General features: G+C 44.7%; 1 protein-coding gene across 1 annotated transcript; it reads right to left on the reverse strand.

Moving 5' to 3' along the window:
- Positions 1–12,559: 12,559 nt before the first annotated feature.
- MRPS23 (mitochondrial ribosomal protein S23) lies at positions 12,560–95,454 on the reverse strand. Its single transcript, XM_078679739.1, has 5 exons — positions 95,298–95,454; positions 78,070–78,249; positions 55,526–55,603; positions 49,610–49,733; positions 12,560–13,393 (listed from the first exon to the last, which is right to left on the reverse strand). The coding sequence occupies exons 1-5, from the start codon at positions 95,339–95,341 to the stop codon at positions 13,250–13,252; spliced, it is 570 nt and encodes a 189-aa protein (XP_078535865.1). The 5' UTR covers positions 95,342–95,454; the 3' UTR covers positions 12,560–13,249.
- Between the last annotated feature and the right edge of the window lie 48,725 nt (positions 95,455–144,179).

Below are 144,179 nucleotides of genomic sequence, written 5' to 3' on the forward strand. Positions count from 1 at the left end.
GCACCAGTCTTGTATCGGCTGTCAACAATAAAATTACGTTGTGAAAAGGAAAAAAACCACAACTGCTTAACCCTAATTGTGTTCTGCACTTGAAGCTGGCACCTATTTTCAACCTCTAGACACAAAATACTCAAGTCTTCTCTTCGTTTACGTGACCAGTCAGATACAGTAGTCTCAGTGTCGCCTCGGCAACTCATGACACAGCAGAATTGAAACAGTCTAACTCCCCAACACTCCCTAGGAAACCCTTTTTTAATATCAGAAGCAAAACGCTGAAGATAGCTTCCCAAGTCCAAACCATCAAGTATAAGTATGTGTGAAGTGTGTCTGTATTTGTAAGAGCAAGCATCAATATATAGTCTATGAGTCTGGAAGTGGGTGGCCGGGGTTAAGGGTTCTGCTAGAGAGGCCGGCTGTACCTCGAGATGCCTGAATAGTCACACAGGTGCAGAGGGAGAGAGCTGGGACATCCTTGGAGATTTGAGGCACCATTTCCCTCCCTGAGACCGGCGTGGGATGGTGCCACATAGCCTAGTCTACGGCCTACCTAAGCCTGGGGAAGGTCTTCCTACCCTGCTCCCCGAGACCTCAACTCAACACCCATGTCTGGCCTTCAGACCTGCCTGATGATAGAGCTCGCTGCCGCTTGGGCTCCTCATGGTGAGGTCGAACTGACCTGTAAAAACCCCCTTCTCACAGCCAAGGCACCTCAGGACCCTGGGGTGCACCACACGGCAGAGACTTCCATCAGCCTCTTAAGCTAGTCTACCTGCCCTCCTTCGGCAGCAGCTCATGTTCTACGGGTCTCCGGTAGACTTTATATCCTGATTGACCAATCTACCCCTGTGGTGGTGCCAAACACCTCTCCTGCTTCAGCCTCCCTCTCTTCAGTGTTGAAAAGGGTACACATCTCGCTCCACTATGAATTCCCAGCACAACACAAAAAAGGACAACAAATTAAGGACCTGTTCTCCAAAAGTGGGGCGAAGAAGACAGACCTGCCCAGAGAAGCATCCCTCACTCTGGCCCAGACAATGGTGGGGGAGATCGACTGGAGATGACGCTCCAGTGATGAGACCATTTTTGGAACAACTATTTGGGATCCTCAAGGAGGATTTTGCAGCCCACAAACAAGACATAGCGTTAGAGGTGAAAGACCTCAGATGGGATATCAGTGACGTAGGCCAAAGAGTGGAGTCACTCGAACAAACTTATCATTCCAGTGAAGAAGTACTGGATGGGCACCGCTGAGAACTCCTTGACCTGAGGGCCAAAAATATGGAACTGCACTACCAACTGGAGGATCTCATCGCCACAATATCCAGATCAAAGGTGTTCCTCTGCAGGCGGTCTTTGGGACCTGGAGGACTTTGCTGTTCATCGCTTCTGTCATGTGGGCCCAGATCTTGCGGATCAAGACATCATCCTCGAACGCATCCACAGAGCAGACCGCCCTGCCCGTTCCCCAGACCAAGCACAAGACATCCTCACCTGTCTGCACAATTGCAGACGAAAGGAGATCATTCTTTCTGCGGTGTGTGACAAACCCACTGTTGACTTTAAAAGCCTTAAAGATAGGGCTGTATCAGGACCTTTCCCCTACGACACTGCAACGCCGATGAAACCTTCGACTCATAATCCACTTTATCCGCGAGAAGGGTGTCAGGTACAAATGGGGGCTCCCCTTTTGACTACAATTTGTATGGAACAATGAGACGCATAGTGTCCGAGCCATAGAGGAGGCATGTTTGTTGGTGGATATTCTGACGCTACCTGGGGATCCTCCAACCCAGCCATCTTCGCAGGGTCCGACTTTACCTTCCACAGGCTTGCACTGCTCTACACGTCCGAAGAACAAGCTTTGTAAGTCTTCTGAAAGAGAGTCGCTGGGAACGGGCCGCACTATTACGCCATTACAATGCCATGATAGTGTCACCAAAGCGGACAGTGATTACTGATGTACCAACAGACCTGTGGTTACTTCACTACTGTCTAGCTGCAACATCCGGCTCTTCACTGTTGGGATTCTGTAATTTCTCGGTTAATAATCTTGGGTCCCGGGACACAGTCCCTCCCACCATAGCGGATGCCTCTCGGCAGCCGAGCTTCCCCGTTACATCAGTATGGGGAGAGTTTAAACCAACAACATGGACCATCAATGTCTGATTACTTGTTTTCCCAGGCGGGGAACTGCTTTGTTAATATGTTCATTATTTCCTCCCTTACTTTTTCTTGTGACGACCCACGTATGCCCACTTACTTTGCAGACACCATGCCCTGGCAACTTCTATGGGGGCCTCAGGCTCACATCCAGGTTTATTTGGTACTTGCCAGAACCTATACACTAACATACCAATGCCTCAGCCTTAATGTTAGATGTCTCAACACCCCTGTAAAGCTCTCCTTTCCCTTATCAGCGATGCCAAATGCAACATTTGCTACATACAGGAAACACACCTGCATAAAGCAAACTGTAAGCGGCTACGATCCTGGTGGTGTGACCACCGATATTTCTCATCGGGGCCTGGGAAGAGGGCAGGGGTGGCAATACTTTTGGTGACACACTTCCCCCGGAGGGTGATACAAACACATACTGAAACTCCAGGCAGGCTCCTATCGCTACTTATTGATATGAAGGGACATAGGATTGCATTGGCCAACCTCTAAGGCTCTAATGACCACCAGGAGGCCTTCCTCAAGGAGGAGGTGGGTCGTATTCTCACCACCCCATACACAGATATTATTATAGGAGAGGACTTCAAGAAAGTTGTTGATTCACAATCACATAGGTCTACTCACAGACAAGGCCAGACTGGCACACCGTCCCCTGCTTATAGACACTGGCTAGCCGAAGCAGGGTTTACAGATATATGGCAGCAGACACATCTGACCGCTCAGGACTACACTTTCTTCTCTGTGGCACACCAAACGTACACCTGAATCAAGTTTTTTCTCACTTCACTGCATATTACCAGAGCCACATCTGCAGTAGATATTGGGGTAGCTGCCCTCTCGGACAATTCCCCCGTTACTCTATGATTCACACTGCTTAGCTCCACACCGTCTCCCCAGAGATTAAAGCCACCACCAACACCTTTCTAGCCACAAATCACATTCCAACTACACCTATCACGCTACTGTGGAATAAGCTGAAGGCCATAGTGCAGGGTTAGTTTATCGCTATAGCGGCACGCCTTAATAAAGATAGATTCAATAAGCGAGCACAGCTAGAGGCTATGATCAGAGGCATTGAAGCTACCCATAAGCGTACTGGTTCGTTGCCAGTCCACCGTCAACTTGCAGCCGCTCGCAAACAGTTAAAAGCCGTACACGTGAACAGGGCAGAATATGCCCGGTTATGTGTAAAGCAAAAATACTCTGCAGGAGGGAACAAGGCAGGTACCTTCTGGCTCACCTCCTCCGATCTCAAGCTGTACAACATAGGGTAGATAACTGGTGTGATAAAATGGTAAGAACACGAGGGCGCGACATTGCAGTCCCCATCAAGCTGCACAATCTCAAACGAGTCCAATTAATTAATTTCATAATAAACTCTTCAATTATTCTGCAATGTTATCCAATTTTATTCATCCTTTTAATCCCATGGGATTAAATTGAAGCACAAGTGGGCGCAGCGCGAAGCAAGCGAGCACGCCTTTACAGTTGAAACTGGAGAGTACATTAAACAAGAATAACAAGTGAAACTTGAATACAGAAGAAGGTGTGCATCTCACCACTATTCTTTTTGTAAGTGATAAAATGGTAACCTGAAACATCAGGAGTCGTCGATCACTCGTGAGTTTGAACTTATTTACACCAATCTATACTCCTCTGAGAATCTCGATTCCGAGAGCATTGAGGCATACATGGAGCCAATCTCCCTAACTTGCATACTCCAGACAGATGTCGCCAGCCTAGATGGGGGCAATGAAGTCCTTATGGCCATACAGAGCCTGCAGACTGGCAAATCCCCGGGACACAATGGGTACAGGGCAGATTTTTACAAAACATTTGGTACACTCTTAGCCCCATATTAGCAAGGCTATACAATGACTTTAGCACCACTGCTTCTCTGACGCCTACAATACCACTGGTCACGATTGCTCGTATTCACAAATCGGGGAAAGACCCTAAGTACTGCTCCTCATACAGCCCCATTTCATTATTAAATGTAGACGCAAAGATATTTATGGGTATTTTTGCTAGTAGGCTGGCTCCCTATATGCAAGGTCTAGTATATCCTGACCGGGTTTATATCCGAGAGGAGTTGTAGCGACAACACAAACGTCTGCCACCTACTCACAAAGTTCCCGAATACCAGCCCTTCCATTGATGCGAAGAAGGCATTTGACCGGGTCCATTGGCCATATCTCCATGCGGTGTTGACTAGGTTTGGTCTTAGTCTGTGGTTTTTACGGTGAATCCAGAGTGGCTATGCATCCCCTAAGGCAGTGTTAAGAGTTAGCAGGCTCCTATATCGGTCCTTCCCTATTGCTAAAGGCACTCGTCAAGTCTGCCCCCTGTCGCCTTTATGGTTTGCCTTATTTATGGAACTCTTTGCCCAGTGGATACAAAGTAATCCACAGGTTTCAGGCATTGCTATGGGGGCTAGGATACACAAAATCTCTACGCGGATGACGTTCTACTCATCTTATCACATCCTCATGCCGCTCTGACAACAGTGATGGGAGAATTAGCAACCTTAGGCAGAGCCTCTGGCTTTAAAATCAATATCCAAAATTCATCTATTATAAACCTCACCATTCCAGAGGCACCCAGAGCTCAGCTAGCGTATTGATTTCCGTTCACCTGGGCCACACAGTGGGATACCTGGGTCTACAGATACACTACACTCCGAACATAATTATGCAACACTCCTGATGACCACCCACTCAGACTTCTCCATATGGAAAGAATATGGGCTCTCATGGCTGGGCCGTTTGGCAGCAGCTAAGATGACGATCTTACAGAATGTTTCATGTGTCATGCAGACACTGCTGCTTCAACCTCCCCCACAGACACCAGATAAATTACAAGGTCTTATTTGGGAGTTCCTCTGGGACAGGAAGAAGGTAAGGATGGCAAAGACACAGGCGTATCAACCCAATCGGCGGGATGACTTGGGGACCCAATATAGTGTGCTATTACCAAGCAGCACAACTGAGTGGCCCAGCCTAGCACAAAAAGCACTGGTCCTTCATTGACCAAATAGTGGTGGGCATGCACATCTGGAAAGTTCACCGGCAGCAGTGGTATTTGTCTCACCAGTACTCAGTGCCACAAGGGACTGTCCACTCTCATCTCAACTTAGACACCAATAATGGAGAATTCGGATTTACCCTACATTACATGGTTCCCCATACACTGCATGGCAACAGGCCAACAGTAAAAGGATAGACGACCTATTTAACGCTGACAGCTTCATGGATTTTCCCCAACTCCAATCGGATTATGATCTCCCATCAGTGGCCCGCTGGCAGTACATAATTTTTCATCATTGGGTGTTCCGGCCTTCGGTCTGTCCCCACGCCAGTACACCAGTCATTTTGTTCAAGAAGTGGATCCTCACCTGCTCCTCTTATAAATGCCTGCTTTCTGACATATACACTGGTCATATCACACCCCGGACGTTACTTAAAACACATGCACAGCACAAATGGGAGGTGGAATGCGAATGCACTTTTACTGACAAAGAATGGTGTGACATCCTCCACCATGCCTCAGCACGCAGCACATCTAGTAAAGAAATGTTCCTCAAGATAGCACACAATCGGTACTACACCCCAGCTAGAACTGCACACTGGAAAGTAGGCATGGACAGTGCATGCTGGCGAAGATGCAGACAGATGGGTACTCTCATTCATATTGTCACTCTCCTAAAATACGTTCCTTTTGGCAGGAGGTACTGGATGCGGTGGACGGAATAGATGATACTGACATCTCTTAGTTTCTCAGCTACGTCCTGTTGGTACTCCTGAATTCCTGAATCCACTGACATACCCTCTGAAATCCACAAAGGGGCAGGCTATGAACCCTAGAAACGATCCCACCTCTCACGGATTAGCTCCACAAGCTATGGCAACTGCCGATATTGGAAAAGCTGACAGCAGTGGCGACACACAATACGATTGTTTGACAAGACATGGGGACCTTGCCTCAGACTAAATTCGAGAGAGGACATGCCCAACATACCTCTGAGTTCTTCGCCTGACCCATTCTGATCGTGGCAACACTTAGACTGGTGGAGGGCAGCTTTTCACAACCTGGCCCTGACCCCTCTCCCCCACACCTCTTTATCATATACTTGATGTCTCACTCATTCCTCTGGTCGTCACCATAAACATACCCCTTCAGCCTGTCCTCATACTCCAGTCCCTTTCTGTTCTTCCCTACTTTCCCTTCTCCTGTAAAAAATTGCTTAATGACACCCCACCTGCCAGGTAGGGTAGATAGTTCTATTTTATTGACTATACTACTAATAAAAGAGATATGAAACCTAAAGCAGGGTGTCTTCAACGCTCATAAATCAGAGAAGCTTTTCGACAAGCCCTATGATCCTGGGTACTTGGATGGAAAATGCCTGCTCGTTTTTTCATCTTACACATTTTATTCTGCAGTCTAAGGGTGGTCTGCCTTCGGGTGTTCAGAAATTCACAAGATGGATTTTGAGCATGCCCACAAGATAAAAGGGATACTGGTCTGATATCTTTGTAACTAGTGCAGCTGGATTTGCAGATTGTGCGTGTCTGCAATATACAACCTAAGGTGTTCCAGGATGGAGGTAATGTGCATCCACTGGAAATCAAACTAATGACTTTAAGATTACATAGACCTTTTAGTAGCAGATGTACTACCCTGCACCACTATCTTACCAGCTCACAGTTCTTTTTACAGTTGTTCATTTGGTAGACCGGATTGAACTGCTCCAACATAACGGCAACTCTGTACATGCAAGAAATAAACAAGGATTCCACAGATTTTCCTTTTTCAGCCTCACCTGCAACAGCGCCTGTGCTCTCGCTTTCGAGGGATACTGATTTCACAAGGTACTTGGTGCTCTCCCACTACTTACCATTCTTTAGCTTCATTCTCACTCTTATTTGCTGCCTCATAATGGGCCAACACATGCCGGCTTCACTTCCTGTTCTTCATGTGGAGCATGGACCAAGTATTGATTGCTTCATTTTGATGGTACAATTTTCTTTCTTCTTCATATTGTGTTGCTTCTTCCTTTCTATCTTCTTCCCAGTGTTGCTGCTTCCCTACCCCCCTCAGTACCCATCATCTGGATTGTTTCTTCCCCTCCTGACTGACAACTCACACTCCAGTTGTCTGTGCTGCTTCATCACTTTCCACCATCTACCCTCCTGTTGTCCGTGTTTCTTATTCCCACACCCTCCCATTGTCCATATGGCTTCTTCCCTTTAACCTCCATCCCCCATTGTCCTTATTGCCTCCTATTCTCCACCCTCCCCTTGTCCGTGTTGTCCTCCTCCCCATTCCCCATAACAATGAAATAGCGCTGGGACACACCCAGTGCTGGCTGCGTCAGTGTCCATTCCCTGATATCCTCCCTCTCACACCCACCCTAAGAAAAGAAAAAAAGTGCTAGGACGCGGCCAAACTTACAACCCTGCATACAACATGGCTAAAATAAACACTGATAAAGCAAATAGATCTCATATTGGTTACACCTATTGGTTTGCACATTATATCTTTACACTTTTGTGAAGTTCTTACAAAGAGACCAATTTTCAACAAGAAAGCCTTAGATTGGTCTAGATTAGTGCATGTAGAGTATCACATTTTGTATTACAAGTACTGTACTTATCCATTTCCATTTTTATTTTGCTGTTCAAGAACTAACAGGCAAGTGGATTTTTGCAGCTAGTCTAGATGCTTTCAAGTGTTCTTGTCTGGGACATGCGCACTAACTAAAGATATATAACATTACGATTTAGGATGACACAAAATCAAGGTTTGAAGTTTACAGACGAGGATGTTAACCAAATCCTCTCAGAACCACCGTTTTTATCTGACCCTAGTGTGGCCCAAACTATTGCACAAACCAATGACTGGGACACCCTTAATGAGCAGAGAAGAAACAAAATCAGAACAATTCTACATGGGGTGATAATGACAGATTACCTAGGAGCTAGTTCGGCCTCAGAGGTCTAATAGTGACAAATACACCCATAATCTTTCAGGATGATGCGTCCTTCAGGGGAGACTGGGCACATAGCCTGGCATTGCACTCGAGATTGGCTGATTCTAATCATAAAAATGCTAAACGCCTCTCGAAGGCCATGCTGATTGAAATCCTATTAACAGGAAGTCACCTGGAAGCAACTATTACCTCACACAAAAAGAAATTAGATTCGATCAATAAACAGATGACTGAGTATAAAGATTACCTCACACAGGCAAAGATCCAAAAGATCTAAAGGACCTCAGAAAATTCCCTTTTGTAAAGGCATACCACTTCTCAGCAACCAAATATAGCAGTATACAAAAACAAAGATACTCATCAGATAATTATACATCAGATGAGGGGATTTCAGACACAGGGATTTCTTCTAGCGGGGAGGAAAACAGGACAAAATCAAGAGGCAGGAATAGAGGTAGACCATGGCCACAGACAAGGCAGCAACTCAACTCTTTCCAGAATCAGATGGGAATGCCCCAACATTTCTATCAACATGCACATCCCCCACAATATTATGGATGGGGAAACTATTTCTGCCAAAGGCCACCAGCAAAATGTCCCCAAAAACAGCAATTTCCTTTTTTACGGAAGGGAGGAATGTGAAGAAGTGACAACCAGGTACACCGAGATGCACCAGAAGCATGTTGAAGGACATTTAACCAGGGACAAGCAGAGGCTCAATATCATAACTAACATCCTCAATTGTCCTGACAGACACACAATGTAAGGTTCTCAACAAAGAGTTAGGCTTTGTACCTATGGCTCACCTGGATATATTCCACCTACATTGCAAGTTGGCGGATTTTTCAGGAAACTGAAGTTAAGGGCATTTTTTTTATTTTTTTAAGCAGAACCTTTGGAAGACCGTACAAAGGGGTGACACAAGGTTGGAGCTGAAATCTACATTCTACCCCCACCCTCCGCAGACTCAATTCCCATTGAGGTTCTCACCTCTGAACAGGCAGTGTTCAATGACATTGAGCTATTTTATATAAGGAAAACAAAACAGTCTACCATAATATGACAAAAGCAGAGTCTTTGGCGCTGAAAGAGCCAAGAGAGGAAGACAGGATTATCATAAAACCAGCAGACAAAGGGGGATGTAGCGTCCTTCATCACATTGAGGCCTACACAACGGAGTGTCTCTGCCTTATAGGTAACAGAAATACCTACCAGATCCTCCACACAGATCCCACACAAGAACTCAAGATGGAGATCAAACGTCTGGTGGAGACAGCAGAAGAAAATGAATGGATCTCTAAAAAGAAAAAAGGCAGAATTCCTTGTGACTGCCACCCCCAAAACACCATATTTCTATACACTACCAAAAATTCACAAGAATAGGCTCCCCCCTCTTGGGAAGCCAAATAGTGTCGGGGATAGGTTTTGGAATAATTTTCACACTTCTGTGATTTCTATTTAAAACCGTTGGTACAGGGCACCACTACATACCTAAACGACACCAAAGATCTACTGCGCCTGTTACAAGATATGGAGTACGACCCAGAGACGAACCTACTTCTTAGCTTGGATTTGGAAAGCTTACATACAAGCCTCTCGCAAGAGGATACCCTTGATGGAGAGTGTATTCCCACTCTCCATCAAGGAGTGGGAATACACTATGCCCAAGCATTCCGGCATGTGCACAACTTGCACTCAAGAACTTTTTTCGAATTCAAAGGAACGCTAAACCTACAGACCTTCGGGACATCGATGGTTAGTACCTGTGCCTCTACTGTGGCAGAACTGTATGTGTTTGTTTTGAAAATAAAACCACATATTACAGAACAGCAACCCCTTCAGGAACAACATACTACCATGGGGACATTACATCGACTACAACTTGGTGGTCTGGAAAGGGGACAATACACCTCCATCTCCCCTTTCATGACCTGGATCAACAAACGTGATCCCAACTTGAAATTCACACATACGATGACTACAGAATCCCTCACTTTCCTGGGTGTGACTATTTACACAGACGGTAGTAAGCTGGGCACCAGAGCCTACCGACAAGAATACACTTCTGAAGTTTGACGGCTTCAACCCTTGGACAGTTAAGGAAAATCTCCTGTATGGCCAATTTCTGAGACTAAGCGGAATTGCTTGAAGAAATCGGACTTCAACACCCAGGCGAGGGCTCTGAAGGGAAAACTGAGACTGTGGCTATCCAAACAAAATTATAAGTATGACATACAAATGGGCAAGCAACCAAAATAGAGAGGCCCTGCTGGAAAACACAGTCTGCAATGACACATCCATCCCCTTTACATGTGTGACTACATATAACACCAACTCCATTGAAATGAACACAGTAGTCAACAAACATTGGCAGATCTTACATACAGGAAACCTTGATTTAGGAAAAACCCTTGTTTTCATTTTAAACGGCTAAGAGCCTAAAAGACAGCCTTGTATCAATCTGCCCACAGAAGAAGAACATGCAAACAAGGACAACAGTACTCAACAATTGGGGCCTACCGGAGGTAACCGGCTATTATGCTTGCAGTACCTGCAGATTATGTTACCTCACTAGCACCACCAAGTCTTTGAACTTAGAACCCGGAAAGACCTGGACACTGAGAAAATACACCAATTGCAATTCCATTAATGTGGCGAACCTAATAACCTACCCATGCAGCCATCGATATGTGGGGATGACAACCAGAGAGATAAAAACATGACAAGGTGCAAGCGAAACACCACAAGAATGACAACCATTTCTTAAGAAAGGGACTTACAACTAATGATATAAAGTGGGTGGTCATAGAACAGATTGAACAGCCCACCGGGAACACAGAAGGCCTGCTCTTCGAAAAAGAACAACAATGGATATTCCAGAAGGCAACCCATAAAACCAGGTTGAACGACAATATACCATGGTACATGGAACTACAGCAATGGTAGTAATCTGCCCCTTGATATCTGTGGATCAGGAATTGTTGACACGCTCAATAGTAACACTTCTTGAGGATCAACCACCCCTGTATATTGGGAGCTTCTACAATTTAATCTGTGAGTTATAGGGGTATGGTAACACGTTGACTGAGTATTGTTTCTCCTTAATGTTTTGAGAATAACCATGGGCCCCTTAACAACAATTGCCATATTCAATATCCAGGTCTGCATAAAGGGTATGTAGGGTCATTGCAGAAAGAACAGCACCTGGCAATTGTACTGCTGTGAAGTGGGATCACCCTAATGAGGGCTGATTTTAATATGCCACCTTCTCCTTTTTTTCTAGTACAGGGTGTGGACATTTATTTAACATATTGATTTTATTGGCAAACTGTTTGGGCTATCTTCCCTGTTTTAAGCACAACCGCCCTGGGACATGCCCATGTGGATCCTGTGCTTTCCAAGCCACTGGAGTCAAGCTAACCTGGCTGATGAGGAGTGATGCCCCGAAACCAGTCCCAAGATGCTTCTTTCGAATCCAGGGAGGACCTGGCCTGGCAGTTCCGGCTGGATTGTTCCCATGGGGAACAGAGTCAAGACTGATTTGCATATGGCTGGGTCTGAACTGGAATGGCAAGGGGAGCAAAAATAAAAAGAGGAATTTAGGCCCAGATCTCAGTACTAGGGTGATTGTTTGACATTGTGCAGCATTCTGTTCATCAATTGTTCTTTTTGCATTTGTTACCCCGCGTGGGACTGGTATGCCCAGACCTTGATCCCATGCTCTCCATGCCACTCGAGTCAAGCTTGCCAGGCTGATGAGGAGTGATATTTAGAAACCGGTCCCAGGATGCTTGTTTCCAGACCTGGGAGGGTCTGGCCTTGCAGTTCGGGATGGACTCTTCCCATAGGGAGCAGGGTTAAGACTGATTTTCATATGGATGGGTGTGAACTGAAATGGCCTGGGGAGCAAAAAAACAATGAACTTAGGCCCAGATCTCTGTACTGCTGTGAATGTTAGACACTGTGCACAATTCTATCAATTGTTCTTTTGCAATTTTTCACCCAAATGGGACGGGTATGCCCAGATTTGGGGCCCATGCTCCACATGCCGCTGGAGTAAAGTTATACTGGCTGATATGGGGTGATGCCCCAAAACCGGTCCCAGGATGCTTGTTTCCAGTCCAGGGAGGCCCTGGCCTGGCAGTTTGGGCTGGACTGTGGACCATGGGGAACAGAGTCAAGACTGATTTGCATATGACTGGGTCTGAACTGGAATGGCATGGGGAGCACATAAACGATGGATTTAGGCCCAGATCTCTGTACTGGGGTGAATGTTTGACATTGTGCAGCATTCTGTCGATCAATTGTTCTTTTTGCAATTGTCACCTAGAGTGACAAGTGCACTCATACAGTCAATCATACTGAATTTGGTTGCAAGTAAAATTATACTTCTACTTATCCATTTCCATTTTTATTGTATTGTTCAAGACCTAAGAAGCAAGTGGGTTTTGGCAACACTTGTCTAGATGCTTTCAACTCTTCTTGATTAGGTTTTCAAATATGATCACAAATTCCAGACCTTTTCAGCGATTAAGGATAACTGTTGATCTTGAAAATGTACTCTTGGACTACTCTTCCCTTTCAACCTCCTGGGGTGGTTTGTCCTACAGCTTCAAGAGAACGTGGAAGCTTGTAGTAGATATTTTCTATAGCAATTGTTTATGTTTGACAAACATCCTCTGGTGTTCTAAGAAGTCAAATGAACTTTATAGCCTAGCGTTCACTGTACATAAACCATTTAAGTTAATTCATGATTATGACAAAATCAGGCATTTAAGTGAATTCAGGATTATGACAAAATCAGGGCAATGTCAATCCTGCAGAACGAATACAAGGTCCCCAGTAAACCTGGAATTCCTATGCACTAAGGAGCATAAACAAAATTGTGATTGTTGGGCTGGACGTTGGTGGTTTACATCATTCAGGAAAGTAGAACAAACAGGCTATACCACCTCGTCTCTCAATGTACTTCATATGCTCAATGGAACAGCTTATACACATTTTGCCCTGAAAGAGTGGTGTTTGTAACAGTGCCTTATAATGAGAAAGTCTTTAAAACTACAGGCGTTCGAGAGGCTTCAGTCACTGGAGTGATGGGTCTTTCAAGCTGGCTTCTGTCGATGCAAGATGTCGCTGCTGCTCTTGGGACTCCTGGAAGATATCCTTAAGGTTAATTTTAAACACAGGATCACCATTTTCAGTTTCTGGAGACAGCTGCTGCCGTACCTAACAATGGGTTACAGAAAACAAGGAAAGTTTGTTTAAAGTTGATTGCAGGAGATTGTGCTGGGAAAAAAATCATTTGGTTCATGCAGGATTCGTTTTCGAAGTTCCCAGAGGTAGTCTAATGCAAAGTCAATGACATAAAATCCATCACAGCTGGTGATCTACATGATTTATTGATCTTTTTATTGATTTTGGATTCTTCTGCAAGTTCCACACACCCAAAGTATTACGGAGCTCCAAAGACAAGGCAGAAGACAAGCTGTCATCAGAAGTTGAAAGTAATGTAATGTTTTTCCTAACAACCAGATATGTATTGTACTTCTGAAACTTAGATGTCCCTTTATATTCCTCAAGCACCGAGGCATTCTAATCAAAACAAGTGTCCCTCTTTGGACACCTATATGATTGCCCAGATAAGTCACCAGGTAACACCAAGACTGGGTGGTAGGACAGCACCTTTACAGGGCTACTACAATTTTTGCAACTTGAATTGGGAATAACAGGATTCTGGGATTCAGCACCAAATCCTACATGATATTCCACATTTATGAATGACTTTTTCATCTGAAATTTCGCTTGCTTTGAGCAAGTACAATATCCAGGTAAAATGTATGAGTTGTGGTAGCCCCATGTATCTTGTAAAGCCAGTGCTTTTGGTAAATCTCACTGCATGCCTAATTAGGACCGTCAGCTCACCTGTAACAGGCCAACTAATGCAATTTCATGACTAAAAGCCATAAGAGCATGATACATTTAAGACTTCTCTACATCCTGATCCCAGCCCCAATGGCATGCTGTAACCAAATTAGCAATGACAGATGGAACACAACCACAGTGTGTTTAGACAATCAGTCTGGATGTCGCAGACATTTTGTCATTTGTGGCAGCAGCTTTGTTTCGTAGAAGAAAGTACAAAATAAAAAGTTGCTTATCCCTGGAAGCTATAGAGCCTTTTCACAAATTGTATTACAAAATGCTATTCACAAAGCGTGTACACCTTCACCTCTCCTATCAATTCTATGGGGAGATCTTCACACATGTAAGTTTACTGCCTAATAATAAAGGTGTCAGTGGCTGGGAAAAGGGGCATACATACTACTAAATTGGAAGGGCTTCAGCAAGAGCTTAGGGAGAGACATGCACACAGCCAACAAAGAGTAAGCTTATTGCTATTCAAATGTTACTACAGCCAAAAATGAATTCAAAACAGTAAGAAATTACTCCAGCTCAAAGCTTAAGTACGTTTAGCACAATAGATGGCCAAATTCAGGTACCCAGACTCTGGAGTCTACCTATGGTAAACTATAGGGGAAAAATATAAACGTTTATTTAACTAATAAACAGATAGAAAAAATATTTTATGTTAAATATCATTATTTTTCCCCTATAGTTTACCATAGGTAGACTCCAGAGTCTGGGTACCTGAATTTGGCCAATATCATTATTATACGTTACATTTTAATGTAAATTAATTTTGTATTTTATTTTAAATGTAGAGAACAAAACAAAAACATACTACAGCACGATAAACTTACTTTTGAATAAAATCTTTAATTGAATTGAATATATTGAAATAAACAAAAAATCTAGTTTTTAAATGAAAAAAAATTACCTTCACCTAAAGTAATAAAAAAATATATTCTTTCCTATGCATATGATGTATAAAAATATTTAAACATTATTTTGTTATATTTTAACGTAAACTAAGTTACATTGATTGATACATTCAAAAAAGGTTGCTGAAAGTTTTTAATGAAATAATAAAGATTTTATTTTTAGATGTTTTAAACAAATTATATTTATATATATTTGTAATCATTCAACAATATTTCTAATGGGGTTTTATTTTAAGTCCCTACCTCCAATATTTTCTATGGAAGGGTGATGCCGTACCGGTGGGTGAGCATGTGTGGTGCTGGACTTACTAGTACTAACTTACATTAACTTAAACCTATAAACCCGTTCCAGGGGGTGGAGATGTGCAAGTTTTCATTTTTGAGTAATGTAACAATTCAATTTTATGTATACCTCAAAGTAGTACAGTTACTCAAAAGTGAAAGAGTGAATTTACACTTATGACATACTCATAAGTGTAAGTTATCTTCGTGAATAGCCCTGTAAACGTTCCGATGGATACATAATATCTCCAAAGATTCCTCATCTTATGAATTCTTACTGCAGACTAGTCTGGAAAACATTTCCTCAGCAATGCCTCTCCAGTGCCACCCAGTGGTGCCATGAAGCTACAGTCAGACTCCAATTTCCCGTGTTCCAGTGAGGCATGCAGGGGACCAGAGGGGAGCAAAACAGTAACAAACATAACCCAACATCTTTGGATGGATCTTATTACTCACAGCACTAACTCCCAGGGAAGGAGTATAGGCAGCGAGAAATTGGTGAAAATGATAATGAATCCACCAGAAATAATATTACTAAAGGTAAGCAACTTTTCTTTGATGACTATATCTTCCTACATAGTGCTTATCCGAAGAAAGATGTCAAGCAATACCCCTGGAAGGTCGAACAGACTAGTGCTGGTCAACTTATCATGTAACACTGCATGAGCAAAGTACCCATCACTACATGCCTGAGAAATGTGAGGCAGTAGTGAATGGCAGACATATGTAAAAATTACAATGTAGCCATCCATCAGATGGCAATAATCAGGTTGCTGCTGTAGGGGGAAGTGGCTGAGTGAAGTGGACATAAATGCCCTTTAGATAGATTTTCTTGGCTGATCTAGATACATAGGATGACCAAGCACAAATGGTTTATTTGATCACCTCATTGCCATTCTTAATGTAGGTAAATCTCACAAAATGTAGATCATCTACTCTGGCCAAAGAGTGCAGATTATGTATTAAGACACACCACGTCTGGGGTCAAGTCTATGATGTTGCTCCTCTTTCTTGGATGGATGTGGGGGAGGGAAGAAAGATGGAATAGTAATAAACTGAGGTATGTAGAAGGCAGTAACAACCCTGAGTAAGAAGAAAGTGCAAAGAACCAACTTATCAGGACAGGGAACTGTGAAGGACGGATAAACTGATAGGGCTTGAAGTATTCTGACAATTTATTTTGAAGTAATTGCCCCTAACAGAACGGGTTTTGAGGTAGGAAGACTAACACTGTGCCTCAGCCTAAATGGTGATCAAACCCCACTAAGGAGCAATAAACAGAGGAAGGAAAAATTCAAAGCAAACCTTTCAGCAAGCATGCCAATAGTAAACAGGGATGGGTGATCAGGTAAACACACAAATGCAGTCAGAGCTGCTAGATAGTCCTCAAATGTCACTACTGTTAAACCCTGCTAACCAAGGAATAACACAAACCTCAAAAGGCCAGAAAGGTGAGACATATAGGTGTTAATGTCTTCAAACTCGTACCATTCTACAAATGTGGCCCAATGACCTGCTGGGAGCTGACTTTCTGCCTGCCATGATAATGTCTGCGACATGAGCGGCAAAAAAAAGGACTCTAACTGGCATGTTCAATCTCCATGTGTGTAGCTGCAATAACTGGGGTTTGGGTTGAGGACCTGACCATCCCGCTCAAAGAGCAGGTCTGCTCTGCACGGGAGAGGAAGGGGCGAGTGCTGAGTGGCTGACTTAAGGTGCATGGAGGCCCAAGAAGCACAAGCCGCAGCATTGTGTTCCGGTCTGAGACATGACATGCAGTCAGGAGGATCCAAAAGCAATACCTTCTTGAGGCACTGTTGAATGAGAGGACAGCACTCCATTTGATGCCTAATTAAATTCGTAATTGTCACGTCCAGTAGCAGAGTAGTGGTTGGGGCCACATGGTGGCATTGGTGATCCATTGCTGGGGAAAGTCTTTCAGACACTCTGATGTCTGGAGAGGTAATTCATACGATGCGGAATCTATAAGATATAGCCACCAGAAACGGGTCCCTCCAAATAGTGATGCAAAGAACAATAGGAGTTATATAGAGAGTATTGCTGAAGCGGAAAATTGTCGCTGGATAATTGCTGTAAATTGGCGGTTCATCTGCCTAGCCTATCTTGGGATTCCGGTGCCTCATTTAGTGGAGAGGAAACCAACAGATTTCAGACAGGCAGCTAGATCCACTACAGGGAATCTTTATCCAACAGCAGTAATAAACCCTTGATTTGGGGAATTGTTTTTGAAATGCAAAAAGAAATGATGACCGAACCTTATGTCATCTTCCACTACATCCACAGGCCCACTACAGGCAAAATAAATCCCTTTCAAGCTGTCCAGATCCCTAAATTCAGCAGGGGGCCTTGCACTGGGGAACCCCATGATTCATTCGGGATCACAGACAAGTTGGGTTCACCTTTAGAGTGGATGTCATTAAATCGAACTCAATATACTGTTAGAAAGTGAATAGTTTCACCCATTTATATCTTTCAGCAATATCTTTATCAGATGAATATGTTGTATAATTATTCAATGCACTATTTACTTTTGTCAAATGGATATGCCTTCATTAGAAAAGGCTTCAGATAAAAATCAACAAATGCTAAATGTGTGTCATGAGTAATAGGACAAATGCTAGACAAGTAATCAGAGTTGAGGTCATTCAAGTAATTTAAATTCATAATTTCCTACAGCGTGAACATATACACATAAGAACATTCCAGGACTGATGGGAAGAGAGTTCCAAATTCAATGTTTCACAGAGGTGACATGTTCCCCTTACCTTGTGTTTAGTCTGTTATAATGGGCATTTAATAAGTATTAGCGGCTACATCATAATACACATGCTCCTTTAAAAAATCCTAGAATGGGTCACGCTGGACTTGTGTCTCTGAATTAGGCCCAATGGTTTTTTTGGTAACCCATGTTAATATGGACTAGTCATGGTGGTTGGTATTACAGTTAGAATTCACTGGTTGGTGAAGCTGCCTAAATATACCTCTGGATGCACTACAGACTTGGAGGATAAAATTGAGGGGTCTAGGGCAACGGCAGCCATACATTTTGAACCTTTATCGTTTGGATTCTTGAGCAGTGAAGACTTGGTAATCCTGGAGATAAATTGGTGTAAAAGTTGTACAAAGCCAGTATGGTTTTGGATTGGTAGGGCTAGGATTGGAAAAAAGCATTATCATCATGAAAATCATTTGTATTTGCTAATCTGATGGAAGATAAAAAAGGGTTTGCTGATATTTTGAAGTTCATGAAGAACAGCAGCTGCATTCTTTATGGCTTTAAGTATTTTGTGATTATCAGGAGATATTTGGCGACTAAGTGCTTGAATTGGGGTTTAACTGGAGAGGAACCAGGTAAATAAATTCAGTCACTATGCAGACCAATACTTTTTCACGGGTGCTTATACATTAGTAATATTCAAAACTCCTTATGAGTGAATTTTTCTTGCCAAATAATGTTACAGTATAATTTTATTTGCATTTTAAACTAAATTATAAATTTTATCTAGAAATAAATAATAATGGGTAGGTAAATTGGTGAGTTTATGTAAGCCGCAGGAGTGTGGAATTCCCATCGCCTTACGTCCCGACCATATAGCTACCTCTAAGGACGTTTTCATGTTTATTTTTTCCACTGGACCAATAGGCCAATAGGCCAAACCCCTGCAGCACAAACATTTTAGCTCACAGTTTACAACACCACAGTATGGATCTGTGAAACAAGATTGTCAGCAATCAAGGCAAGACGAGTATCCATATGTACGAGTTGTTCCAACTTATATATATATATATATATATATATATATATATATATATATATATATATAATTTGCCAAAAGCCTTTAATATTCGGGTGAGCGCTCCAAGGAAATGAACTGAGCGAAGTCCAGCTTGCATTACTTACAGTGTGTCTTTGCAAAATATAACAATTTTGGGCTCCTTACAATGACCCGAGATTGCTCTCTGGTTATATGCAAATATACAGAAGCATGAAAGCAAGAAAGGTTGCACGACCTGAGGACTGGTGAGAATACGAGGGGCCACACATGCCGGGACTTTCACTAATGGACCACACTATGGTTATAAACATATTATGAGATTAATACATCAGGAGGAAAATTCGATGGATTGCATAAATGGAACTTGTATCAGGTTGTTGAAATAACTTCTTTTCTCATAACATAAACTTTTTCTGATCATCAATAAGAACATTAGACTGACGTGAATTTTGTGTCACAATATTACAACAAAGCCGTGAAGAAATCCAGAGTAGGATGAAACTCATTGGCGGTAAACAATCCTGTTATGTTTTAATGAATTTTGAAAAATAAAGACTGAAACAACCTACAATCAAGTCTTTGAAATTGCTTATCCTCAAGAAGCCATCAGTTGTTATATTGTGTTGCGCATTGAAATTTATGATATAAATAGATTGAAATATATATATGATATAAGTCCTGGTGCTGGGTCATCTTGTGTGTTTTAGTTATAAGTGGTCCTATTTTTTTTAATCACTAATTGGGGATGTTTAAGGGTCAAATCCCAGACGCCATGCACAGAGAATAGTGACAAACACATAGGCTGACTTTAGGAGTGGTAGAGAGTGCTGGTCCTGTATAGCTCTGACCCTTGTAGCAGTTTGTTTGTAAAGCAAGAAAGGTGATGGATTTCAAAATATAATGTCATACAAATACATGCAAAAGTTTGCAATTCCCATTTTTGCTTGAAAAAAATATACATATATTTTTAAATGAAGGAAACTCTGATGAGCGACTGCATATTCCCTTTCCCTGCGCTCTCTTTTTCCCCCCACAATGGAAAAAAGGTTCTCCTCCTTTTGTTAGTAGTAGATTTCCATGCTTTCCCAGTTTGAGAAATGATTGGAGGGCAATTGGTAAATCCTCCTATACATGTAAGCTGGGTGTGCATGAATTGACAGGGAATTCCAAACCTGGACCTCCCACATATGTCCAGCAGTTGTATGTCGGTTTGAGGAAAGGAGGCAAAATCAGAGCCTTGAATCAAAACCTGACATAACAGGTGACTGATCTAATCAGAGAACCTATTTTCAGAGGCTGATACCATGTGAATGGTGTATTATTATTATTATTATTAAAGGGGTTTGTAGAGCGCCTGGTGACGCCTCCCGGCGTGTCCCCGCGCTGTGGAGATCGAGTCAAGAGAAGAAAGGGAAAGGGGAACTAGAGGGCGAACAAATGTGTTTTCAGCAGTTTTCAGTGTAACAATCTAGAACTTCACTGCAGGGCACCAAAACGGGCAACATTAATTTTTACAGTTTAATTATATTTCTGAAGCATCCCATCTCTTGGACAAGTAGAAATTTTATAAAATTCTAAACTGAGAAGCAAGGTCTGAGAGACCTCTGTGACATGGACAGCAATTTCTTTTATTGCGTGTGGTTAATTACAGAAATAGAAAATCAGGGAGTTCTGCAGCTCTGATTGCCTGAGGATCCATTAGTTGTATGTCACAGTCGTGATTGACTTTCCCTCTGAGTGTTTATTATAAGGGTAAATCGGAAAAACCAGTTCAATATCTTATGTTTGTTTATGGTAAATGCCTTCCCCCTTTTGTGTGCCTTTTCATGTGTGTTTTTTCCCCCGAACACCTATTTGAAGGTCTGTTTTTGCCCTTTGTTTTCCTCCTTGACCCTATGTTTTCAGTCAACTTTAATCTGGTTGATCCCGATTGCATATCCTGTTGCCCTCAATTTTTACTACTTATTTCACCTCGTAATATTCCCTTCTTTCCCAAGTCTGACTTGCAGCCACCTCAGTAATCCATGATGTTCTTTGATAGTTCCCGTGACCTTCCTATTCGCTATACCTTTTCAGGTCTCGCCTGACCAAGTGCATGCACTGGTCTGGTGAGACTTTTAGTAAGGGCTTCAAAAAATGCTACCAGGGCCGGCCTACAGCTTGCGTACATGTGTGCGCGCTTTCGAGCAGAGGCGCCATATGGCCTTCCTCGTGTGGAAAAGTAAATTTTGCCATGTTATATGTGCCTACGTGTTCCTCATTCTATGTTATATGTGCATGATCGATATGCATGTATCCCCCTATGATCGATTAAAGACGCAATTACAGTTGTGTCCAACGTTAGTATGCCAGTTCCCAGTTCTTGTGAAGGCAACGAGTATTAGGCCTATGTTGCCACGTTTTACAGTGTGCTCGTTAATTCACCGCATTGTCCCCGTTTCTAGGCCTCAAAAGGGCCCGGACACCAGATTCAAGCTCCAGCCTCCTGAACCCTCTCCGAGGAGCGATGCAGCCCCCACCTGCATCCCTGACCCTTCACTTATTTTCTGCCTCGCAGTGCCCGGCCCGGCCTGGCTCTGCCTGCCTGTCTGCCAAGAGTATGTTATGCTTCTAGTTATCAGTCCAGCCTCTCTTCCTCGCATTCCTAAGCTACTGAATCGCATCAACAGTTTCAGCTATGGTCTAGTCTTTCTGTCTCCATGTAAGAGAGTTACTGTATTAATATTCATAGAATATTCCTAGCACACGCAATACATGTAGAATAAATGCATGCACCAGTCTTAGTGTCAAGTAGCCTTTGCCCTGATAACTTTTGGATTCTATCAACATGTACTCCAAACACCAGATACCAGATACGCCATGGGTACATGTCGTCCTGACACCGTAGACTTTAGTCTCCTCTTCTAGCGCAGAAGTCATAGCCCCCAGTTCTCCCTAGTCACACGTCATTGCCCGTTTGCGCGCACCACTAGGTTAAAGGTCCCAGCTGCTCTCAGGTAGCCCCCTCCATGTTTCCGCCCCATTCATGACACTTCTGTGACGTTCATACCACATGTCTCAGTGTACGCCCTGTACACGCCTTTCTTTCTCCACCCATGCACTCTTATCATACGTTTGTCATAAGTTACGCCTACTGTATGTAATGTAATGTAAATGTATTACTATATATATGCTGCACTGTCGATGAAGCATTGCAGCTGCCATCCATTCTATTTCCGTGCAGGCTATCCCGTTCCTGTCCCTTCCCTTATGCCTGATTAAAGCCTGTTAGACTCAGATACCTCGAATCCTGTCTCTTATTTATTGAGCTATCTGTTTTATTCAATGTATTCAAAAATAGTACCGGTAATTAATTATTTATTTACCACATAATGGCGCCCGAATAGGGACTTGCCCTTTCCCCACGCGCCGGCGAAGCCACGCAGGCCCCCTGACCCTCTGCAGCCGTGACGGAACCATACCGTGCACGTGCAGATATTTCTGCTTCAAGTATCCCTCAGGCCCACGGAGGAGACGGAGACTGCGGTCCAGCATCCAGACGAGGCGGTGAGGAATGCGGCGAGTCCCGACCAGAGCCCAAGCCGAGAGTACAAGGTCCGAGGTATCCGGAGGCCCACCTGTAACTGAAGTCTGAAGTTCGTAGTCCGACGTCGTAGCAGTCCAGTCCAGTCTGAGGCCTTCCGTTCTTGCTGCCCGGTGAGTACCGTTGCTGGGGTAGTATCTAGACGGGGTCAATTAATTTGTCTCTGGTCCGTTGGGTTTGGGTACGCAGATCCAGTCCGAAGTGTCCACCTAGGTGGATACGGGTCCTGACGTGTCTCTTTATGAGACCGGTCTGTACTGTTTTAGCAGTACATCCAGTAATTCTAGTAAGTCTGTTCTCGAGAAGTCCGAGTATTATGTTTTAAATGTACCAGGTAATATTCTGTTCGAACTGTTATTAATGTTATTTAATGTATTTTCAATGTCGTGGTATGAGTGATTTGTTTTGCTATTCATTACTGTGTTTATCGTGTATTGTATTGTGTTTGGATTCAAGTCTAGAATGCCTCTGTTTTCCAAGTTACATCAGATAGGAACCCGGAAAGGGTTACTCGAAGAATCAGTTCCTGTCCCGCCTAGGGACAGTCCAGGACATTTTATGTATCATAAGCATGGCTTAAGTGCCATATTGTATTTAGACTTATGGGTCGACTATACCAAGGATCTAGAAGAGAAATATAGATGGCCTGTATCAGGTACATGGGATGCCGAGTGCATCATGCGAGTAGAAGAAGTATTATGGAAAAAGAAAGCCCGACAGTCCCAGAAAGATGCCATCGAGTTATGGCGCAAAGAATCTCATAGAAGAACCGAAAAAGAAATCAGAAAAACAGAGTTAAGTAGGGAATCCTCAGAGAGAGCCCAAGAAAGGGAACTTCTAGAAGAAGGTGAACGAGTTAGAGCAGAACAGTCAGACAGACAGAGAAATGCTCTTATAAGGGGCATGTATCCTCTTCTTGCCGAGGGCTTGCCGAAGGCAACCCCGGAAGCATCCAGTAATTTTCCGCCACCATTAGTCCCGACTAGGCTACGTCATAAACCGACCGCAGCTGAAATTTTTCTTTCGTCCTATTTGGACGATACAGTTCCAGAATATACAAATCCTATTCCGCCTGCTCCCGTTAATAATGTAATCCCTGTTCCTCCAGCCACTGGTCCCGGGGACCAAGTTAATGTACCCCCGGCCCAGCCTACAGTAAATGCACCCGTTTTACCAGTTACGTTACCAGCACCCGCACGTCCGGTATTACCTGACGACTCTAGCCTAGGAGGGGCGGCGGGAGGTGCTCCTACCACCCCGCCTCAAACGAAACGAATGACGCTGAGAGAAGCAGCGTTACAACGTACACCGAAAGTCTCTACTTACGCAGCGCTCAAGAAATACCTTACTGATTGCATATATGATTCAGTACCAGGTGAAGATTACATGATACTGTATTCAGTACGTTTACGACGAGTTACCACCTTTTTGGTTACTCTGCCAGACATGAAGGACCATCTAGATAGAATATATCGTTTTATCCGTACAGGGGAGGATCCAGAAAGTATTCACGAAGCTATGGCACACAGAAAAGTCGAGACTCAACATCTGATTTTACAGTTTTTGATTAACTGTTTAATAAGAGAACAAGACTATCCTGAGAAAGATAAAGATAAGATGAAAGTCCTGACAAAGTGGAGTGACAATATAGCCGAGGGAAAACACAAGACACAGAATTGTATAGACGCTATGTACAGGAAAATCCGTAAGGAAATTCTAGACATACACGAAAAAGAGAAAGCAAGGAAAATAGCCGAGAAAGAGAATGACTCTTCAAGTGAAGAGGTAGACAGCGAGAATCCCGACAGAATAGCGTATGTAGGTAGAACTAGACTTTCCGACCGACATTCACGTCCAGATTACAAGAAAAGTTTTCCTCCTCCAATGCCAGAACCATGTTCTCTTGAGCAAGTATTCCAAGCTACCGATCATATTCTGAAATTACGAATAGGTTATAGCGAGCTTAGTACAATGCATGAACAAGAACTAGCCCGATCAGCAGTCCGATGGACTACTGATTCTACCACTTTTCCAGACGAAATAGTGGCACAAATGTTTCTGAAACTGCCTCCAGCCGAGCAACGACTGGTGGGTATGTATATGATCCAGCACCTCATTACACTGTATGAGGAACAGCATTCTGATCCAGGTCCGCTACACGATGTATTGAACGAGTTACTCCAGTACAGATGGAAAGGTCTAGGTACCGATTTAATTAATGTCATTCTAGAACAGCGCCACAAATACCGAACGTTCATGACTCCGCATTTTGTTCACGTCTCACCTCCAGAAAGTAAATCATTCAACATAGATAGACAGAATCCGTTACGAGAAGTACATCCAGTTAGGACAACGGGGGGTGGTCTAGAACGAGTATTTGTTTACACCCCTATCACAAAGATGGAACTCTTAGAGATGAAAAAGTTAATTCCCTGTCACGACAAAGATCCAGCAGGGTTCCACCGTGAATTAAAAGACATGCTCCGTATGGGAGAATACACGTATCCAGATATCATTAAAATGTTAAAGGTCCTGTTGCCTGCGGGCATATATGAAAAACTAAAAGAAAAAGAATGGGAGGTGGGAGAGAAAAAGATAGATTGGACAGCTCTAGAAGCTGAAGATAATGTACGAGTACCAGGTACCGGTCTTGGGGATAAAGCTAAAGAATTGCCCGAACTGTTAATACAAGTTTTGCCAAGATTACTAGCCACGAAAAAGGAAGATTGGGATGCCATCTCAGCCTGCAAACAGAAACAAGACGAAGATACTAGTGATTTCTATTCTAGATTTGAATTTTTTTTTATTATAAATAGTGGTCTGAAAACAAGTAGCGAGTCGTACCCTCATCTCTTTGTTACCAAACTAGTCGAGAATTCAAGTCCACAAGTTAAAAATAGAGTCCTGAAAGTCGAAAGTACCTGGAAAGCTAATTCTCCGTCACAGATGCTCCAGATGCTCCAGTACCACCAGAACAGAATCAGGGAAGAGCAGGAACACGAAAGGAGACGTATGAAAGACACGAAAATGAAAGTATTAGTTGCACAATCTGTTCCACAAGACAGTCAGAAGAGGGGTCCGAATCAAGCCAGTCATCCTACAGCTCCCGTTAAAGGGACCTGCAATTACTGTAAACAACAAGGTCATTTTATAAACGAATGTGCAGTTCTGAAACACAACATAGCTACTGGTAAAACGAAAGAAAGACCGCGTCCAGCTGGACAAGAACAAGTTTTACAGACTTCCCAGCCACCACAGAATGCACAACAGTCAGTTACAGCACCGCAGCCTATAGCTGCAACACAACATGTTACACAGCAGATGTACCAGTATGCACAGTCTGAGTATCCAGATTATCAGCCGTATTCATGAAACAGCCTAGAGAGGGAGGTTGGCTTGCCTCTCATCGAGATTCCTGTAGATCAAGAGGGTCCCTATGTACATAGTCAAGTATTAGGGAAAGACAGAAAGTTTCTGATTGATACAGGGGCAAGTAGGACTACCATCAGTCATGACGAGGTTCCAGGGGCTCCACTCTCAGGCTCTAGAAATGTTTCCCTTGGATTTTCAGGAAAGCCTATTGTTAATGAAATATCGAAACCAGTTACTCTAGAAGTTGGTCCATTGTCCCGAACTACAGATTTGTTACTCACAAAGTCTTGTCCAGAAAATTTGTTAGGCATTAAAACCCTGAAAGAATTAGGAGCAGTCCTATGTTGCTCCCCAGAAGGGGTGCGACTGTTTTTGAGAGATTTTAAAGGTCATTATGTATTACGTGATTTTGATCCAAGATTATTGAATGTACCACAGCATTTATGGGCGCAAGGTCCAACTGATGTAGGTTGTATGCACATCACACCCCATCGTGTCACTCTGAAGCAAGGTGTTGTTTTACCACGAATTAGACAGTACAAATTGCCACCTGAGGCTGTAGCAGCCTTATCCAAAATTATTGACGAACTTATTGTTCAAGGAGTGGTTGTAGAAACTGACTCCAATGTATGTAATTCTCCTATCATTCCAGTCCTGAAACGTACTGACCCAAATGCACCTCTAGTTTATCGATTAGTGATTGACCTTCGAGAACTTAATAAATGTATCATACCCCAGTACCCAGTAGTCCCTGATATTTCTTCCCTATTGACAGCTATTGATTCTGAAGCCACGTTCTTTACAGTTATCGATCTCAAGAACGCATTTTTCAGTGTCCCCATTCATCCAGACAGCCAGTTTCTTTTCGGATTCTGTTTAAATGGAAGAAGTTATAAATTCACACGAGCACCTCAAGGTTTCACAGAAAGTCCTAGCATTTACAGTCAAGCACTTAAGAGACAACTAGACAATATTCACATGCCAACTGACACTGCCCTGCTCCAGTATGTCGATGATCTATTGATCACAGCCCGTTCTGAACGTGACTGCGAGCGTGCGTCACTTACAGTTCTGTATTTTCTGGCCGAGATGGGGCACAAGGTGTCCCCTTCCAAATTACAATTCTGTGTCCAGCAAGTGGTCTACTTAGGACACTTACTGTCCAAGAGGGGTAGGCAGTTGACACCTGACCGTATACAGTTAATAGCACGTCTTCCACAGCCCAAGACACAGAAGGAGGTACGAGCTTTTATCGGCCTCACTTCTTACTGCAGACAATGGATTCCTCAGTATGCATTTCTAGCCAAGCCACTGATACAGTTAACGACACAGGAGGCAGCCGTATCGACTGTCCTCCCTTGGACCCAAGAACATACACATGTTTTTAATGAATTAAAGAAAGCTTTATGCCAAGCACCTGTTCTAGCAACACCGAACTACAGTAAGCCTTTCACACTTTTTGTTACTGAACGTGATGGTACTGCGTTATCTGTTCTCACACAAGATCAAGCAGGACAATACAAGCCCTGTGCTTATTTTTCTAGCACATTAGATCCAGTAGCCCAGGCGCTGCCTGCGTGCCTCAAGTCAGTTGCAGCCACAGCTCTAGCTATCAGACAAAGTGATTCCATAGTGTTAGGACACTTCCTGACAGTACAAGTTCCACACTCCGTGGAAGTTCTTTTAAACCGAACACAGACCCAGCACTTGACAACTGTACGTTTAACAGGTTATGAACTGACATTATTTCAGCCACACATAGAAATCAGACGCTGCAACATTTTAAATCCAGCTACATTGTTACCGTCAGTTGCTTCAGATCCTGCCACACATGACTGTGTGGAAGTTGTTAACACCATGACAAAGCCAAGACAAGACTTGACAGATATTGCATTACCTGATCCTGACCTGACACTTTATGTGGATGGTTCATGTATGAGAACAAGTACAGGAGAACTAGTAGCCGCGTATGCAGTGACTACTGACACCGAAGTTATAGAAACACACCGTATTGACACTCTGTCCGCTCAAGCAGCAGAGCTTGTCGCTCTGACCCAAGCCTGCATACGTGCTAAGAACCTAAAAGTAAACATATACACAGATTCACGTTATGCATTCGGAGTCGTACACGACTTTGGAGTGCTCTGGCAGGAAAGAGGTTTTATGACTTCTCATTCAGCATGGCCTCCTCATTCAAGCTCTGTTAGATGCAATACATTTACCGACAGCTATTGCCATTATGAAGTGCAAAGCACATACGAAAGTTACTGACATCATTTCCCAGGGTAACGACCTGGCAGATCGTACAGCCAAGCTTACAACTCAGACTCCAGACATTCCAGTTAACACGACACAGACACTCATTCCAGATCAGGCTACTTGTATGACAGTTAAGGACCCTACACAAGACGTACTAGATATCCAGTCACATGCTACCTCTGATGAAATCAAGAAATGGTCCGAACAAGGAGGGGTCCAAACAGATCAGGGATGGTTGACGAAGGGAAAAGCCACATGGTTTCTCCCCGACTCAATGGTTCAAGTCATTATTAATACCGCACATAGTCCAGTACACCTAGGAGAAAAAGCCATGTTAGACAGTATCCAGAACCTTTGGTTCAACAAGCATTTACGAGCAGCAGCCAAGCAGAAAGTACGTACCTGTATGATATGTTGTCAGTTCAATCCAGGTAAAAGTGTCCCGGTGGAACAAGGTGGATTCCATCCTCCTGACCACCCTTTTGAAGTCCTCCAGATGGATTATATTCAGATGGAGCGATGTCGAGGTTTCAAGTATGTCCTCGTAGTTGTATGTGCTTTGTCCAGATGGACAGAGGCATATCCAGTTCCAGATTACACAGCTGCGACCACTGCCAGGCAGTTGGTTCGTGAGTATTTTCCCCGTTATGGATTACCTAGGGTCGTGTATTCAGACAACGGCCAGCCATTCTCCTCTGAACTCATGAAACAAGTATCCCTTCTGTTAGGGTACCAGTGGAAGTTCCATTGTGTACGCCATCCTGAAGCAGCCGGTCTTGTAGAGAGACATAACCAGACCCTAAAAATCCGCATTGCAAAAGTATGCGCAGAGAAAGGTGTAGATTGGTTGGTAGCACTGCCAGTTGCCCTTTTTTATATGAGAATGGTTGCACACTCTAGATCAGGTCTGTCCCCGTACGAGGTCGTATTCGGCCGTCCTCCAAATATGTGGGGTACACCTATGCCCCGAAAGATTACAGACGTTTCCAGTAATATGCTGACAGATTACCTAGCTTCCTTGATGTCTGCACTACAATCTTGTCGTTCACAGGTTGCCGCTGCATTTCCAGACAACACCGAAGTGAAACCGCATGAAGTCGTTCCGGGTGACATGGTTCTTATAAGGAACTTTGATCGTTCAAGTCCGCTGGAGCCCCGTTGGAAGCAGCCCCGCCTGGTTCTCCTCACCACCCGGACAGCAGTGAAGGTCGAGAATCGTAAAGGGTGGCTACACATGAGCCACATAAAGAAATTCCATGGACTCAAACCAAAGACTTTTCTCAAGGACTGCCCCGTTCTCAAGGACTGCCCAGACACTGAATCTAAAGTTCCCCTGTTAGAGGAAACTCCGCAGCAGGAGTATAAAGATAAGCTAAGGTCTAGTAAAGTAAGTCAGCCAGTTTAATTGTCTAAGTCCCTCTCGGGTGAAACGGTTAGACAGGTTCCTGACATGTATGAGATAGACCCACACAGTGAGAGAGTTAGTCAAAACTCTAAGAGAATACGCTATCGAAAGAATATTTGCAGTAGATGCATAGCTACTCTGTTCTTTCTATTATTTTTAAGCCTTATGGTTACATGCATAAGTTATGCTTTGTATTTATGTTTTCCTATTTCTCATGTACATATGTTTCCTAATGTTACAGTAGAGCACACATTTAGTGACCTGCCTCCTCACGAGTTATCCTATCGTCTTGCTATGCGTAATAACACATTTATCAGAATGTTGCACTATTCACACCAGACCAGCAATGCCACTAATTGTTGGGTGTGTGGTCGACTTCCCCCTTTCCAGACACCGAAGGGAGTTCTGCCACTCTTTCCTTATCCGTTTTCACATAATGGTTCGTGTGGAGCATGGTCCATGTTAACGTCATCCTCAACTGATATGTCCCTTCTGAATAGAACATGTTTCCCAGACAAGCAAGGTCTTTCCCACAGAATAGGGTTAGATCTAGAAAATGAAGTATATGATTTAGGTAATTATTCCTCGAATTTTATGGTTCTAAATGTTCAGTCCGATACTACTCCAGATTTGCCTGCTATTTCAGTATTACCAGTCAAAGGCGAATTATGTGTCAGAAGGAATGGTTCCGCACATGTAGGACATAGTGATTGTACTACTGTGGTCGAGTATAGTGACAGTGGGAAATCTATTTTCAAAGCCTCACGTCATTCTTATTTTGTGTGTGGTCAGACCGCATATATACGTCTGCCCCTCGATTGGGATGGAACATGTTACATTGCCTTCCTACTGCCACCAGTTTTTCTAGCCCCATCCTATTATCACAGAAACACACATCTAGTACACGTTAGACATAGAAGGGAGACTGAGTCCCCAATTGTCGATCAAACTGAAACTGCTCTAGAACAATATCAAGACTTCAATAAAGGTTTCTTTTTCTTCATAGGTCCGGTCCAGAATAGTAAGTTAATACGTAGGTTAACCAGAACCCTTGAAGCAGTAGTGAATGAGACTACTTCCGCTCTAGGTAATTTAACTGAAGAGCAATCTGCTATGAGATTTGTCGTGCTCCAAAATCGTCTTGTTCTTGACGTCATACTGGCCGATAGAGGAGGAGCTTGTAGAGTCATCGGATCTAGTTGCTGCATTTTCATTCCTAATAACGCGCCGTCTGTTTATTCAGCTATAACCAGACTTCATAAAATTGCCCATCAGTTACACCAGAATCCAGGCACCTGGACATGGTCCGGTTGGCTCTGGAGTATAATATCTGTCTGGGGATGGAAAGTATTGTCATTCCTAGGTATAACAGTAATGATCATATTCAGTTGCTGCCTCTGTTTACAATGTGGCCCTGCGATTTGCGGCTTGTGTGCTACCTCTTGTATTCCTAGTCCTAAGTCCCGTTCCAAGACAATTCGAGACGAGCAAATGATGCTATATGAACAGATAGATGGTATCATGAATATTGATGTTTCCTGATGGAAACGTAGGGCACAAGGAGGGAATGTGGAAAAGTAAATTTTGCCATGTTATATGTGCCTACGTGTTCCTCATTCTATGTTATATGTGCATGATCGATATGCATGTATCCCCCTATGATCGATTAAAGACGCAATTACAGTTGTGTCCAACGTTAGTATGCCAGTTCCCAGTTCTCGTGAAGGCAACGAGTATTAGGCCTATGTTGCCACGTTTTACAGTGTGCACGTTAATTCACCGCATTGTCCCCGTTTCTAGGCCTCAAAAGGGCCCGGACACCAGATTCAAGCTCCAGCCTCCTGAACCCTCTCCGAGGAGCGATGCAGCCCCCACCTGCATCCCTGACCCTTCACTTATTTTCTGCCTCGCAGTGCCCGGCCCGGCCTGGCTCTGCCTGCCTGTCTGCCAAGAGTATGTTATGCTTCTAGTTATCAGTCCAGCCTCTCTTCCTCGCATTCCTAAGCTACTGAATCGCATCAAAAGTTTCAGCTATGGTCTAGTCTTTCTGTCTCCATGTAAGAGAGTTACTGTATTAATATTCATAGAATATTCCTAGCACACGCAATACATGTAGAATAAATGCATGCACCAGTCTTAGTGTCAAGTAGCCTTTGCCCTGATAACTTTTGGATTCTATCAACATGTACTCCAAACACCAGATACCAGATACGCCATGGGTACATGTCGTCCTGACACCGTAGACTTTAGTCTCCTCTTCTAGCGCAGAAGTCATAGCCCCCAGTTCTCCCTAGTCGCACGTCATTGCCCGTTTGCGCGCACCACTAGGTTAAAGGTCCCAGCTGCTCTCAGGTAGCCTCCTCCATGTTTCCGCCCCATTCATGACACTTCTGTGACGTTCATACCACATGTCTCAGTGTACGCCCTGTACACGCCTTTCTTTCTCCACCCATGCACTCTTATCATACGTTTGTCATAAGTTACGCCTACTGTATGTAATGTAATGTAAATGTATTACTATATATATGCTGCACTGTCGATGAAGCATTGCAGCTGCCATCCATTCTATTTCCGTGCAGGCTATCCCGTTCCTGTCCCTTCCCTTATGCCTGATTAAAGCCTGTTAGACTCAGATACCTCGAATTCTGTCTCTTATTTATTGAGCTATCTGTTTTATTCAATGTATTCAAAAATAGTACCGGTAATTAATTATTTATTTACCACACTCGTCATGCTCATTAAGCGCATCGCTCGCCGCGCTTGATCGCGATTGCGATCACTTTCACGGCCGCTTTGATGTTTTCAGTGAGCCAGTATTTTCACGTCCGCGTTACTTTTACGAAGACCGTCCGATATGTCTGTGCTTATTTCCCATGACTTTGTCCCCTGTTCTCCTCCCACACTCACAACACTTTATAGAGCGGACTATTGGTTACCATGGAATATAAACTGAAAGCAGAATAGAAACAATGAAATAGAACATGGTGTCTGCAGAGTAAGTTAGGGCCGCCAGCTTATCACGATTTGCACCCCTATCGCGCACACCTCTAGGTCCATCTCACTGCTAGGTGTTGCGCCACACAAGAAGATATGAACACCTCTGTGGCCACTAAAACACAACACCACTCAGCCACCCAAATAGGACCACAACACTCCGACAATTATGTACTCGCCTATAGTGTAGCATACCACTGACCGCATAATACGCTTCGACGTCGCACTAAGGGGTAGGAAACTATGAAAATGCTACAACACTAAACAGCTACATAGTCTCATGAAACTAAATATGAAGACACATCTAATTGTGCTAATCAGGGAAAAGAGTCCCCCCTTCTGTAAAAGGTTAGATATGCGGAGTTATATCGATGTAGCTTACTTCCGCGTTCTGGGCTTTTGGTATCTCTCAGAAGTCACTACTGCGTCTCATCTAATCTAACTGTATCCAGTTCGGCTTATTTCCGATCAGAAGTCTATAGGAAACGTTCTATCTGCCAGTCGGGGGTGATAACATTGGTGCACCAGAGAGCTAAACCATGTTTTAATTTAAAATATTAAGAACATTAAACCTGTTGAAATGTCCGCAATAGAGTAACAAACATATGCTGGCAGCACAACAGAGCACATAACCCCACAGAACAAGACAGGGCAATTAAAACATCTGACGTTACTATGATCATCCCATATTTTGCTGACGATCCCAATAGTGATCGCGAGAGAATGTCGCCCATGATGCGCGTCAATTGGGATTCTGGAGGCAGGGGACCACGCCTTTGACAGTCAGAAAGTGCTTTCATTATGATTGGTTTTCTTCACCTTTGATTTTTATATCTGAAAATGTGATCATGCTAGGCAAAATCTGTGAAATGGCAGAAAAAACTGCATGTAACAAACAGCATAGTACACACAAACGTCTAGGCACTTATAGGATGACTACTCACCTTATTCCCAGTTTGTTTTGTTCCTTCTCAGTAGTTAACATATATAAGATGCTTGTGAAGAAATTGTGAAAATAACTAAGCTCTGGCAATACTTCTTCAATTAGCCGGGCCATTATGAGTATGGTGCTGTATTGAATTAATATCAGCAGGACGCAATACGATGTTTTTTGGTATTTGGTGCCATCAAGTGGTTAACACAAATCTCAAACTAATAAATTAAATGCTTTTGTAAGTATTGAGGATGACTCTTTCACTCTGTGTTTTTGCCTTATGTGTTCTAAGTGATAAAGCGAATGCATTTCAGTGCCATTGTCATTATCTGTGTATATTTTGTTTACGTGCATTTACATTGTTTTTTTTAATTAAATTAAAAAAGGTTCAAACGGTAAGATGGGAAATGCACATAAAACTCCATGACTCCTTAAACCACTGTGATGGGTAAAAAATTACAAAATAACTCGCCCTTTGTGGCTATGTGATTTGAAACAAAGATGGATTTCAAGATGGACGTCAATTCACAAAAACCTCTGGAGTAGCGTTAGTAATACGACGCTTTTGACCTGTGATGATATCACACAAAGTGACGTCATACAACTGCGGACAGGACAGGAAGAAGTCGTGTGACCTTGGACCATTATGACATCACTGAAAACAAGCATTGGCATAGCCAAAGGTCTTGCCTTTGGGACCTTATTAATGTTTATTTATCCAGCACAATATCCTTGGTGCAACAAGATCAAGTGTTGCATGGCTAAACACTTATAAGGTCCCAAAGGCGAGACCTATTGGCTATGCCAATGCTTGTTTCTGTTGCTTCTGGTTCCAACTCTACCTTCTCCTTCTCCCCTGGCCAATCGCCTTTTATTGACATAGAGGAAGGCCTGGTTTCCACTTTTCTTCTCTCGTTTAGTCAAGATTCTTTTGTTCCAAGCCAATTTGGGGATCACAAAGGTTGTTATCCATTTTACAGATGTTCATGGTATTATTGTCCATACAGTTCCCTCCTGTTAGTTAACCTTGTTTTAATTAACGTCAGAAAATCATAACATATTGCTCCAACTAAGGAAAGGTGGATGAGAGTGGTGATGTCAATCATGTCTTCTCATAAAATAACATTTGAGATGTGGCAAAGATGGACCATGATAAGTGTATTAACTTTTAAGACTTCCAGGTATATATATTGTACATGTTGAGACAAAAGTCCTCTGCAGGACTCAAAAAAGCTGCCCCTCTAGCACTGCACGTTTTTTTTCTGGATAACTCTGTGTTTTACCTGCAGTGATGTGACAGCTATGCAAGTCTACTAGAGGTTTATTTTTACTGTTTGGCATCAGAGCTGTGCTAACTTGGGATGCTCACTGGTGTACTGTCTTTCCGAGGAAGGTGGCTAAACTACTCCTTACCCAGGCTATGCTGTGAATGGCAGTGGTAGCACGGACTTGATAACCTAGGGGCACAGGAAGTTTCACTTGTGGTGCCTCCTGGCTCTTCCACATTAAAAGTTCAGTCATTTGGCCCCAATGTTTGTGTTGCACAAGACAGTAACTTTTCTTTGGTGAGGAGGCTATATCCATGTTGGATATATCGGTATTCACAACTCCTACCCGGGTTCCCGCCTAAACACTTGTTATCCTTAATGTATAGGGAGAATTTCAACGTCCCACTCCTTTATCCAGAGACCCAGGAAACTAGAAAATGTCCCCTTTCCCCTGGACTATTACTAGTTCCCTAAACAATGTGAAGAGATGCAGAGCTTGGTCTCAGTGCAAAAACCAAATCACATGGAATCAATTAAACTAGGCAGCCCAGGAACCTTGGGCTTCAGAGCTTGTGAAAGCTGCACAGCAACTCAGAATGCTGAAATAAATGGAAGGGCATTATTGTGAGCATTCTTTGCCCATTTGTATGTGCAAAAACATACGTGACCCGCAAACGTGGATCTAACGTAGGAAGCAAGAGAGAAAATGAGAAAACTATAAAGAAATATTGACGTTTCTTAGATGGAACTACATTGTAATTGGGGTGTGTTGTGATTTTACATTCCGGGTTTGAAGTGAAGTAAAGGAAAATTGTGCATATCATATTAACTGATCAACATATAGAAAAACAGGACCATAAGTTATTTTGACCAGACTTGTGCAAGCACAGTATACATGTGACTGGCCTACCTAAGATAAAATCTGAGGGACACGCGCTTGAATTAGTAACAACAATACCCTGGGTAAGTAAATATGGTGAGGATATATAAGGTTTCCAGAAACAGTCTGCCAATAATTCACCAATCTGTAAATGTGCCGTTTTGTCGCCCATTTCACATGAAGAGGATGGGTTACCAATAATGTAGTGTAGACTCACTAGGGATGGGATTAAGAAAGGAAAGGAGGTGTGCAGCGCAGGAACGCCCCATGTATGCTGCCCGTGGCTGCCCTAAAAAGTTTCGAAGGGTGTGGGGTAAATGGGTCGGGGTGATGGGGTGATGGAAGACTGAACTTCTTGAAGCTTGTGTGTCGGGGGCTTACTCCCCCCGTGTTTATTTGTCGCTCTTGTGTACTGCTCGCTGTGCAGAAGTTGACTGTGTCCTCATTGCTGTGTATGTACTCATTTAAAATCAATAAACTTCATAATCAAAAAAAGAAAGGAAAGGAGTTAAACAAAACAAAAAAGAAAAAGTGTAACATAAGACTTAATTGGAGCATATGAATGACAATAAGTTAAAAGGGACCATGAAAAATACATTTTGATCTCTCTTTAGCTTGTAAAATGGGATTTCCTGAAGTTAACAGCTACATATCTTCTTTTACTCTTCCCTTAGGGTCATTCACAAAGGAGCATGACAAAGAAATGTACACCAACGGGCACTTAAACAGATGGAAATGATAAGGAGAAATAGATACAACAGAAAGAGCTACAATTGCTGATTATATTGATTCGGGTGATGGATAAACAAAATGCTATCATATCTTATGGAGAGAACAGAAAGTATATTGAATAAATTGATTGCGACTTCATTGGGGACTAAAGGGAAAATTGATAGGTTGAGATTAGATCTGTGAAAGACAAGTTATGTAGAGAATAGGATGTATAATGAATAAAATAGGAGTACTTCATTAGAGACTGAAAGAAAAATGGATCAAATGAGATTAAATCTGTGAAGGAAGTGTGCATGAAGATCAACTTAAAAATAACATGAGCGTTAACAAGCCTCAGTTAGCGTATTGAGATATTTGAACATGATTATAGTACTAAAAAGGTTAAAGGTCCCTATAACTTAAAGGGAATGAAGTTACAGATACACATTATAAAATGTAGAATCACTCGTATCTTGCATACCTTTTCACATGCACATCTAATACATCAAAAGTCTTTAAAATTCACAGGACACATACACTTTTAAAAGATCCAGGAAGAGTATGCTTGTATAAACTGATAAAAGTGAAAACTGGTGAGCCAAAGCTTTGTGTAAAGTGTTGCTAGCTCAATATGATGAAAAAAGGAGGTGAGGTAAAGGGAGAACATTGGATAAGACCTATAACAGACAATTCAAAACAGAAATGTCACTTGGTTACATATGGGATCTTTATTAATCACGAGCTGATTGTGAATGGTCAGGTGTCTGATATAGTATTTTTGTCAGAGGAACTTAGTACGTAGATTTGTTATATATTAGATTGCCTAGGTGCATGATGCCTTGTTGCTGTACAGCATCATCTGGCCTATGCAGCTACATTGTCACCTGCCATCGTGAGGACTGGTGAGCATGCACTGACCAAGGTGTATCATGTATCTTTAGGGTACCCTGTCTCCCCCCTTTAGCCCGCCCTAGAGCAAATAGGAGACAATCCACTTACACACACCCCCAGTTAGAAGCTTGTAAGAGTTCTGTTGGAGGACGTGTCACAGACCTCAGTCCTGTGTGAAATATCTTTGAAGTGACCGACTTATACATGCATGGTTACATCCTCACCATAATGTCCAGTTCCCATTAGGATCTGGTAAAGAGGGTGACTGTACTGGGTGCCCCAGTCCAGTGAGTGCTTCTGCCACTGGAAAATCTTGGCCGCAAAACTCCACAGTGGGTACTGGTCCACTACTACTGGTACTCTTTCAATACCACTGAATACCATCATAACCAGTTGAGTCGTAAACTGGTTACTGGGCTCCTGTGACTTTGAACTGTGTCCTCATTGGCCAGGGGTGAACTGTTCAAAACAGATTTCCTCACCCTACCTCATGGGGCACCAGTGATTTCACTGGAGTGGAGTCCTTCTTTGCATGGGTTTTCTTTGGACATAGGGACTTCTTGAGAACACTCTTTATTTTTCTTAGGTAAAGGAAACTCACTGAGTTGTTCAGAGTCATTCTTCAGGTTATACCAAAATCAACTTGGATCCAGAATTCCAGCATCAATATCACTCATGCAAACCTGAATCCTTTGCAGGATAGTAGCTGTTGCTCTTAGAGACTACTAGCATAGTTCCGAAGATCACCAGCACGATCCAAGCTCAGTCCCGGGGGATAACACTGGCCCTTGGGCCAATGGTCAAGAAAATCTAGCAGCCACTACGTAGAACTTTAATAAAGTTTGGATTGTTTCTCAACACCAAAGGTTCTAATACCTTCTGGTTTCCTGCATACATTGTATTTTTGACTGAGCTTTACATACATGTTAAGATGAGTAGTTCTCTTTTTGAAAATAAAAGCTTTGACAGGAACTACAAATGTGTTTTATTTAATATGTGTCATACTGAGATTGTGTTTCTAATTGTCATCAGATCCTTGAATAAGCTTTAAGTGGTCACTCTCGCACCCTTGAGAAAGTCAAGAGCCTTAAGGGAGTAATGCTGTTATCCAACATTAGTGCAGTAATAGTGTGGCCTGGATTTTAGTGCTTTTCTGAAGTTGAGTAGGCTATGGATGGATCTGATTTTGGGTGGAATGTTATACCCTTAATTTGCAGTGGTGTTATCAAAGCTTCTGCCTCCCCAGTTCATACGTTTGAACCTCTGGACTACCAACTGCCCGGTGCCACAGGAATGGAGGTTCCTCCCTGGCAGGTACCGCTTGAAGGGTTTCTCCCAGTGCTTAATTTGTAAAAATTAAATAAATGCCAGGCCCTCGTCAAGAGGCCAATGCATCTTGCACTACTTCTTGCCCCTATTCATGCCGCCAGTGACAAAATCAACACAACTACTAATCAACACACCCTACATGTATGAGATTTCAGACTATTCCAGACTCCAAAGCCACAATAATGGCTTGAACAGCAGATATTAGTCATGTTTAATGTTCATTGAAATAATACGCTACTGTTGTTGTGTTAATCTCTAATTTAGATAAGTGCCTGGGTTAACAAGTTCCGGTGCACCAAACAACTGGGTCCTGCTTTCGGGTTATCGGACTCCAGAGACGCGCGTTTCCTTTTTTGCCAGACACTTCCAGAAAGACCCTTGTCCAGAATCTAGTACTTAGCCGCCTGGACTATTGTAATGGGCTCCTTATATCAGCGAACGACAACTTGCTGAGCAGGCTACAGGTGGCTCAGAACACCGCGGCAAGGCTAGTTCTCAATGCCCGGCCCAGAACTCCCTCCCGTCCTCTTTTGGAAAAACTTCATTGGTTACCAATCCAACAATGGGTTAAATTCAAAACCTGTTGTATGATTCACAAAAGCATTTTTGGCTCAGGTCCCTTGTATCTGGCTGAAAAGTTTATCCCTTATAAACCTGTACGTACCCGCCGCTCCAGCAACCAATTTCTGTTACAGGTTCCACCCATTAGAAAAGTGAGACTGGGAGGCAGAGCTCTTTCGTTTTTGGGCCCCAGTCTCTGGAACAAACTACCTTCTAACCTGAGACAATGCACTAATTATCTAATTTTTAGGAAACTGTTGAAGACTTTCCTGTTTTAAATATTGTACTCCCTCTCCTGCGTATTCATGAGAGCACTGTCCTTTCAGCCTGATGGGTGAACCAAGCGCAGACATACTCCTTCGGGAGTCGAGTCTAGCGCTATATAAGTCTTTAAATAAATAAATAAATAAATAAATCCACCGGCTCAAATTAAGCACTGATTACCACACTAGATCACATAGTGTGGTGGCACCTGCCCCTGCTCCCATCATATGTGATGGATAGCAGCCCCGGCACTCACCTTCTTTCCGGCAGAATGGACAATGTCTTGGACAATGCGAAACACCCGCCATTTAAGCAGGTCACTCCTTCAATACCAATCCGCAACCAGGAGCTGCACTCTATGAGCTCCTCTAGATCTGACAGGTGCCCTACACGTGGTACGTTCCTACACATATTTTGTGAATGCCTACCAATGTATGAGTTATGACTAAAAATGCTAAACTCATTGAGCTCATTTGTAGGCAACCATTTGCCTCAAACTGTGTTGTTCTGTTTTTGGGGCCTGTTGTTTCTATTTGTGAAATATAATTTTAATTCTAAGCTTCTACTCTTTATTATTATTAATATTTGTATTATTTTGCTCTGCCTAAACCATGATACCAGGTGTTATTGCAGTGGCTCCTTTCGATTTTTAATAGTGCCAACATTTTGAGAAAATGGTTGAATATGCGCACCTACCCTCACTGGCGTGTGTCGCAATTTCTTGGGTGAATTCTTTCACTCTATAGAGCCAGCCTTCTGTTTGAAACTAACAACTGAATGTAAATTGTATTACAAGTCGCAATTTGCTAGTTGTGCCCGAGGTAGTCACCGAAGCCAATAATAATATAAAGCTAAATTTCATTTCAAGGAACATAGCAGGACTTGGCAAGAACCTTATGGACCCAGATTGGCATATGTATATAGAACAGTGACGTCTGTCTCTTGCAAGAGACTTGGGCCCTAGAAACCCCACACAGAGTAGGTTATAAAACATTTAATGTGGATGCAACCCCATCGGTAGGAGGGAACCCCTCAGGTGGTCTAATTATATGGATAGAAGTAACACTTGCTGTTGAAATTACCCAACTGTGTATACATTCAAAAGATAGAATAGGTGTAAAAATTACAACTAAGGATGGTAGAGTACTTTGTTTATTTAATGTCTATAATAGACCTAGTCCAGCATCAAAAGAGTCATCGATTGTAGAACATATGGACTCCATTTTAAAGTCATTAAGCTCTAAAGTAGGCAAAACAATAGGTGGGGACTTGAATCGTAATTTTGAACCAGTTGTAGGACTTTGTAATATTTTTGAAGAGGAAGATATTGCAAATAATATTCCCGTACTAGATAGTACTAGCACGGTACCTTGCACTGTTGCAATAGTCCAAATTATGAAATTGGTGGTTGGACATGGATTAAGAGCATACAATGGACATCTTTCATCGGACATGCCAAAAGCACATACATTTTGCAGGGGTAAAATAGATTATATATTGGTATCATTTGAGATCTGGCCCTATGTAAGCGATTTAAAAGTGGTCCCTAGAAGAGAGCGTGATCATCATCCTCTCCAATTATCAGTCTCTGACTGGCTCCTTCCAATTTGCTCTCAATCTATCGAGAGCTCGGTCTTGGTTCCTGATGATCTTGTTGTTATGACCCAGTAAATTATTGCCCAATTAGTTAAATAGATATTTTTTGTAAAAATTTGCAAGGCATATTTTAAATCGTATCAATATATGGTTGGAGGAGAACACTATACTTTCCAAGTATCAGGCAGGTTTCAGACCTAAAGTTAGTACAATAGACCAAGTTTTAAAATTTTGTTGTTTGTATTGGAAATATGTAAATCTAAGAAAGGCGCACCTTTAAGTCGCATTTGTAGATTTAAAGGCGGCATTCGATCTTATCCCTCGAGCTTTATTGTGGGATACATTGAGATGCCAAGGGTTGCCACCAAACCTACTTGAACAAATAATCAGACTGCATGAAACTAACTATGCTAAGGTTAGATGGGCCCAAGGAGCGAACAGACAGAACCACTCCCCATATAAAGGGTGTTCGCCAAGGTTGTGTATTGCCACCAACCTTATCCTCATTGTACGTCAACGATATTCCAAATTTTTGAATGGCTGTAAAAATGACGCTCCAAAACTAAATGGCGAATTAGTGCCAGAATTATTATTCGCTGACGATACAATACTAATATCCCAAACACCTAAGGGATTACAATGTTTAATAGATTCATTCCACACATATTGCAAAAGTAAATATTTAGAAATAAACATTAGCAAGACCAAATGCATGGCTATCATTTCCCATAAAACTTTTCCGGCAAACATAAATCTGAATGGGCAAAAGTTGGAGTGCGTACAGAGTTTAAACTATTTGGGTATTTCTTTAGATAGGAAATTATCATGGAAGACCCAACTAGAAAAAAGTAAGTTAACCCTGACACAAAACACGTTACCTATTATGAAAAGGCATTTGAGCAGCTTCTCTAAGGCAGTCTCTCCAGCCTTGGAGGTGTTCAAATACGAAGCCCAATCAGCAGTACTATATGGGGCTGAAATATGGGGACCCTTCTGCAAAAAAAATGTTGAGGTGGGGGAAAATACATTTTATAGAGCAGTTTTAATTCTTCCTGTTCGCACACCACTAATACCAATCACTTTGGACTTGAATATAAAACGGACTGATTATTATGTTATGTTATATTGGCATTTGTAGCGCACACAACTACTCTTGAGTATCCTGGCGCGATGCAGTAGTAAACAGACGGCAAGAGAAAAATGAATTAGTAGGCCTGCTTAAAAAGGGGAGTTTTGAGGAGCTTCTTGAAGCATCTTAAGTCCTGAATGTGTCGCAGCGCTATAGGGAGGGCATTCCAGAGAATGGCTGCTTTAACCGAAAGAGACTGGCCGCCCATCCTGGCGCGACGAAAATGAGGAACTACCATCAGTCGCTGGGCAGCTGACTTCAGGGATCGTCGAGGAATGTAGAAGACCACTCTTTTCCTGATATAGGAGGGACCAGAGTCGTGTAAGGCGCTGTTATGCAATATTAAGAGCGCTTACACTATGGGTTAGACTATGGTCAATGCCGGAGTCATTGGATTAGAAGGCTTGAATTGAGGAAATTATGGAACTGACCCAGAATAGAAGTAATAAATGGCTTAGACACATTAGCTTGTGGTTGAGAAAGATTGGCCTATCACAGTTTTGGGACGATCCTTCTTCGTTGTCTAAAGCCTCAAATAAATTGCTAATATCCACTTTTTGGGCCCATATTCAAAGTAGTGTGATCTAAGATTCAGCAAGCGGGACGTTAACTACAAGGTTCCTTTTGTTTAAGGACACAGCGTATTTCGAGCCATTCTTAGATGAGGTACGCCCTACGCTTGCTAAAACGTTATATATGAAATTTAGATATGGCGTAATGATGAACAATACAACTGTAACAAAATGGGCCAGTAAACAAAATGATAATATGGCTGATTTATGCAGTTTATGTTGAGATGCAGTTAATGAAAATAATTTGCACATTCTTTTTTTCTGCCCTGCATATTCGCAGGCCAGGAAAAAATGGATTAAACAGATTTGCCAAAATCTGGGAACAAGATTGTGTAAAGAGGCGGAAAGAATCCTAAAAACCGTAACCGCTCAAGTTACTGTTTTTGGTGTTAGTAGATTCTTGTTAGCGGTTAATTTTGTAAGAGCCAAAGCAGGATTAAAGCTATAGCGTTTGCCTGATAGTTGACACCTTAAATCAATTTATCGTAAATAACAGAAAGATATGGGAAATGTGTTTTACTATGTAATAACATGCATGAATTAATTTATTAATTGGCATATCCACTTATAATGATAATAATAGAGTGCATTTTTGATGGATGAAACCAAGACCAAATCATGACTTCTCCTCTTTTTAATGGACCGTTGCCTTTTTAATATATTTATATTTATGGTTTAACGAAAGGCTGTACGGGTTATGAAGACCCCTTTCCAGTATTTTCCTAATGTATAATTGCTATGCAGGTCATTAATGGATTATTTTTATTGTATTCAATATTGTATGCGTTTTTATGTATCTTTTATGGTTTAAAGAAACCGAAATAAAGTTTTTTTAAATTTGAATTGTATTCTTTCTCCTGTTTCATCCTCTCTACTCCCATGTACACATGGCACAACAAATATTTTTCCTGCTATAAAACCCAGCGAACGTTGGTAGTCCACACACTGACAAATCACTACTTATTACCTGTGGTCTTTGCCCTATTGTTGCTTTTTCGGGTTTTGTGACTTCCAATGATGGAGATGTGGTCTTTGAAATTAGCTCGAAGAGATTTACAGAAATACATTAATAGAGATTAACGCAAACAGGCATATGACAGAGTAGGTTATGCTAAGAGAGAGGAGACATGCAGAGCATGGACGTGAAAGAGAGGGCCATTTGGAAGAAATAAGGACAGACAACAATCAGAAGTTTAAAGTAAGGATCTGTTTTTCATGTAAAACTTTAGAAATATCGAGGATGCTTCTTGTAAGATAGCGAGCATGCTTTTTTAAGATAGCATACAATTTGAGGATGTGGTACTGTCTAAAGAAACTGCATTATTAGTATTTAAATATCGTGCTAAATTAGCTATTTTTGATAGACATTATAATCAGGCAATCAGAGCATTCTCTGATAGGCTACTACTAGACCACCGCTCCTTTAAAGGTCAGCTGATTAGTTCAGGGTTCAAAGCGAAATGTAATGGTTGGCTCAAATATAGGGAATTATCAAGAGCTTTAGGCTTGGCTCACAGGACTACCACAGTAAAACAATATTAACATCCCAGTGTAATACTTATAGCTTTAAATAATATTTAGAACTCTCTGACTGTATACTGATCTATTGTCTTTCTGCTAGGATCACACTTTACAAAAATCCATAAAAACGTTTATCAAATTATTTTCCATAACTGCAGTTGATCAGACAATTTGCAATTTTAATCTCACACTTGTATTGGAACTCCACTCCTAGGTTTTACTTGTGAGCTGAAGATTTTTCAGACATCTGTAAGATCTGCGCCTTTACAAATCCAAAGTTCCCAATTTTGTGTGCTTATATTTTCTGTGCCCTGATGCCATTTTTAGGTCGAGCCTAGAGCAGCGCATGCGCTGATTGCTCGACTTTTAGTAAGGGGGTTAACAAAGTGCTACCCACAAGCTTTTCCTGCCTACCTTTGGGGTTCCACTGGACTCTGTCTGTGCACACAATACCTCACTTTGGTTTAGTATTTACGGAGCCAGCTTCCTACACCCCAGAGTCCCTTTCAGGCTACCTTTTCATGGCGGTGCGACCGCCATGAACAGGCAGTTGGAAAGGGACATCATGACCCTGATGGTGGTGTCTGAGCAGGCACCGCCTCCATTCAGGATCACAATTCCAACCGCCACCCTGGTGGGATCAGTAGATCTTGTCGGAGGTTGCAGCTGCGGTCCATCTCCCGACCGTCAAGGGTCTGACCACCTGCATCGTAATATGCAGTTGGCCCAAAGGGGAATCTGTTGGTAGGACCATCACCGACGGCTTGTCGGTGGCAGTCCCACCGATATAGTAAATATGCCCTAAGTCAATGTTTTAGGAGAAAAGGTTGCTTCAATCAACTAAGGCATTCAGGTATCATGGTATAATTTGTGATTACCAATGAATTTGGGACGCTTTGTCAGCAGAATGAAGAAAACATTTTCTGCCAGTTCAGAGACTAGTATTAAACACTGCCTCCAGACTTGGACACGAATCCCTGGTGGAATTACTAATGATTATAAATCCAAATGCATTACCTCTATGACATATGGTGCAGGGATCAGGTGATATATTAATGCCTACCAGATTTCTATAGAGGAAAATACACTTCTGACATGCCTTTTGACTCTGCCCCAGTCAGTTTTCTCTTTTTCAATGAACATAAAGCTGGATTTGGGCTATGGTCAAGATAACATGAGACTAGTTCATTTTAATGTCTGGGTTTCATTCTGGTGTAATCGAGCCGAGTCTTTGAATAGGGAAATTCTGACAGACTGTTTTCATCTAGACTAGTGGTTCAGGAATCCCTAGCTTAAATATGTTAGAATGTGTTGCGTATTAATTGGCTGACAGTACCTTTTCACTAACCCTGATAAGAATGTGAAAATGGATATGAAATGGTTAATAATTACTCCTGCCATTAGGTATTATACATGGAAAAGAGATAATATTGAAGATAAGAAAGTACTGCGAGAGCCCACATTACATTGTAAACAGTCAACTGGATGGAACCTTATTTGATTAGTAATACTCATGTTAGATTCCTTTTGACTAGGCTAAGGTTTGGTAAGGAACCTGTTCTCTTTCATATGGGCATGCCCTTTATAGAGACTAGACTGAACAGTTACTGTCATGGCACCTCCAGGCACCCAGTGGTGCATATTTGTAAATGTAATTCTTATATTCTGAAGAATTACCTCGTCCCTTTAATTAAAGCAAATTTGCATAGGTCCTGCTCTCCTGCTTTTTTGTACCTTCTCTCTTAATTCCCCTCTTATGCTTTATTTTTGGTTAGGGACGTTAAAAGAAGAAATAAATTCTGTGCATCATCTTCAAATTACCCTTTTGCTAGATATGAGCGTCATGACTGCTTTGCCTTCTTACTGTTTTTGCTTAGACAACTTCTCTTATAGTCAGTCGGTACTTTTTTATTATTTATGCTTATGAAGTGTAGAGATTTTAATTTATCAGTTTTTATGGTTCAGTCAGAACTGAAAAGGACAATTTTTCACTTGACTTAGGTCCCCAAACACTGTGACAACCTCCACAACCATATCAAAGCCCATGCTATGCTCTAGATATTAGGAAAGTGTTGACATGTTTGAATGATGGGAATGCTGTAAAAAAAAGCTTCCCTTTAGTCATCCTACTAGACTCAGTTTAGGCAGCTGCTGCAGAATACTATCAGTGTTTGCTATGTAATCTGCTTTGTTGCTCGTGGTGGCTTGGGGGTGTTGTGTGAAGTCTTGCCATTACAGAATACTTCTACATTAACACAGAACTTTGGGGAAGATTATCATTTGGGGCGTGATAGGCTGTATGGTGACTGACCTGACCTTTCTGCATTGCATGTGTGCTTATGTCCCTTCCAAAAATCTCAGATTGCATTTAAGGGGTATGGACAAAATATTGAGCTAAAAATATTAGGAAGCAAAAATATTGCCCAGAAATATTGTGATTACAAAATATTGTGGTATAAAAACTTGTCGTCAAGAATAAATTGCTTAGTTTAGTAAATAATATTCAAAGTGTTGTTTTTTATACGGTTTTCAGTAACATAGTTGTAAAACTATTGCTTTAATTACTTTAATATGCTTTAGTTAATACACTAATTGTAGGTGTTAGTTTTGTTGGTATAAATATAAATTTTATAAAAACAGAGTTTGTCATTTTAAGCAATCTAGTTTTTTTTTTTAAATTGTATTAGTCATTTATTTTACTGTAGCAGGTTGTTGTGTTTGTTGGAGGCTAGGGTGGGATGTTATTTAAATTAGATATATTTCTATTTTAATGGTAATTGTTAATTGAATATTATGTCAATGAGTTGATTGTTAAAGCTTGAAAATTAACATTTTACTTGAAATCTCTATTTTAGTTTTATTATTAGTAATGGTAAGTTATATTTTAGTTGTGAGTTTTGGGATGAGTAGGAGTATAGGGTGGGAAGTAAATGAAGTTAAAAATAATGAAAACATTTAGTTTTTGTTAATTATTTAATTTAAAATGAAATGTATTTTATTTTAAAATATTTTTGTTGCTTAAATAGAATGTGATTATTAATTATGTAAATTAGTTGATTAATTATTGTGCAACTGTACTGTATTATTTCTTTTAATATATATGTTGCATTTTCTATGTTTATTACATATGTATTGTTTAATGCGGTTTTATTTTTTAGGTGAGTAGGTTGGGAGGAAATTAAATATATCATTTTTGTAATAATGTATTTGTAATGTATTAACTGGTGATTAAGTAAAATAATTATATTTACCATTTTAAATAACATCTATTTAATGGTGTTTGTGAAATTTGGTTGTGGGTGTTACATTTTCTTTAAATTCAATTTCTGTTTTAATTATTAATTGAAATTAAATAAAAAAGTAACTTCATAATTTTTTTATTTTATTGGTAGTTAGACAAGCTGATATATGTAATTTTGTAAATATATATATACTTATTTCTCTATCTTGTAATTAAATTATGTTTTGTATTAAGAATTGTAAATGTTTCGTTACATTAATAGGACTGGTATTCATGTAGGGAATCCTTGTGAAGTCAGTACTTTACCTACTGTTGCTTAAACTACCGTGGGAATAGTAAATTTAACCCCTTCAAAATCCGTTTATTTCCCTATTGTTGCTTACACTGGAGAGGGAATGGTAAATGTAACCCCTCCAAAGCCCAACACTTTCCCTATTGTGGCCTAAAGTGGAAGGAGGATAGTATAGCCTATCTTTAAGGAGTCAAACACTTAACCTAACATTGGTAAAATTGTATTTATATTATTTATGTATATTTAATATAGTTTATGTTAATTTTCTATGGTTATTTTATTTTTAGTAAATGTGTTTTGGGGTTGTAATAAGTTACTATTCAATATATTGCTGAAATTAATAATTGTTTGGCTATTGAATTGTTTTTATTGTTTTTTTATTTAGATTTGCATTTTGTATAACATGTATATGTATATTATATACATATAGATGTATATTATTATATATGCTTTTTAAACTGCTAAAAAGAAATAATTTGTTTTAAAAATATTTGAACATTTTAAATTAATATAATGTAAAATAAATATTTTCGATTAATTATGTAATACTATAACTATATATTTATAGAAATACATACAGGTTAATGTGTTTATATATATATATATATATATATATATATATATATATATATATATATATAGTATTAAATAATTAGTGGAATTCGTTTTCTTTACATTCATTTTATAAGTTATATTTAACATTTTTTACTTCAAATTGTATACATACTAGAAACACAATAGTCCCTTTTTGACGATATTGCTGTAAACTATATATTTTTTCAGATACTTTTGATATTTACAAGCACAGGAACACAATATTGTGGTAAACGATATTTCTCACATGATATATTTGTCAACAATATTATTTACCATAATATTGAGTCATTGAATCTCACTTGGTCTTCCATATCAGATTCAACTTAGACACAATGTCGTATAAAGTTTTGCACAGTATTGGTCCAAGCATCTGCAGTCAGGGGCTATGGAAATTTCCCACACCCAAGCTCAGGTGTATTCTGTCTCCCTTGGGTGCAGGTTTGTTGATATGCTTATCATTTTCATCTACTTTTCCTTATTTTTGAACTATAATCAAGCATTTAAGTCTGAGGAATTATCTACACGTACAGGGCGTGGAGGAGTGCGTTACAGCAGGATGGCTCACTGATATGATCACTCACCGCTATCAACATGACATTCTGCGATCAGGAGGTCAAATCCTGCTAAGATAGGTTCAGCCTACCATCCCTCCCACGCTCAGTGAAGTAAGTGCCATACATTGGGCAATAGTAATGTCTGTTATTTAAAGCACTGAAAAAAAGCAGCTGCTATATCAGAAGGAAGCTATCATTATCATCAAATAAACAAATAATTATTTTTAATGATTAAAGCCCGCCACTTCTCTTCTTGCCCTGAACTCAGGGATAAAGTAAATGTGTGAAGAGTAGCCACTAACTATGCCACAGTTTAAGATTTGTGGTCTTCATGTCATTTAAAAAAAAAAACAGTAAAATAATGCAAATTGGTCACATGGGGAAATAGAGGGTTTGTGATTCACCTTTAAAAACATACTCAACGGGGCCATATTTAATTAATAGGGCACCAAGTGATTCACTCCTGGTCCTCTGCCACCAACCTGACAGTGATGAGCAATCCTCTTGCAAGAACTTCCTATTTGCATTAAAACGTGAGCCAACAAGAACTATTCACCACACCACTTACCGGGGCAGTTCCTTTTCTTCTCAATATTACTCCTTCAGCCAAGAGGGCCTTCCCAGTGTCCTCAAAAAGTTTTTCTTCATCCGTTTCTCCTGCTTTTTGAAGCTCGAGGAATTTTTCTATGAATCTACAATTCAAAGATAAATCATGTTCAGTATTTTCAATGGTGACTTACATTAAACCTGGCAGTCTCTTGCCTAGTTTGTGAGTGAGCCAATAATGTGTCACATACCCATATAAATATAACCTGTAGTCAACTCAATACAAAAATATACAGCTGGGCACCTACAGACTCCTCTAAATCTGAAAATATTGCACACGCTCACACATTAATAAATATTGTATTAAATCATAAAATCCCACAATGCTATGCATCTGACTCCTTAAAAGTGTAAACATATTATATGGGTTCACAGGTAAAAAAAAACTTGAAATCCAGTAATGTGCACAGAGGTACCAGGGTACACCGGTACCAGTCGGACAAAATATATACAGCATATATACATACATACATATGCACCCCTCTCCATCTAAAAATAGGATTTTTACATGAATACCCTTAACATTGCCTAATCTAAAAGATATACATGTATGCTTTGTCAGAAGTAATTTTTGGTGAGCACTGCGTGAAATCACATTGCCTATTGTGGGTTAAAGGGGAATTACATCCAGGTTTTAAGCTGCATCTCTGCCCCTATTGTTATTTACTTCAATGTAACACCAGTGATAATTACCTTAATCTGAGAAGGTATATTTAATCTAGCTATAAAGAGCTAGAGCGATATATTCGTATCTTTAAATTACTTACATTGGCATGAGCAGGGAGCATAAAATTGGGGTGCCAATGAAGGGGGGGAAACAATAAGATGAACATTTGCAATTACGGAGAAATCCTGTGCCTGCTCCTGGTCATTTGCATAAACCCCTTGCTATAGAATTGCATTATAGAATAGTTGCATGTATACAGCATGTTATATCTCTGTTATATCTTTGCCCTGAGCATCACGCAGTTCTAGCCACGTAGATTTGACTGATCTATTACAGAAATGTACAGCTTTCAGTCAATAAGATATTTACATACTGTATTGGTCCCCAGGAGAGTCTGGTGGGGTAATATAACACCTTTCCTAGGAGTAGAATTTGGGGCTTTAGTTCGATGAAGAATGGATTGATACATGATGATCTTAAACCATTTTGGTTCATAGAAGGCGGAGAGTAGGTAGGTAGGAGAGTCTGTCAATCAGTCAGGGTACTGGTCAGGACATGGGAAGATTATGCACTTAACTGGAACAAAATGTAAAACTAAGAACGTAGCTCACTAAAAAGGATGTTTTACATGTTTTTTTATTTTTAGGTCTGGATTTTATAGGTCAGCTGTCGAAGAAGATCTGTTACTAACAACAAAACAGTGTGGACTTTTTGTCCATCGGTATGGATCATTGGCTTTCTTCAAAAAGGCTCTTTAAGCCACCAGCTTGAGACCCTAACAATCACACCTTGCCTCGGCCAAGAGAAGTATGCATCACACCTAATGCTACTGGCTGTTTGTGTGTATCCTTCCGCCTACACCGGAGTACGTCCATTGAAATGCATGATAAGACTACTTTACCACTATAGCAGCCTCTGTCCGCTCCATAACGTGTCTTGCTTAACTGTGCCAACGCTGCATGCGTTAGCCCATTGAACTTGGAATTTGCCGAGTCTAGTTAGTTACAGCAATTCCATCTCTCCTGTGTATGTTTATCATAGGTAGTTTTTGTTTGGATGCTATTTGTTTCTCTCTATTTTAAGAAACCCCGGTTCACAAACATTACAACTGAAGGACAAATATGAAACCACACGAGAGTGGTTATAGGTTTCAGAAAACATTATGCTCATTTGGGGAAAATGTTTTGGGGTGGTTTATTCATTGTATACTTACAAGTTTCATTTAAGTTTCTTTTCCATTTTTCGTATTATTTTATTTTTGGGATTTTGGAAAAGTGGAGTAAAATCTCCTGACGAAAAGTGATACCAGACTTAAAATGCATTGCGAACATATAATCAAGTGTCACCTCCTTATGAATAATCTAAAATACTGTGCGAAATACAAACTATGAAAAGTTCATATAGAATATGGTTTAAGAATAAACACACACACACACATATACATATATATATAATTTCGGAAAATGTTGCCTTTGCGCAGAGTGCACTCGCAACAAGCCTTTAAATATTAGGTAACAGAACAATTGCGATGAATAAGAAATAGACAGCAGCATGCCTTGCCCGACGTGTTTCAAACGTAAATGTCCTTTTTCAAAGGCAGCATGCCTCCAGCAATGTTCTTTCCATCGATCCTCCAATTAAAATTACCCCAATTAAGTTAAATATAAACAGACACAATATATATATATATATATATAAAAATATATATATATATATATATATATATATATATATATATATACACATATACATACACATATATATAATGTGTTTCTTGATTATATATATATCACGAAACACAGACCATTTGAATAGTTTAGAATTACCCTGTTGGATCACGAATCAGTACAATTCTATTGTGGACTGGTAAATCCACAGTGCAGCACTTGTTCAAATTAGTTACTGAACTCAATAATAAAAAAAAGAAATATATACACACACATATACACATATATATACACATACATGTGCATGGGCCGAACAGTTAAATGTTACAATTTGCTGGTTATGCGCCCATTTTAAACATGAAAACCCAACTAAAAGGCTGAAACCGATCCACTATATTAATATGTGTACTTGTCACTGTACACAAAGACTGACCTATAGAAGACATGTGTAGATGAATCCCTCAAGTGGAGGCAATAAACTTCACACACCAAAATAGTCAGAACTACCATGTGGCGCATGGCACACGGTTCATGAATGTGCATGGGGCAAACGCACATTACAGTGGCCCACGGAGGACCTGCTTGGGGCCCCCAAAGTCACTTTCCAGATACCATTTCAAGGAGATGGGACCCCCATGAACAGGCAGTCTGAAAGGGACATCGTAATCCTGACATTTAGGATAACGATTCCAACCGCCGCCCTGTCAGGGCATACCCGTACCCCAACAGTCAAGGGTCCAACCGCAACAGTCAAGGGTCCGACCGCCTGCAACGTAATGAGTCAGTAGGCCCGAAGGGCTGTCTGTCAGTGGGACTGCCATCTGCTGCCTGTCGGTGGCAGTCCCTCTGGCATCGCAATGATGCTTCAAGTGTCAGTGTGGAGCCCACGTAGGGGTGGCCAACCCATCACGCAGTCTGGATATGGTACCCATGCAGCAGTGTTCAATTAAGCACCAAACGTTTATTCGAGGCCTCTCTGCACAGAGCTAATGTAGGTGCAAGTGCTGGTCATATAGCAGAGTCCATTTCAGCACCTAATCTGAGACAATGCAGATCTCAGAACCTGGTGTCAACAGCATGCTCATACAGTACACCGATAGCCAGTTTTATGTATATATAGGTATGTTTATCCAGCCTTTAGTCAGAGCCTGGTGCCCAAAGAGGGCTGTTCATGACAGCACCTAATGCCCGGTGTTGTGCCAAAGTGCTTATATTTACTCCACCATCTAGTGTCAGAAAGGTACCCAAATAAATGTGTAAATAACCTGCACCTAGTGACAGCACAGTGTACATGTAAGGGTATTCGTTCCAGCATTTAGTGTCACTACTGCGCCCGCAAAAGGTGTTAAAGCCCATATGGTTGCTTGATGATCAATTTTCACATCCCATCATTTAGGCTGTCATTTAGATAATTTGGTTTGTATTATGCAGGTCCCCATTCTTATAAGTACCGCTTCATCAACAGCACGAATGCATTTTGTGCAGTGGGAAAAATACTTTGGATTGGTACATCTGTAGTTTTTGTGTTTCAGACTAGTTTGCTACAGAGGGCACAAAAATGTGATCATTTGGAGAGGGAGAAACAATCACACATCAATTTTCTGCACTCTGGAAATATTTTTTTTTAGGTCTGGTGAAAAGTTTTTGCGTCGCATTTACTTCACCCTTGCTAAAGCGCATGGAATTGACCCATCCAGACCACAAAATTGTCGCAAGTGCGCAGCGCCACACGCTGACTTTGCTCATCTCAATTGGACATGCCCTAAGCTACTGGCATACTGGAAACCCATTCATGATATTATGGGAAAATAATAAAACTACCCCTGATCCCTACACCGAAAGTGGCTTTGTTGGGATATACAGTGAATTTCCCCAAGAAGATTAGGCGGTTCTCTTTGTTGGGCTTGCTATTAGCGAAGCGAGAGATTGTAATACACTGAGGCCGGAAATCAGCACCCTCTGCACAGGGCTGGCTCCCCAGCTTAGCATACTGCCATGTCCATAGCGAAAATTACGCAAACATAATGCCCAACACATCACGTCCCAGAGACATATGGGTCCATATCGTTCATATATGGAAAACATGTCTTGCACAGCCAACTCCCCCGTAGAACAGGGCATTGTTCCGACAGGTGTGGGGTGATGCTCCTGACCCGATCCTTTCTGGCAATCTGTCAACACCCGGCTGTTGTGATGAGCCCTGGCATAGGTAGGTCGATCCTACACAATTGACTATCAGAATGCATTCATAAGTTGTGGTTTTGAGGGATCGGTTGCGCTCGCTATAAATTGCAAAAGGTTCCTTTGATATATAATTTCTTTTTTTCCAGCCTGGACGGGCATATCACCTGTATTGTATTTTTTTTTCTTTTTCTCTCTTTTCTGTGACATTGGACAGTAACAATGTATAATAATTGATGAGTGAACGGATTTGCACATGTGTATCCTCTATATGTACGTAAAAGGGAAATAAAGTTTTTTTTAAAAACAATGTTGTTTCAACATGAACCAATTATTTCTGTCTCAGTCTTAATAAAGTAATTTATCAAAGTGATATTAAACTAATCTAGGCCCTAAACAGTGGGAACAAAATGAATATACATTTAGATGTTCGACATTGCACACATTACACTCTCAGAACACAATTCACAAAACCTTTTCATGCGAGTGACATACTCCCAGAAATAAATACTCTAGCCAGGAGTAAAACTACACTGCTCACAGAATAAAACTTTCATGAATAAAGTCCTCGGTGACTGAGTGAATATGCAATTCTTAAGTAGTGGTCACCAGCAGAGCTTCAGGAGGGCAGGATCCATACCAGATAGTCAGGATATCCACATGAGATGTGTTATCCTAAACATCTGCCATGGATCTAGGCCTACTTTTGACACACCTGTCGATAATGAAGCCAAGACTTTTTTTGTTTTGGTAGCAGTTACATAGCTTACAGAAGACTAATTGCAATGTGAGCTCGGTTAACTAACAAATATGGATGTACTCAATATGTTGAATTGTAGAAGGCACATCCCGAAGTGTAGACCCCTCCCAAATGACTTCCAATGATCCTTGCAGGAGTATTACACATAAAAAAGAAGTGACCTAAAGTAAGCAAGTTGTTTGTTTTTGATAAATACTTTCTGCTGTCCTGAAGGCAGAAACACAAAATACAAACATATCACTAAGCCCAATACAAGTAGCTGGACATTTTGTAGCACATTCAGCATCCACTAAACTGCAGCACCTTGGGTAGCTTCTAATATTTAGCTACGGAAGGCTTCACGAAGCTACGAACAGAAGAGCTTTGTATTTCAAGTCCGGACAGTGAAAAATAACTGGGTGTAAGTAAGTGGTATTGGTATAGCGCAAACCTAGTTAAAAGGGAGGGAGCTGTATACATAAAGCAAAGACACAGTCAACAAGAGGCTGGGCGAGAAGCCACGTTCTGAGGGTGCCGGTGGACTGTTACTTCGTCGTGCCATATAGAACACACAAGGCACATTTCATCACAACTCTGTAACAAGATTTTAAACATTTGTTTTACCTCTGGCTTGTTGATTTGAAATTATGCTGAGACAGATCAAATGCTTTTGGTCCATTCCCATAAATCTCGTAAAACTTTCTGTTAGAAGAGGAAAAACAATCTTAAATTGTGTGGTATGTTTAAAACGCACATCCATGTCAGCTGCAGTGCACACTTAACACAGTAAGGAAGGAGATTAGACGTCGATGCATTGTCATGTATACTTTTTAAAACGGAGACAACGGGTAAAAACAGTTATGAATACATTACATATACATTAATTCAAATTTTTCAGTAAAGTGAATAAAATTATTTACATAGCCCCAAAATATTTATACTACGTGAGTAACGTCTTCTGAAAACAAGATAAGGGCTTCTAGGAAACTATAATGTTAGGTTAAAAAGTTTGCTGCACACTACTGCTATGGAGTGCAATTCACTAAAATTGTAGTTTTGAGTGACAGTTTCACACAGTGCAGAAACTTGGATTTTTTTGTCATTATTATTATTATTATTATTAATTCATATTTGATAAAGCGCATGGCTAACCTTAGGCATCCCAGCACAAGCGGCAGCAAGTGAAAGAGCGAATTCTCACGACAAGTGCTGAAAGAGCCATGTTTTTAATTGCCTCCGAAATGAGAAATAATGGGTCAGTGAACGGAGATAGGTCGGGAGCGTGTTCCATAGTCTCGTCGCATTGTAGGCGAACATACGGCCTCCGGCTAGAGCTCATATGATTTTAGGTACTGTTGCCAGGAACAGATTAGCTGATTGCAGGCATCTTGAGGGCCGGTGAAAGGCCATAAGGGTGATATTTATTTTAGGGCCAATCCCCTACAGTGTTTTGAACATTATGTGTTCCTTTATTGGCAGCCAGTGCAGTGATTTCATCGCAGGCTTAGCAGACTGCGGTCTGGGGATGTTGCGCAGCAGCCTGGCTGCACAGTTCTGCATAACCTGCAGTTTTGGGGTGCCCAGGTAGAGAGAGTTCACATAATCTAACCGGGACAACACCAGTGACTGTACCATGGTCCCTCGTGCAGTTTCAGGAAGCAGTGGGAGAATTTTACGCATCTGTCTGATGATGCCGTAACAAGAGGCTGCTAGTTGTACTGCTTGGTGTTCAAATTTAGGTGCCTTGTTCAGCCATACTCCCAGGCTTTTAATCCTTTCTTTGGGTTTTGGAGACGGGCCAAGACATTTGGGCCAACTCAGTGCGGGAGTAGTGGTGTAGTTACCAAGGACCATTAACTCCGTCTTGTCTCCATTGAGCATGAGATGCAACTGGTCCATCCAGGTGGCCACCGTTCCCAAGCAAGATTCTAAGTTGGCTGGCACCTTCTTTACTCAGATTTACACAAATTACCCAAATGTTTAAATGTAAACAGCCATTGTAAAATACATTTATAATTGTTCTAAGATTTGCCAAGCTTGCCCCAATTGTGAAGCTGAAGAGACCTTCGGGTGCCATTAAATGGTCAGTGAATTGTACAACCTACACAGAGAAGGTTAATATGGAGCAAGCGAGAAAACATCTTGATACACCAACATGCCTATAGGTATCAACTAGGTTGGCCTTCGCCTCATACTCGGTCGTCCATTAATTCCACTCCAATTCTGCCCCAATTTGGACCAATTAAGATAAGTGTTTATAGCATGTAATTCTATCACAAGGCAGGTAGTTTTGTCTTAATTATATTATAGTTGTGAGTCAATGCTTACTTTATCTGGTGTACATTCTGCCCAAGGCTTTCACTCTAGTGGAGCAAAGAGTCTTGCAGCACTCTGAAACAACCACAGTAACCCTAAACAAAACCGACTTATATAAAAGTGTTGAAATACAATTTTATTCGTGCAACCATCAAATAATTCTTTCCATAGATATAAGGGCTCACATAACAACAGAGTAACTCAAATGCAAAGGAAACTCGGATCAAAATTATGGTGGAGACTAATTTCATTTATTTGACAGTCTAAAAAGCACAAAAATCTACAAAGCCATGGAAATAGCTACAGAAAATATGCACAATTTAAAATCTACATTTGATATCATTCTATGTGACGTCGTAACATGGCCTATAATAAGTAAAGACAATATTCAGAAGGAGGCAAATACATAAGAGTTTAAAATACATAGACTAACAAATTATTTATGGTGCTTTAAAGAATAAATGTAATATGTTTGAAATGAAAGGGTAACATTAAGGAATCGATAATGAAGCCAATACGTTGTTTTGGTAGCAGTTACATAGTTACAAAAGACTAATTGTAATGCGAGTAATGCTCGGTTAACTGACAAATATGGATGTACGCAAAATGTTGAATTATAAACAGTACATCCCAAATTGCATCCCCCTCAGAATGACTTCCAATGATATTTGCAGGAGTATTGCACATATGAAGGAAGTGGGTTATCACTAATCTAATTTAGCTATCGGCAATAAAATTAACAACTTTGATGAAATAGTGTACGGAAAAACTTGAATAGTTAATACTAGGAGTCCTAATTTGATGTATTTTACCAAAACGATCATAGAAATTTCAATTGGGTGATAACATGAAGAATATTCTGTAGGGCAGAATACTCACAAATCCATAGGTCACATTACAAGTGGTCTTCAATGAAAGTTTAAAGGGAAACATGAGTTAAACAAGCATTTACAATGCAATGGTTTTGCCTTTGTTAAAGTTAGAGCTATTGGCATTGCTCTTGACATTATTTTTATTTATGTTTTTTTTAACATAAATAAATGGCATTGTCATTTACAATGCCACTAGCTTTATCTCTCGCAAATGACACACACAAACACCCACAGAGAGCCCCCCCAAACACACACAGAGCCCCCCCACACACACACCCACACAGAGCCCCCCACACACACAGCCACACAAAGCCCCCCACACACACAGCCACACAAAGCCCCCCACACACACCCACACAGAGCCCTCCACACACACCCACACAGAGCCCCCCCACACACCTTCTGGCCCATTATCTTTTCTCCTCATCAAAATAACTGCCACGCCCCTTTCTTTGTTCTGAAAATGTGCCTACATGTAAGAGTGCAAGAGGCTAAAATGTGAATGCACTTGTGTTTAAGAGACCCATGGAACTTCAGTTCTAATTGATATCCTGATGCCGGTAAGCAGAAATGTCAGCAATAGATGTTGGCATTCTTTACATGCATTTCACTTGTCGCCGTAAAGCTCTACTTTCGCCTCTATTATAATGTTTCACCTTGAAAACAAAGTGGCACTCTTCGAGTTGGTGGCACCCAGTAGAACACAGGAGCAAGGACTTCACACTACCTAAAATACATGGACGAGTTACAAATGATCACGTTCGCTGTCCCATGATAGCTACAGCACAACAGCTAAATAAATGGCATTGTCATTTACAATGCCAATAGCTTAATCTCTCGCAAATGCCACCCACATACACCCACACAGAGCCCCTCCACACAGAGCTCCCCCCACAGACACAGGGCCCCCCACACAGAGCCCCCCACACACAGCTCCCCCCACACACAGCCCCCCCCCCCACAGTGGAGAAGTGGGGCTCAGGGGTTAGAGGCAGCAGACCCGGAAGCTGAGATCGGTCCTGGACCAGGGTTCAATTCCCCGCCTCGGCGGGTCTTGGGCCAAAAATTCCACGGACTCGATAATTCTCGCCCCGGTGCCTCCTCGACTCACGGGTTCACACTCTGCGACTCTGGGCAATAGCTTGCTTAATCTCCACAACGGCCCCTTGCGGCGGGATGCCTGACTTTCACCTTGTGGATACCCTGCTATCTCACAGGGGAATATCAGGAAGGGTTCCCTAAGCAAGCGCCGGGAAACCCACTGCGGGTAGCTGTGCGCTATATAAGCTCAACTACATTTACATTTACACACAGCCACACAGAGCCCCCACACACACTGCGAGCCCCCCCACACACCCACACAGAGCCCTCCACACACCCACACAGAGCCCCCCACACAGAGCCCTCCACACACCCACACAGAGCCCCTCACACAGAGCCCTCCACACACCCACACAGAGCCCCCCACACACCCACACAGAGCCCCCCCACACACTGCGAGCCCCCTCCAGGCAAAACCTAAAAAATGCAAGTCCCAAATATTCATGGATTTACCACAAACATAGCACCTTTACGCAGGACCAGAAGCAATAACACCATGAGGCATTTAAAAGTTTCAGTACATTAGTTATTCAGTTGCCATGAAATAATGCTTTAGGCCCTGGAACACCAATGGTAAACACACGTAGCCGCCTGTCTCAGTCCCTGTGTTTTTATCTATTTATTTATGCAACTTTATATAGCGCGGACTTTACCCGAAGGTGTCAGAGCGCTTCACAGAAGTACCAATAATGAAATGAATGTGTGGTGACTTGTGGTGACATCGAGTTGCATCACTAGCCTGTGACATACGAGAAGGTCGTGTTTTTCAGCTGGCAAATGACGGAAGTAGAGTGCCCCATAGGGTCTGCTTCAGTGTTCATTGTTGGCTTTACCGGGGAATGCCCTGGCACTCTTCAAGCACTGCTCTTCATGCACACTCTCGTCCTTCAATTCCCTCCCCTAGTACTCTTCCCACACGGTCTCCTCCTCTTACACTACACTCTTCCCACCCGTCCCTCGCCCTTCGTCTGTTGTGAAGAAGATTGTCTATTGAGCAAGTGCTTGCTTGACTGTTTGTTTTTTTTGCTTTTAATTCGAGTAGCCTTTTTTCGCTTTCAGTTGGGCCAGACTAGAAGCGATTTTGAGGAACCTTTAGTGGCCCCAAACATCACTCTCTTTAGTTAAGCTTAAAGGGCACTTTTGTCTGACACGAAACACGCTTTCCTCTCCCTTCCACTGAAGCAGCTGCAGTTCGCCGTGAGTAACTCATCTGGGAGTCAGAGGAAAATGTGGTTCCTGGCTTTATCCCAATACAGGGTAATGTGGCGCATCGTCCATCGGCATAGAGTGAAGTTTCTTACCTGTTGGAAAGGGAGAGGAGTTTAAGCTGATTAGTGGTAACAGCAGCTGGACAGAGAGCAGCAGCAGGAATGAGCTATCCTCAATGACCCTCTGCGTTTAACCCGCCCTCTTCCGAAACGATCAGCTGAGATAGGCCCTGGGACTGTTTGTGTAGCCCACACAACCAATTAGAGTAAAGTACTGGACTCGTTTATTGCTCTTACTCCAGAGCGCGCCTCTTGCAAAGAAAGTCACGTAACTGCGCGGAATCCCAAAACGACAATGGGCACAGTTTATTTTTCCTCCCTCTTCTATTTAATTTTCGCACCATTGCACTTCGGGCAGTTTACGGAAAGGGACGGCTTTTCAAGTAACCGTCACTGCTCCTCCCTCGCCGCTGGCCTGTCCTCTCAGAGCGCCACCTCCACACTGCCCGGTGCTCCCTGCTGCCTCCCGGAGCCCTCTCCCAGACACACTTCACCCTCACCCTACCGAGGTCCTCCCCCCTCGCCTGTACTCACTGTGCCGCTGTTGTACCGACCTCCTGAGAGCCATCCCTGCTGTTCGCGGGCATCTTGCGGAACAGGCCTGCTATATATACATCGGGAGGCTGCCAAACCGAGCATGGTGTCCCCGCGCTCGGTAGTAATTAAAACAAGCGCATTTCTCTCACCGCCGAGGGTTCAAGTTCCACTTTCTGCCCCGGGCTCCGGGGAATGGTCGGCGGCTCCTTTAAGAGCATACAAAGGCTTCTCGCTTCTAATGCACTGACGGCCACTAAAGTTCAAATGTGGTCAGAGCCTTCGTGTTGAGTGGGCAAGGAGGGGTGTGGAGGGCGGGGTAGGGCTGGCACGGGTGGGTGCAGAGGGGAGGTGAGTGTGCTCGGCTTCACAGGGGCTGGAACGTCCTTCAGAGCGGAGTTCCTGCCCTCCGCCTGCCCCTCCCGCCACACCGCCCCTCATTGGTCGGGAGGAGGGTGAGATGACACCCGAGGAGCCCTGCCTGACGCTCACTTCGTCTTCGCTGGGGGCATTGACGGCAGGGAGAGCAACTCTACAGCCATCTGACAGCCTTCCGAGGGAGGAGGCCCCGCGGAGTCGAGGTGTGCACAGGAAGTGCACACTCGTGTGCACACACAAGCCGCAGCTCACTCCTCGTGTGCACACAAGCTGCAGCGCAATCCTCGTGTGCACACAAGCTTCACGGAGGCTGACAACTGGTCCGGGGCGCTGCACTGCTCCACACCCCCACAGGTAGAGATGACGGGGTTGACAGAAATGCTGCAACCTCCCCTCACCCGGCAGCCGAGACTTCCGGCCACTGAGGCCAGACAATTGGTGACAAGATTGGAGACGGCCAGGTTGTACGGCTGAAATCGGCATCGTGCCTTTGGCAGGGAGTGCAATGAGGGCGGGTGCCGTCAATGCCAGCACAGATTCGGGGGCGTTCCCGGCTGACGTCGCGTGACGTCAGCAAAAGCCAAAGAATCTCGGGAACGCCCCCGAATCTGGTCCGGCATTGACGGACAGGCCCCTCGTCCAATGGCTAGGCTCCATTTATGGAGCCAGCCAATGAATGACGAGGGCCGACCCAAACCCACACTACAGTTCTCATCAGGTTTTCGCCTGCGCGAAAAAGATGAGCAGAGCGCATCTTTTCGCCAGGCAAAACGTAAAAAGAGGTGTTTTAATTGCACCAAAGAATAGATGGCCAATACAGCTCTCACAAGAACGAGTGGGTGGGGGGACAAACTACAGGAATAGATGCAGATGGGTCACACGATGGTTGGCCTACAACGGAAGCCTGGGGACCCGTGATGGGCTAGGAATATTGACCGCCACCCGTGTTTTGCACAAATGCCAGAATTAGAAGGGGGGTAGTCACCAGTACTCGACACAGTAACATAGTTACTTGCTGGCATGTAGGTGGGCAGTACTGCTGTCGCTGGATGGATAAGGCAATGTATTATGTAAGTTGAAAATGCCAATAAACATTATTTTTTTTAAATGTAATCCTCCGAACGGAAAGCAAAAATGCTTTATTGTGCAGACCCCCTTGCACTGACAGATGCGTTTCGCCTTGTGGCTTTTTCAATGACAGTTACCCTGTGCAAAACCGGCAGTATTACACGTCACATGACCATACAAGTAACATCAAAGACAGACGGATTTACAAACATTGTTAGCAAAATTCATGGCAGCCATCTTTTAGTATGTTTTTTGTCACACAATTGTTATACCACCAAAAAATAAAGTGCTTTAGTGAATTAAATGTTAAAATCACATATACAAATAGACAAAATTCATTCCTCCAGTATTTGCCATTAAATAGAAAGTAATTCGACATAATTAATAAAAGCCGTCATTCTATATAAAGATTACTTTTCGGCGAAATACTCTAATTTATTTACATAATTCTTTTATAAGGTGCTATATTGCTCCTTTTGTATCACAACTGAACCCTGAATGAGCGATTTCAACATCTGTCTTAATGGATACGCAATCTGCTCTATTACATCTTTTGTTGCCCCAATCCTTAAGCTTACTGACATCCTCGTTGAAGAGTGCCTCTTCTACTCCAAGTGGACCCACAACTCTTCATCATTATTGAGCCCCGTGGGAGCCTTAGTTTGTAAATCTATAATAAATGTAGATTCTAACACCGGCAATTTCTTAGTCCTGTCGGCTCCTCTTTCACCTTGATATATTGTTACTCCACACTGACCAGACTTTTCATATTACTCATCACAAGTACTCGGATGGAACCTGAGAAGAACCCGGCTTACAGAAAGGCCTATATTTCAAAACGGAAAATAAGGGCCTGGTGTGTAGAATGTACTGAGGAAATCTAACTACAAAGCCTAATTTCAAAGTATTTGTCTCCTGTCACTACCTATCCAACAGTTTGTGATGAATGTTGCACCATTTTAAATCCGTAGCCGTAGCACTCAGATCACACACAAGGAATACACAAGATTTGTGCTCCCAGTACACAGATTCAATGCTGTAAAATTCCATTTGTCCTTCACTATGCAATGCACAGTGGTCAACGACAAGTGAATCACTCCTCCTCCACGTGAAACATGTGGTAAATGAAAGATGCACAGTCCACTGTGTAAGTTAAGATCCTTTATTGCAAGTTCCTTCCAAGTCAGGTAGACAGGTCAAGATCAGAAGTAAACCCCACCAGGAGCCAGCTGTTAGCAGCTCAGCCTGAGATGACCAACTGCCACAGTAAGTTAGAGAGAGACACAGTGAGCCAGAGGGACACCCAGGCATCTATAATGTCACAGATATCATAGTACAGTCTGTCCAGAGAAGAACAGTGGAGAGGACATTTACTACACATCCCCTCATGGAGTAAGAACAGAATAAAGAAACGATCGGCAAAATACCTCAAATGCAACATCAGCAGGAGAGTACAAAATTGAGATGAGGAGGAGGAGCTACGCTAGCAACCAAGATAGCCGCATAAGCTCCCGGCTCCGCCGACCTCCGCCAGTTGCTCACAAATCCTGACGATTATCCTGATTTCTCACCGGACTCCCGTGCAGCTGAAGTGTTCCTGACTCCAAAGGTGCACTCCCGGAATTTCTAGCTGCTTGGATGACGAAGACACGCCGTGTTCCATTCTCGGCCTAACCCGGAGTTGAAGCCGGGGCCTCGATTTCTAACTCAGCCGGGTTTGAGTTGAATAACACCGGCCGCGGGACGTGGGTGGCGTCCGGTCTCCCGAAGAGGAGTGTTTCTTGTCCGTTTTGGATGGTGGTTCGGTGGCGGCTTTCTCTCGCAGCTACGGCGGCTTGACGCATCGATTGCTGTGGTCGGGGATCCGCTGCCCGGAGGCCCCGTTGAGCTCCCGGGGTTGATGGGCTTGGTTCCTCGCTGGCGGCGACGGTGTTGAAATCACGCTTTTGGAAGTGCCCATAGTGGTCATCGGCTTTGCCTGTGCCCGGTTCCCCGGAGTAGTCGGCCTCCGGGGTTCAGAGACCTGCTCGGTCGCTTCGTGAGGGGCGATGGAGCGGGTGGAATGTACACCGTCGCTGCATACTGTAATGGCCGCCATTGGGGAGCTCCATTCACAAGTCACCGCCATCGTCCAGAGGATGGTCGTAACGGCTGATATCATCTGCCGGAGACCGGACTCCGACCCTTTGTTGGTTCTGGAACAAGTTGCTTTACCCGCGGAGCAAGCTCCGACTGCCACAGAGGGCCCCGTGCTGAAGTCAGACTTTGTATTCTTCTTCGACTCTCGAACGGCAGCAAGCGAGCCTGAGACTATCAAAGGTACATCCTGCCCTACGCCGATACCGCCCAAGATGGATATAGACAATCTTATATTTCAGAGTGAGTTCTCCAGTGACTGTCGGATTGATACCTCGCCCTTTTTCTCCCAGATGGTTCAAATACGCTCTGGCGCCCTATTTCTGGTGGGCAGTGAACTCCGTTTGGCTTTTGGATTTTGTGTACCGCTATCCTGGTTTAAATCCTTCCGTACTGACATTGAACTTTTTCTATATTTTGATTCTCCTATTGAGATGGCGGTTCCAACGGACAGGGCTCGCATGAAGAATCGTAGCGGCCAGGGTTGACTTTTAGTGGATGGGTTTGGAAAATTATTTCATTTGACACGGGATTTGTACCTCATAATTGCGCGGGAGTGGGGTGGTTCTTACAAGCTTCCCCCCGTTAGGATTTACTTGCTACATTCTATTATTCTGGAGATGTTTGGGGTGGATTGCTGCTGGCGGGGGGTAAGGGAGACCGGGGGCCTGTTTGATATTTCCTCCTCCACTCTTTTTTCCTACTTTTAGGTTTAGTTCCGGGGCGACAGGCACGCTGCTAGTGGGGATGGGCCGTAGCCATTGCAGGGGTGCAGGGTGGGGGGAATGGGGAGGGGTTTGTTATTTTACCTTTGTTTAGTTCTATGGCCTTTTTCTCTTTCCTTTCTTCTTTTACAAGAGATGGGTCGCTTATTCTGTATCGATTTCTTACCTAGTCGAGTGTCTAATTTGGTCTTTACTATCCTGAATCGTGGGTGGGTGAACCTTGCAGGCTGTTTTAGTCAGATTGCTGATCGTTTCTCCTCTTAATGTATATGTCGTTGCCAAAGCTACATACTTCTGTGAATTGATTTTCTGCATTGGTCTACTCGCTCACCTATCGCTATATCGTATTTTGTGTATGACACCCGATTTATGTACATTCTCTTGTCTTCTTCAATAAAAACCTTTAAAAAAAAGAAATTGGAGATGAACCAAAAGTAATAATGTACGACATGAGATGACGTTAGAATGAGGTATCATTAGCAGAGAAATGAACAAAGAAAACTACATTAAGTCACTATATGCCTCATCCCCTTCCCTTAATGAAACAGAATGGTTTCGAAAAAAACAAGACAAACAGCTAAGTTAGCTGGCAACACTCATAACCTCCCCACACATGGGTACACCACAGGGTAAACACCCTAGAAACAAAAATGTGTAGTCTGGGAGAGACACAATAGGGGTAAGATTCACTTAAAATAATCCAAGAGAGCAAACCCCTTTCACAAGAATTCACCCAAAAAAAAAAACTACACCTGATAAAGATATGCTGACACTAAACGTATGACAAATTCACAGCTCAAAATCTTACCAATAAGAAACCCTGGCCAGGAGTTGCAAGAAGGTAGACTTCGACCAGAACATAGTGCACAAACAATCTCCACCAAAAGCAGGGAACAACGCAGAGTATGGAGAATGGACTACTCGCAAACACTCAACCTCCCCTGAAAAGGGTACACCGCAGGACAGTAATCCTGGGAATAAAAATGGGCGTTGACTACCCGGAAAGACTCAACCTCCCCTGAAAAGTGTACACCGCAGGTAAGAAAAATAACCGTGGGACGAAAGATGGGTCATGGACTACCCGCAAAGACCCAACCTCCCCTAAAAAGGGTACACCACAGGACAATAATCCTAGGAACAAAAGATGGGGCATGGACTACCCGCAAATACCAAACCTCCCCTGAAAAGGGTACACCGCAGGATAAGTACAATAATCCTGGGACAAAAGGTGGGGCATGGACTACCCGTAAACACTCAACCTCAAAGGGTACACCGTAGGACAGTGATCCTGGGAATAAACATGGGGCATGGACTACCCGCAAATACCCAACCTCCCCTAAAAAGGGTACACCGCAGGGTGAGGATAATGACCCTGGGAAGAAAAATGAGGCATGGACTACCCCCAAACACCCAAGTTCCCCTGAAAAGGGTACACAGCAGGACAGTAATCCTGGTAACCAAAAATGGGAATGGACTACCCGCTAGCAAACAGAAAACCTCCTCTAAGCAGGGTACGCCATAAGACACAATATCCCCCTAGAGGCAAAATAGAGGAATGACTACACACATGCACACAACAATGGGGCATGTACTACCCCCAAGGACCCAAAGGGTACGCTTCAGGATACCAACCCTGACCATATGGATGGACATTGACAACCCAACAAGCCGAAACTACGACATCCCCAACGCAGGATACACACTTGCCAAAAGAGCACCACAAAATTTGCCATATTAAAACACACACACTACTTTCCATAACAAGACTGTGTAATAATATGCAGTGATAAGTTAACTGCTACGCAAATAGGAAAATAACATTAGCTCCGGTGACCGACTTCTCACCCGGGGTCTCCCCGCAGACACCACTGAGCTCCCTGCAAACTCCGTTGAATCACGCCATAAAAATAAGATGTCATCCAGTCTATGAGGCAAAACCCTTTCACTCCGTTGCTCCGCACTTTCATCAAATAAACTCTGTTGGTACGCATTCTTAGGAAAATAAGATGATCTCCAAATATACACAGGTGTGTATATCACCGAAGGAAAAACAAACGTGCCGACTTTCAGGCGTAGACTACAAACGCGCTGAGTCAAAAGCAATGAGTGAAAGCTGTTGTTATGGCAACATAAACAAACTAAAAATGGCCGCTACGTCGTGCGTAACGACGTGAGTCAAAGGCAAAGCAACATCACAGGAGGTGCAAAAGAAGAGTTCCAGGAACTACACAAGACGTCACTTGAAAGTCGCTGCGTGAGCAGAGGTTCGTGGAGTCCCCGGGACGCTCTATGCACGTCATCAATTGAACGGAGGTACATATGAAAGTGGTCGGAGTCTATTGTTTTCCTGCGTCACAAATATCACAGAAATCACAATTCTTTGGGAAGTAAGTTAAATCGTATATAGTCCATGAATGTCACTTAAAACATAGGCAGTCCATAAATCCAGTGCATATTTTATTTTAACACATCTTAAAAGGAATACTCAGTATCGATTAATCAATAGAGTGTCAGATTTGAACAATCCGAATTAAAAACATCGCAATTACTTCATTGGCAACGAAATTCAATTAGAGTAGAACACATTGAAACAAAACAAATACATTTTGGTATATCAACGCGCTCACGGTGCACAGAAATGGAAGTGTTTAGAAGGGATGGGTGTGTTGGGATAGAAGTGGGGACCGGGTAAAGGTGTTGTGACTATGTTACAATCACAGTGAGAATCAGATGCAGCCTTTACAGTCTGTTTATAGATCGAGAAGTTCCAAGAAACTCTTAAGCACAGGATCTGTAATAATCCCTTGTTTACTCCTATGCTTAGAGGAATACAGTAGGTTGGTTGTCAACGTTTCGACCCCTGGAAAGAAGGGTTGTTCATAACCTCAAGCTGGGGTCTTCATCAGGACACGGAAAAAGAAACTGGAGCGCCTATAAGCAATATAATAACAATGAATGTATCTATCACTGCCGAGCAAAATTAGTGCACTAGGACTAAAAATACAAATTACATACTTTGCGTGGGGCCAGTTGAAGGCCGTGGGATTGGGACCTTCCTGGGTTCCTATTTTGTAGAATGTGGCCTATAATTGTGTAAATGAATCATGATTACAATAGGATGTCCAAGGAGAGGCCAAGTCTCCAATGTGAACGATAGTAGTATCAGGGGAGCACTTACTGGGAAGTTATCGCTTTCCAACTTGATATTGTTGAGGTCTGTGGCCAGCTGGATGTGCCGGTCCGTAGAGAGATCCGTTGGTTTCTAGAATGAGGTGATATGCGCGGTTCAGTCTAGTTACTGGAAAGTGTTATGGAAATCAAGTAAGTATCGCGCCCTTGGCGCAGTGCATGTCCGCCGAGGCAGACTGCTCTAGGATGCGACCGGTCACCAGATAGGACCGGTGTGCAAAATCGCAACTGGCTTAGCCCATACGTCAATAGGTAACGTAGATTGTATTAAGTGGGGCACATCTCTTGGGATAAAAAGTCCGGACTGCGTGTCAGTGCCGAACGTGTCTTAAGAAACGAAGCAAACACGCTGAATAAATCGTACATTAAATGAAGTTAAAAAATTAACGCTACTTGGGGAAAGCTCTACGTGGTAGATGTTAAAGGGGGCAAGTAACATGGGAAAAGCATCCATGTCTTACCTAATCTTCAACAAGACGCGCATGAATCATCTTCTTCGTACGGCTGCCGGTGAGAGTCTGGGCCGCCTCGAGGTGCAGACGCCGAGTACTGCTCGGGGGCTCGACAATGCACAGCCAATCAATGAAGAGTTATCTTAGGGAGCATGGTAAAGAGTTTCGTGTGTTACTCCTTGTGCCAGGGGAACGTAAAAAACTATAACAAACGCCTAAGTGGATGTTAGTGCGTCTGGCTTAGCTCAGTAATCGCGCCTAGACTTACAGGATGAATGAAGGATATGATCTCATTGTCATTCCAGTGCAACATAGTAAATAACGTTGCGATCTGGGAGTTGGTGATGATTCTCTTTTTGGGGAGCAAAAAAGGTCTCATATTTTACAGTCATTACAAAGGGAAATAAACATGGAAGTGTTCCCATACACATTACAGCTGCAGGTTCACTGCGTTCAAATTGGACATGGGTTTCAACACATGTATACATCGTCTCAGTATCTTGATTATTGAATCTAATTATAGACAATGGTATAAGAAAATCATTGAACATAAGATCGTGCATATACATCAACAGGTAGTCCCCATGCAGGGAAGAAACAAACAGTAACCTATGTGTCTAGCCTGACAATTAGTTACTAAAGATGTACACTTATGATGTAAAGAACATCGTTATGAGTAACTCTGAATCTATCTGCACCAAAGAGGCAAGGGTAGCCTACAGTTCATTATGGCCAGGCTAAGCTCTGGTAATGCACTTAGAATATGGGGCCCAAAATCACAAGTCAATCAGGATCTAACAACGCCATCTGGGTAAATGTGGCTTCCAGTTCATTTAAGCCATGTTGAACAGAGTTAAAGGACTGCATCCATTTACATTCCCTTAAATTCAAGATGGAGTTCAGATTGCCGCCACGTGGGCCTAATGTAATTCTTTCAATGACCACCCACTTCAAAGATTCTGGTGTGTGTGTGCGCGCTAGAAAATGTTCTACCAAGGGGGCTCCTGGTGTTTGGCATCTTATCCTGCTGCAATGTTGTAGCACCCGGTTCTTAATTTTCTGCTTGGTTTGACCTATGTAGATCAATCCGCAGGGGCAAAAGATTGCATAAATGACTCCATGACTATTACAGTTCGTAAAGGACTTCAGAGTAACAGTCAAATTGTTATGTGTTATTGTTTTTGTTTCTAAACACAATGAACATGCTTTGCAGTTGCCGCATTTGTAGTTTCTGAGTGTAATGGGTAGGTTCCACATTGATTGAATGGTGGGAGCCGCTGGACTGTCCAGCAAGGAACACACTACATAGTCTCTGACACTCTTTGCTTTTTTGAAAGCGTGCATGGGCAGATGAAGCATTTCGATAGCATCTGCCACTATATTCCAATGTTTATTCACAATCTTGCGTATTTCATTGCTTTTGCTGCAGTACGTGGTCACACAAATCATCCTATCCTCCGAGGGTTGGCGATCCTTGGGTACAAGCAAGGATTCTCTGTTACTGAACCATGCCCTCTTACGTGCTCTCTTAACAAGTCTTTTGGGGTATCCTCTTTCTAAGAGTCGGGAGATGAGTTCATCTGATTCAAGAAAGTAGTCCTCCTTTAGGGTACAGTTCCTTCGGATCCTGAGGAACTGACCAAAGGGTAAGTTGTCCCGTAGAGCCCGTGTGTGATGGCTAGAATACTGTAGCAGCGTATTTCTTTCGGTTGGTTTTCTGTATAGAGTGGTATATAACAGCCCTTCCTTTTCTTTGATGCTGATATCCAGAAAATCGATTGTTTCATTGCTGCAATTACTGGTGAATTGGATGTCACATGATTGGGTATTAAGCCACTGAGTAAATGCTTCCAGTTCTTGTTTGTGTCCTGTCCATATGATGAGGATATCGTCTATATAGCGACGGTATTCTAGGATGTTGTCAAAGTACGGATTCACAGGAGAGAGAATGTGATGTTGCTCGTACTCATTCATATAAAGGATAGCTAGATCCGGGGCAAAGGCAGCCCCCATGGCTACTCCTTTCATCTGCATGAAGAAGTTATCTTGAAAGATGAAAAAGTTCTTTGTCATCGCGATCTCCAAAAGGTCAATTAGAAATTCCGTGGGGACTTTTGCTGGTTGTGGTCGTGATTCCAAGGCTCTTCTTATTGTTACCAGTGCTGGTTCTTGAGGAATACTTGTGTACAATGACACGATGTCCATGGTTACCAGTAGTTGATTGTCTTTATCAAACGGGCGTTGGTCTATGAGGTTGATCACCTGCATAGTGTCCCTCAGGTAGGTGGGAGTTGCTTCAGCCAGCGGTTTTAGAAAGACATCAATATACTTGCAAAGGGGCTCCAAAAGGGACCCACAGCCCGATATGATCGGTCGTCCAGGGGGTTTGGTAGGATTCTTATGAACCTTGGGTAGGGCATAGATCGTAGGGGTGCGTGGTTGATCCACATTAAGATATAAATATTCTTTTTCAGTGAGGAACCCGGATTCTTTCCCTTTTTCCGTGATTGCAAGAATCTGACGTCTGATCTCATTTGTCGGATTGGTTGCTATCGGCCGATAGCTCACGTTGTCTCTCAACTGCGAATATATCTCTTGTTTGGAGTCATCAGCCTCCATGATTACTATAGCTCCCCCTTTGTCCGCTGGCTTGATAACCAGCGATTTGTTGTTCTTCAAACAATCCAGGGCAGCTCGTTCATTCTTCGAGATGTTGTGTCTCACATAGGGGCGTTTCTTCCACATCTTGTATACATCGTTCATTACGAGACTCTCATAGGTTAAGATTCGATGGTTAATCATGGCAGTGTGTGGTGTGAAGGTAGACGGTGGTCGTAGGCTGGTGAATGCTCTAGACGTGGTGACGGGGTTTATGTAGGAAGTAATTTTTCAGACGGATCTTGCGGAAGAATTTCGCCAGTTCTGTTTTGATGTTAAACAAATTGCCCTGTGAGGTCGGGACAAACGAAAGGCCCTTACTCAGGACTCCGATCTCATCTGGGGATAGTGTCTGGTTGGATAGATTCATGATAGGGCTTCCTCTGGTTACCAGCGATATGTTTTCCTCCGTGTGCTGATTTCCCCGTGGTTGTCCTGCTGGAATCTCACCTGTTTGTTGTTGTAGCCTTGCTGCCTCGAGTCGTCCCAGTTCTGGGGGTTGTGGCCTCTGGTCGGCCGTCTGTTCCATCCACCGCCCCTCCCCCGGGGGGGTCTCCATGTGCTGTCATCTAAAAAAGGCTGTTGTCTGTTGGGAGGGTCCTGTGGTGGTTGGTACCATTGTTCTTGATTTTGGTAATTACTTGGTCCAGCTGCTTCGTTGTCACTACCTCCGCTGTATGAGGAGTCCGAAAAATTTGTGTACCTTCTTCCACCTCGTTGGCCGCCCCTGTATCCCCCTCTGCCTCTGTAGAAAAAGCGGCCCTGGTTATCTTGTTTAAAATAGTCCTCAGCCAAATACGGATACGTTTTTTTCTTGTTATAATATTGGATATCTTTCACTAGTTTCTCCAATTTTTTGTTTTGCGTTTCAACATCAAAGTCTTTTAGTGTTTTGTTTAGACGTTCAAGGGTGTCTTTTGCACTTGCAAAGGCTGAGTGGCTGGCAATTTCCGCCTTCAGTTCCTCTATTTCCTTGCTTAGCTGTTCAACCTGGTCTCGTGCGGTCTCCACCCCAAGGACCATCCAATGACGGGAACAGTTATTTGCCACGAAGCTAAAGCCCTCTTTGAATTTGGGACTGTCCACGAATATTGCCGGCTCGTTGCGGACCTGTAGTCCTGTTGGTATGATGTTGGCCTTGAGGTAGCCTGTTAAGAGATGGCCATGCAGTTTAGTGCGTACTAATTTCTTTTCAAGTCGCTCTAATTTGTTGATCTTCTCATTGAGCGAGAAATCAACCGTGGTGATGTTGGTTGAGAGGAAAGCTGTCCCTGTATCTCCCCCAATCAGCTCTCTAATATGATCCTCAGTATAAGAGAGGGTTTCAGACTGAAACATGATAATACCCTCAATCAAGTTTTATGCATAAATGCAGATCTATTGGTGAGAAAAACCCTCGCAAGACAGCTCTTGCACATAGAGTAATGAGTTACAACGGGGTGAACCCTAAGAACTCTCTGACCTGGGTCAGTCAATCAGGTACATATGAAAGTGGTCGGAGTCTATTGTTTTCCTGAGTCACAAATATCACAGAAATCACAATTCTTTGGGAAGTAAGTTAAATCGTATATAGTCCATGAATGTCACTTAAAACATAGGCAGTCCATATATCCAGTGCATATTTTATTTTAACACATCTTAAAAGGAATACTCAGTATCGATTAATCAATAGAGTGTCAGATTTGAACAATCCGAATTGAAAACATCGCAATTACTTCATTGGCAACGAAATTCAATTAGAGTAGAACACATTGAAACGAAACAAATACATTTTGGTATATCAACGCGCTCACGGTGCACAGAAATGGAAGTGTTTAGAAGGGAAGGGTGTGTTGGGATAGAAGTGGGGACCGGGTAAAGGTGTTGTGACTATGTTACAATCACAGTGAGAATCAGATGCAGCCTTTACAGTCTGTTTATAGATCGAGAAGTTCCAAGAAACTCTTAAGCACAGGATCTGTAATAATCCCTTGTTTACTCCTATGCTTAGAGGAATACAGTAGGTTGGTTGTCAACGTTTCGACCCCTGGAAAGAAGGGTTGTTCATAACCTCAAGCTGGGGTCTTCATCAGGACACGGAAAAAGAAACTGGAGCGCCTATAAGCAATATAATAACAATGAATGTATCTATCACTGCCGAGCAAAATTAGTGCACTAGGACTAAAAATAAAAATTACATACTTTGCGTGGGGCCAGTTGAAGGCCGTGGGATTGGGACCTTCCTGGGTTCCTATTTTGTAGAATGTGGCCTATAATTGTGTAAATGAATCATGATTACAATAGGATGTCCAAGGAGAGGCCAAGTCTCCAATGTGAACGATAGTAGTATCAGGGGAGCACTTACTGGGAAGTTATCGCTTTCCAACTTGATATTGTTGAGGTCTGTGGCCAGCTGGATGTGCCGGTCCGTAGAGAGATCCGTTGGTTTCTAGAATGAGGTAATATGCGCGGGTCAGTCACAACACCTTTACCCGGTCCCCACTTCTATCCCAACACACCCATCCCTTCTAAACACTTCCATTTCTGTGCACCGTGAGCGCGTTGATATACCAAAATGTATTTGTTTCGTTTCAATGTCTTCTACTCTAATTGAATTTCGTTGCCAATGAAGTAATTGCGATGTTTTCAATTCGGATTGTTCAAATCTGACACTCTATTGATTAATCGATACTGAGTATTCCTTTTAAGATGTGTTAAAATAAAATATGCACTGGATTTATGGACTGCCTATGTTTTAAGTGACATTCATGGACTATATACGATTTAACTTACTTCCCAAAGAATTGTGATTTCTGTGATATTTGTGACTCAGGAAAACAATAGACTCCGACCACTTTCATATGTACCTGATTGACTGACCCAGGTCAGAGAGTTCTTAGGGTTCACCCCGTTGTAACTCATTAATCAATTGAACGGAGGCAGGGAAACCGTGAAGATCACTGCTGGCCAACCGTCACCAACACACACGACGGTGAGTTAACAAACTTGGCAAAGAACAGCAATGCTTCAATTCGCCAGGAAACACACAGAACAAACACGCAGGCACAGTCACCATCCTACCTGACGTGTAAAGTCACAAACTCGTGCACATGCGACACCTCTCAGCAGACAATGAGTTTTGATCCAAGGGGCAGGGCAGAGTAGATATTCCACAAAAAATTCTCTGAAGTAAACCCAGACCAGATGCCTTCCTCCAAGGTGCAGGGACAGAGTAGATATTCCACATAGAATTTCTCTGAAGCTTATGCTTGTTTCCACACGCAGGTACATAGAAGTCCGCTGCTGGATATCGATATAGGATCCAGAAACAATAGTACACCACTGATAAAGTAGATGAAACCTTCTGTTACACGACGACGCTTCCCAATAAAATGAAAAAAACAAACACCACAGGCCTTAGAGAAAAGCGTAGCTGTAGACTTATCCAGACAGCAAGAAGGTGACAGGAGGCTCATCGATAACAAACGCCCAGGTGCAGGCTGTCCAAGATGAAACAGGACACTGGTGGGGTCAGCTGGGCATTACCTTTAAGCTTATGTATAATGTCTTAAGTTCTTTTCCTTGTAGTAGCTTCCTTAATTCACACGTAGGTTCATCCTCTTCAAAACGTCGCCAAGTTGTGGTAAATGAAAGATGCACAGTCCACTGTGTAAATTAAGATCCTTTATTGCAAGTTCCTTCCAAGTCAGGTAGACAGGTCAAGATCAGAAGTAAACCCCACCAGGAGCCAGCTGTTAGCAGCTCAGCCTGAGATGACCAACTGCCACAGTAAGTTAGAGAGAGACACAGTGAGCCAGAGGGACACCCAGGCATTCCATGATGTCACAGATATCATAGTACAGTCTATCCAGAGAAGAACAGTGGAGAGGACATTTACTACAAAACACGTATTGGAAAGTAAACAGTTTGGTGATTTCACTTTTAACTGGCATGTTTTGGTGTGGTGTGAAGCAAGTTAATAAAGCCATTTTGTAGATTTCCTGTGAAAACTTTGGCAGTATCCTACAAGTGTCCATAAGCAATGATAACTCACTTGACTTGAGGATGTGCACCATGAGCTTAAATCAATGAACCTCCTGAAGGAGGAACAGGTTTTAAAATGGAGCCTGGTGGTTTGAACTGGATTCCTGTCAGAATTGTCATTGTGCCTGTCATCTACCCACTTCATGGCACTCCTCTTCTACTAATGGCTGAGTGCAGTGTTATGACGAATAAGCAAGAAGTTAAGGAAATATTCTCTCTGTTGAGTGATGGCAAGAGGATGTGTCTTATAATATCCATCATCCAGAGGAAGGAGGAGCATGTGTTCCTGTAGATGAAAGCCAGGTCCTCGTGTACTGTTAACAGCGTGAAGAATTACAACACTTCTACATCATGCGCTACAAGAACTACAGACCAATAACATTCCATAATAACTATAGATGCTCCTAGAAATACTAAAAGCCACACAGCTAGGGGTAGGTATAGTGTGCTTGTGAACACTAGATAGACCTCCCCACAAAACCCACTCTTCCCGACACATGAAGGAAGTACAAAGTGTGTGGCACTAGCAGTAATACCACCCAGCATGATGTAGCCATTCAAAGAGCAGAATTGCTCTACGTTGAGAATATATTGGTTATTCCTCTGTCACCCATACCAAGTTAGAGACAAGATATGCCTCATTGTGGGAAGATCCCATGAAGGGTCTTTCTCCAATTGATGATGTACTATTAGGGATTGGTTTAGAAAAGTCACTTGACATCACTGGACGCACTTTTACAAATGCAGAAATCTGTATGGGAGAAAGTAATATACTTTCAAAATGAGGTGTTTGGAGAAACAGAATGAAAATGTAAAGAGACAGTTCCTATTTCTTTTCAATATTCAAGAGATCTTCTTTATACTTAGTGTCAATGTGTGTTCTGTCACGTATGGGAGAACCAACAGTAGTTGTAGAAGCAGTGAGTGCAGGGAAATGCAAAATATTCACTAATCACCCAGAAACAAAACTTGGGTTTCTGACAGTGGGTTAAGATAGAGGTACTGGATCCTTTGTGCAGAATCAATATGTAGGTCGACAATATGTCCCTAAAAAAAAGATAATTCTAAAGGTGGGGTGGGCAATGCAGTATAGAATTCCATAGTATTCAAATATCATTCCAAGCTATAACTTTGCTCCATTCCATTTAGTGATAACAAAACACCCCAATTAAAATAATACTGTTTCACACCTCTTTGGCAGCCACCACATTTCTCTTGTTAACTTCTTCCCACAGTGAAGTAGAATTCGATTACATGTCTGGTCATCCCAAGCTCACAATGGCCCTGCACTTTCTTGGGTAACAATCTCAATATTATTTTTTTCTGCAGAATGGAATACATTCTCAGATGAGGCACAGAGGTAAAAAGGTTCCTGCAATATTTTATCTGCATTTAAATAGTTGCCGTCTTTTGCCCATATTCACACTCACCATTTTATTTTATTTTTTAAATGATTCTTAATCGCTTTAAGTCACTTGACGGAGCTATCCCATTCTAATTCTCTAATTCATCTGGCCGGTGAAATGGGATTATTACCCAATTGTTGGGATGCTCATCACTGCAAGCCCGAACAACCCAAGGACACTAAATTAAAGTATGGGATGATTTCTTAATCATTACAGGATACTCCTTTGTAATGCTCCCCCACATCCACCATCTGTCTTCACATCTGTGCATCGCCTATTAGATACAAGAGTACTTTATAGCATTTTATCTAGAAATGTTTGGGTCAGTATTTGTGAGTCTCTCAAAGAGAGAAATATGAGAAACAAACAAATGGCAACAGATCAGTCTCTTCAAATTTTATAATTTCTTAGACGCATCGTAATTAGACTTAAAGGTAGACTACCACACTAAACAAAAAGAAAAGTCTTTCTACGTTTTTATTTTCATACTTTAAAGGTCCTGAGTTTATGATTACATTTTTGGAGAGACATAATCTAATCAAATATTTGATTTAAAATCCTTCCGTCTTAGCACTACAGAAACATTTTTCACATTGTGAGGTCCTGACAACATCAGAAATATCCTTCATACTGCTGACAGACTCCCCCAGAATTCGCCATGGTAAATCTTCTGCTTTTGTAGCCTGTCACCATAGATGTGACAGCCCCCAAAGCTCTAATGAACTGACACATAAGTAAGGCATGAGGCACCCAAGTGCCACAGATCAACTAAAGAAACTGTCCGGCTTGACACAACCTTTATGGGGTATTTTTAGTACCTTGTATAGTATATGTGCCCTTCCCTCGATAGCAAAAAGATCTTAGGTTGAATGTGGGGAGAAAGGGGAGAGTATCATACTTCCACATTAAGCAAATTATTATTGGTAACTAGTTGATTGTCTCAACATAGGTAGCCGCAATGCACTGGTGGGGACGTGGTAGGTTTGGACATGTGTGAAGCTATGCAATAGGAAAAGAATGTTTCCAGAAAAGTTGAACTTACGCTCGGATGAGATCTTCTTCATAGAAAATTGGCCTTATGTTATCCTCTATAGCCACAGTGACATTCTTCTTAGGTTCCTGATACAAAGGTTCCCTTTTCGGGGGGAATGCTACGTAAACATCATACCAGACAGGCTTCTGTGATGGCTTCATCACGCCCGCCCGCATCAGATCACGCACTCTATAAGATGGAAAGTTAAACAAAACAAAATCGGTTACAACACAGATATCTTTAACCACCTTACACAGTAGAAAAGACAAATCCCCCATGATAATCTCAGAACACATGCACACTTCAAATATTCCATGTGGCCAATTCTCTTTAAAACTGCCCAAGCCATCATTCTTGGGTCAAAAACATCTAAGAGCAACAAGGTATTTGGGTAGTGTGTAAACGATCACAGGCAGTATATAAAGTGTACCACAATATTACTGTGGATGAATGTAATTATATTTACACACTGTAGCATTGAGGGGGTTTGATCACGGTGCTTGAGGTGACATGTTTTTGCTCTCATCATTTGAAACAGGGCATCAGGTCTGGCGATTTACTAGATAGGTTATGGACCCTAGAGCGCAGCAACCTGAATTCTAATCCTGTCGTCAGCAACTTGAAAATAACTGTGTGTCTGAGCAAATCGGTGATTATTCTCATAGGGATTAACCTGCACAGCTGTTTGTATCCAGTATCCCCATCCTACCATTTTGTATGTGCTCCCAAAACATCCCCTATTTGTTGTTGTATCCAGCTAGCCTCTAATTCAGAGGTCTCTAAACTGGGGGGCAGGCCTCAAGGGAGCTGGGGGTGGGCAGGGGAGCACCAGACTCTGGCCAAAAGAAGCATTATGCGGACAGCACTGCTTTGTTTTCAGCTGAAAACAAGCAATTACAATGTATTGGTCTCGGCATCATTAAAGGTAGAGCTATTGGCATTGCTCATGACATTTCTTTAAATCATAAATAAATGGCATTGTCATTTACATTGCCAATAGCTTAATCGTTAAATAAATGGCATTGTCATTTACAATGGGCAACTGCAAGACTTTGTTTGTAATGTAAGCCATGCTTTCGCAGTACTGTTGAATTTCATTATCCTCGCCTAGTGCTACTTTTCAGCCGTATATAGCGTGAGTTTTGTGGAGGTGCACCCTGCACGCTCACACACTGCTCACCCTACACACTGCTCACCCTGCGTAATGCGAAAAGACCTAGCTCTGCCCTTCGGCCTGTGTTGTAATCGTACAGTAGGTTGCGAGTAGCTGCGCTTGATTGGTTGAGGCATCCCCTCCTTCCTGCTCCCTTCACAGAGGGCCGGCTGCCTCAATGAAGCTCCCACGTGTTCAGCTGTTCTTTGTTTTAGCTCCTGTGTGTCAGTGCACCGTGTAAGCACACAAGCATACCCTGCTCTTTCTGGAACAGGCACTCACCACTCACCACTCACTCACTCTACACACTCACTCACTCTACACACTCACTCACTCTACACACTCACTCACTCTACACACTCACTCACTCTACACACTCACTCACTCTACACACTCACCACTCTACACACTCACCACTCTACGCACTCACCACTCTACGCACTCACCACTCTACGCACTCACCACTCTACGCACTCACCACTCTACGCACTCACCACTCTACGCACTCACCACTCTACGCACTCACCACTCTACGCACTCACCACTCTACGCACTCACCACTCTACGCACTCACCACTCTACGCACTCACCACTCTGCACTCACCACTCTGCACTCACCACTCTGCACTCACCACTCTGCACTCACTACTCTGCACCAGTGGCGCTTTCCGTTAATGTACTTGCACGCAAAACGCAACCAGTTGCATAACTTGCAGATTTCAACAAAATACATATTGTGCCTGACCCGGCAGACTCCCGAGCAGCCTTCGAGGAACGCACCTCTGCCGAGGCCCAGGAGGAGAGGCTGGAGTGCACGCGCACCCAGCATCATCCAGTCCTGACACTAAATGCACACGCTCCAGGAATGCCAAAGGCTTCCGAGAGCAGACAGCAAAGAATGGTGCACACGCGCCCAGCATCTGGATTCAATTACCGCGCCCCCTGACAGCTGGTAATTGATGATTTTTAGCCTTCTGCTGCGCGTCTCTGCACAGAATATGCAGGAAGTGGAGAAACTCTACAGACTATGGCCTATTGCGTGCTGCCTTGTAAAAACACAGCCATACGATGGCCAATTGACATGCAGCTGCCATAAATAACGAACAGAATTCATGCGCTTCTCTGGAATGTGTAGGTTAGCTTGTCGGAGTCCTCTCTACAGGACTCTGAAGCCACACCCACTTCGTGGGATGTAGGCCGAGCCCTAAAAAGCACACATGCAAGAAAGCAATGCAGACGGCAGAAGCATATATGGGCGAGCGCAACATGAAGGAGGCATGGGAAAAGGACACAGATGACAGAGAGCAACCCAGAGTGTTGCAGAGGAAGAGGAAAGAAGTACACGAGGGAGATAGCTGACAAATACATGCACCCTCATGGAGTGGATAAAAAAGGGAAGTTAATTTCAAAAAGTGAGCAATGCAAGGACACAACTAAAGAGGCTATGCACCAGATGAGGGACAAACACATAAGAGGAAGGGAAACCCACACAAGGCAACGAATAAAAACCAAGTTAATTAGAGTGGCAATAAAACCAACCAATGGAAAGCAATGAATGGGCTCTAAGTCCACTGCAAATTCACTATAGGTCTTTCACAAGCAGACAACTTGCACTTTCATATGCTCGAGATCTAAAAACTAATACAAAAGCTGTAGCAGTGTTGTACCTGAGAATACCTTGTGCTCGATGATTTTATAGAAGTGGACATGGAAGCTTTCGGTGTTTTATAATTCCAACAATCAGTTATGGTGGGAAGCCTGCCATCAGCACACTGAAAGAATTCCCCTGAATATTGTTTTCCATTGCTGTGTCTTGCGTTACTAAAGTGAAGTCATCCTGTGCGTCTAGGCACATATCACAGAACATAACCAGCAGATGCAAAAGGAAAGTCACGTCAAGGGAGATGGCACAGCAGCCAAGCAACAGGACACTGGACACAAGATAGAAGACATAACAGCATTGCAGCGGGGAGGAGAACGAACACCTTTTCCTCGTACCCTGAACCATTTAAAGCCAAGAGGTTGGCCTTGTGCACTGTTTTACAACACAGCTTCAGACAGGCAGTGAGTAGCAGAATAGTAAAGGAGAAAAAAAAGACGAGAGCAAAGGGTAAATAATAAAGCATGCAATTAAAAGCAGATTATAATCAGTAGTCTGTACATCATAAAATGAAATAGAACACAAATAAACACTTATGTCCCCAGCCTAACAGAGCAAAACGGCGAGTCATCGCAACTTCTGTAACACATTCTCCAATCTATTATTAATCTTCTAAATCACTGTACCTTTAAAACAAAACAAAAGGAAAAAAGTAATGAGGCAGGCAGGTAGAGACGTTTGTAAGAGAAGTGCAGAGATTTCTTAAAAGCAAACTGTGACACACGTTCAAGAGTTGGAAGGATGTGAAACCTCTACATAGGAGAAACAAAGACATTTTAAAGTGGTAGAATTTTTTTAAATAAGCTGAACACAAAATCTCCTCACCCTGAGCAATGACTAGCTTACATGCTTGAGCACAGGTTCCACTTGCTTTAAGCTTAATTTATGGTAAAGTTAACTATTCAGAGAATGCTTCAAGTTTGGCGCCGACCCTTGAGAGAGGAATAATTAGATATCATTCTCACTGAAGTCAGCCTTAAAGAAAGAATTCCAACTATAATATAATTGCTTTGTCTGCCAATTTTATGTACTTAATACTTGTTGTACCTGGTAACTTCAAGACATTAGGAAGGCAAGGCACCCCTAAACAATTTTACACAATAAATTGAGATAAGTGCTGTGCCTGGGCTGCTGTGGGAAAATACACATGAATCAATTGCTAGCTTTTATCAAGTACCGGGTGATAAACATTTAGAAGTTCTTGATTGTTGTGCCCAAAATCCGAGGCAATACCGACCAGATGTGGGCAGGTCCCCATTGGGAAGGAGATGGTTCTTAAACTCAGGGGCTGCGGTAGCGCAGGAAAATCATTAAAGCGCCCTCAATGCAAACACGATCAACCATATCTTATGTTTACATATTCGAGGAAGATGTGCATCAGCCGTTTTTGAGAAACATTTGTCTTTACGAAGTTTTGTATAAATATGTCAGTAAAGGTTTTGAATGTTTCTGTAGCTTACGTATTATATTGTTGGTCAGTTATTAGATGATAACAGAAGTCCCACCTGAGGGATATGTAATCGAACTTTAAAAATACCAAATCCTGTGGAATTAAATATTTTAGATAAAACGTTGGCCAGTAGATGGCAGTATGCATACTAAAACGAAGTCTACACCCTGCCAATGTGTATTTAAAAACAACAAGGAATACTAGAACAAGTCAAACCGAAACCTAAGAGCCGCGCGCGTGACCTTCTACCGTAGACAGCTCACGTCGCGCGGCTCTTAGGTTTCCAAGGCGCATGGCAGAGTCGGATTCTGACGCGCGCGACCCAATCCCAAGGCGCGCGTCTGAATTCGACTCTGCCATGCGTTTTAATGGTGCGCGCGGCCACCTCTTGTCTCCACTCGTTAGGTCTCGGCTAGAAGCTGACACATTCGCTATAGTTCTCTGCGAGAACGCGCTTCGCGCGCTTCTAGCCGAGACCTAAAAAGGAGCAGCAGTAAACCGCTAATGGGCCATCACTACATCTTTTGTCATTTTTATCCTGGCTTGGAGAAGGGGTTGAAAGGGAAAGGACTTCAAATATTCTTCAAACTCCCACACCCATTTCTAATAATCACACTGTGCATACTTTTACACGCTAGTAAAACATGCCTGACCAGAACAGTATGTTTGAAAATCATGTATTCCATTGCAATTTTAAATCACGAACATAACTTAAGTGCATTTAAATATACCTAGACATATTTAAACATTGCCGGTATAATACATTAATTGTGAAAAATGGGGAAAAGTTGGGCCCCAATGATTTGTTTCCCCCACAGGAGGCACTCAAAATTTTTTGAATACCACTTCTTTAATTCAAAAGACCACACCAAGTCATGTGCTCGCAAGACGACCTCCGGTTCACTGGGCATACTAATAGTAGCCTGAAAAGTAGGATACCAAGACATGGGTTAACCCTCAAAATGGGCTTCCTGCAATGTGTTCTTGGGAAGACAGTTCTTCTTCTAAGCCCCTCTGTCCGAATTATGACGTTACTGGTTGGTGTCATTGAATGTATCTACCTGGTGGGTGCAACATGGCTTAATCTACAGGCATTGTTTAATGACCCTCCTTTCCCATGTCAAATCCAGACTCTCCCTGCAAAGAGGGCCCTTTCCCCTCTGATCCAGAGAGACCGTAAGCCCTGTGAACGTGGGCACGAATGTGCAATGTGGAACATGGCTGTGTTGGATATGATGGTGTTTCTCTCAGCACAACAAGTTAGCTGTTCCCACTGCCCCTTCATTCTACACCATCTGAGGACAATACACAACTGCCCTGCCAAATAACCTTTTCTAGTAATGCACCGGAAGTAGAATTGGAGATGTTCCTGATAATAGCTCCTAAGCCAAGACGGGCGTGGCTAACTCCTGGGTCCAGCCAGAGTATCTTACCGCACTGATTGAATAAAAGAGGCATCCGAGCACCTGATCCTCGTCAGGTAGAACCACTGGTAGCTCCCGGTCCCCGGCGAGCACCTACAGATGGGGGCTTGGCCGGGGCAGACTCTGCTGGCATGGCGGCAAGGCCTACTAAACGGAAACACAAGGAAGCGCTGCTACTACCACAATTTAAGAGCAGCTAGGCTCTTTAGCGTCTCATGTACGCCCAACTTGTGACTTCGGGTGGCAACCGTCTCACAAAATACACCCAGACCCTGCCATGGCAGGAAATGTGGAAGCATTGGGCCAGGTGGGGCCTGGTGTAGGAGGCAGCCGGCATACTGGTGGGCAAGACCCAGGGGGCACGCCAGGCCGCGGCAGGGCCCCTCAAGATAATTGCCTTGCTGACTCACCGAGGCCGGTCTGCGATGAACTGTAAAGACTGGCAGGGGGGGAGGAACTGAAGTAGGTGGGTCTGGTGCAAATGGTGGCGGAAAGCTGAGCACCCTCTTGCCACACACGGAGGGCTGCTCTTCTACCTACCCGCGTCTCCCCTGCACTTAGGCTGCGAATATGACTGCGTGATCCGATGCCGGGCCATTAACGGAGAGAAAGTATTGCTGTGCCCGGAAGACTGGCATTTGGCCTTCCACGTGTCGCAGTGTCGTAACCTTATGTTTCCTCTCATACACAGGTGATTTCTGTTCACTGTCGGCCCATGCTTATCTTCACATTTTAAAGGGGAGGTTCTCACTGACCCTCTCAGATCTGACGCTTCCCCATGGTCCTTGCCCTGCCAGAATTGACATAATAGACTGTACCCCAACTGCACTTGTCTGGCGAGAGATGTTGAGGTAGAGGCCTGGAAATTTCTCCTTGACATGACACAAGTTCCGAGCGGTCTGGCTCCTCTGACCGCATTCGACAAAAAGCCCTGGCCTCGCCCAAGCAGGATGGGTCACACCCAAGCCAAAACAATGGATCACCAGTGCACTCGCTTGCTCCCTCTCCCATCTGAAGGTTCCTCCTTGGTGACCACGGAAAAGTGTGTTCCGCCAACATTAGCAAATCCCCATGTGGACAAGTTGGATAATATTTTACAGGAAATCCGAAACTCTAGAATGGCCATTGAACAACGCCTTGGTGTACTTTACCACGGACCTCTCCCTCCTCAGAGATGATCATAAAAATTGACTGACAGAGTCAAAACGACTGAAGCCACCATCTCTTCGCTGACACCATTGCAGAAGGAACTAACAACCACAAAAACGATCCTCCAGCAAAAAGTGGTAGAGCTACAGGTACAAGCCAAAGATGCTGAAGGACGAGCTCCCCGTAATAATGTTAGAATTCTTGGCATGCCGGAGGGAACAGAAGGCCCCAATGCAACAAAATACATAGAGGATTGGCTCCACACCAGAGTGGCACCAGATGCCCTATCTGATCTGTTCACAGTGGAAAGGGCGCACCGAGTTCCAACAAGGAGGCCTACCACGGGAGCACCACCACGATCCACTTGTGGCCTGTGTACTGAATTACCAAGATAGGGACGCAATCCTCCGTAATACCGGAGACAAATCACCCATTTTCATGAATAATGCCAGGATCTCCATCTTCCTCGAATACACACCGCCTGTACAGCGCAAAAGAGCCTCCTCCCAAGCACTTAGAAGTCAGCTCTGCACATTTGGCCTCACCAAATTTCTCCTGTTCCTGTCCGAGCTCACAGTGATCCACTAGCAGAAGACCTATTTTTTCGAGCTCCCCACGGAAGCGTGGGACTTGATGGAATGTCACTATCCTGGCTCCAGGAGACCCAAGACCATGCAGTCCAGCACAGCACCCACCCAGATTCAGCGTAGGCGAACACTCTGGAACAAAGGTGGGTCCCATCCCCCCAACAGGTCTTTGAAAGTCAGAACGCTGAACTCCTCTCAGTGTTGTACCCTCCGTCCCAGCTGACCTATCATCAGCCCCAGTTTGTCCCAAGACAGTGCTTCGAACTCCTAGTTGAGTGGGGGATGAAAGGGGAGGGGTTGGCTCAGCACTTTTCCCCACCATTCCCCCACAGGTGACTCATGATTTGCTGGGCTGAAGTTTTTCATAAGTACTGTTCTTTTCAAACCCCTCCTTGTCTGCATGTTTTGATTGAGGGTTCTACCCCTGACTCCACACCCAAGGACTGGACATTTGACACTCTGGGGGAGCTCCACACTCCTCCCTGAGAGGGAACACAATGGGCCAACGTATATTATCTGTTATATGCCTCTTATTGCATTTCTTTGTCTTCATGTTAATCTAAGGTAAAAGGATTATCCTTCCGCTGGGGCCCGCTTCTACCTTACATGGGCAGGGACTAATCTTTATGTTGCATGACATGAAATGCTTCGGTCTATCCTACATCATTTTCTGCTCCAAATATTGTACTGTGAATCGCTGCTTAGATTGTTGCTTGTCAGCTATTGTCCTTTAATATGATGTTCTGGACACTATTCAGCACTAGAGCCCCTGGCTCGGGATGAGTTATGCTCCTGGCTATACAACTGCCCCTAATGCTAGATCAAAAGCTGTGTCATTAACCCCAAGAGAAAGTGCACCCTTTGTAATGTTTCCTTTTACATTTCTGGTCGAACGAGGTTTCATTGCTGGACCTTGTATTGAGAATGTTTTATGCTTTTGTTCTTGATAATGGGTATCCAACATAGTCACACCTCAATTATATCACCACCACTGCTCATAGCCAGCTTAGATTTGCCTGTATAGGCTTTTACCCCTTTAATAACAATGTTAGTTTCACATCAATATGATATGATCACTTGGAATGTCAGCGGCATGGGATTTATACCAAAACAACATAGAATCCTAGCCCAGTTGCACTGTCGACACGCACATGTGGTGTGCTTACAAGAAACCCATCTCATAGCCAGTGAATCCCTCAGACTCTGTAAGAAATGGCAGGGTCAATTGTTCCATACTTTCTATTTTGCATTTTCTCATGGGACAGCACCATGGATCAAAGCAGGGGTCCCTTTCACTGTGGTGGAGATGAGGATTGATGCGCAGGGGAGGTATGTTCTGCTCCACGGCACGATGGGTGGTACACCCGTCGTACTGGGCAGTAAATATGCCCCTAACTTGGAGCAGGAAGTCTTCCTAGCGCATCCGTCCACAATCTTAGTGGATTGGGTACATTATTCATGGTTTCGGGGACGCGGGGTATTGTTGTATTGGATATAGATCTTAATAGATCGCATAGCCTCCTCTCAAATGCTGATTCAGTGCGACAAGTCAAAGCCCAGCAACAGCGATTGTAGGGATGGTCACATGCAGGTGTTTGGCAAAGCCACAACACAGGCAAGCACAAGTATTCATTTTACTCCCCTCCTTACCTACTCCATGCGCGACTGGACAGAATCCTATGTGCGGCTTCCCTCCAGTCCACAGTCACACATGTGACCTACTTAAACAAAACTCTCTTGGATCATAAGCCATTAGACATTGCGTTTACATGGGGCCGCGTCCCAGCCCCTATCCCCACAAGGTGCTCACACCCCAGATGTTGGAAGATATTGTCTTCCGAGAAACATTGCCCACCACAATAGATAATTACTTTGCCGAGAACATCAATACCACTTCCTCTATTTTAACAGAATGGGGAGCGTTTAAAGTGGTTGTGCGATGGGACATTCACAGGCACAATGGTGGGAACCCATCAGATGGTCCTTAGGGAGCTTGCCAGAGTGGAGGAGAGCCTGGGTTCCCAAAAAAGGCTGCGACAGATAATGCAGCACATGCACCAACACATCAGGATAGGGCTTACATACAGAAAACCCACACAGAAGAGGAGAAATTAGGTGACTTACTAGTCCGACTGATTAAACCACTACCTTCACCCACTTCGCTACTCACAACAGCTACCTTACAGAATACCCAAGTCACTTCCTAAATGGAAATTAATTTGGCATACTGCGATTTCTCTTAAACCCTAAATGCGGCCCCACCAATAGTTGAGCCGGAGGCATTCCAGAGCTTTTAGGATAGATTGGCCCTCCCCAAAGTGCTGGATGTGGAATGTGATATACTGGGGGCCCCTATCACTGCCAAAGTGAAAAGAGGGGCAAGAAACAAACTAGCTAGGTACAAAACCCCCAGCTCTGATGGCCTCCCTACAAAATGTTATGCCACATTTGCCACCCAGCTGATCCCACAATTGGAATGCCTTTCTAAAACTTCCGTAAAGGAGTATGCTGCCCCCTACCACAGCACAAGCACTGGTCACCTCTTTATTAAAACCAATCAATCAACCATCTGACATGCCCTTTTAAAGGCCTCTTTCTTTACTTAATACAAAATACTCAATAAAGTGCTGGCCAGCCACTTACTAATCATACCTCCTAAACTCCTTCATACTGATCATTTCGGCTTCATCCCTAATTGCAATACCTCGCCTAATATCTGAAGATTACACCCAATCAAGGACACTGTGCAAGGGCGATTTCGCTGGGCAGGCCACATATCCTTGGACTTAAGACAGGTGTTTGACACTTTAAGCTGGGATTTTATGATCGCTTCACTTAGAGGGTTTGGCATTATTCCACCTATATTCGCTGTACACAGCCCCCACCGCACAGGAACTCAAGGGCCAATATATTTCAGATCCATATCTGATACATCACGGCACAAGGCAGGGTTACCCCTTATTGTTGCTTCTTTTTGTTCTAGCATTAGAACCCTTAGCTCAATGAATAAGACAGGATGCCCACAACTGCGGCATTCCAATCAGAAGTGCAACCCACGCAACATCATTGTATGCGGATATGATCCTTTATGTTGAAGATTTTCAGATAAACCGGTCATAAGTGGCTTGACAGTTCAATACATTTGTGTCGGTATCTGGCCTGCGGGTTAACGTTCATAAATCCTATGCATTTTCATTCAAAAACACTTACCACAAACCATCTTTACCTTTCGAGGCGATGGATATCCTGGTAAAACCGGAGACCTTTCGTTATTTGGGGATCCAGATTTGCCGGGACGCTCAGAATGTGTTGGAGGGTAATCTCCTTAAAACTATTGCACCCTCAAATCATATGTGGGCTTTTGGACCACCTTTGGTGGCAGACAAATTGGCCCTTACTAAAATGGTCATGCTGCCTTACTTACTGTACCATTTTGTAAACATTCCACGGCTTGTATCTGCCCAAATCTTTGCAAGACTAAATACCCTTCTAATTGACCTAATCAGGGCCAGTGGCTGCAGCAAGGTTACCTTTTCACGCTCCAACTATCACCTGACAAGGAAAGGATGGGTGCTTCAAAATTAAAATCCTACTGCATAGTAGGGCAGTTGCAATTCCTTTCCTGCTGGCTGGCAAACCGTAACCAGTCTGAAGTTGACTATTCTGGTGTCATGGGGTCAAGCTACACAGTATGTTATGTCAAAGGGCCAAAGAGACTATATACAGGAGATGGGGTTGTATTGAGAAATGGAGGAAAGTTTGGGGGCCTTGGTTGAAATACAGAGGGTTGGAGGGAGAGTAACTACAATAATTGGATATCCCACTTGTGTCTTAATTTGTTAAACACAATGCTATTCCCTGACATGCTTTTTGGATGTTATCTGTCATTGTATGGTCCTATGAGCTATGTTAATAAAAATATATATATTTTTTTTTAAAACACTAAACGGAAGCAAGGAAAAGTTAATTTTGACAAGTAATGGATTACTGAAAAGTATGTGGTTCCTTTGTAAGACATGTTAGTGAAATGAGGAAAAGAAACCAAAAACAATGGAAAACTTGGATCAATATAAGGCATATATTTTATTTGGAGGAGTCTTAAGCGAAACTAAAAAAAGCATATAAAGGATTTTTTTTTGTAAACCGCAAACAAAAGTGATGCATTAGTCCTACACTAAAAGGAACAGCCCAGCACGAACTACTACCCTTCTGTATGGCTACCTATCGCTAATTTACGCTTCACTACTGTCCTTCCGCCTGCCCTGTCTTGCTTTGTACTAGTCAATTGTCACTTCCAATTCCCTGCTGGCGCATATCCCCCCCCTCGTACAGCTACCCTATTACCCCATATACACCATTGCCGCCCTTTCTCTTTATATCACTCCCCTCCCATCTCTTCCCCCTCTTCTCCTTACATATTTACTAAACATGTCACCACCTAATCACATCATCGCCACTCAATGTCCTTCACTAACCAGACATGGCCCCAACTCTTGGACCATTCCTTACCCTCCCAATCTTTCCAAAAACGCAAAGAAACATTTTAAGCATAAAAAACTGATCCGTCACCCTGAAAATTTAACTGTAGATAACTACCACAGCCTCTCCGACCCCTATAAAAAACAATTACATATTCTATTCCAAGCGCCCCTCTAAATGAAAGAGCGTCTTCTTACGCCCTCTCCCAGTCACAAAAACGTGCAAAATCCCTTATGGATTCAAACTATCCATCTCCAACCTTTCCCGGGAATATCGGCATCTCCATTTTTAAAACTGGAAACATCCTCATAAAAGCCTCTGAACATCACCTCACCATTTTCGAACTTCACTTCAGCATGTTGTCCTTCCAACTATCCAATTCTTCTCCAAATCCCACACCTACATCACCACAAGATCACCCTGTGTTCTTCCCTTCCATCCCCACTATAACACTTCTTCCCCCAGACAACTCTAATCTTGATGATGTCTCCCTTTCCTCGACTTCCAATCTATCACTCTTCTTCGAATCCCCCCATGACATCACCAACTCACTCTACAACTCCCCAACTCTCACACTTTCTAAAAACCCTAACTCTCACGCCCTCTAATAACGAATGCCCCCAAACTCCTAACCCCTTCCACACCACCCGACCCCTCTATATGGCTCTTCCCTCTATTCGCCCTCTGTCCCCTACTCTTCCTCCTCTAAACCACACTACTACCCCAAACGCTGATGGTGCTTCTCCCCACACCCCTCTCGACCTCTCCTCTTCTCCTCAATCCCTTTCACCTGCCCCTACATCTAATCAATTACTCTCTCCTGAATCCCCATGACATCTCCAACTCACTCTACATCTCCCCAACTCTCATGCTCTCTAATAACTCAACTCTCACGCCCCCTAATAACATATGCCCTCCAACTCCTAACCCCACTTCTTTTCCCTACCATGCCACCCTAACCCCCCTCACGGCCCTTCACTCTATTCCCCCCCCTTTTCCGACCCTTACCTCCCTAAACTACACTCCTTCCCCCAACTCTGAAGTGACTTCTCCCCACACTCATCTTGACACCTCCCCTTCTCCTCAATCCCTTTCTCCTACCTCATTCATTGCCCCGTCCTCCTCCACGCCCCCCTCCATCCCTCAACATGAGTTCCCTTCTCTCCCCTACACCTGGCCCCTCTCCCTCCCTCAACACTAGCGCCCCTTCACCAACCAATACCGAAAATACACCCCTCACCACCCCAGCCCCAACTGTGTCCCTGCTCACCCTTCTTACCCAAACACTTATCAACACTGACCGAAATATTTCTACCTTAGTGACTGAACTCTCTCTACTTAGAGAGGATTAAAAACAACTCAAATGCCTCAACCCCAGGACCCCCCACTTTTGTTCCACTTCTCCCTACTATGGTTTACAAAAGTTCCTTAATCTTAAACACTGGAGAACTACTCCCCTCCGCAGCCGTTCTCATAGGCCTCACCACATATTGAATGATCTCTCGGACTTCGACCTCTCTGACCTTTGCAACTCTTACCTTCCTACATCATCGCCTAAGGATCTCGCCCTTCCTCACTCTTTCATTCCAGTTATTCTGGGGACTAGCAGATTCCCCCTCACTCCCAGCTATCCCAAACCCCCCCAACGTACCACCATCCACTCACGCTCTCCCCCCAAAGGTAACCCTAATTCTCTAACCTGTATGCTTATTAACTGCCCGTTTGGCAGTTTGTCATGCTTCCGAAATCTCTGAAACCATCCTGAGTGAAGACATTGCCATCGCCTTCCTCACTGAAACATGGCTCAACGATCACCCAACACCCATCCTTGACCTACTCTACTCCCCTGGTTACTCTAACATCAGAAAGGACAGACCAGTGGGGAAAGGGGCTGGAATAGGGATAATCTTTAAAAATCAACTCCAATTCTCTCTTGCCAAGAATACTGAATACTCAACTTTCTAATACCTTGGTGCCGAACTTAAAGTTCTAGGCTCTCCCCTGATTCGCCTACACAATATCTACCACACTCCTGGTGACACTTCACTTTGTAGATGAATTATCTGACCTTCTTACTCAATCCTCTCTCTCTAACTCTAAAAATCTCTTCCTTGGAGATATCAATCTCCACTGGAACGAACCGGAGAACCCCTCAGTTAACCTTCTCTCTAATCTTCTAGAGATTAACGACCTCAAACAACTCTGCCTTTCCCCAACTCACTCTAAAGGCGCCATTCTTGATGTCCTCATTACAAACAATGACTTGGCCTCCCTTTCCAACATCATCCCTATTGACTGGTCAGATCACCACCTCATTCTGTTCACGATTTCCCCCTCGGCCCGATCGTCCACATCTAAAAACACCAAAACCATGAAATGGACTAGAAACTTTAATCTTATACCCCCAGGCGTATTAGAGTCCAAACTCTAAGCATCACTTCGTCTCACCCCTCTTTCTCTCAACACCAATGAGCTCACCGCGCATTTCAATAAATCTGTCTCAGAGGTTTTAGATCAAATTGCCCCGCCTAAACTAAAAACTCCAAAAAATATCCCTTCCAAATCTTGGTTCAACTTAGACCTCAACAAAGAAAGACATGCTCTTAGAATGACTGAAATAACTTGGAGACTACACCCTTGCTCCCTCCCATCTCGCCCTACTCAGAGCTACCAGATCTTCCTACAAGAAACACATTTTTAATGAAAAGGCATCCTTTTTCCGTTTGCAACAGACTAGTCCCAAAGATAGGCCCAGAGAACTATTCAACATTGTTAGAAATCAACTTCCGCTGCCCCCCTTAAGCTTACGGCCTCCACAACCAAATGCGAAGAAATTGCTAACTTCTTCTCTGAAAAAATTGCCAAGATAGATTAATCTTTCCTTCAAATTCAGATCCCTCTCAACTGTCGAGGAACCTCTAACACTACTCCTTCACCACCCCCCTTATTTATCCTGCCCCTCATTTCCTCCCCACACTTTCCTACCTCAACCTCACCTGAAACCAACCCCGCCCAACAACAACTTAAAAACAAAGCCTTGTGGCATAATTTCCCCCCTGTCTCCGAATTCGAAGTTTCTAACATCTTGTCTAAATTAAAACCGTCATTTCACACAAAAGACCTTCTCCCTTCTAACCTTGTCCAAGATCTAAAACATGGCATTGTCCCATACTGGACCAATATTTTCAACTCCTCCCTGACCTCGGGATGTGTCCCTGCTCCCTCCAACTCGGACAAATCACTACCATTCTCAAAAACCCTAAAGCCGATCCTGATGGCCCCAACAACCTCCACCCTATCCCTAACCTCCCCCTCCTTTCCAAAGCCCTTGAAAAATGTGCAAATCAAAATCCGAAACTGACTCTCTAACTCCAGTCACGTCTTTCTTGGTGTCCCCCAAGGTTCTATTCTCTCTCCAGTTCTCTTCAACCTCTTTATGGAACCACTCACTGCCATACTAAAACAAGCCGGAATCAACTACCACCTAAATGCCGATAACACCAAACTATACTTTAAAATTAAATCCCACTCAGATGTCTTGCACCTAAACAACAACCTGGCTAAGATCCAATCCTGGTTCCACTCCAACCATCTCAAACTCAACCCCAATAAAACTAAAATTATTCTTTTCTCCCCTAAAAACAATTCACTCCCTATCCAATCTTGGATCTCTGACCTTAATGCCCTCAACTGCACACTCTCCTTATCCAAATCAGGTAAATCCCTGGGCATAACCATTGACAATAAGCTTACTCTCAATTCCCATATAAACAACTCGGCTAAGGGGGCACTTTTCACGCTCCGCCAGCTCAAAAAAATAAAACCCTTCATTCCTGCTGAATATTTCAAATCAGTTGTCCAATCTCTAGTCCTCTCGAAAATCAACTACGGTAATGCTATCCTATCTGAACCCCCAAAGTCCACCTTGCCCCCCTCAAAACTATACTTAACCTTGCGGCCAGGCTTATTACAAACTGTAAGCGCTTTGACCGCATTTCTCCTGCCGTCAAAGTCCTTAAATGGCTTCCTCTCAAATGCAGATCTGCCTCCAAAATTGCCTGCATTACACACAAAGACCTTCATCAAAAGTCCCCGATCTACCTCTCAAGTAAACTCAAAATAGTGGGCAGCTCCCAGCCGATGAGAAGCACCAACACTCTCCTCCTCGTCCCCTCTCTGCTAAAAAAGAAAGCCTCACAATATCGCTCCTTCTCTGGTAATGCTCCCAACATCTGGAATGCCTTCCCTATAGATTTGCACTGTAACCCCTCGTACGTCAGTTTAAAAAAAGACGTCAAACTACACCTGCTAAGCAAATATTGGGGCCCTTAAATATTCTCTTATCCCACGTGCTATACTCTCTCCTTCCTCACTCCCACCTATCTACCCCGCCACACCCTTTGACTTTTTACTTGCCCCACTTCTTCCCTACCCTTTCTCCCCTTACCTCATCCCTCCATTCCTACACCCTTCCTTTCACACCTAACTTACTCCCTACATACCCTGACCACTGAGCGTACCTCCTGTTGCTGTAAAAACTTGTAAATTCCTCTACCACTTTAGTTTGCAATTAATGCTTCTGTTACTTATTTACCAGTGCAAACTATATTTTTTAATGTGTTCTCTATATTGATCCTGTCTGAATGCTGCATTTCGACTGTATTTATTCACTATGCTATGTGCATTTCTGCTAATGCATTGTACTTTATATTTTTCAGACTTATGTAAAGCGTTCTGATACCCATGGGTGAAACCAGCGCTATATAAAACCTTTTTTTTTTAAATTAAATAAATAAATACTAGGTCATTGACTTTGCCTGGAAGAAATACAATAAACGAATGCATTAGGAACTTTATAAGCTCCATCGGTGAGGTGCAGGTTGACTTCCTATGGTACATAGAAACTGAGAAACAAGCTTTGGACTATGCTTGGCAAAGTGGGCAACTTACTTGTACAGCTAATAAGTGATGCATATATTTACTTTGGAAAGGGGATGGAGTACAACTGGATTAGAACTCGAAGTCAACTGAACATAGGTGGACATCAGTTTGGACACAGAGGAGCTGCTTCCTGTTATTCAATAATGAAAATGATTTCAACTTGACCTTCATTCAATGAAAACGTTTTATACCCAAAACATGTATAGAAAACGACTGTGGAAAAGGAGGTAGCCTAATTATTGTGTCCTTCAAAATGAAACTCAATATGTATTTAGAGAATTGAAAATCTTTAAGACAAGTGTACATATATATTTTGAGAAATTTGAAGCAGGACAATTCCTGTAAGAACTTTGCAACGGGGGCAGTAATAAGAGTACAGCTAATATGTTCCTACCTGGTGAAGACGGTGCCTAGCTTCTCCAATCTGCTGCCTGCCATTGCCAGGCACAAACTGATCAACTGGTGCAGCCCTTTCTCCGAAAAATTCCTCTTAGATGTTGCTGCATGCAACCAACGCAGGCAGACAGACAGCTCCCGTAGCTGTAAACATAGACAGTGGACTATGGCTGCAAGTGATAAAAAAAAAAAGACTTATTCCTTAACGTGACGGCCATCTTACAACGGTGTATGTACATGTGAGTGCAAAAATATGGTAACTCAAACAGAAACGATCCCCAAGCCGATTGATACAGTTACCGAATACCTTTTTAAATGGGTAAATTGTTTTCAATGGTGATGCCTAAAATATATCGTGTATTTTTTTAAAGGCTCAGACTGATTCTACATCATGCGGAGCATTGTATCTTGTTCTTAGATGTATAAATTCCCATTTCTACCAGATATTTAAGCTTTTCCCTTATTTGGTTTTCTTAAACATTTCTGTGAAGACACTAGTTAACCTCAGATATTATATTCATTCGCTACTTCCTCGAATAGCAGAAAGCACCGCGGCTCGGTAGTTGATATGGAATACGTGGCGGCCATCTTAGAGTAGAGTTCGTTCTTCTAGACCAGAGCTATGTTGTCACAGCGGGGAAGCGTCCCCTTTAACAATTCTTCGGGCGAGACTTATTTCTGCATACGTTCGCGTAACATAGAGATTAGTGAAGACTATGTACACGGTTTATCTTATATCAACGTTTACGTATTTTTAAGATAGACGCGTGGACAACATTAATAGGCAGTACCGGTGCACGATACACTAGTACTCCCCATCCCTGGACATAATCAATAGGGAATGTGCTACCTTACACTTAGGGTTGCCACTTAAAAAAAGATCATTTTTTAACGTTTTGTCATTGTGAAGCAGGTAAGAGCTAATATGTGAAACTGAATTTGTGTATAATTAACTGGAATACTTTGCAGCATATGGCAATTATTCCTCTGTTTACTCTAAATTTATAAATTAGTTAGTTCTCATATATATTTTTAACTGATTTCTTAATGTGTTTGCTGTTTTAGGTTTATGTGTCAGAAGGGAAATACCGGAGGTCACCACTTTGCCTAAGATTTTTACTGGACTGCAAGTCTCACTATTCAGACATGAGAATAAAGCAGGTTGGTCAGAGAATTAGTTGCCGCAGTCAGGTGGCCGATTCGCATGCACACCTCAGTCGCTTGTAGCGCGGCTGGGCCCAGGTCAGCGAGGCCTCTAGCGCGCAGGCAGTAAACACGCAGGAGACAGTTACTAGCCTCTTGGCCGGAAGACCACGAGCAGTCTTCCGCCCGTTTATTTATCCCCTCGGGACGAGCCCGCCCCGAGGGGTGCGTGAATGCATGAGGTGCATGGCAACATTGTTGTCGAGAGCCCAGGTGGCTCTCTACATCCCTCCTTTCTTTTAGTCCTAGACCACCAGCTTTTCTTCGTTCAGGGTGAGGCACACGCAAAGTTTCTGGAGCCGTTGACTTGGCCCCGGATTCGGCTGGAGGCCATACCTCTGGCTTTGGTCACAGGGAGATGTCGCAACTCTAGCCGGGGCCCCCTCAGCCGACTCGGCAGCATCGCTCTGGCCAGTCAAATGGGCACCACCACCAGTTCCAGGGCCAGATAACCTTGCCGATTCCAACGGTGTATTTCTCCCTGTTGGCGACCCACATGGGAGTAGGTTTGGCACCGAGTCCTGATCTTCAGAGACCTCAGGGTTTTCTTCCACTTCTGTTGTTTTCTTGAAACTGGACACGTTTCGGGTGACAGATTGTTGTCCCTTCCTGGTGGTCACCATGGTCCCTTGGACACGCACGACAACCCACACCTCTGGTTCGTAGGGCATTCAGAACTTCCACCCGGGGTGTCGGTCTTTGACCACCACCCGGTCACCTACTCTGAGCTGCGGTTCCTGAGCCATCCGGGCCGCACTCGCCTTCCGGTTCGTTGTCTCTCTCCTCGCCTGGACGGCCGCATCATCCCGCGCCACTGGCACCCACGTCGGGTCAGATGGGATACTATCTTGTGGGGCTCGCTTGAACAGGAGATGAGCCGGAGCACACTTAGTGGTGCTGTGAGGAGTCCGACGGTACGCACCAAGGAACTGATCAAGGGCCACCTCTGGGTCTTACCCGTTGTCCACCGCTATATGAAGCGCGCGATTGATGGTCCTCATCAATCTCTCCACTTCTCAGTTCGCTTGGGGCCATAGCGGGGTGATCTTCCTGTGACGCACCGCTATATTGTCAAGATAGTCCTGAAACTCCCGCCCCTGGAAGGGGTGTCCGTTGCCAGACTTGATTTCTTCCGGCAGGCCCATCATGGGCAAGATCCGGTCCAGGACCTTCTTCACCTGTGGGAAGGCCGTCGAAGCGACAACTTCGACGATGGGAAACTTTGAGAACGAATCGACTACGACCAGCATGTGGCGACCATCCGGGAAGCTCCCAAAGTCCACACTAAGACGTGTCCAAGGGGTTTTGCACGGTTATTCTGTGATCACCGGCGCTGGCGTTGGGTCCCCTCCGGTGATCGTCCAGGCGTGGCACAGCCGCACCATCTCCTCTACCATGGAATCCATAGCCGGGAACCAGACCTTGTCTCTCAGTCTTGCCGTAGTTTTGGCCATTCCCTGGTGCCCGACATGGGCCAATGCGAGGATCCTCTTATGTAGACTCTCTGGGACCACAATGAGACGTCCCCTCAGGACGACTCCTCCTTCCCCCACACTGAGTTAGTTTCGGACCTGTCACAATTGTTGACGGGCATGGCTGACCTCCGGCCGGCAGGCGCGGGCACCATCCATGAAATGAGCCCAACTGCTGCTCTCCAAGGCTCCCCGGACCCGGGACAGAGTGGCATCTTCCTGGGTGGCTTGGCCCATTTCTTCTAAAATCATGGCTTTGGGGCACGCCACTTGCGACACCATGTGGACAAATACTTCTGTGCTGCAGGCATCCGCAGATGGGCCAGCTGGCGCCGGAGATTCCGAATGTCGCGACAGGTAGTCGGCAGGGTTGTGCGCCCCGGGGCGGAAGGTCACTTTGAAATTGTATCCTTGCGTTTGCACGGGCCATCGTTCGATTTTTTGGGGCGCTAATCGTGATGAGCCAGCAAACAGCGGGAGCAGCGGCTTGTGGTCGGTCATGACGCTGAACTCTTGACCGCACAAATACAAGTGAAACTGCTGGCACGCCCATTTGATCGCCAACGCCTCTCTCTCAATCTGGGCGTATCGGGTCTCAGTGTCAGTCAGGGCTTTGCTGGCATAGGCAACAGGTTTCCACACATCCGGGCCATGCTCTTGAAGGAGAACTGCCCCAAGGCCCACAGGGCTAGCATCAACCACCAATTCCTTCTTGCGTTGTGGATAAAAGTAGGCCATCACGGTTCTGTCGAGCAGGCTGGCCTTGATGTCCTGGAATGCCTTGTTGGCGGCGAGAGACCATTCCCACTGATGGTCTTGACGTTTGAGCGCCCGCAGTGGCTCGTACATGGCGGCCAAGTTGGGGATAAACCGTCCACAGTATTTGGCCATGCCGAAGAAGCTTCTCACCTCCGTGGAGTACCGAGGGGTGCTGGCTGCACCGATGGCCTCTGCCTTCTTAGGATCTACGCGGAGTCCCTCACGAGTGAACGTGTAGCCAAAGAAGTCAATGCTCTCTTGATAGAATGAGCACTTGGACTTGTGCAACATCAGTCCGCAGTCCACCAGTCGTTTCAGCGTAGCTCTGAGGTGTGAGTGATGCTCCTCGAGCGTGGCAGAGTACATGAGGTTATCATCACTGAGGTTGATCACTCCTTGCAGCCCTGACAGCACCTCCCGGATCGCATTTTGGAACACCTCAGCAGCTGAGGACACTCCGAAGCTGAGCATCCGGTACCTGCGTAGACCCACGTGCGTCTAAAAAGTGGAAATGTATCTGTCATGATCGCTTCGCCGGGGTGCCGTTAGCACAAGAGGCGGAGCTAGCCGGGAGTTAAAAATCTGCTTCCGGACGGGAGGAGCATTCGCGTTCTAGATGTTTTCTGTTTTTCACCGAAGCTCCTCCCGATCACTTCCCGAATCGTCTCTGCCGTTGCCACTGCCTCAAGTTGTCGACTCTGTCTTCTTCCCCAGAGTTTTGCCGTCCCTCCTCACAGCTACAGGACGTTCCCTCCTTGGATTTCGCCACACCAGAGTTTCTGTGACCTCCGCTTCCCTTCATATCAGGTTTGGCATAGCGGGGAGCACCAGGCACAAATGCGGTAATGCGCTTAGCGCTTGAATGTATGCTGTCACCTGTATGAGTGTGTTTTTTCCTGCAAAGCACGGTCCCACAAGAAGGGAATCGATATTAGAGCATCTGCATTTCTGTTTGTTCGTTTATATTTCTTTCACGTTAATTCTCATACCCACTTAGGGGCCCATGTGTACTGAGCCTCTTTGAACTGCACAAAGCTCATGTTGTGAATGAGTTCTATCAATCAATCAATCAATCAAGACATTTATAGAGCGCACTACTCACCCGTAGGGTCTCAAGGCGCTGGGAGGGGGGGGGGGTGCCGTTACTGCTCGAACAGCCAGGTCTTGAGCTTCTTCCTGAAGGAGAGGTGGTCTTGGGTCATGCGCAGGTCGGACGGGAGTGAGTTCCAGGTCTTGGCAGCCAGGTAGGAGAAGGATCTTCCTCCTGTTGTCGCTCTTCGGATGCGGGGGACGGCGGCGAGGGCGTGGCTGGTTGATCTGAGGAGGCGCGTGGGAGTGTAGAAGTTGATCCGGTTGTTGAGGTAGCTCGGGCCTTGGTCGTGTAGGGCTTTGTGCGCGTGGGTGAGGAGGCGGAAGGTGATTCTCTTGTTGACCGGGAGCCAGTGCAGGTCTCTCAAGTGTCCGGAGATGTGGCTGTGTCGGGGGATGTCGAGGATGAGTCTTGCTGAGGCGTTCTGGATCCGCTGGAGTCTTTTCTGGAGCTTGGCGGTGGTTCCGGCGTAGAGGGCGTTGCCGTAGTCCAGTCGGCTGGTGACGAGGGCCTGGGTGACCGTCTTCCTCGTCTCGGTGGGGATCCACCGGAAGATCTTCCGTAGCATGCGCAGGATGTTGAAGCATGACGAGGAGACGGCGTTGACTTGTCTGGTCATGGAGAGGGAGGAGTCCAGGATGAAGCCCAGGTTGCGCGCGTGGTCCGTCGGCTTGGGTGCGGTGCCCAGGGCGGGGGGCCACCAGGAGTCGTCCCAGGCGGAGGGCGTGGAGCCCAGGATGAGGACTTCCGTCTTGTCCGAGTTCAGCTTCAGGCGGCTGGTCGACATCCATTCGGCTACCTCTCTCATCCCTTCGTGCAGGTTGGCTCTGGCGGCGTCGGGGTCGTTGGTCAGGGAGAGGATCAGCTGGGTGTCATCGGCGTAGGAGATGATGTTCAGGTTGTGTTGGCGTGCGATGGTCGCGAGGGGGCTCATGTAGACGTTGAAGAGGGTGGGGCTCAGCGAGGATCCTTGGGGTACGCCGCAGATGACTTCGGTGGCCTCTGACTTGTACGGTGGTAGACGGACTCTCTGCGTTCTGCCGTCGAGGAAGGAGGTGATCCATTCCAGTGCCTTCTCCTGGATTCCGATGTTGCTGAGGCGCTGTACAAGGGTGCGGTGGCAGACAGTGTCGAAGGCCGCGGAGAGGTCCAGGAGGATGAGGGCCGCTGTTTCTCCGTTGTCCATCAGAGTTCGTATGTCATCGGTGGCAGCGATGAGGGCGGTCTCGGTGCTGTGGTTCGCTCTGAAGCCAGACTGTGAGGGGTCGAGGGATCCATTCGTCTCGAGGAAGGCGGCCAGTTGTTTGTTGACGGTCTTCTCGATGACTTTGGCCGGGAACGGGAGGAGCGAGATGGGTCGGTAGTTCTTGAGGTCGGTGGGGTCTGCTGTGGGTTTCTTGAGAAGGGCGCTGAGTTCGGCGTGCTTCCAGCTCTCAGGGAAGGTGGCGGTGTCGAAGGAGGTGTTGATGATGTCCCGCAGGTGGGGTGCGATGACAGCGTCGGCCTTGTTGAAGACGTGGTGAGGGCAGGGGTCGGTCGGAGATCCGGAGTGGATGGAGTTCATTGTGCGGATGGTGTCTTCGGTGCTGATCGGCGTCCAGGTGCGGAGGGTGGTGGTGGGTGGCGTTGTTGCGGTTGTGGCTTCCGTTGGTTGGTTGCTGAAGCTGTTGTGTATGTCCGCGATCTTGTTGTGGAAGTAGGACGCGAGGGAGTTGCAGAGGTCTTGCGACGGGGTGATGTCGTTGTTAGCGGCGTTGGGGTTGGAGAGCTCTTTCACGATGTCGAAGAGTTCCTTGCAGTTGTGTGCGTTGTTGTCCAGCCGGTCCTTGTAAGTATTTTTCTTGGTGGCGCGGATCAGTTGGTGGTGTTTCCGGGTGGCGTGCTTGAGGGTGGTCATGTTGTTCGTAGTTGGATCCCTCCTCCAGACTTTCTCGAGGGCTCGACAGTTCTTCTTGGAGCTCTTGAGTTCGTCGGTGAACCATGGTGTTTTTCTGCTGCAGGGTCCGTGGGGTGGGGTTCTCAGAGGGGCGAGTTCGTCTGCGCAGTTGTTGATCCACATCGTGAGGTTGTCTGCGGCCTGGCTGGGGTTCGCTGAGCTGGCGGGAGGGTGCTGGCTCAGGGAGGCGGTGAGCTGGTCGGCTGTGATCTTGTTCCAGCTTCTTCGGGCAACCTGTTGCTGGTGGTGGTGGATCGTCGTTCTTTTGAAGGTGAAGTGGACACAGCTGTGGTCCGTCCAGTGGAGTCCTGTCGCGTGGCTGAAGGTGACGTCTTTGCTGGATGAGAAGACGGCGTCGAGTGTGTGTCCGGCGAGGTGGGTGGGGGAGGTCACCAGTTGCTTGAGTCCGAGGTTGGCGAGGTTGTCGAGCAGGCTGATGGTGTTGCGGTCGCTGTTGTTCTCCAGGTGGAAGTTGAGGTCCCCCAGGAGGATGTAGTCGGCGGAGGGGAGGGCATGCGGGCTGACGAAGTCGGTGATGTCCTCGCTGAAGCGTGTGCGTGGTCCCGGGGGTCGGTAGATCAGGGTGCCTCTGAGGGTGGTCTTCGGGTCGGTGTGGATCTGGAAGTGCAGGTGTTCAGCGGTTGTCAGGGTGTCGTCGGTGTTGGTCGTGATGATCTACTCTCCCATTGGCTACTACACAGCTAGCAGTTTGTAATCATCCCGAGATGATGGATGATTAAGTTTCCTTATTTTCTTTTTGGTTCATTGTGACCAGATCTATCTACGTTCCGCTGGTCATTACTATTTTTGGGCTATTCTTTCATTGTTGTTACACCAGATCACTGGTGGTACCAATTATCTATCCCTTATTTACGCAATTAGTGGACACCAGCGGAACAGGGGAAAACAACAGGTATTAGCTCAGTGATAGTTTATGTCTTACACATTAGTTCAGATTGGTATTAGTTTTGGAGTCATCGTACACAGGAGGGTAACGCTGTTTCTGTTCACAGGATTTCGACGTCTTCAGTGACGGATTGTTGCTGCCTGGGGCATACCAAGGATTCCTTTTCGTGAGGACGCAGTCAAGGTCAAGACGAGGGTTCTACTGCAGTTGTCTTCTTCCCTTGTTTCCCCTCTACCCCCTGCTTACTGGTTCATAGCTTTGACACAGTTGGGCAGACCAGTGGTAGCGGGAAGTTGGGACCTGTGCATCGGCTTCCTGCCTCTCGTTCCCGTGGAAACTCCAGGTGAGCCCTGACAGTATCAGCTTTCCGGTTCCAGCTCCAGCTGATGGTAGCCAGCATTGAGGTCCAGTTTGGAGAACCATTTTGCTCCATTCAGGTCAGCTACGATGTCATCCATCGTGGGGGTGATGTGGCGCTCCCGCTTCACCGCCGTATTCAGTAGTCTCATGTCGACACAGAGTCGAATGGCTCCTGGTTGCTTAGGTTTGGGTGCCACGACCAGCGGGGACACACGCGGCGTAGGCCCGGACACCTTCTCGATGACTCCCAATTCTTCGAGCATCCTTAGCTCCTCCTCCACTTGGGGGCGCAAATTGAAAGACACCCAGCGGTGTCAGAGGGCCACTGGCCGCACAGAAGTGTCGATGTGGAGCCTGAACCTCTTGCCTTTCAACTTCTCCAGGCCTTCAATTAGCTCCGGAAATTCCTTCAACAGTGCCTCCGCATGGGACTCATACACTTGATTCGCAAAGAAGACGAGTCCGAGGTCTTCGGTTGTGTAACAACTGAGTAAGGTCCCCTTCTTGCCCTCCATCACATGGAACTTCGCTTCAGTAGAGTAATTCCTGCTGTCCCTCAATATGTATAGATCCTTGCAGTGGATGGTGTGAGGGGAGGTCTTGGCGATAGTCGATCATATTGGTTGGAGACCATCACATTGACAGAGGCCCCAGTGTCGATGAGAGCTTGTACGTCAGTGCCTTCGATGGAGATAGAGCACATGGGAGGGGGCCTTCGACGTGTCCCCGTCCTGCTGACATACGATACCACGAATACTTCATCATCGTCTTCGTACATGGGGTGTCGCTCCTGGGGCTGGTCATCGGGTACTGGCGACTGACTATCCAGGGAGATTTGCCAAATGTGCTGCGACATGCTTCTGGGCCTGGCTACCGCTGACCGGAACTTCCCTCCGCGATTTAGCCTTCCACAGCGGTAGCATGTCTTCCCTTTTGCTCCACAGACAGCCGTTGTGGGATGATCTTCTCCGCAATATCCACATGGACCACCGGATATCGGTCTAGGCGTCTGTCGAGGTGTCTGGGGCCGTCTTTGGATGGCATCCACCTTTTCTTCCTTGATTGGCGGGAGTCTGGTTGACGGCGACTGGGGTGTGCAGAGCGGCTTCTATCTCCTCTGCCCTGGCGTCTGACAGCTCGTGGGAGCGAGCTAGGATCAGAATCTCGTCCAGCGAGATTCCTGGTTGCCGGAGAATGAGCTTCCACAAGAGCTTTGAGGGGCATCCCAAGATGATCTCGTCGTATCGGGTCTCAGTGTCAGTCAGCTGTGGATTAAAGTGTTTGTTGAGCACGGCGACCGGCGCCTCATAGTGGTCATCCGTTCCGGTATTCGGGAGCGTCTCGAACAGATCATATATCTCCACCCCGCCATAGTAGATGAGGAGCGACCTCTTGACGGTCCCATCAGTCTCCCGGGTCCCTCTAAAGTAGTGCTTGAGCCGCCCAACCCAGGCCTTCCATCTTGGCGCGGCCGTCGCGGGATCCGTGGTCTCACTGAAGGGGGGCAATGGTGTGTGTGCACTACCTGCGGCGACCACTGGATTGCGTCCTCCTTCTTGCTGGGTGCCCGCCCCTGCCCCTGGCGCAGTGTTTCTCATGGTAGCTGGGCGCGTGTGTGCGTGAGCGCACGGGCATGCCTTACGTAGTGGAACGCGGCTCAGGAACATGCTTCAAGTACGTGACCTTGGAATTCTGGCCGCGTGGTAACGCATCTTGCGCACTATTCTGCGGGTGCTGGGGTATGAGTGGGCGTTGTCTGCCCAATGCTGGCGTTGTCTGCCCAATGTTGGTCTCCACAGGGAGTTTCATGCAGCTTCAACCGCCCAATTCCTCCCTTTTTTCAGATGGCTGCCCCCAGGCCTCTTGCAGTATCCACAGTGTCCTCAGGGGGTGTGATATTGCCAATGCTTGTTGTATGGTATAGCCCAGCACACTCAGACAAGTTCCAGGGCACTCCCTTGGTTCAGCGTCCCACTGGGCCCCCCAGGGGATCCTGAGGCACTGGGTGGCAAGGCAGCACTTCGGCCAAAGGGCTCAGGCAGTGGAAGGGGCAGCCCTGGCTCAGGGGCCTCACTGCAGGAAGGCAGGCACACCGGGGGTCAGGCCTCACTCAGACCGGCACAGCAGATAGGCAGACACAGGACTCTACCGCGTGGGAGGAGCAGCTTGCGGGCGGGGCAATAGACACTTACCCGCCACACAGCACGCTGCGCTAGCGAGCCCCGCCAGCTGAAAGCGCTCCCGGTGACCAGGGAGGCGCGAAGGCGGGCCCGAGCTGGCAGCGTGGGAGTAACCGCACCCAACAGCAGGCACAGGATGAGGAGCGATGCGGGTGGGCTCCGCTGCTCCCTCCACACTCGCGGCACCGCGGGAGCAGGGAGATCGCGGGTGGACACCGTGCGCTCCCCGACCAGAGCACAGGTGCGACCTGCCTCGCCACCAATGTAGCGCGGCAGGGACCAGGTCAGCTAGGCCTCTAGCGCGCAGGCAGTAAACACGCAGGAGACAGTTACTAGCCTCTTGGCCGTAAGACCACGAGCAGTCTTCCGCCCGTTTATTTATCCCCATGGGACGAGCCCGCCCCAAGGGGTGCGTGAATGCGTGAGGTGCATGGCAACATTGTTGTCGAGAGTCCGGGTGGCTCTCTACACCGCTAACTCTGCGGCAGACAAATGGCCCACTTGAATGCAACCCAAAGCCTGTCCTGAGTGTCTGGACTAATTTTCCCAGATTTCCTTTCTTTTGGTGCCCTTACGTGAAGGCTAGTTGGCACTAGAGGTGTTACTTGACTATGTTTTTTTACCGGCCTGGCCTGTATTTTTAAGTCCAGACCACTAAAAAATATGGGGAGAAGCAGTGAAATTCTAACTTTTTCCCTTCTGAAGCATAATCTTGAACAGCAAACACATGTAAAAATTAATTACGTACAATCTGGAAGCTGTCTAAACCATCTCAAAACGATCAGCTCACCTTCTAAAAGGATTTCAAGTGCCTCCTATTTGACAGGCACCTTGGTTAATCACCTACAATCATACTTAAATACTCTCTACACCAGGATCTGAACTACCTTCGTTATGTGACACCCCCACCCCCATCTGAATTGATGCTTTAACTGCGACCTGTGTCCAACTGCTGTAACTGTTTCATGTGGTAACTCCTGCACGCATCTCCAGATGTAAACATTCAAGTTTAATCACGGCAACTGGAATTTGCTGTAACCCTTGTATCCTGCTACAGTTGTAAAGCGATCTGAAGCCTTCTGGCCATGTCCACACTATATAAAATTGCAAAAATAAAGAATGATTTTTAGATCAAATATTATGTTACAAGAGGATCCTGACAATCGTACACAAATCTTCCTAAAAACCTGCACTTAACTTGGATACCAACCTAATATATCTGAGGTCAGGCTGATTGCTCAAAGTACTTAAAGAGTTAACATTTATTCTGCAAAGCCACTCATGGGTTAAAATAATACTATGCTAACTCTACACTAACATTTTGGTGCTACCTCCAGCTGAGGGATGTCAATTCTTTGTTGTCATGGTTACACATGCATGCCTTCCACAGTGAGCAAAGAGTCACAAAGAACTCAAACAGAAAGGAAGGAGGAGGTTGGGTTGGGTATTGGCGTATAACAAGGAAAGAACTCGAAGGGAATTATTTACTAAGGGGTGTGCAGTCACTCATGTGACACTGCACACTTTTGCACTGCACTCACAGGCTTTTTGTATGGTAAAGTTAATTGATACAATGCTTTATAGTTTGCGAGTGCCCATGCAAAACCTTGTAGCAGGAGCAATAGTAAAAGGGCACCAGGGACTAGATGGCCCACTGTATTTGTGGTATTTCTAAAGTCCATTGGACCAAACAGTATCAAAGCGCTATACATGAGAAGGGACGGACAGAACAGTGGATCACAACAACAGGTGAATCACCTACAAAGTTCCTACCGATCTATTCCGCAAAGTACCAGGTTTTAATTTGCTTATGAAAGCTCAAACGAGAGCTCTGACTCCTGATAAACTTCAGGAAGAGAATTCCAGAACTTAGCAGCAGCTACACTAAAGACGCATTCTCCCCACCTAGCTTTCTTGCAGAGTGAAACCGCTATCTTATACTGTTTCACAGATCTCAGCGATCTCTTGGGAAAATACCAATTTAGGGTGGTCTTTAAATAATTAGAACCACATAGAATGAAGGGCTTTATGCGTTAGGCACAATGATTTGAACGCCACTTGTTTCTTTATTGGCAGTCATTGCAGGAATCTCAATCCTTCTCTGACAGAGGCATGTTTGGGTACTCCCAGGACCAGGCGAGTTGCTGCATTCTGGATGACTTGGAGCTTATTCAAAAAAATTGATGTTTAAGTATAGGGCATTGCAGTAGTCTGAACGCAAGATGATGCGTGCGATGACCACTGATGCCTTAGCTCCTTAGGAAGCAAAGGTAAGATCTTCTTTAAGATCCTTATTATCCAAAGCAAGAGCTCACTGTTCTATCACTTGGGAGTCAAAGGTCAAGGTGTTATAGAACCAAATCCCAAGGTTTTTGGCCATCGTCACAATAATGGGACGGGTGCTACAGTTATCGCGCCACCAACAATCAGTCCAGATGAGACTCTCTGCTCCAAACACCATAATCTCATATTTTTCCCCCTTCATTTTTAACTAGTCCCTCATCCATCTACTGGTTTCCTGAATACATACCTTAAACCTGTCCGCTACCTCTTCCCAGTCATCCATGAGGGAAATAATGATCTGTGTGTCATCTACATAGAATGACACCTGGAATCCAAAAGACCGTATCAATTTCGCCAGCGGGGCAACGTCCAGGTTAAACAGGGTAGGACTTAGGGACGATCCTTGAGGAACACCACATGGAAGCTGAAAGGGGCTGCTCTAATATCGCCACAACTGACAGAAATAGTTCTATTGCACAGGAAAGACTCCAGCAGTCCAAGGGCCACACTCTTCAGCCCGACCTTTCGCAGCCTTTGCACCAACAAGGATGGAAATATATTTCAAAGGCTGCTCGCAGGTTAAGTAAAACAAGGATGGCTGCTCGTCCTTGATCAAGTTGCCATGGATAAAATCTGTTGTAGCAATAAGCGCTGATAATTCTTACAGAACCCATTCTACAAAGGTTCCAGGAATTCATGCTCAAGGAGGTATTTGGCAAGTTCTTGATTTATATGTTTCTCCAAGATCTTCACCGGAGAAGGCAACAGAGAAATTGGATGCAGATTTTTTAAGTTGGTGGGGGTCTCCATCCAGCTTCTTTAAATGATAACAACTGCCTTCTTTCATATCTGAGGTTACGTCCAGGTCTCCAGGACCTTAGACTAAATTTACTAATTGCAGGATCCTAGGTGGACACAGGTCTTCAGGAAAACCTGAAGTTGTGCCTGCCAGCAAGACCTTGATCTTGGACACAAGCAGCAGGGAAAATTCGGCTAAGGAACTGGGGATAAAATATTCTGATGCTGTCTTAACCTCATCAGAGAGTGACTGAATTCTAGAAACATCTGGGCCAATTGAGGAAGCTGGAAAATCTACATAGGTCTTCAAAATGTTCTCTTTAAAAACTCTGCCACCTTATTACAAAATGTTTGGATGTTTTTTAACACCAGAGACATTGGGGGTGCCATCAGGGAGCGCACTGTTTTAACACCTTGGATGCTCATGACGAGCTCAGCTCGTCATGAGCGACGGCGCTCCGGTGCTCATGACGAGCTGAGCTCGTCATGACCACGCCCGTTCCGTGGAACGTTCGCACTCTGGGCTGATTCCCCTGCTGTGCTGAACGTTCCATTGGAACGGGTGCGGTCATGACGAGCTCAGCTCGTCATGAGCACCAAAGCGCCGTTGCTCATAACGAGCTGAGCTCGTCATGAGCATGGGGGAGCTGTACGCGCCCCCCGCCCCCCAGCACAGCGGGAAAATATCGCGAGCAGCAAATGGGTTAAAAAGTTCTCTTGGGACGTTAATGGCAGACCTTATCCTCTGGGAATAGTAGGCAATTTTCATTTCAGTAATCACCCTTTTATATTCAAGGATAGACTCCCTAAGTTTAGGTTTTTCCTCCAGCTCCAAGGCCAGTTTCCATTTCTGCTCCCGCCTTCTAGAGTGCTTTTTGAGCTCCGTGAGCTCATCCGAAAACCAAGGGGCCGAGGGTGTCTTCCTCCCTTGGGCAGACTTTCCTAAGGGGTACCACCTCCTCTACCACTGAGCTTACTCAACTGTTACAATTTTCTGCCAGAGAACCCCGACCCTGAAGGTTCTTTTCGTTAAAGTTCTCCAGGGTGCTAACAAGTTGCCCCACAGCAATTTTACTCCATTTTCTGATATTCTTAGTAGTGCTCCATGTATGATCCACCGCGCTTACTTCGTGGACCAACAATATCCCCAGACTATGATACGCCCAGTCTAGCTGCGAGCGCTCTTTAATAACACTACTATGGCTGGGATTTACTACTCACCTGGGGACTACCAAGTCTATTCTCCTTACTTGCATTAAGGTCCAGAGCACCCTGGGTACTCCAATGTCTGCACTATTCATGTTTCCTGTTTAAAAGCCTAAGTTGCAAGACTAGCTAAGCTGAGGTACAGACATAGCATTCAGACGACCTTATTTGATTCTTGGTCTAATCATGTGCGGGCCTAGGAACGATCAGTTCCCTGACCTGATGACACCGCCCTCTATTTCACCACATGTGTATGGGATAATCAATAAAAGGGGTAAGTAAGTCCATCCTAGACATTTTTTTTGTCACATTAGTTATTTGCGTCCTCCTCCATGACACATTACGATTTAAAAATTCTCCGATGGTTAGTGACCCAGATGGATTCCGGGAACCATACACACAAAAAACGTTCATCCTCCCATGGGGTGAGTTGACCTGCCTACTGTAATCTGCCTCACTCAGTTAGTGGGCTGTCGGGTGTGCGAACGGATGATGCGGCCTGACAAGGGGCACATGCTGGTGTAGCTCAAGATGCCAGGGGATCCTGTCAGACTGTGGCTTATGGGTCCCCAGTCATCCGACTGGTATTGCAGTGAAAGTGCACCGAGCCGACTTCCACTATCTACCTGCAGATGCACAATGACCGGTGCAGCAGCCAAGAATAGGGCAGATGAGCTCAAGGTAATGACAGGCGTCTGAAACCGGGCTTGGAGAGAAGGGGAATGTCGCCAGGGAGCTGCAGTGCTCCATGATGTTCAGACTCTGGAGCAGAGTCAGTGATCCTTGTGAGCCGCAGAAAGCAGCAGCAGCCAAGATCATCACCCCTGAGGAGATGGGGCAAACCTTACACCTTTCCCCGGTCCATGCATGATGTGTGGCTCGCATCCATGTTTGTTCTTTGAATTCTGACACTTGTAGACTTGTTTATTACATTATAAAATAGGATTGCAAGCCCTAGAATTTAAAGGAATAAAACCTGGACTGGAGAAGCTCATCAAGCATGGACCTGGGAAACTTGGCAGCCATTGGGAGAGGGGGTAGAATATACAGCAGAAGTGCACAGCAGATGCCCTGAGCCAGAAAAAGACATTTTGACACTATATGACAAATTTGTTCTAAATGCATTAGAGCTCCATCCATCATCTCCTTGTATTTGCTTTGTTCGCCCTAAATGCATTAGCATCATGTCATTGTGTACATGAAAACTTGACGGTGAATCCATGTTCTCGATGGACCAGCAGAGAGACCAGATGGGCTGTTGTGAATGAGATGGCAGCCAGGGGGTCTACAAGGCTCCATGACAAGCGTCCTCAGGAGCAAACCTGGTGCTGCTAGAGTGCAGCAAAGAGCAGCGCCAGGCAGGATTATCACCCCGTAGGTGCTAGATTGGTGCTTGGCAGAGGAGCTTTGTAGGCCCGGGGATGTAAAATGCTAAAATGCAGTGTAAACAACAGTGCAGGTCCATGAGGATCAGGTATGTAACACATGCCCCTGTAGGCCCTGTGGTTCAGGGGCACCTATAACCCTTCAAAGGGGTCCAATTAAGCCCCATGGGAGACTCAAGGGCCATCATCACATTCTGCAGGGCGGGCCCACCATTTTTCTTTATGGCACTACAAGAGATACAGGCTACCAGAAGAGCGAGGTGGCTGAGAAAAAAGGTTAAAGAGCAAATGAAGAGGCTGAGACCAAAGGGGATGAAACACATTCTCGTGCATGCCCTGAGGCCAAACTAGAGAAGAAAGAATAAAAACAGTGAAGAAAGTGCGCAGACAGCACTGCAACAGACAGACTTACAGTATTAACTATAATTGATCCAAAAACACATTTTTAAATAAATGCGGCTGATCGATTATGCTGCCAGAGGGTTTTGTCTTTTAAAACTTGAATGGGGAGTCAAAAATATTGTGCTTGGGGAGACTGGCTTGACAAGTCAATTGTAATGTGTAAGTGGTCTTGTTGATGTCATGCTTATTCTGTCCTGAACTATTTTTCTTTCTATGGGAATTTACCAGCAAAGCAATTGGTTCTTATTAGGGGTGGGCGGTGAACTTTTCTCTGCCGGCGGAGTTCGCAGAGTTTTCCTCTCACGCGGCTCGCCAACGTTAAGTTGGTGAGCGAGGAAAATCATATGCTAGATTACCTCCAGGCAAGATTTCTAAACACAAAGAAACTTGTTTTTAACTTCTTTTGACAACTCAGTTGGGGACATTGTCATCTCATTAATGCTGGCGAAGTGATTCAACATATCAAGTATTATCAAAGGTACATATGAAGGCCACCGGCATCCAATCTTCAAGGGTATTTAACCATTAGTGATTGTTTCACATTTGTTCATCCAAAACAGCTCCCTTCTGGAAAGAAAGATGGCTTTGTCTCCTCCATGAGGTCCAGGTGAGATCTGTTCAGTCACTTATTTATTTATTTATTTATTTATTTATTAATAACATTTCTAAATCGCGAACAAAGGCCCGTGGGCGTCTCGGCGCTGAGATATCTGCAGTATTTAACCAGAGAAGGAGAAACTGGATTTAATGTTTAAAGAGCCAGGTCTTGAGTTGTTTTCGAAAAGACCAGAGAGAGGGGCTTGTTTTTATGGCATGCAGCAATGTGTTCCAAAGTTTAGGAGCTGACACCAAGAATCTTCTGTCGCCCCAGGTGACCGATTTAGTACAGGGAATCATGAGGTCATTTGAGGTGGAAGAGCGCAGTGTTCTGTTGGGACATTAAGGAGTCAGATTTTGAGTGAGAAAAACTGGTCCGGAGTTGTGCAACGCCTTGTACACAATGCACAGGGTTTTAAACTTTATCCTGTTTCTGATGGGTAACCAGTGTAGATCTCTAATTGTTTCTGAGGCAGATAGATATTTGGGGATCTTGCCCAGAAGCCTGGCAGCTGAGTTTTGAATGGTCTGAAGTTTGTTTATAACTCTTCCCTGAGCATTTATGAACAAGGCGTTGCAGTGGTTCAAAGTGGATAGTACCAGGGAGGTAACCAACGTTTTGCCAGCTGTGTCAGGGAGGAAAGGGAGAATTTTTTTGATGAGTCTCAGTTTGTGAAAGGCGGAGGATGTGATTTGATTGGCATGTGGGAAAAAGCTAAGGCGATCATCGAAGATGACGCCCAGGTTCCTCACCTTACTGACTGGCTTAGGGGGAGGACCTAAGGACACGGGCCACCAACAGGATGACCATTCAGGGGTAAGATGTCCAAAGATGACTACTTCAGTCTTGTCGGAATTTAATTTTAGGCAATTGGAGGCCATCCAATCCCCAATTGCCAACATGCCTGATTTAAAAACTTCGGCTATTTTATGGCCATCATTCTTGATGGCAAGGACCAACTGAGTGTCGTCTGCATATGAGGTAAGGCTCATCCCGTAGGCTCGAATGACGTTAGCTAGGTCTGACACGTAGATATTGAAGAGTGTCGGACTTAGGGATGAGCCTTGAGGTACCCCACATGGCAGCGACAGAGTGGAGGAATGAAATGGTCCTAAAGTGACCACCTGAGTCCTGTCTGCGAGAAATTAGGCCAAGAGTTCCTTGGCAGTTTGTTGAACACCCATGTTTTCGACACGGTCGATCAAGGTAGCATGATCGACCGTGTCGAAAGCCGCCGATAGATCCAGCAGTATTAATACTGCTGTGCCCCCGGCATCACGGATGGATCTGATGTCATCCGCGGCTTTAATCAAAGCCGTCTCTGTCCCATGGAATCGGCGGAAACCGAACTGGGATTCGTCCAGTAGGTGGTGTTTCTCTATAAAAGCAGAGAGTTGTAAGTTCAGTGCTTTTTCGGCACTTTTTGCCAGGACTGGAAGGCTAGCAATCGGGCGGTAACTTTTTGGATCGGCCAGATCGAGATTTGATTTTTTTAATAACGGTTTGAGGAGGGTTTTTTTAAGAGTGGCTGGGTAAATACCTGTCCTGAACATAGAGTTACAAATTGAGGTGATAGCTGGGAGAAGGACATCGATAACTGGTAATATTACTTTAAAAGGGCAAGGATCAAGTGCAGAGCCGGATCTAATCATAGATATAATGTCCGCTGTCTGGGAATTGGAGATATCTGCAAACTGAGTGAGAGTAGGACCTGTACAGGTGACAGATGACGTTATGGAAGGTGTATCGGTGTTATTTGAAAAGGCTGCGTAAATGTCGTTGACCTTAATAAAAAAGAAGTTGGCCAAGGCGTCACATAATAGTTGGGAGGGAGGTGGTGTGAGGTTAGAAGAGTAACCAGCTAACTGCTTAGTGGTTTCGTACAGCGCCTTATTGGAATTTTTAGCTAACTCGATTCTATGGCTATAAAACTTTTTCTTAGCCTCACTAATCATAGATTTATATTTGGCCACCGTTTCTTTATACAACGTTTTGGCTTCTTCTGAATAATCTTTTCACCAGTGCCTCTCTTTATTCCGGCACTGTTGTTTCTGTGATCTTAGGACCTCCGTATACCAGGGAGCCGAAGGGGCAAGTCTGTTACGGGACCGCTGTTTGACCGGGGCCAATGAAATAGCAGCCGAACCCAACCACTCATGAAATTGAGTGGTGGCAGTATTGGGGTCAGCCGAAAAGGAGGGAATGGAATTAATCAGTAGCGTTTTAAGGTTGGTGCTGTTGATATCGTTCCACGCCAGAAATGGTTGACGGGGAGTAGAGGATGCTGTGGGAGCACCGGGATCATAAATGGTCAACAAAGCCAAAATTGCATGGTGGTCAGACCAAGTGAGGGGAAGGATTTGAGAGATGTGAAGATCTTCTAAATTGGAAAAAATGCCGTCCAATATGTGGCCTCCATCATGTGTGGGAGAATTGACCAACAATGGGAGACCAAAAGTTATCATGTCAGTGATGAATGAGGCAGTGTCTTTATCCTCAGTTTTATCAAAATTAAAATTAAAATCACCAAGGACTGTTAAAGAGCTATCAAGGGCGGACGATTCTAGGATGGACCTAAAGTCGGAAATGAAGCCGGCCCTTGATCCCGGTGGTCGATACAAGAGAATCCCTCTAAAGCTATAGGAGGGAGTAAGCTTGATGGAAAACTGCATGGCTTCGCAGGACAGAGTCAGAATTGTGGTAGTTCTCACAGTAAATACGTCACGAGCAATGATTGCAATACCGCCACCCTTCTTGCGCTGTCTATCCAATCTATAGATAGAAAAGCCGTTAGGAACGGCAATGACCAAATCTGGGTCGTAGGAATCATCCATCCATGTTTCAGTCAAAAATAAAATATCTAAATTTTTGTCTTCAATTAAGTCAGCTATGTCCTGTCGGTGTTTACCTAGCGAACGGACATTAGTAAGGGCGATAGAGTAGGATTTAAATGATATGTTTTTGATTTTGGAAGACAAATTGATATGGAGGGGTATAAATGTTTTACAGCAGGGACAGAAATGTGTAGAGTTTACAGCGAGAAGCGGTGGGTCGAGAGTAAGACATGCCTTTTGCCATTTGAAGTCATTGTTGCTCTGTTGATGCCTCTGGTAGTGTTCGACAAGAAGTGCTTCTGCTGTACCACATTTTATTCTGCTCCTGTGTTGCAGGATTCTACATTTCACCTATGTGTTGTCTGTCTTATGTAGATTAGTTGATACGGGCATCAGATCGCATAAATGACATCCTGGGTGTTACAGCTACTAAAGCTAGTTAAGGTAAATGTCAACATTATTATGGGTGAAGTTGTTAGTATTTGGCAGTACACCAAATCAGTGGGTTTGTATTGTTTCACATTGTTACATGGTTAAAAAAAATTATATATATAGGGGCATGGCCAAGCGGTCCAACATGATGGACTAGCATTAGACCAACTTCGCCAGCCCTATAAACAATCCTGCTGAATCCTTGCCTGATACTGCCTCGGTCACAACCCCCAACAAGCATCGGTTGACCGTGGGCACGGCCGATAAGAGCCGGATCTTCCTGCCTGCAGCATTGAAACAGAGCCCGGAGCCATGCTGCATATCGGGCCTGCACGTTGGCGGCCTTTAAATCATCTGCAGGACTCTGACGTGCTGGAGCACAGATACACCAAGCGAGGACAGCCGGGCTCCCGAGCCAGCAGTACCACCAAGGAATCATGGCATTCGTGGCCCCGCAGCGGGGGCGCTGCCGCTATAGACCAGGGCCGTATGCATCCCGCGCAGCTTCTCAGATTGTGGCTACTGTGAAGGCGAGGGACCGGGGGGCCTAAGCGCGGGGAGCGTTTGCGGTGGGGATGCGCTGAAGCCAACCATGGCTGATTGTCGTGGGGCCCACCCAGTGGTCGAAGTGGGGAATAAAAAGTAGGGGAACTGTGGGTGGAGAAATAGGGGGGTGGGAATAATCGAAGATTGGATCAGTGGGCGGAGTCAGGGGTGTGGCTAGAAATCGCAAAACAAACCAATTTTTAGTACGTTTAGCATTTCACTGACTAGTTACAGCTTATAACGTTATTTAATTCAAACAATGGATAAACATGTTTATTTGAGGTTTAATTCAGGAAAAAGCAAATACTCATAGGGAATACAGGTTTATGCAACCCGTGCGAAATATAAGCAGGAACAATGGCATGGGCACAAATTCAGGATGGTGAGTGTAAAAATTCAGGACAAGGGGTCAAAATTCAGGACAAAAATTCAGAACAGGAGGTCAAAATTCAGGACAAAAATTCGGGGCAACAGGTATGCTTTGCAGACACATCAGTGGATGTCATGCAATAGTATATAAATAAATAGGCATGGAACATAAGTGCAAGTCACTTCTCCTACCTCATCACCGCTCCTTCCCTATCTTTTCCCCAGTCTCGTCAACACTCCTGCCCGTTCACCGCTACTGCCCATTCACCGCTCCTGCCCGTTCACCGCTCCTGCCCGTTCACTGCCCCTACCCATTCACCACTCCTGCTCATGCCTAATCACTGCTCCTGCCCAATCACTACTCCCGCCCAGTCACTTCTCCTGCCTTGTCACTTCTCCTGCCCCGTCACTTCTCCTGCCCCGTCACTTCTCCTGCCCCATCACTTCTCCTGCCCCATCACTTCTCCTGCCCCATCACTTCTCCTGCCCCGTCACTTCTCCTGCCCCGTCACTGCTCCTGCCCGTCACTGCTCCTGCCCCACACCGCTCCTGCCCCGTCAACTCTCCTGCCCCGTCAACTCTCCTGCCCCATCAACTCTCCTGCCCCGTCACCGCTCTTGCCCCGTTACCGCTCCTCCCCATCTATCGCTTCTGCCCCATCCACTGCTCCTACCCATTCACCGCTCCTACCCATTCACCGCTCCTTCCCTGTCACTTCTCCTGCCCCGTCACTTCTCCTGCCCCGTCACTTCTCCTGCCCGTCACTTCTCCTGCCAGTCACTGCTCCTGCCCCGTCACCGCTCCTGCCCCGTCACCGTTCCTGCCTCGTCAACTCTCCTGCCCCGTCACCGCTCTTGCCCCGTTACCGCTCCTTCCCATCTATCGCTCTGCCCCATCCACTGCTCCTACCCATTCATCGCTCCTACCCATCCACCGCTCCTGCCCTGTCACTTCTTCTGCCCCGTCACTTCTCCTGCCCCGTCTCTTCTCCTGCCCCATCACTGCTCCTGCCCCATCACTGCTCCTGCCCATCCACTGCTCCTGCCCCGTCCAATGCTTCTGCTCATGCCTAATCACCACTCCTGCCCTGTCACTTCTCCTGCCCCATCACCTCTCCTGTCCGGTCACCTCTCCTGCCAGGTCGCCACTCCTGCCAGGTCGCCACTCCTGCCAGGTCGCCACTCCTGCCAGGTCGCCACTCCTGCCCGGTCAACACTTCTGCCCGGTCACCACTCCTCCCCAGTCACCTCTCCTGCCCAGTCACCTCTCCTTTCCTGTTGCCTCTCTTGCCCCGTCACTGCTCCTGTCCGTCACTGCTCCTGCCCGTTCACTGCTCCTGCCCAATCACCGCTCCTGCCCCGTTCACTGCTCCTGCCCCGTTCACTGCTCCTGCCCCGTTCACTGCTCCTGCCCCATTCACCACTCCTGCCCCGTTCACCGCTCCTGTCCTTTCATTGCTCCCGCCCGGTTACCACTCCTGCTCATGTCTAATCACCACTCCTGCCCTGTGACTTCTCCTGCCCTATCACCTCTCCTGCCCCGTCACCACTCCTGCCCGGTCACCACTCCTGCCCGGTCACCACTCCTGCCCGGTCACCACTCCTGCCCGGTCACCACTCCTGCCCGTTCACTGCTCCGCCCGTTCACTGCTCCTGCCGTTCACACCTGTCCGGTCAGCACTCCTGCCCGATCACTTCTCCTGTCTGCCGATTGCTCCCTTTAGGAGCTAAAATGATACTTATGAGGTGCAACCTCTGTCCAAGTGTCAACATTATAAAAATGACAAAATGGTGAAATAATGCTGCCACAACATGTGTAGCGTTAACCTGCATTGTTTGCCTTTTATTTCCACATAAATTAGTTAACTTAACTTAATTATAGGATGTCAGCTCATTATCTATAAATCCATCTTTGGATGCATAATTTACAGATTTCAACAAGTGTTTCTAGGTCTATCGGATCAAAAAGATAACAGCTATGCGGTCCATTTGATGAGGTTGCAATGGCCACAAGTTCAGGTAGGTTTACTTCAGGCCTGTTGAGCATGCAGCAGGGCTATACGCGACTGCCTTGCTTTAAAGTAAGGTTTTCCTAATTGCTGCAAAAAAGACATACAGTGGATGTTAAAGTCCAATCCCTAGACATATGGGATGGTGGTGCTATTTGTTGAGGTAGTGTGCTTCTAGTTTTTTGTGTAACCGGGGGAAGGACAAACAGCATCAGAGAGCTAGTGAGATTTCCCATTTATTTATGGTAGATAAGGTTTCATTCTCCAAGTTGCACATGACCAATAACTAGTACGCTCAGTAAAAAGACTTCAAAATTGTTAAATCCAGCCCACAAAAATTAAATTATAATCTGAATACCACTGAAGACTACTACAACTATTCATATCTATTTCCAGTTATCTTCATTGTTTTTTAAATAACCTACTCACCTCCCAGCACAATGCTGCTTAGGCCTCTATTACGAACAGGTCAGTGTTTTGCGACATCTGTGTAAACACATTGGAGAAGGTTGAAAGTTATGAGCTGGGTGGCATTTACTACATCTGTTAATTAGAGGGTGCAATAAACTCACCATTCCTTAAATGTCAGTAGGGCAAACCTGCCGAAACTGAACATAGGAAAGTTAAGTTATATAAATTAACATGCAGGTTTGGTGCGGTTTAAGCACCAAATCTGAATGTTACTCCCCAAAAACGTACAAAAAGGTACTATTTATCACACCTGACAAATAAGTGCGCCGAATGTAAAGATAGATGACACACAGTGGTAAAGAGGAAATGTACAAATATGGAGCTCGCGTAATCCGCATATATAAACATTTCACAAATTGTTTGTAAGGACCACAGATGAGTTGCACAAGTTCTTGTCTATATAAAAGTTATATTTAAAATGATTAAGTCTATTTGTGCATCAATGCAAAAGGTGTCCAACAATGTTCCCTAGACCAGTTTTACAACAAACACTGGCAAGTATTCCCAAGCAAGAAATCGAGCGCATCTTCCAGTATTTGTTGCTGCTGGTTTTTTGCAGCACAAAGACATTTTAACAAAAAATGTTTATTGTACGTGAACATACAAACCCACACCACTTGTGTATAACTTTCACGCATAAATTTAGCAATGCCGATGTGGCATAATGGTCAGATCAGCTGACTTTGGATCAGTGGGGATCAGGCTTGAATCCTGGTGTTGACTTAACACCTACATTTGTTTCTGGGAAAATCAGCATGATATGCTAAAGGCAGAAGGCGGCCCATTGTCGTTCGAAAGGGGATAATCTGCCTCAACGGAATGACATTGGGCCTGCCCACAGTCTGTGAGAGCTCAGGGAGGGGCTGCTGCAGCCTCTGGAGTTCAACAGAGAAGTGAGAGCACCCCCGGGAAGCTGAAAAAAAAAGTTGTCGTTTTCAAGTTGGACTATTCTTGCCATCCCGGGATGCTTTTTTGAATGAAAGAAGTAGGGGAATGGACTGAAATAATTTTTTTAAGTAGGGGCACGCCGTGCACTTCCAATCCCCCCCACTTCTACCACTGGCTCCACCCAAAAGGGCACTGGTGAAGAGTGGCCCCTGCTGATTTGTGTCCGGTTCCCTGTCAAACCCCTCGCTGCTGGCGAGAACGACAACGTCGGCTGAGAGGTAAGGCACCCTTTATGGGTAGGGAAGGGTGACATCTTCCCACCACAAAGGCAGCCGAGCTAGGTCCCGACGCGGCTTGTAGTGTGGGGGGGGCCGTCCCCAGTCTGCTCTCGCAGTAGCCTATGCAGGGGTAATAACAGAACCCATAGAACTGCCCCAGAAGAGAGTCCTGGGGAAAAGAGTTGGCAAATAGAAATTATACACATGGGGAAACACAGAGGCTGTATACCACATTGTCATGACTAAAGATAAGGTGGCAGGCAAAGCTGCTCAGTAGAGCACCATGGACGTTACACGAGGGGCTGGAGCTAGGGCTGCGGACACAGAGGGAAGCTCCGATACCCCACCAGATAACACCGCATTCTTTGCTGCAATCACCCAGTCGAGATTGGTCTCTTGAGGCCCAAACCAGTGCAGTTGGCTCAGTGGTGACACTCCTGCGCCCAGATTTACGGGAAACAGTTGAGCGATTAATGGAGGTGGAATTTAGTGTCTCGAGATGGAAGAAGCAGTCTCTAAGCTCCAAGCTAAAGTATACTCCCTAGAGAAAAACTAACTAAAGGCCTGGCGACATGGGTGAAGGAAGCGGAGGGGCGGGCCCATAGAAACAATCTCCATTTTGTGGGCTTCCCGAAGAATTGCAAAGGTAATGACACAGAAACATTTGTCGCAGAGTGGCTCACCTCATGGATTCTAGCGGACACCCTCTCCCTATGTTTCATAATAGAGTGCGCACACAGAGCCCTTCTACAGCAACCACCCCAAGGGGCTAGACTGCGGCCCATTATTGTATGAATCTTAAACTACTGTGTTCATGACCTTGTCCTTAAACATTCCAGGATGAAAGGAAACCTTTTATATGAGTGCCATCGAATTATGATATTCCCAGACTATACCAGGCTGGTCCAGCAGCAGCAACAGTCTTTCCAAGCGGCAAAGGCGCACCTCCAAGACCTGAAGATTATATACACGCTCCAATTCCCAGCTCAACTGTGTGTAGTGTATGACTCCTGCACCATGTTTTTATACAATGCCAGAAGAAGTCTTTAACTGGACAGATGAAATAAGCCACTGTAAGCCACACACTCCTTCGCACCACGACTCAGACGACTCGTCTGGAGAATCCCGCCAAATGCAAAATCAACAGAAGGACAAACAGAGACATCACTCCAGATTGACATGGTACTCCAAGGTCTGTGACTAGGAACGTGGAAAAACTCCCATAGATGTAGCTCCTAATCAACACAAATGACTTAATACACTTGTCTGAGGAATTGACGATGAATCTAACATTTTACTTGAGTTGCAGTACTCTGGCACTATATCACTGGCTGGTATATTAAGCATTTTTCTTCAAATTAATGCAAGGGTTTTTGCGGGATCTATTGGATGGATACTTTATCAAACCCCCTTGGGGTCGATACTGCTTTCCATCCGCGACAGATGCTTCAGTTGTAATGAGGTATTGGGAGGGGGGGGCGTTCAATGGGGTTTAAGTTTGTTGCTCTACCCCATTGCACAGATTCAGATATCCCAAGAAGATGCTCCTCCGTTAGTTCGCAACACTATTATCAATTTGTATCAAATTGTAAGCTGGAATGTAAGGGGCATGCTGGATAAGATTACACGAGGCGCAATACTCCGCCAGCCAAAATGGATAAAAGCAAACATACTACTGTTACAGGAGTCACACCTCATGGGCACCAAAGCACCCTGTCTGGCCTGGTTTGGCTATGCACATGTATTTCACACCAGCCTCATGCGGGGCTGTAGGGGTGTAGCAATCCTAGTACATCGTAGAATACCATTCATACTCTCTCGGTCATTGACTGATCTACAAGGGAGATACATTTTGGTTCACAGGACTATTTCAAGAGAACACATAGTGATTGGTGGCTTGTAGGCCCCTCCCTCACTTACTCAGAGCCTTATTGATCGCCTAGTAGATATCGGGGGCTACTACCAGAGGGCACTGCAGTTATGGGAGGGGACTGGAATGATGTAATGAATATGTCAGCTGGCGTACCTCCGGGGCTGTAGAGAAACAAAGGGAATCAAGGCTTCAATCCTTCACTGACTTGGTTGGGTGGGTCGATACCTGGAGGGCACACAACCCATATGCAACAAGTTGCACATACTACTTCCCAGTACACAACTCTTTCTCTAGGATAGACTATATTTTTATTCCGGATCGTTACCCCTAGAGAATATCGGATGCCATGAGTATGCCCCTGGGACTGTTAGACCACTCCCCGATTCGGTCATGGCACCTACAAAACCAAGGTTATGGAACCCATATTCACAAGGCACTGACAGACTACCTCACTCTTAATATAGAGACAGCCTTCTCCCCAGAAATATACCGGGAAGCCATGAAACCTACCATTCGCAGGGTAGACATTAGTTATTACACAGCGGAACGCAAGCACCGGAAACATGGACTAATACAATTAGAAGCCCGTCTGATAACGCTAGAAAGACGGAGACAGGAGGATGGATCGCACATGACGCATAGACAACTATGCCTTACCCAACAACAGTATCAAGGTGAATTAATGGAAGAGGCATGATGCGCATGGTTAGCATCCCAGAGCAGAATCTATCAATGAGGGGACAAGTTCGTGAAACTATTGTATCGCCTGTGCAGGCAGGCTACGACATCAATCCATCTCCCTACCATATGCGATACACAGGGAGAACTCCTCAAAGACCCGGCTGAGATAGCACTTAGCTTTGAAGAATTCTATGAGGCACTATACACTCCCAGGGAAATCATTAACCTCTCCCTCATCGAAAGCTTCCTCAATGCTATACCACCACCGTGTTGGATGATACGCGGAAGGTCCTGGACACATCCATTACTTTAGAAAAATTAGCAACAGCAGTATCAGAATTACAAACCGGCCGAGCACCTGGCCCCAACGGATACCCCAGTGAATTCTACAAGGCGTATATGCTCCAACTAGGACCCCATCTCCTTAATGTCAGTCAAGAGGCGGTCAAAGAAGCCCGCTTACCAGCAGATTGGACACACTGGACATTGTGGTCTTCCCTTAACCAGGCAGCCCCCCTGAATAAAATGTTTCTTACCGCTCTATATCACTCCTGAATACTGGGGCAAACCAACTAGCAAAAGTCCTTGCAAATAGATTAATACCACATATGCCGGACAATGTCCATCTGGACCAGTTAAACTTTATGCCCCACCGCATTATCTCAGAAGGGTTCATATGCGATACCAGCAGTGGACTGCCTGGGTAGGCCAGCCACCTTGCTGTTGGCAGATATGGATAAAGCCTTCGACTCAGTCAGCTGGACCTTTCTTTTTGTGCTGCTAAAATGATATAACTTTGGCCCGCGATTTATATCATATGTCGGGCTATTATATACAGGCGTGACCGTATCTGTCTGAGTAGCAGATAGTGTCTCAGCCCCCTATCCAGTTAGACGCGGTACACGACAAGGGTGCCCTCTGCCTCGAGTCCTATTTGCACTAGCTATTGAACCTTTAGCCATCTGGGTCCATAAGGATGCGCTTATTAGAGGCTTTGAATGGACAGCCGACATCTTGGACCGCATAGCATTATACACGGATGACATTCTATTCTTCCTTACAGATCCATACAAATCAGTACCTAGAATTCTACAGATAATGCAAGTATTTGGGGAAACGGCCAGTCTTCATATAAATGTGCATAAGTCAGCTATCTGGTCATTGTGGGGTACTCTTGGGAACAGTAAATGGGACGCAAATCTGAAGCAGGCTCTAGAGGGGCTGCCATATTTGGGAATCTTCCTGTCAAAGGATCAAAAGATTTTGTGGGATCGGAACATCGTCGCCATGACTGAAATGTATGGCCAGATATACAATCCAGGTCGGGATTTACACTATCCGTTTATGGGAGGTTTGCCATGTTCAAGATGATCTCTCTCCCACAACAACCCTATCATCTGCAGAACCACCCCAACCCGGTTCCAGTATCCTGGCTCTGCCACATTATATTAGGACAGTTACTATGGGGTGGGGGGGGGGCATCTCGAGTAGCTTTGTACACAATTCCAATCTACATACTGTGGTGGAATTGCAGTCGCAGAAGTTCAGGCCTACCAAGCGGCATCACATTTACAATTGTGAATGACTGGTGGTACGGATCCAGTGATGACCCGGCCTATGCTGTAGAATGCTGGCTACTTGACCCCACACTCACTTCATACTTATACATGGGTCGAACGTCCAGGCCATACCACCCGCTAACAGAGTGGTAATACTTACCTGGCGGCAGTCTCTCTGATGGATGGGCTTGTGGGGACGTATCACACATTAAACATTGCTATGGCGAAATGGACTAGTGCCCCACTTAGCGGATTTTCTGGGCTTCCGTGGGTGGGACCAGATAGGGATCTCCATTGTTGGAGAAGTGATACACGGCCTCATGCTTAAATCATTCCAAGATCTAAGAACCGAATATTCAATGCCCAATTTTCAGTCAGTTGTATAGATACCTACAGTGTTGCCATGCCATCATGCCCCACAAAGCCTCAATAGAGTCACCCCCAGACTTTAATCCATTGGTGGGAGACCTAGGCGATCAGAACATTTCAAAAATATATCAATCTCTCATTACACACTGCATCATGAGACTTTGAAGACCTCTTGGAAAGTGGATATAGTCCCCCTAGATACTGATGAGAGGACTGAAGCTTTGGAATCCCCCTGGAGAGCTGCCATTTCATCACACTTGAGACTAATCCAATTCAAATATCTACATAATGCTTACTACACACGCTATGTCAGGGTTCAAGACTTGCACCTGCATTGTTTTACGAACCAGGTACAACTATGCATGGAACAGGAGTGAATTGACCGGGAAACTACAACTCCCAGACTCCTCGGCAGAGGGGAGGTGATATCTGTACTGCTGGCACGCATCCTGTTGCGTGTAATTCGTTTCGTGCCTTGTTCCTTGCCGGCTGGCAGAGGAGCACCTTTCCCTCGTATCATCCAGGTTTTCAACGATTGGAGTAAACCGGTGGTGTTCGTTCCTGTTCCGAGGTAGGAGCAGGACATTGAGACAGTGGACAAGTTTTCTCGGAGCGCGTGGTGTCCTACCGCGTTGCCGTTAGGGGAAGAGCTTGTCCTTGTGCTTTTCGTAAGCGGAGCGCTGTAGTGTCCGCTACGCGTTGCCATTTTTCCTTCATTTAAAGGGAAGAGAACTCATCTTCCGGAGGCATAGTATTATTATTTACGGATTCAACTCGATAACGGAGTTTTCACTGGCGGAGCGCAGTTGTGGTCTCAACTACGTGCTGCTATGCGGTGATCTTTATTTCTACACTTGGTGTCACTAGTGGAGAGCATTTTAGTGCCTGGAATTACCGGGGATATTGGTTCTCCATATGGTTTACAGAATTGTGTAACTATGCATTTACTCATGGTTTCTTTTCCATGACAGAGCGGAGTGTTGTGGTTCTTGCTCCCTACACACTACCGTATCTGTAAGAACTTGGCCATCATATTTATTTTACCTTTATTCACTTTCACGACATTACCAAAGGGAATATTGACCGGAGTGATCATTCTATTATTTCCCTCATCAGAACCCATTATTGCATGGCATCCTCACACTATAGTCATAGTAGGCTGAATGGTGGTAGATGTTATTATTCATGTTGAGACCCTATGTTTATACTGTATGATCATAGCGGGTTGTCTTTGTTTCATTTAGACGCACTACAGTCAAGGCTGAAGGTGAATGAGGAGGATCTTTTCTGGATATTGTTTCCTTTATTTTTCAGGTACTAGAGATTCTTTAGTGAGACCATTTGAGAGTAGCCAATGTATATGGAATGGTTCTAAGTGCATGTTCTTTGTCGTTACAGGTTACTCCCTTTCCCTGCGGTCCCTTCCCTTTCCCTCCCTTGTTCTTTTTTTTTTTCCCTCGCCTAATGGCTCAAATACTCTGTGTATTACAAATAGAGTGTTTGTGACGTTGGGAGGTGGACCTTTATATACTACAACCGGATCCTGCGGAGCTGAATCTGACACGCTACAGGCTATGGTGGGCCGGATTGATAGAATTCCCCCAACAATGCTGGAGAGACGAGGGCACATTTATACACACAGTGTGGACATGCACATTCTTAGGTGGATTCTGGTCAGGGGTAATTGCCGACCTAGCAGAAATATTCGGGACGGGAACTCCTCAAGTTCTCTAGGTTAATATTATTTCATATTGCTGAAGAGACTGGTAGTAATAGACATAAGCACCATCTTCTATGGCTGGCCTAACCCTTGCTAAGCGGGACATAGCCAGGCTAAGGAAATCTGACACTCCTCCCACAGTAAGGGCATGGAAAAATGGGATGGACTTCTGCATGGGGCTAGAAATCTCAGTTTTCCAGGCACCCAGATGCACACAGAAGCATACGAAAATATTGTGGCGGTGGGCTGAATCCCGTGGTCTTGTATTGGAGAAACAAACATCGATATCCTATATTATATATATTGAAATCCAGACCTTTGATTCAGTGGTATCTTGTGAAACTTTCTTATTGGAATCTGGATACTACCTGGGGGCATCGTTATCAAAAATGGAGGAACAAATTTATTTGAACGTTTTATAGAGCGCGGACAAGACCCTTGCGGGTATCAGAGCGCTTTACAGTAGATGAGTTTGGTTATATATCATATATTAGCATACCATAGAGCACAGCATTATTCATGAAGAAAAAGTCAAACAACATGATGCAGAACAGGAACGGCCTGGTAAATCATAGTAGAACAATGAGTACACAAACAGCAAAGCGGGAAGGAGTCGAGCCAGGGGGGGCTGATGAAGCAGGGTCGTGAGAACCTGGGATTATGTTTAGGTGAATTTTGCCATGAGGATTCCTTTTACGTCCAACTTAAAGGATGAGGGGGAGGGGTTCAGTCTTGTTTCCGGTGGAAGGGCATTCCATATCATGGGTGCCATTCCTGCAATGGGTTACATCGTTGTAGTTTGTTTGTTATAACCTGTGATGCAATACTATTCATGAAATCATATCAATATGTATGTAGCCAGTGGGCAGTGAGATCACAGATAAAGCAATCCAATTTGTTATGGAAAAAAATCATATATATTGTATTATAGTAGGAAGGGGGCACTTGCCCCCCCCCTCCTCAGGCCTTTCGAGGCCCCAGGGCCCACCACCTCCCTGGGGCTCTGACATTAAAGAAAGAGGGGGCCAAGCAGATCTCCCTCCTATATCGTAAATTTGCAAGGGACCGTCACCTCATCGGGGCACAAAAGAACTGTCAGAAAGGGAGAGGGGGCCATGCAGCCCTTCTCCTGGGCCATATTTGTTCCTGGGGGCCACCACTTACCCAGGGCCAGCCCATGCCAATAAAAGAATGGGGGCCATGCCCCCTCCTGGAGCCACTAATGGCCAGGGCCGACTCTTGCTATCTCCCTAGGTGCCCACCCTCAGGAGATAGTTGTTTGCTTTTGCTCAGCGGGGGATGGGACAGCTCCCACCAAGCAAGAGCAAACACTAATTCTGCTCTCAGCAAGCGCAAGCTGGAAAACTGCTCCCGCTTGCTAGGAGTTGAGTTTGCCCTGCCCGCTGTCAAGGGAAATGATCTCCTCCCTCACCCCAGACTTCATCGTCCTCACAGAAACCTGGCTAAACTCCACCTCTGTACCAGACAGCGCCACCGCCATCCCGGAAGGTTACAAGATTACACATCTGGACCGAATCAACAAGCATGGAGGCGGCATAGCCATCATCTATAGGGACACCATCCCTTGCACAACATCCCCGACGACCCAACACCGGTAATGGAACACCTCAACTTCCAACTACCCACAGACAGAAAAAGCACCATCAGAGGCACTATTACCTACAGACCACCAGGACCATACCCCAGCTTCTGCAGCGTAATCCCAGAAATCATCACTCCACTCGCAATCAACTCTGAGTACTACATCTTCCTGGGGGACCTCAACTTCCACCTTGATAAACCAAGCGGCACCAACTCCACCAACCTCCTGGAAAGCATGAGCAACAGTGGCCTCACATAGCTCATCACCAACCTGACCTACATCGCAGTGCAAACGCTCGACTCGATCTGCTCCTCCAGCGATAGAGTGAGGTACATCCACACCACACCACTCACTTGGTCTGACCACCACGCTGTACATTTCAGCATCTCAGGACCCACCTACCCCGGTACCATGCACCCTCGATCCACCCGAAGAGACTGGAAAAAGATATCAGAAGACCAGTGGAATGACAGTCTACGCTCCCAACTCCCAGACTCTACACACAACCATGAACAAGCTAAGAGGTTCTCCCAGTGGATCACAGAATGCGCTTACGCATTACCCAACCAAGACAGCCAGGATCAAAGGACAAAGCAAAAGACCAAGCTGGTCCATCGAGAAGCTACTCTCCACCAAATTTAACTGTCAATACCTAGAAAGGAAGTGGGGCATCAGCAAAAAAACCATAAGACCACACCGCCTTCAGGTTTGCTCTGAAGCAGTAGCACCACCTGCTGAAAGAAACCAAGAAGAACACCTTAGCAGACCGCATCAAAGCTAGTGCATACGACAGCAAAGAAATCTTTGCCATCGTGAAGGAGTTCACCAACCCAGCAGCAACCCTCAAAGTCATTACTTCCACCCAGGAACTGTGCGACAACCTTACAGACATCCATGACAAGATTTCGGCCATCTCTGAAAACTTTGAACACCAACCTTTCGCCACAGATAGCATCAACCCTTCCACACCCACGAACACAAACCCCAAACACCTTCTCACCCATTGGAAACTCCTCACCACGCAAGGCACTATCCCCATCATGAACTCTGTGCACTCGGGAGCTCCCACAGACCCAAGCCACCATCACATCTTCAACCTTAAAATCAAGACAAGCAGTGATGAGCTCAGAAAGGTCCCGAACATCTACATCACCGTAGCCTCCTTCCCTGAGGACTGGAAACACGCTGAAGTGAGGCCCCTCTTGAAAAAGCCATCAGCCGGCCCATCTGAAATGAAGAACTATCGGCCCATCTCACAGCTCCCATATCCAGCAAAACTCCTTGAGAAAGCAATCAACCAGCAACTCATCCAAAACCTAGAGGACTACAATCTCCTTGACCCCTCCCAAGCTTGAGCTAACCACAGCACCGAGACTGCCCTGATCGCAGCCACAGACGACATCAGAGCCTTGCTGGACTGTGGCGGAAACAGTTGCCCTCATCCTCCTGGACCTGTCCGCTGCGTTTGACACCATCTCCCACCATATCCTAATCAACAGACTCCATCACATCAGGATTCAGAAAAATATCCTCAAATGGATGATCTCATACCTCACCAGCAGAACCCAAAGGATCTGTCTTCCACCATTCACCTTGGAGCCCAAGAAAATCACTTGCGGAGTCCCCCAAGAGCGGTCCGTCAGCGCGACCCTCTTCAGCACCTACATGACTCCTCTGGCCACCACTGTCAGATCATACGGACTCAACATCATTTTGTACACCAATGACATACTGCTCAACTCGCACTGTCTGAAGATTCCTCCACCATTAAAGCTAATTTCCACAGATGCATGATGAACGTCACGGACTGGATGAAGGACAACTGGACTGGATGAAGGACAACTGTCTCAAACCCAACACGAAAAAACTGACATCCTCCTCTTTGGGAAGAACACCTCGCCATGGACCGACACATAGTGGCTCATGAACCTCAGCACACACCCTGCCACAACAGACCACACAAGCAAACTCACCATCATCCTGGATAGCCATCTATCCATGGAGACGCAGGTCAACGCAGTCTCATCCACCTGCTTCCACACCCTTCTGATGTTCTGCAAGATCTTCAGGAGGCTACTGGCAAACACCAGAAGTACCGTCACTCAGGCCCTCATTACCAGCAGACTGAACTACAGAACACGCTCTACATAGGAATCACTGCATGCCTCCCAGTTGAGGAACAGGGTCAAGACTGATTTGCATATGGCTGGGTCTAAACTGGGGTAGCATGGTGAGCAAAGGAACAATGGGATTAACCTGGATCTCTTGACTGGGGGTGAATGTTTGATTTGCTCTGCATTCCGTCCATCATCTGTGTGTCTTTCAGCTCACCAAGGAGACTCCAGACAATTCAGAGCTCAGAGGCAAGACTCATACTCGACCTCCACAGAAGTACCCACATCACACCACATCTCAAGAAACAACACTGGCTTCTGATTCAGAGGAGATGCCAGTTCAATATGCTGACCAACACCTACAAGGCCCTTCACAACGAAGGGCCAGCATACACGAACAAGCGCCTGACTGTAACATTCTTAGCTATCTTATTCTACTATTTGGTTTTCTTGCCCTTTCTCTCTTCCCCTTACTCCTGCCTGATTCTCTATTCTAGAATCCATCCTTGACCTTCCACCAACCAACCAGACACCTTCGATTAGCTTTCCTCTTCCTCGCAGATACCCCACGATCTGCCAAGCCAACAGCGGAGGATGCTCCTTCTCACACTTGGCAGCCCCCTGCACCTCAGGACCACACCGTCGCTCCAACAATTCAGAAGATAACTAAAGACCTGGATGTTTCAATTATCAAACCTCTTGCAGCAGAAAACAGCTCAAGTATCTAGAGACCCTTACGGGTGATTTGCTGCACTATATAAATGTTTGATATATATATATATATATATATATATATATATATATATATATATATATATATATAAAACATACTAGTAGGTAGTTATAGTTAGGACCAAAGATTACACAGGAAAAATATTTTTTGTTTTGCCAATAACATTGGCGTTGCTTGACGAATCGCCATGACATTTTCACAAAACTTCCCTGTTTTTGGTTCAACTGCTGTGTTGAAAGTTTCATTTTTTGAACACGACTACAGCCCGAACTGCTGAACAGAATTACACCAAATTTGGCAGAAAGCTAGATTTGGTGTAAACCTGTTCAGTAATTTTTCAGAAATCGAAATAGATTTCTGGGGATATGAGTCCTTGCAGTGGACTCAGCAATCCCAATAAAATTTGATTGGCTGCCAACACTTTAACCAGGAAGTGTTGGCAGCCATCTTGGGACTCGGCTTTAAGCAGAGTCCTAGAAAAAAAGAATAAAAAAAAAAAAAGAAAAGGGGCTGGGTAGGAATGCCCTGACCTTCCAAGATATGGTGAGGGGTGTCCCAGTGGGACCCCGCCGAGAGTAAAAGGCTTTTTCTTTAACAAATTGCTGCAGACCTGCGAATCCAAAAGACACAATTGATGGACGGAATGCAGGACAAATCAAAACATTCGCCCCCAGTCAAGAGATCTGGGTTAAATCCATCATTCTCTTGCTCACCATGCCACCCCAGTTTAGACCTGGTCATATGCAAATCAGTCTTGACCCTGTGCCTCATGGGAACAGTCCAGCCCGAACTGCCAAGCCAGTACCTCCCTGGACCGGAAGCAAGCATCCTAGGACCGGTTTCGGGGTTTCACCCCTCTTCAGCCAGGATAGATTGATTCCAGTGGCACAGTGAGCCCAGGACCCACGTCTTTTGACTGGGGATGAATGTTTTGATTTGTTCTGCATTCCGTCCATTAATTGTGTGTCTTTTGCAGATCTGCGAATCAGCGGCAAAAGGAAAAAAAAGCAAATGTCTGCTCCAGCGCTTGCTTTAAAATAAACCCCGGCTGGGACAGGTCCCAGGGTCATATGCTAATTATAGGAAGGGGGCACACAGGGCCCACCTCCTAGGGCTTATCAAAGCCCCAGGGACCACCACCTACCCGGGGCTATTACCATTATGAATGCAGTCGGCCCACTGGACTCACCCGTAGCCCCATGGACCGCCACCTCCCTGGGACTATTTCTTATAATGTGGGGGCCTCATGGACCACCACCTCCGTGGGGCTCATTAAAACACTATGGGGGGCCTTGCAGAACCCATTGACCCCTGGGCTTAACTTTACCTTGCGGAGCCCCCTGACCCAAGGACCTCCACCACCCCTGGTCAAACTGTTTTATTAAGTAATACGAGGGAGGTTATAGTGCCTCCCCCGCTTCCCCGGGGACCACCACCTCCCTGGGGCATAAATACAATATTGAAGGGAGTCAGTTGCGGACTCCTGTCCCCGGAGATCGCAACTTCTCTGAGGCAAATTTGAATATGGAAGGAGGGCCGCGCAGCTCCCCTCCTGGAGTCCAAGATGGCCCTGGGGACTGCCACCCCCAAGGGCCGGCTCCAGCAATGTCCCGGGATGCCCACCCCCGGGACATTGCAGTTTGCTATGGCATGGTGGCAGCATCGTGCTCCGCTTTGAGCAAGCGAGAGCATTTTGCTATCGCTTGCCCAAAGTGGAGCACTTTACTTTTACACTCAGAGTTCTGCATGTCAGCAGCTCCCTGTGTGTTAAATCAATGCTGGCTCCCGGAGGAGGCGGGGAGCCGGCAGGGACAGCGGGAGCCTCAGGCTCCCCCGCGATCCCCAACGAAGAGGCTGACCCGAGAGGATGGTGTCCCAGGGCTGGAAAAGGCCCTTGCTTTAAGGAAAAAAAAGGAAAAAGAAAAGAAAAGGCCTGGGCCGATGGATGGGTCCCCATGGCCAAAATCGGCCTCGGAAGGGAGGCCATGAGGCCCCCCCCCCTCTTTAAAAAAAATATATAAAGGCTTAGCCCTGGGGGATGGGGTCCTCCGGCCAAAATTGGACAAGCAGTTCCCTCCATTAAAAAAATTAATTTAATTAAATTTAAAAAAGGATCAGGCCCGGGAGATGGTTGTTCCCGGTGCTGAAAAAGCCCTTTGAATTGAAAAAAAATAAAAAAATAAAGGCCTGGTCCAAAGGGATGGGGTTCCCGGATCCGAAATCGGCCTAGAAGGGGGACAACGTGGTCCCCTCCCGTTTTTTTATTACAAAAATGTCAAAATGGTTAGGCCCCAGGGATGGAGTCCCCAGGGCCCAAAATGGTCCAGGGAAAGAAGGCCATGCGGCCGCCCTTCCAAACAAAAAGCCGGCAACTCACCAGTGGCCCCGCCTCCTTTCCCCACTACTCAGCAAACATGCCTCCTGCTGCGCTCCTGATTGGGGGATGAAATCCCCTTCGCTGCTGAGGGTTCTTAATGGCCAACAAGACCTCCTGCTACCTCCAGTAAGCCGCACACATGGGATTGCTGAGAGGTGGTTGGAGGCCACGCCCCCTGTCTCCACCACTCTGCAAACGCACCTCTCAGCACACTGCTGATGGGAGGATGAGGTCCGCTTGCCTCCTGAGGGCCTCAGGACTAAAGTGGACTTTTTCCCTCAATGAGTAATGCACCAGGAAGTGTGTTTGCAGAGTGGTGGAGAAAGGGGCATGACCTCTGGTGACCTCTCTACAGTCTACCTGTGTAAGTCTTACTGGAGCTAACAGGAGGGCTCGTTGGCCCCAAGGGCCCTCAAGAGCCAAGGGGACCTCATCCCCAAACGAGTAGTGTGCCAGGAGGGATGTTGCTGAGTGGTATAGAAAGGGAGCTTGGCCTCCCAAAAACGTCTTAGCAAACCGACTGTGTGGGACTTGCTGGAAGTAACAGGAGGGGTAGTTGGCCCACAAAGACCCTCAATAATGCAGGGACTTTATCCAGAGAGGTAGACTAAAAGGTCTAACCACAGCAAAACCCAATAGCCAAAGGAAGGAATCTTTCTTTTCTAAAATTAATAAGTCTTACCTCAGGATTTCTTGATTTTAAATGTCACTATGAATTTGAGCAGGTGTTAGACGCTATACAGCCGACTCTAGCCAAAAAGCTTTTCCTCCAGTTTAGATACGGTACCTTACCTTTTTTTGCCTCAACTAGTAAGTGGGATGGAGCCCCAAGACACTTATGTCCAGGATGTTGTACAGAGGAGGAGATAGCAGAACACGTAGTACTCTTCTGTGGGGCATATAAACACCCTAGGCAGCAATGGTTAATTCAACTCTGTAGGAACCTGGGTACAAGGAAATACAATTACTTTTATCGGATTTTAAGAACAGATACCAACCCTCTACTTGTGGTAGCCATATCTAAGTTCTTGTTCTCTATGTGGCTAATCCGCAGGAATCTATTAAAATAGTATCTGGCTGGTAATTTTTAAGTACCCATAAGGAGCCTAAGTCTGTGAGAGAACTAGTATCCTCTATTCGTTCGCCTCACAGTTTGGGACTAGGGCAACCACTCTGTAGCATTTAGATTTTTACATATTGTAAATATATTCCAATTTTAAAAGTCTTTTTGTATTTATATTATTTTAATTGCGAATGGTTTTATATGAAATTGTATTGATGTACTTTAGCCGATTCTGACTTTGTATGTAATTGAATATTTATCCTAAATTCCACTGTGTATTTGATATTGGAGATCTCGTCTGTACTTTTATGGTTATAAAATAACCGCAATAAAGTCGAAAACAAAAACAAATATATAGTCTTCCATATGAACCAATCACAATCCTTCCTTGGGATGTATTTCCTCTCCCAGCTGTCTCAAGGGTGTCTCGCTAGTGTCTCATGAGAGGCTCGCGATATATCGTAAAAAATTAGGACTGTCTTTTTATCTGAAAGGCAACAATATATAAACAGTTTTTCTACTTTAAACAACACTTCTCATGTCTTACTTTCTTCAGAACTACAATAATACACTGTTTAAACTTAATTCCAAATGTAAGATCATGTGAGCACCAATTCCCTTTCCTAAAATGTATGCCTGGTATTTTATCTGAAAGTCATGTGGTTCTGTCAGAATTCATTTAACATCCTTCAAATATTAGAAACGAGGACGTATATCGATCCCGCCACTCATATTACTTTTAATTAATGATAAACACCTGGCTCAGTGTTTGTTTCAACAGTCTATGCAATGTCTAATATCCAACAAATTCACATTCCTTTACTCTGACTATAAGTCAAGATTCAAATATCTTCAAAGCTTCGCTACATTTTACTTGAGTACTCCCTATGTATGTGAGATAGTCCATGTAACACTATTGCCAGGATGTTCTTACCTTCTCCCATTCAACCAAGTATCAAAGCTGACCAGCTCTATAGGAGGTAAGTATATGGGGCACTGCTAGCCCCCCTTGAGCAGCCATCCTAAAGAGTAACTTGCTGGGATTCCCCTTGCCATATGAAGTGATTTATCTGCCGTTTGAGCTGTGTCAACATTGTGACCATTACTTTCAGAGAGACCGTCTGAAACAAGTATACTATTTTTTGGCAGTGGTCGTTTTAGTGATAGCCACTTTGTCCAACCAGGAGAAGTGTTTCATCTGCCAGTTTGAGAGGTCTTGTTTTAATTCTTTCAAGAGTTGGACATAATTCAGCACCCCCATGTGTGGTAGTGTAGCCAATATGATTCCCAAGTAAGTTATAGTTTTAGCATTCAGTGTGAGAGAGGTAGGCTTCTTTAGGGAGTCTGATGAGGTAGTGTATGGAGGAGTAAGGCTTCATGATTTAGTAATATTCATTTTAAAACTAGAAACAGATTTATAATCCACCAATTCCTCCAACAGTGGGGAATGGATGTTAACAGGTCAGTCATTGATACCATATCTGCAGTGTCTGTAAACATAGTGAGTTTGTACATGTTTGTTCCCAATTTGCCCCTTTTCATCTCATCTCTTCTCCGAATGGCTTTCACGAGTGGTACCAGTGTCCGAGCAAAAAGAAGTGGCAAGAGAGAGCAGCCCTGTCTCCACCCACTCTCTGTTGCTTTTGGAGGGGCTTTCATTACACTTACCCTAATGAGGCCTGTGAGCAACTGTAGCTGTTCATGGCCCAGGTTTGGAAACATGGAACAAAGCCCATTACATGGTGAACCCTTGCCATAAACATCCAGTCCACTCTATTAAACACCTCCCAGGCACTAGATGTGTATCCTGCTCTCAGAGGAAGTGCAGGAGAACATTTCTCGGCTTACTCTGTGCGCGTTCCAGGATATGTATACTTTTCTTAGTGTTACCTTCACACTGGTAGCCCGGCATGAAGTCTGGATCTACCATCTCTGGTAATGGAGTGCCCAGGCAGGCGGCATGTATATTGGTAAAATGGAATATTCAAGATTAAAATTAGATAGATCTCTAGGATGGGCATGTGGATGGGTCCTTGCACCAGAGTTTAGTGGAGCCAGTGCGCCTATGCTCCATCTCTGCGGCAAAGGTCTGTGATTCCAACTCTTTCCTTGATATCACCTTAGCTTTTTTGAGGCATGAAGGTTCCAAGATAAACATGTCCATAAAGACTGTTTCATGGGTGTCCTATATTACAACCAGTGCAATCTTTGGTGAATCAGTATTTGATTAGCATAGTCTATGACTTTCCTAATTTCCTCTCGCGCCATCGGGTCGTGATAGAGAAAGTCATTTAGTCTTTAGGAACTTTCTTGGAGTGGTTGATGTAGGGTGTTTGCATGAAGTGAGATAACAGCATGGTCAGAAAAGTCAATATGCCACATGGTAATATCTTCCACCCTAGCTAGGGGCCCTGGGCCTAGGAGGAAGTAGTAAATTGGGCATACATTTTGTATGCCGATCACTGTTAAGTGTAATTCAAAGACCTCACATGTTAGTCCCTCCAGGCATCTATCAACCTCACTTCTCCCAGCCATTTCCTAACGCTAAGGGTTGCAGCTCCTCTGCCATTGAATCTCTTATGATACCAACCCTTGTGTTTATCCAAGACCAGATTCAAGTCACCTCCAATGATTACCTCCCCTTCTGCAAATTCAAATGCCCTCTGGATTTATTTATTTTTTAATTATTTTTATTGAACCATATACTTAGTCCACCAGTACAGTCAATAAGCAACAATCAAACCTGCTTTGGCATTACAGGAGCGAGGTATACAATATTTCATACATATGTCTGGGTCGTGGATACAACACCCTATGCACCTTGAGGCACTCTCCCATTGAACTTCCCCTTCCACCCCCAGCCCAGTCAGGTCCAGTACTTCTCCCACAGACTTCAGATCTTTTCCCATTTTTGGAGCAGCCTAAACTTTTATACACATCTCTCACTGCCTGTCGGCACCAATCTGGATCCTGTTTCCAGTTGATAAGTCTTGGCGGGGCCAGCATCCCCCATGATCTTGCTATGTTTTGTTTCACTACCATTGAGGCCAACATGAGCCAGATTTTAGTATGTGTGGGCCACCTGACCTCTCGGTGACTCCCAACAGGTGCCACTGTGCATCAAGTTGTATGTGTAGGCCCGTTACCTTGGACATCACCCAAGATATTTTTGCCCAGTATTGCTGAATTTTCGGGCATGCCCAAATGATACGAAAAAACGTGCCTATCTCCCGACACCCTGGGTGCAGTGATCGGTATCACCTCTACCCAGGTTGTGTTGGAGTGTTCTGGGATTGTACGACCTATACAGGACACGGAGTTGGATTAATGTAGACCGCGCCCTTATGGCAACCTCCCTAGGACTCTGAATCGCTTCCAGCCAAATGTCATCTTCCAGTAGCCCCACATCTGATTACCATGCTTCTCTTAGCGGGCCTAGGGGGTCTAGAGGATTGTTCACACGTTTCTGATATGTAAGGGAGACCGCCTTATCATTCATGGGGTCAAGTAATCGTTGGTCTTCCATTGGGGAGTAGTCAGGTCAGGCAACAACTCCCCTCTGGTACATGGAAGCGCATAGCATGTCTCAATTGTAAGGTACAAAACTGTTCACTGTCCGCCATTTGTTGGCCACATGCTCTCTCTTCTGATTCAACCTTCCTAGGAATGGTATTCTTAATTAAGCAGCAAACATAATGTCCTTATAATTCCCCAAGTCTTCTGAAATCTCAAAGTCTTAAAACAGTCTTTTCCCTGACTTCCATCCAAGTCATTTGTTTGGTATTATCGAATGAGCAACAGAAGATACTCACAACCCAACTGGGAACTGACTCAATTTCTTCACTCAGCAAGGAAGCTCCCACGATTGTCAAGGACTTCAGTTTTTCACCTGCTGCTTTTTTGTAAATAACATGGTAAATGCTCAATTTCATAACACTCCTAATTTACTATGAGGCACATTTAACAAAATGGCCTGGCAGCCATTAACAAAATTACCCGACTTCCACTGTAGATACACAACTTTTGCTTACATCTTCTCTTTTTAGGCTTTGATCTGTTGTATATACTTTGTGGGCTTACAACCCACCCATTAACTTTTTATTTGTTCCTTCCATTGGTCTTTAAAAATGCTATCTTGCTTCCTTCTTCTTTCTCCCTCCTTTAGGGCTCAGACCTGCCGTACACTGCGCATGCAGTGTCGCGCAGCGAGAGTCCTTTTCCTGGGTAATTGAAAATGGACCTTGAAATTCCACGCAGTTCGTGCGTGTTATTTCCAAGGTCCATTTTCATGGGCCTTCGCGTGTGTGCTGTTTTTTAACAGAACACGCAGTAGGCCATGGGCGGTCACGTAGCTCCTCCCATGGCCTATTGCTGTCTGTTACGCGCACCATAGGCCATATGTTTTGAATTATGGCGGCTTGGCAGCCGCCATAATTCAAAACATATGCTCGCAGTGGCGAGCGCGCGCGCACCACTCTCGAGCTGTTTTTAAATGTGGTTGCTGCTGTTTAGTGCCTCATGTTTATAACAACTGAACAAATCACTAAACTGTTAAAATAGAACAAACAGGCGTGGCTGAACACTGACTCTGGGCCAGATCTATTCCCTGTGTGACAAAAGCAGGGATGCTGATAGTCTGGGCTCTTAAACACACCGGGCAGCACATGTTTCCGTCTTATGGGCACACACTTATAACTGAGAAGAGGTGCTCTCTTGACCCTCTGGTCTCAGCAGCAGAGCAAACCGTGCCTGGTGCAGAGGGAGGGATGTGAAGCTGGCCGCAGGGTGTACAGTTCCCCACATCCTGAGTATCGCAACCAAAAATCACGGGGCCCTTGCAGAATGTGACGACGGGCTCCGGATCTCCCACCTCTCAAAGATATTCACTGGCATTGGGCATAACGGGAGCCCCATAAAGGATTACCTCCATGTCACGCCCAGCCCACCCTCGGAAAGGCAGGTAGCGCTCAATTCGCTCGAAGGTTTGCCTACAATTAACAGACTCAATATAAAGGCGTCCCTCGGCCTGTAACCGATCCATTTGTAAAGGCGAACAACAATAACCGGCACGTCTGTTTTCATTTTGGTTGTGTCTGTCACTGTATCACCACCCACCAACACTATAGATCTGACTAAAAAGCACCTCGCTTTACTAAGAGAAATGCTGTACATACATCCTCTCAGAGGTTCACGTGTTCTGTAGAATATTGTAGGTTATATGGGGAGACATTATTTATTTGGGGGTTATGTTGAAGACGCTATTTACTTTGCGGTTATGTTTAAGACGCTGAGATGCCTACTCTCAAGAGGCAGTATATCTAGTCATTTTAAGGTGAGACTAGAATATACATTCAACCGTTGTGCTTTGTCATATTTCGCACTTTTTTGGGAATCCTGAGTTTTGGCTTATTTAACACGGTATCTGAACAGATAACGTTGGTACAGATGTTTATATTGCGCATTTCAATAATCATTGCCACTCGGACACAAGTTTCCGATTTTAAATGACTATAATACATGCCAGACATATGTTTTCTAACATAACTTTTTATTAACAAGGTTCTATATTGTGATACGTATTTCGATGTACAGTGTATGCAAACACCACCCACGCGTTTGTGTGCTAGGGCGTTTGAGCACAACGCACTTCCACAAAAGTACACATTATTTCATCAAGAATTTTCGTCTTTTACCCATGGACGAGCTGCACAATAGAAGAGCATGCTAATCTAGAGAGCTGTGTCTGCCCCCAGATGCCTCAAGCTATTTCTAAGTTTGTTAGGACGAAGGTCTGTCATGGGATTCCTAGTAGCTGGCATCACTTCCTGCACACGCAGTGGACGGGTTGATAGAGAAACGTGGTGTACAACCTTTACAACGCAACTTTTACCACGCAGTGCCTTTACGACGCAACTTTTATAACGCAAAATCCAACACCTTCCCTACTATCCACGGGGACTGGAGTTGGAATAGTAAATTAAATAAATCACTATCCAGCGCCTAAAAGCACTATGCGTTGTAATGGTATTCGTTGTAAATACCATGTTGTAAAGGCATGCGATGTAAAAGTATGCATTGTAACGTCATACATCCAAGAAATGTTAGTCTGCATGTTATTTCTCACAGTAAGAGGGGGATTCATACATGTCCTACTACACAGAAAACACATTTTTCAAAATGTCTCATGAAAGGCACAGAACCGCAGGGTGCAGAAGAAGAAAAACAATCTAGTATTAAGAACTTTAAAACCCTTAGCAGAATTTACTTGGAAAGAGAATCTAAAACAAATATCCCATGGGCTTTCTTATGACACGATCAACTTTAAAACTGTTTTAAGGTAAAGAATAATTGACGGTTCGCCAACGCAGTTTCCTAATTAAAGAGTATGGGGAGGAGATGTACCCCTGTGCGTGTGCACAAGCGAGGATGCACCTTCGGTGTTGTCTCTCGGACAAGCGTCCCTCCTGCTGGACCCCTTATCCCCGATGCCACTATGCGCTCCTGCCTCTGCGCTTTGGCTTCAAGTCCACAGCACCATTCATTACCTTCCAGCGCGATAAACAAACATCGCGTTAGTCCATGATTGATGTCCCGTGCAAGGAAAGTAAGCCAGGGCAGGAAGGAATAAAACTCAATCAAAGCAGTACAATCATTTTTCAGGGGTCAAAGAGAGGCAGGCTTGTGTCTGTGTTTTGGGAAAGTAAATGGGACTGGAAATAGCAAATTTGCACCATCTCATACTGTATATTGTCGGACAGGTGCACTGATTATCATTTTTTTATTTTACTTTTTACAACATATACAGTACATATTGCTCCATCAAATTATGTTTCCTACTCAGTCCGCCTGTTGGTTATATGGAAAGATTACATTATTGCTCCATAGAGAATGAAAAATGGTACACTCTGTCTCTGTATCCTGTAAAAAAGGGGGTGGTGATGGACAGAGCATCTGAACCAATCAGACACTCACACCCAGTCAAAAGATCTGGGTTTGATCCATCACCGTTCTTTAGCCCACTCTGCCACCCCAGTTCAGACATGGCTATATGCAAATCAGTCTGACCCTGTACCTCATGGGAACAGACCAGCCCGAACTGCCAAGCCAATGCTTCCCTGGACCGGAAACAGGCTTCCGAGGACCGGTTTCTGGCATTCCAGCCCTCTTCAGCCCGGCTTGCTTGAATCCAGTGGCAAAGTGAGCAAGGGACTCACGTCTGAGCATACCCTGCCACACTTATGGCGGCCAAAAGGGGTACAAAAGGGGGTGGTGATGGACGGAGCATCTGAACCAATCAGACACTCATACCCAGTCAAAAGATCTGGGTTTGATCCATCACCGTTCTTTAGCCCACTCTGCCACCCCAGTTCAGACATGGCTATATGCAAATCAGTCTACCCAGTGCCTCATGGGAACAGTCCAGCCCGAACTGCCAAGCCATGCCTTCCCTGGACCGGAAACAAGCTTCCGAGGACCGGTTTCTGGCATTCCAGCCGTCTTCAGCCCGGCTTGCTTGAATCCAGTGGCAAAGTGAGCAAGGGACTCAAGTCTGAGCATACCCTGCCACACTTATGGCGGCCAAAAGCGGTACAAAAGGGCAGTTCGGGCTGGACTGTTCCCATGAGGCACAGGGTCAGACTGATTTGCATATAGCCATGTCTGAACTGGGTGGCAGAGTGGGCTAAAGAACGGTGAAACATTTATAAGGCGGGGGGAGGGGAATAGTTGGCATTTTAGGGAATTGGTAACAGGTATTTTAATTCAATTTGGCCATTGTGCTAAGCTAATGAAAAACAAAGTATGCTGTCCTTCTCTGTACTATTTCACCTGGTCAATGTCCACCACGTTTGTAAATACATTTGTGAACGGATGATTTTCGAGGCTGTCCACACACCATAAAAACTTAGCAGCTGCCGTCCAGAAAAGTGGACAATACAAATGCACCCCATCAAGGAATACGCGTTAGATAATATATTGCATGTAATGTGATACAAGGATATTTCACTTTGGAGGGGGCGGCGAGACGCCGCCGGTTCAAGCTGTTAATTCCGAAATGGAACCTCGAGAGTAAAATATATACCTCCATATATCACTTCTCTTCCGAGTCTGGTGTCAAGGTGGGATTCATCTGTACTTTCGATTTACTAGTGTCATGTGTCAAGCAAGCAGTAAGTACTCTTGACAGAAATCCCATGGTGGAATACGAGGTTTCCCTTTAAACAATATGCATGTCTGTGTACGTGGCCTGTAAATTCAATCTGTGGGGTCCTGCATTTGCAAATGAAAAGAGCCATACATGCGCGGCAGAGACCAATGACAGAAATATCACCATTAATGGCAGGGCAGGATAACATCGTGAAATAGGATTTAAACATTGATTTAAAGATTAGGTTAATTGAAAGAGAATAATGTCGAACACGATTAGTGAAACTTTAAAAACACGCACGGCGGTTAAACTAGCTACACGTTGTGCCCCGAAAAATGTTCAATTGTCACAGGGTTGGGGGCGGTATTATCTTTGGAGTGTGACCACAAACACATTTCGTAACAACCCATTCTTTCTTCAAGAGCAATTGCTGAAACACTACAGGGCCTACTGGCGTATGTTTTAGTCTTGCACATTCAAAATTTGAAAATCATAGCTTACTTGATTCGTTGTAGTATATGTAGATATATTTTATGGTATGTTTGAAGCACGTGAAAGGGAGCATGCAGGGTGAGCACTGTATGAGTATGCAGGGTTAACAGTGTGTGAGCATGCACGGTGAACATTGTGTGAGTGTGTAGGGTGAGCAGTGTGTGAGTGTGCAGGGTGAACATTGTGTGAGTTTGTAGGGACAGCAGTGTGTGAGTGTGTAGGGTGAGCAGTGTGTGTGTGTGTAGGGTGAGCAGTGTGTGAGTGTGTAGGGTGAGCAGTGTGTGAGTGTGTAGGGTGAGCAGTGTGAGAGTGTGTAGGGTGAGCAGTGTGTGTGTCTAGGGTGAGCAGTGTGTGAGTGTGCAAGGTGAACATTGTGTGAGTGTGCAGGGTGATCATTGTGTGAGTGTGTGTAGGGTGAACAGTGTGTGAGTGTGCAGGGTGAGCAGTGTGTGAGTGTGCAGGGTGAACATTGTGTGAGTGTGTAGGGTGAGCAGTGTGTGAGTGTGTAGGGGCAGTGTGTGAGTGTGCAGAGTACGAAAACTCGAACTAAGTCCACCACACACACACATAAGACCACACACACCACACACACACACACACCACCACGCACACACTCTCACACCACACTCTCACCCCCACACACTCACCACCACACACGCAACCACACACACACACACCACCAGCTGTCAGTGCACGCTTTCACCGGGCACAAACACCACCAGCCGTCAGTGCACGCTTTCACCGGGCACAAACACCACCAGCCGTCAGTGCACGCTTTCACCGGGCACAAACACCACCAGCCGTCAGTGCAGGCTTCCACCAGGCACACATGTCAGTAAATGAAATTCTCATTGGGCATTTTCACTCTAAGGCAGTCACTCACAAATTTTCACAAACACAATAGTATAAGCTCACAAGTAGCAAACAAAGAGGCAATGTAAAAATCATATATAGAAAGATATACTTCACAGTTTATTCAAAAAAGTGCAATAAAACCAATGTGGTTCGTAATAATCAAATCTTTCCACAATACACAATGTTAAAAACAATAATAAAAATATCACATTACACATATAGGGACAGACAACAATAAGGAAAAAATATAGTTCCTATTCGTAAACAAGGAGATACAAAATAGAAGATCAATTCAGCTTTGCGTCAAAATTGTTGTCTCTCAGTGCTTAAAGTATTTCTCCCTTTTTTTTGAGCATCGACGCGTTTCGGTGGGCACTTATAAAATAGCCAACACCTTCTTCAGGAAAACAATACAACCATCCCATAAAATCTTAAGTTTCCTGTGATCCAAAGATAACTTTGCTTGTTAGTAAATTATACTCGCAATTTCATATATAGCGTGCATCAAAGACTGCAAGTAGAAGGACCGGGCGTTTTTGTATACGTATTCCAGCACATAAGAATAGGGCACACTCCTCTGGCCAAAATTGCTGAGGTGCTCGTCCAGCGAGGCACTTTCCTACTGTATACCGAAGATAGTCACCAAAAAGACCCTTTTAAAACTGCACGTTTTTGTTTATTCGAGCGCGAAATACACAACGGGGCAAACGCCTCCAAATAGATACAGAATCGTGTGAACGCCAGGCCGGTCAGCACGCGCTTGTTCTTTGAAAATGCGACGAATTGCGGGTAATGCACCTCGGCAGTCAACTCCCAGAAATTTCTGGGAGTTGTCTTTCTGGTACCCTATCCCTTTGGTATTTGGGTCCCTCTCTTTTACTAGAGGTTCC

The sequence above is a fragment of the Lissotriton helveticus genome, chromosome 3_1, assembly GCF_964261635.1.
Source record: "Lissotriton helveticus chromosome 3_1, aLisHel1.1, whole genome shotgun sequence".
Taxonomy (NCBI): Eukaryota; Metazoa; Chordata; class Amphibia; order Caudata; family Salamandridae; genus Lissotriton; species Lissotriton helveticus.

What these genes read in the sequence shown, in the direction of transcription:
- MRPS23 (XM_078679739.1), bottom strand. Translation starts at nt 95,341, where the DNA reads ATGGCAGGCAGCAGATTGGAGAAGCTAGGCACCGTCTTCACCAG. An exon ending in CTAGGCACCGTCTTCACCAG is followed by an intron (nt 78,250 to 95,297) that starts GTAGGAACATAT and finishes TCCATCTTATAG; the next exon opens with AGTGCGTGATCTGATGCGGG. An exon ending in TTCAAATCAACAAGCCAGAG is followed by an intron (nt 49,734 to 55,525) that starts GTAAAACAAATG and finishes TTTGAATTGTAG; the next exon opens with ATTCATAGAAAAATTCCTCG.